The 144,179-nt window shown below is 38.9% G+C and overlaps 1 protein-coding gene and 1 long non-coding RNA gene across 4 annotated transcripts in view; both read right to left on the reverse strand.

Moving 5' to 3' along the window:
• LOC122535437 overlaps positions 1-7,963 on the reverse strand; it is a 9,291-nt gene extending 1,328 nt beyond the window's left edge. The window contains exons 1-2 of the long non-coding RNA XR_006308169.1: positions 7,951-7,963; positions 160-165 (exon numbers count right to left, since the gene is read on the reverse strand). This is a non-coding gene — a long non-coding RNA (uncharacterized LOC122535437). The remainder of the gene's footprint in view (positions 1-159; positions 166-7,950) is intronic.
• Positions 7,964-36,329: 28,366 nt separating this feature from the next.
• Positions 36,330-115,993, reverse strand: LOC122535434 (histone-lysine N-methyltransferase Suv4-20-like). Of its 3 annotated transcripts, XM_043666970.1 has the most exons (6): positions 115,655-115,666; positions 114,908-115,289; positions 112,847-114,052; positions 39,552-39,716; positions 38,742-38,840; positions 36,330-36,772 (listed from the first exon to the last, which is right to left on the reverse strand). In XM_043666970.1, the coding sequence occupies exons 3-6, from the start codon at positions 113,175-113,177 to the stop codon at positions 36,345-36,347; spliced, it is 1,023 nt and encodes a 340-aa protein (XP_043522905.1). In that variant the 5' UTR covers positions 113,178-114,052; positions 114,908-115,289; positions 115,655-115,666; the 3' UTR covers positions 36,330-36,344. The 3 variants fall into 3 exon arrangements, with proteins under 3 accessions (XP_043522905.1, XP_043522906.1, XP_043522904.1); XM_043666971.1 differs by lacking the exon at positions 114,908-115,289 and having other exon boundaries at positions 115,582-115,993; XM_043666969.1 differs by lacking the exons at positions 114,908-115,289; positions 115,655-115,666 and having other exon boundaries at positions 112,847-114,855.
• Positions 115,994-144,179: the final 28,186 nt, after the last annotated feature.

Raw genomic sequence — 144,179 nt, forward strand, 5'->3', positions numbered from 1 at the left:
TGACGATCGTGTCGCGCGCGGAAAAAAATCGAGTTTCCTAGTCGAGTGCTCTCTCTCTCTCTCTCTCTCTCTCTCTCTCTCTCGCTCCACGAAATAGTTAATCCGCGATTTCTTTTTCTCTTTCCATCCGGTTCGGTCTACGACTACGTACGCAGGAACACGTCACTGCGATGTGTACGTCTACTCTGGCTCGAACGATCTGGCCTCGTTATTCCCGGCGACATGTGCTCGCCGCCGGGGGTAAACAATGGCTTATCGACGAGTCGCAGCAGCCTGCCGGGCCGATAAGGTTCGCGAATCTATATCGAAACACGGTCTGACCTCCTCTGCGAACACCCGATAAGCCATTATTGTCGGTGACGTTTAATTGCCGGATTAAACGGCGCCGATTGCTCGCGACCCGACCACCACCACCAGCTCCGTAATTTATTGCATCGGAGAAACGTGAAACGTGAAACGTGCCCTCTGCGAGACGCGAGACGAACGACGTCTTTGCCCGAATATTCAATCGTGTCAGTTTCAGTTTCGAGTATCAATTTGCGTTGCATCGCGTTTGAGTACGGGAGGTAACAGAGTTGCTGAAATTCTGACTTTTTGAAGACTTCGACAGTTTGTTTTATTAGTTTCTTATGACTCCGATTTTGGATTTTGGGGTTTACTAATTTTTATCATTTGATGGAGTCTTGGGGCTTGAAAGACTTTCTGACTTTTGGAGAATTTTGTAGTTTGTTTGTATTAATTTTTATCATTTTAATTTAGATTTTTGGAACCACATCTCGTTATTAATATAATTACGTATTAATTTTTACAATTTCATGGAATTTTGGTGTTTGGTGTTTGAAAAGTTCTGACTTTTGGAGACTTTTGCAATTTGTTTTATTCGCTTTTGTCATTTTGATTCAAATTTTTGGAACGTTTCACATTTCGTTTTATTAATTCTTACGATTTTGTTTTATTAATTTTTATCATTTTTATTAATTTTCTACGTTTTCTGTTTCACTAATTTTTTATGATTTGATAGAGTCTGACGTTTGATAGATCCTGATTTTTTTAATCTTCTACATCTTGTTTTGTTAAATTGTACGATTTGAAGGAGTTTGAAGTTTGATAGATCTAAAATTTTAGCCAGTGCATTTTGTATTTTATTAGGTCGTTTCACAAGTTTTGTCACTTTTTGATTTCAAGATTGATTTTGGTGATATTTTAATCTTCTATATTTCTTTTGGTAATTTTTAATACTTCCATTTTCTGATATTTTTTAATACTTTAAGTTTGTATTTTATTTTCAGTTTTCTGGGAATTAAATTTTTTTTTTAATAAGGAAGAGTTAAAACAGTAAACCAATATGTTGCTGATTGAAAAACTTTTAATATCATATCAAGTTTAAAAAAAAAAGTCGCGGAGTTATCTAATACATTGTTATACTTTCCTTATCTACAGCTTGAATTCTCAACCTGATAACCTCAAAGAGGGTTGCAAAGCGTTTTCTGAGGGGTTGTTACGGCTATATTTAGTTGGAATTATTTCTGTGAAAAATTTCTCCACGAAGATTTTCAATATTTATAGCAACATACTGTCAGTGGTTGTAACACTTCTTTGCTCTAAAATACTTCAAACTAAACATTAAAATCATTTACTTCAACCACCTGCCGAATTTTGAAACTGAAACTGTTGAAACGCAATCAACTTGAATATGAAAATACAAACGAAACTTTAAAAAATATCACAACAATATCATTCAAAAATATACATGAAACGAAGTTTATTCAAGTAATGCAAAAGGATTTCACGACACTAACAAACAAAAAAAAAAAAAAAAAAAAAAAGACTAAAATACAATACAATGGTCAAGTGGATAAAAAAACCCTTTGTTAAGTCGTTAATTTAATTTTCAAACTCCAACAGAAATATATAATCAGAATCACTATGTCAAGTGAGGCTCGACTCGAAATCGCAAAGAGTTAAATTCCTTGATTCATAATCCTTTTAGTTGCTAACTGGTGTTGCAATTGTTTCTCCAGCGTTCGTGTATCATGTAAAACGTAGAACCGACTGTGAAGAATTTGACAGTATACTCGATATTTCTTCGACGAACGAACGAACAAATGAATGCTTCATCATAAAATTTCACTCGTCGATGTGTACCATGTTAGCACGTACATATATATTATTCGATATTACAATTCTATCGGGAAATTTTGGTATATTTAACCGTTCAACCCACATGCTGCTCGTGACATGCAAGAGTACAGTCGATACGTTTGGCAATTTGCTTTTTTTAGTCGCCGATATTTCTAGATTCGAGCTACGTAGCTTCTTGCAAAAGGTATGTCGTGTCCATTTCCACGTTCGTTTCAATCGAAAGGAAAGAATTAAACAGAGAATTAAAATCGGAACTTGAAAGGAAATATTATAAAAATATTAAACATGTGTACACGTAGATTTACCAATCGTTTGCGTTTGAAAACATTACAGAGGTTGGAGCCATTTTTTTTTTTTTTTACAAAACTTGCATCGTCCGCTTTCTCTCATCAAAGCATTGAATTCTAAATACAATAACTTTCAAACGATCGTACCTCTTAATTCTCAAATGACACTATATTTTCTTTTCGAACTTTATACTCTTCCAAATTTTGCATATTCTAGATTACATTCAACTGTAAATCTCTGATATTAAAATTCTGTGGCAAACGAATTTTGAACGATACATTATCCGAATATCGACACTCGCGTGGTAAAAAGAAATATCCAAATATCCAACGACGAAATCTAGCATTAGACGCACGCAACACTTTCGCCGATGATCGATCAACGATTTGTGTCAACTTTTCTCGTGAATTCTTTTCCTGCACAGTTGGATCGTGACTCTCGTGAAAACGCGAAAAAATCTTTGAGTCAAGGCGCTCTCGTTTCAAAGAGTATCTCTTTACGGTCGAACGATCCTGTTTGCGAAACTGGCTGTGAAAATCCTCAAGTCCGGGACAAACTTTCTACGTCATTCACGAGATACCAAATTCGACGAAGAAGACGTTCCAACGATTTCTAGTCGAAACTATCGGACGAGCATCGAGAAACGAATGAATGAGCTAGAACGATTTATCTATGATCGAAAGCAAAATTTTGGATTTACATATTCGCGAGAGAGGAAGTTACACGATTCTAGTATTATTCTTTGATATTTTCTGGAGTATAGCGAGCATGTGAATAAAAATTTGTCTCGAAGCACTATCCAAAAGTTGAAATTACTTGAAGCTCTCACGCTCGCAAAATACAATCCAAAATTAATTCCTTATTCGTTTATAGGGAAGAAGTTGAACGTTTCTGGCATCGTTTAAAATTATCCAAAATATTTGATACGATGCACAGTGCGGAGAAAAATTTATTTTAAAACTTGTGGAAGAAATAACAGGAATAATTAAAATGGATAGAAATTAATAATGTAGATGCTGCAACTCGATACTGGCTCGATATTGTGATAAAAGTATGTGTGAGAGCGACGCTAAAAGCGAGAGAACGGCGAGAGGCGACGAAAGAGTATAAAAATGGAAGAATCATTGATCGGTAGTGTCAGAGAAAAATCTGATTATGTGGTACGGTATTTCGAATAACGAACTAGCCGAGCTATTACCGTGTGCAACGGAACGACTGCATCGAATTTCGCTGTACGTCGAGGAATGTTTAATTCATGATTGCTCCAGCGATAAAACAGAAATTTCAGATGCAAATCTCGTTAGATCGATTGAGCATATTATAGATTCGTGTAGAAAAATATCGAGGCTTGTCTGGCCATATAAACACATGACTACTTACAACACTGGCCAATTTTACGAAACGAAAGAGAGAGATTTAGATGATCAGATCTCGTTTTTTAATGTCGTGAGAGTATTAATGAAATTTCAAACTTCCGACGATTTTCTCGAGGTTCCAAGAAATTTTAAATGACAAAATTGTATTCCACATTCACTACTTATTGTTTAGAAACTACACTGGCTCAGAATGAATTGAAGATTTATTTCTAATTAACTATCATTGTTATTATTAATCTTAATGAAACTTTTAATAATATCGTTGAGGCTTGTCTGATCATATAACAGACACATACTACTTATTGTTACTGGTTCAGCAAATTCACTCAGCAAGACAGAGAAAAATTGGATGTTGGATACCCGGAACGTCTAACTCGTTCCCTTGTGAATAAATAAATTCTACAACGTTAACTTCAAGCTCACCTTCAAAAGGAGAAAAAAGAAAAAAATTTTTTTCACCCACAAGTTGTTCCACGTTTCAACCCTTTTCAAGACACACTATCCCCCCCCCCCCCGGCTCGCGTCGCTGTAAATTAAATATCGTTGAAATTTCAGTTCCGCGCTAACGATCGCGTTTCATCGGCGATGAGGTAGGAGTATCGACGAAACGGGGCGCGATGCTTCACGGTTCATTACCAGGAAGTAATATCTTACACGTAACACCGTCTCACCGAGGCCGATTCGACATGTTTAAACGTCGATAAATTGCGGCCTGGGCTATAAAACGCGTCGTAAAACCGGCCGATACTTTTATATATATATGTACATATGTATATCTTTGCTTAAGCAGAACCCGAGTCGAATCGAGTCGAGTCGAGTCGAGTTCGAGAGCAGATTTTCAGGTATTCCCACCGTGTGCGCTCTACACTCTGAATTATACCAAACCGCCGACAATGTATCTACATGGCAGAGTCGCGAGTGAGTGCACGATAGAGACATCGACGACCAGCCATTCAGAAATAACGCTCGGCGATGCGATCGATGCGGTTTCATCGCCAGCGACGTCACAGTCGCGTACGATGTTCACTGTACAAAGCGGTTAGTGTTCTACGCGACGTGTGGCTGATTTCTCTCGACGACCTGAAGCGGAGATGCTAAATTGTCGTGAAGAGAAATTAGACAGAGAGAAGGTAACGAAGTTGCGAGGATCGAAACGGGACGCGGCGTGTCGCGTGCGTGCTCATTGTTTGACGCGGGAAACGCCGTGTTCTTTAACTATCTCTTGCAGTTTCGTGCAAGCAGACGTCTGTTTCCCGTCTGTTGAGCTTCGCGAGATGGCGGAGATTTCATTTTTTGCAATTTCGGTCAGGAAATGAAATCTTGTACGTTTGCGGAAATGGGTCGTTTCACGTGCAACACTCGTCGCAAAAGTACAAAAGTACGAGTGAATGTTTGAACGATAAATCTTCTAGGGGAAAAGGTTTCAAAAAATATTTCTACAACGGAAAAATTTTCATTCGAATCAATTTTCATTGAAAAAAAAATTGAATCTCTCGAAATGTCGATTCAATCTTCCTAAATAATATATGAATTAAACGCCGAATTCCCCGAATGAATGAATTTTTCCACGGACAAGGGATTCAAAAAATATTCTCACAACAGAAAACTTTCATTCGAGTCGATTTTCATTAAAAAAAAAAAAAAAAAACTGAACCTCTTTAAATATTAATTCTTAATCTTCCTAAATAATATTTAAATTAAATACCAGTCGAAAGAAATTTCCGAAATGAAAAATAATCCGAGCGCAATGAAAGAAGAATTCTCAATTCTAATCCTAATTTCCCGATTAATTTTCCAAACGTTTTCTCAAAGCACGGTGATTCAAACGGGCTCGAGGAACATGGAGATACTTATCCAGCGGATAAGTTTGTATCATTAATCTTTTCAAAACAGACGTTATCCAGAAAGCGAACTGGATTCCGTGATATATTTGAAACCATTTCTCTGCAGTATCACACTCGGGAACCAAGTTCTTGGAAACCACGCTCGTCCATTCGTCGGCCTTCGTCTTAATCTTCAACTTGCTTTGCAAATTAACTCGCCAGGTACCTTCTTCGTTACGTTAAAAAAAAAAAAAACAAGCTCTGCGTTCGAAACTAGACCCCATTCAGTGGAAATCTCGTTGACGAGTCTGACTCTCGATTCAATGTCCGATTGAAATTGAAAGAAATTTCATTAACAAATCTCTCTAGAACTCGCCTGTCGGTCCGGAATTTCGAGACGAAATTCTGCCTCCTCTCGATGGCCCGTTTTCATGCACAATGGGCACGAAGAATGGTGGCAAGACTCGGGACAGACCGAGGGAAGATGGAAAAATAACAGCGGGAAGGATGTCAAGGGACAAAGAGAACGAAGATTTGTCGACGGAAGCGGCCGGGCGGGGTACCCGATGACCTCAGCTACACAGTTACGTGGGTCGCCGGGTCACGCGGATACCCGGGTCGTCGCATGCCACTCGGTCAAGGGACTCTGCTGGAAAACATTGCCGAGAAAATGGTATCGAGCGGCGACCAAAATATTCGCGGATTGGATCACACGCGGCTCGAAAGCCGGATGACCCAATTTCGCGGCGCGTTGCCCGCAGGAACCGCTTGATACTCGAGGCTCGAAATTGCTCGTCAGTCGAATAACAGAAAAAAAAAAAAAAAGAAAGAAACGTAAATTCAAAGTGAACATCAGCAACGACTAAATTGATAATCGTCGAATCACGCGTTAAGAACACTGTTCTTGATCAATTCTCGACACGTGCATTTGACTCGACTATCAACATACAAACGCACGAATGGCACGATCCTAAACTACTCATTTTTCAAGTTTAAACTCGTTAAACCCACTGAACTGTCCATCAACTAACGAGGGCAAATAGGATAAATAACTCTAAGTCACTTCGGCTCGGTTTGCCATTAAAACACCCAGAGCAATTTTGAGCCCCCCCCCCCCCCCCCTTGATTCCAAACTCGAATTCGTTCGTCACCGAAACGTGCCAGACAACATACGAATTAGTACCGATCGCTCATCAGAAGAACAACCTCTGAACATCATCCGACGCACACCTTCAATATTCCATCGGCAAAACAGAACGAAACAGAGAGAGAGAGAAAGAGAGAGATGAGATATCTCTCTCTCTAGGAGCACTCCAGGTATTTCCTCGTATTTTCCACGCACAACGCGATCACGTTTCCTCCCCCTTTTCCCTCGTAGGAAATCACGATCGAGGGGATTTCCCCCGTGGCGGAGACGGCCGCCACGATGCCACGACGTTTCCGGTGTGCCGTGACAGCCACCGTTTCCGGTTTCAGCGGCAAAGAGAGAGAGAAGCAACGCGAGGGTTTCTGGGTCGACGAGCGAGGTTACGCGGCGCGTTGAGGTCGGCTGGTGACTGACTCTCTCCGGGCGTCGCGACGCCGACGCCACCTTTGCGCGTTCGCTCCCTCCATCCCACCCTCCCCCTCCCCCGTTCGCCAGCAACCGCGACCCCCTCGACACGCCGACCCCCCACACGTCGCAACCCTTCCCTCTGCACTCGGCATCGTGCTGCTTTATATCTACCTGCGCCTACCAACAACCCTGCATATGTCTCTCTCTCTCTCTTTCTCTTTCTCTTTCTCTCTTTCTGTGTCCGGTAACAGAGACTCCACTTCGTCCACCTGCGAAGCGAGTCCAACAAGGTTGCTGACCGATTGTCACCCGCTTCCACTTGATGCAATTCGATATTCCTCGGAGAATTGCACGAGGAAGCTGAATGAGATTGTTTGACCATTGCTTGACGTGGTTTGAGCGTGTTTTTCAATCACTTTGATGTGAAACGCAATAGTGATGCTCGTTTGTCTTCTGAGTTCTGGTGAAATTCGTAAGGAAAAGAATTTTTACGTGGCCATTAATCTTTTTTTACAGATCTATGGACGAGTTTTACGGTCGAAGACACACCGTTGATGCCAGACCGATCGAACCCAGTTGTTAGATTCTCCTCTTTTACAATTAATTGTCTGTTTAGACAGAATCACGAGTGTAACAAATCTAATTTATTATTATTTCAGTGTTGAGAATAAAAATCCCCCCTTCTGTTTTATCATTTAATTGAACGTTATCTTCAAGGATTTTTTAATCTCAACATTACTCAATCAAACGTCCACAGTATTGCAACACTGAAACAACTGAAAAGTTTGATTGTATTCAAATGTTGAACAAAATTGATTTAAATGGGAATATTCTTTTATTGTGAGAAAACGTCACACTTTTGAATTTCACGTTTATATTTTACAACAATACTGTACAAACGTGATTCCAAGGATCCAGTTCATGCGTTTAATTCGAGAAAGAAACCTTTGACCTTTTCTTGCACATTCTCACAAGTCGAACGTTGAAAAACTCCTGACACTTCGATATCTCTTAAATCCTGCTTAAAATTTGCCATTTTATCTACAAATAATAAAACATTCGAGTATTTAATTTTCAACGTCATCGCGCGATAACATTTTCATCAAACTAATTGATATTTAGCATGCAACCTGTTACAATCGATGCACTCGGCAAGCTATTCGCGAGCAAGCTCATACAACGATTACAAAATTTTCATTAATTCGAACGGAATTTGAATTAATTCCTCATTCGAGCTAATCGAGATGTCATCCATTTTCCTATTACACAACATTAGCTTGGTATATCGAGCGTGGGGTACATTACATACTACACTATTCAACTATTTAATAGCGTAATCTTCCCGCTTCAAATTCTAAAACTAATTTCTCGCTCCACTATGATCAATTATCCAGAGTGTCTATAGCTCAGTATTGGAAAAACACAAATTTATAATTTTATACTCAAACCTATTCCTCTAATTTAATCGAATAATTCTCCCTTTTTCTCAAAATCGTTAGAACATTTTTCTAACTTCTGAATTTTGGGAACGTACACGGAAGAAAATTTCGAAAGATTCACTGCACAATTCTTCCGGAGAATCAATCGCCAAATATACAAGCATCAAAGAAATTTCGCACACGTTCCCGCGATAACGCCGATTCTCTGGAAGTGTACCACTATACTTCTAAATTTCACCCGAGAGATTCCCAAACTCTCTTCGAACAACCCAATATCCGCATCGATCTACCGGCAATCACGCTAATGCAGAATCCACACGATTCCGCACGACGAAACTCAAATTCCACCTGAAACTTCCACAAACCGCCCGGCTTTCGTACAACCAGTATCCTTCCTCTCGACCAAACCTCTCCGCGTATTTAACCGTAGCCAACAACAAAATTCGACTTTATCCGCTCCTCCATCAAACCATCCTCCAAAACTCTCTCAATTTCTCTCTTATCTCCGCTCTCCCCCATTTTTGTTTTTCCAAGAAAGTACCGCGAATACTTACTACCGTATCTCGCCCGATATCTCGAACAGCGATCCAACGCGATTTCGGAGGATCGATACGGCGCGCGTGCACTCTGCCGGAAACGGCGTTCTTTCGTTGGAAACGGCTCGTGAAACTGGGAATGCGTCTCGTTGGCGAAAGAGAAAAGAGGGAGGAGGGAGGTCATCAATGACGCGAGCTCACGGCTGCGAAACACTTTCGTTCACCAAGACAGAAGGAGAGGTAGGGGAGTGTCTAGGAAAGGGTGAGAAAGGGGAAAGAGCGCGAAACGAAAGGAAAGGGGAGGGTGAGATCAAAGAATTCCCGGTGGGGGCGACCTCGCGCGCTCGCGGCGCCATTAAACTCTCAATTAGGAAAGCTGCAATTAACAACGACAAAGAGGGGATGTGCAAAGAGGCGAGGCGGAAGTAGAGAACCCTCTCTTGCTGAGACGCCGAACGTGTCCGAGGGATTAATCCCGCCGAGTGATTAACGCGTCTCTTTCTCGCGATTTATCGAAACGATCGAAGGGAAAATTTCTTTCCAAGGGAGAGATGTAAACGGTCCAATTTTCCAGACGTAGCGTGATTGTTTACGTTCGCGATTGCATTATAATTTGGATTATTTCGTAAATATAATTATTTATATTATTTATTTTAATTAATATTATTTTGTATAATGAATTATTTATTATTACAGGTGATAATGAAAATACAGATTATTTTTATTCGGCAATTATACCGAGGTCACTTTTAAGCCGTGATTTTTTTTATTCGTGTTTTATCGGTCACTTTGTCTTGAAAGTTTAGAACAATTATTTACGAAGTAATTACTGGTAATTAATTATTTCAGTAATTGAAACGGAACGAATAATTTTAACACTAACACTACCAAAATAGTAAAAATGACGAATTGATAATTTTTGATATTCTACAGATATAAAACAGTGTATTTTTAGAAACTCAAATAATTCTTCGCAAAATAGATAAATAAAAGCTTGTGTAGCCTATACTGTATCGTAAAAAGTTTCTTTCACTTTAATGTCTCTGATGGAAATTTTATGCTTCACATTAATATTCAGGTATCATATAATTTTGATTTCCTTGCCCTGTAGTGGAACTGTAATTTTATTTATATCGGAAAAGAAAATATACAAATTGGTCGTGCACAAAATTTAATTGACATCGAGACAAATAATAACAACAGTAACAGTCTGCCACGTGATAAGTTAAATTTCAAACTAAACGTCTAGTTTTAACGTCACCGCAATATTTAAAATTCTCTTCGCCCGTTTCCATAGATCGTGATTTCAAAGCGGTCGACCAGAATGTGTATTCTACCCCGATTTTAAGATTGGGAAGATATTTGATTCCCTTTGTGCAGTAAATCTACATCTTTGACGGTTCTGTGAAAGTGGACCGTTTATTCCGCCAACTACCATTCAAAGACGGAATAATTTTTAAACTTTTTTTCTCATGGACACGATAAGCTTTCAATTCCAATAAATCAAGAATTTCTGTTGTGAATACGCGTCGAAGCGTATTTCGTAGTGTAACGAACCGATCGAATACAAAACGAAATTTACGACGTAGAAGATATTTACGACGAAGCGAGGTGAAACAAGTTTTTAATAAATTTCCAAATATTCTTTCAACTTCAGTTACTTCGATATGCATCCCCCCTTCCAACGCAAACATTGAATCGTACTCGTTAAATTACAATTTTCGTGTAATTAATTTTTCCCTGCTCGTGTAGAAATGTTGGCTTCAAAATCAGACATCAAATATTTTTCAGTCGTACATATTATTGCACAATATTAATTAATTACTCCATGAAAATAATTTCGTATCTTTTATTTATATTCTCAGTGTTGCAATAATATCATTTATCACAGAAAAATAACGAAGTCGTTCATAATACAATCAGAGAATAGTAAAACGAGAACTCACGGGATCCCAAAGAACGCTGACATCGTAACAAAGATTTGTCTCAAACGTTTCACTCGCTGTCCGTGAAAACGCAGTTATTGAAACGCACGAAACTCGCGGAAAATCGGCGTAGACACGGTGATTATAAAAGTACGGGTGGATTAATGACTGTTCGTAGCCAAAGGTGTGCTTTGGCTTGACGCGGGAAATGCTTTTCAAACGCTTGAAAATAATTCTGCTCGAACAGGCGCCGTTTCAATTGTCGCCGGGACAGAATTGCCAGCATACAACCGTGGACTTTTTTTTTCTTTTACGATTATGCGACGGTGTTGGGCGGAAACACGAGGAAAACTCTCGAATGGACAGCAATTAAAATTCGTTTTCGGTATTTAACGGCGAAACAATTAACGAGGCGCGTTGTTAACAGAGGATAATAGTTTCGCAAACGATCAGATTTGGCTCGAATTCACGGTTTCGCGAAATGACGGTCTATTTATCTCTGAGTGGGTTTTCATTTTTTGGCGATCATTGGACGTCAAGTGTCTGTACTTTGGAACAATAAGATGTCAGAATTCCCTGTCAGAATATTGTTGGACAAAATTTCCAATATTGATAATAATTTCCTTGCCTGGACTGTTTTACTAAACTGTAAAAATAGAAAATGAACGTGTCTGTCGTTATAGTGCAACCAACGAATATAGGAATTAACCAACGTGTTAATTTCGTTAACACGAATGAAGCAAAAGTATACGAAAATTTCGTAGCATGGTGGATCAATGATAAATTATAAATTTGTGTATTGAAATATTACTAAAAGCAGATTATTATATTTGATCATCATCAGCATCTAATCGATTGTCACTAATCCATCAACTACCCCCAAATTCAATATTCGAGTGACAACTTCAAAACCGTGCAACGATATATTTCGATACCTCGAACCGTACGAAATCTTCTCCACTGAAATTTCGAACCTCCCGCTAGAGTTCGACGAACACTTGACCATTGTTCAAACAACGAAGAACAACGCCAGCAATCAACACAGCTTAACATCTTGCGCTGGAATGACGTGCCACGCACGTCAAGAATGTTTTGTCCCAAAATTGCAATATTTTCTTTTTAAGTAATATTTTCTTTTTCTTAGTTTTAAGTATATTTAAGTATAATCCAGTGCAACAAATAATAAATTTATTACTTCTTAGTAATTTCTATCCAGCGATATCATACCGACGAGATCAAAAAAAAAGAGAGACAAATTATTTGCAGTATACGGTTTGGTTACTCGTTATGGTCCGCAATCAGTTACCAGCGCAAATGGTTAATTCCACGCGGCTATTTTCCAGCTCGATCGAAGCCAGCCATCTCTCTCTCTCTCTCTCTCTCTCTCTCTCTGCAAGTGAATCCTCGACGTTCTCCACACAACAATACGCACCTCGTGAAACCGTTAGGTTTGTATCGCCGTTGGCACGGAACGTTACGTCTCCCGTGAAACTACCCTAAGGCTTAGCAGCGTTAAAAGATAATGCGAGACGACGCGCGTGGGACTCTTGCACACGTCCCGATAGCGTCTATCGACGTCTGCTGGGAAATACACGGACGATTTAGGTCGATTTCACGTTCGTGCTCGCTTAACATTCGATCGAATTTTATTCCGTTTGGAGAAAGAGAGAGAGAGAGAGAGAGAGAGAGAGAGAGAGAGAGAGAGAGAGAGAGAGAGAGAGAGAGGACGTGTCCGGACAACGCGAAAGGAAAGTTTCTCTGTTCGTCGCGAGTCGTCTGGGACGAAGTTGTACGACGAAGTTGTACGACGAAGTTGTAGCGCGTAGTTGGAAGATTCGATTCGTCGCGTGTCTTCTGGAAGTAGAAGGGTGGTGAAAAGAAAGGTGTTACGTAACAGAGAGAGAGAAATGTGGGAATTTGCGAAAGAAATTTAATTTTCGTAGGATAATCCAGCGCTTCGTTTAATCAATTGTTCGTTGGTCCGTATATATCGATAAATTGCTTGTTCAACAACATCAACTGAGGCTACTCTGTATGTTCTCAAAAGTAATTACTTTTAATAAAATGGTGCGTTGAAACGCACTGTCTATAGATGGAACGTGATGATGGAATATTGTAATTTTATTATAATGAAAGAAATTGTAACATCCATTGATTTTTACTATACAACTACTCAACATCAAAAACGGAGAATTTTATATAAATCTTTCACTAGTCAGCAATATATTTATATTCCACGTGTTCAACAACAATCTTGCAACAAACCAGCCTCGCAGTCTCTAATCTTACGTACTCTCAATAAGTAACTGACATTAACAGATTCGTAATATACAAAAATACATACATTCGAAATAAATATAATTATAATTTATTATAATAAATATAACTTACTATAATTTGTTATTTATAATTTTATTATAATGCAAGAAATTGTAACATCCATTGATTTTACTACACAACTCAACATCAAAAACGAAAGAATTTTATTTCAATCCTCCACTAGTCAGCAATATATTTATATTCCACGTGTTCAACAACAATCTTGCAACAAACCAGCCTCGCAGTCTCTACTCTTACACACTCTCAATAAGTAACTGACATTAACAGATTCGTAATATACAAAAATACATAAAATATATTCGAAATAAACGCTTTCAGCAATACTCAACGAGCGAGGAAACTTTTGTCATCCAAGCATGTACTACTTCTTCAATTATAATCGCGAGAATTTCAGCCTGCGTCGAAATTCTTCTTCGACGGCCCCTTTCTTTGTGCATCAACCCCGGACAACATCGGAGAACCGCGCCAGCACGTTTCTCCCTCGCCGGAAGTCCGTTCGGCAACACACGTTCGCGGTTTCTCTGCGGCGGGAGGCGCGGGTATCGATTTCCAATTTGTCGACGAACCAGCGAGGAATTACCGTTGACGCCGATGCAGACGCGATTAAAAAGGGAAAAGTGGGAGGGAGGGAGGCAGGGAAGTGGGAGAGGGCTGAGGAAAGAACGTCGACGGGGTCGATTCGTCCGGGAGGCCTGCCTGGCTCGAAACTCGAGCGTAATCGCTTAAGGATTATCGATCTTATTGGACTCGCGGGAAAGTTGAACGCCCGGCCGGAGCTCGCAATTACAACGGTTGCATAGCCATACCCGGTCGGTTTGCCGGTGAAATATGGGAGAACCGAGGGAAAATTTCGTTCGAGGGAAGGCTGAAGTTACCTTCTCCACCCGCTCCCTCCCCGGCGAGGGTAACTGCAACAGGGATATATTTGTTTGTCGAGTTGTTCATTAGAAATTCGTTTCTCCCTGCAACGGAATGTAAATGAGAAAGCAATATACGAACCGCTGAGAAGGAACATCTCTGTAAATTAGGAGGGTAGAGAGAAGCCACATTATGAATGTTACATACGTGTATACAGGGTGGTACACTTAAACGAGGCCACCTAAATATCTTGTCGAATTGCGCGAAAAATATTTTTTATCTAACAGTATCGGAAGGCCAATAACTGGTAGAAGTTGTTTTTTATCGGAAGGTCATTTTTTCAAGGTTATTGACGTTTTTCCTTTCCATGCAACTATATATATATATATATACATATATATATATATTTTTTTTTTATTGTACCGTGTAGCTGATAAAAAAATTTAAATTTTACTTATAAATGTAGCTCTATCGTGATCACGTTAGTAAAATTTTTATTATAACTTGCGATTATTTATTTGCACGAGAAAAGAGGAGAGAAAACATAAATTTTGTTGTCACCGGTAAAATTTTATATGACTTCGGTCCTTTCCTAATGACAGATGAACTGTGAATTTGTGAATTGTTCTAACGGAAGCACAGCAATTTTACGTACGCTACAATTAGATTTACTGATTATCGATTGAAACGCGTATTGAATTATTATTTGAAAAATTACTGTCATTGAACTATTTCTGATTCTCGTGGCAAAGAAGAATTGTTATTTAATTTAAACTTTATTCAACCGTAATTAGATTGAAATCTATTAATCGAAAGGTTACAAGGTTGCTCCACTCTCCGAATACCTCGAATTTGACGCGTTAAATTCCATATTAACGAAAAGAACGCAAACGGAACGCGCTATTTCCCTTCATTTGGCAGAAACACGATTTTTCATCGGTGAAATATACATTTCATATTAAACTTGCCTTTCAAACGAATACCTGAAAATAACTTCAGGCGTTACATCTCGAAGAATATCCTACTGCTTCTACCGAAAATAACGTCCAATGATCAACGCCCAACTTCCGTCAATCGAACGAAGATTTTAATTTGATTGGCCGGCCAATTTTATGAGCCAGATATACGATACGTTCTATCGTGCACTTTGAACTTTCGAGGCAACACGAAAACCCGGTTTATTCCGGAATACTCGCGGAAATATCCCCGTTCACAGCGAGATACTGTCGCGGTCGTTTCCCGGATAGCAACCTCACTCTGGTGGATGTTTGATAGCGTCGCGAGTGCAAAAGTCTCCCTGTTGCCGGCCAAAGAGAGAAAGAGACAGAGAGAGAGAGAGAGAGAGAGAGAGAGAGAGAGAGAGAGAGAAAGAGAGATTCAGGTCGTCTTTAAATTAGACACAAATATTCCCGTTTGCCGCGATAAGCTACGTAAACGGTCGGAACGGCGCAACTTCGTGGCGTTGCAAAGCGGCCGTTTTACCTGCAAGATGGATGTTACTGTACCAGAAAGCAGAATCCACGCGCAGTTTCTCACTGCGCTTTTACGAGCACAGTGCTGATGTTCAAAATGTCGGACAAAATAGTCAGACACGTAACCGTAAGCGGAAGAAGAAATGTGAAATGTCGTGGCAACGAAGCTTGGAGTGCAAGCATGATGTTTGCTAACGTTTGCTAACGTTTCTGCTCTTGAGATCAAATAAATAATCTGGTCACGGAAACGCAGAATCCGAAGAAGTGTTTTACACTCGCTACTTTCCATTCGTGAGGAAATGGAACAGATAGATAGATTCATGCATTTATCAATTTTTCCTAGAAATATGGAATACTCATGTTAAATAATTAATAATACACGACATTCTCTGATGATTAATCCCCTTCGATGTAATAGAAATTTTCCTGAAATTATAAAATATCACGCAGATTTCCTACATTTATGTATAAAGTATACATAAAGTATAAAGTTTCTTACATTTATGTATAAAGTTTCAATAGAGAAGTAATTTTTATGGTACTATATGTCAAGAACCAAGCAATAATTTGTTAATATTAATATTAAAAACAGATACTTTAAAGTCACAATTTTCAATTTCTTCAAATTTACAAAATTGTAGAATCAACGTGAAAAATATCAAGCGACTTCAACGATTGGTAATCGAAGTTGTATCAAACACTCGACGGCATAAATTGATTAAAAAGAATTACAAACGGGTTAATTAGAGGAAGAAACAGGTAAAGATACAGGTCGAGGTCTTCCAAGCAACTTCCAATCGCCGCGTTCCTCCTACAAGATTCATTTCTTCGAAAATTCAATTCCTTTCCCGAGCGTGCTCGAACGGAAACCAATTTCTCATTGAATTCCGCTCATCTTTTTCCGCCCGAGAGGTAAGAAACGGCGAGGTAAGCTCAGAATTAACCAGCTACCGCCCCGATCAAACAGCAGTGATCACAAAACAACAAAAACGAGGCAATCCTCCTATCTACCCCTCTCTGACCCCTTCTGCTTTCATCCGTCTACCGTTTCTACACAAGCATCGCGAATGCAACAACCTCGAAAGAGCCTCGTATCTTTCCTCTTTGAAGCCGTTCAACTTCAAAACTCGCGCCTGCTGTTCCTTCTTCGAAAGCCGAGAAGAAGGGAGAAAGAAACTTTCACGGATGATCTTTCAGTCGACCAACTTTCCGTACTTTCGAAGAGAAAAAAAAAAACAAAATACAGTCGTTTTTTCTCTTTACTTGGCGTCAAAGTAATTTATTTATGCAACGAAGGAACACGTGCAGGAACTTGTGAGCGAAATTGCGAGTGAAGTCTGAGTAGCAAGTCTCTATATCGAAATTAAGTCCTTGTACCGTATAGGGTGTTGCAAATTTAAATGTCAAAGCTTCGGGAGTGTGCAGAACATCGATAAACTGAGAAGGAAAAGTCCTTCGGAGATTTCAGTTTGTTTCTGCTCCGTTTTGAAGAACAAGCGTAAATAAATGAGTGAAAAGACGAAAACTTCCTTGTTTCTTTTTTCACGATTTTCTCCAAAAACGAAGTAAAAACGAGCAAATCTCTGAGAGACTTTTTCCCTTCATCATTTATCCATCGTTTACACGTTCTTGAAGCTTTCAACCTCTTGCGCTGGAATGAAGTGCCAAAATTGTAATATTTTCTCAGTTTCAAGTATATTTAAGTAAAACAAAATAGGCAAAACAAATAATAAATTCATTACTTGTCAATAATTTCTATCCAGTGATATTATACCGACGAGTTCAAAGGAGAAAGAAAGCGACGAATTATTGTATACGGTTCGGTCATTCGTTATGGTCCGCGAACCAGTTGCCAGCGCAAGCGGTGAAATTTAAATTTGGAATGTTATAGCGTGGAATGTTACGCACGACAATACGAGAATTTGCAAATTGTTGCTATTCAATTAATTCAAACAGATGTCAAACAGACCAAATCTGTTCCATGTTAATCGCTTGTTTATCAATTTCATGCTCAAAACTTTTATACACATATTTTACATACAAGCACAACGAGCATTTTATTCGTCCAGGCAAACTCCAATCGTTGAATTAGACCGCAGTTCTGCTCTTCTAGAATTCCGTTGTTCTTCAGAAATTCCGAGTCCGCTAATCTGCACAAGTGGAATTTTATCGATCGTTCTCGCGAAGACGAGCTGCGGTCTCGAGAGTCGTCATCCGCGTCTCGAAGGCGAGCCTTTCGGTTCAGGCTGGTCGTTGAAATGGAACGAAGGTCGTCGCCGAGAAAACGGATTGTCCCGCCACTTTGGGATGCGTGGCCTTCTCGAAATTGACCGTATCGATCATGCGACGAGACGTATCTCAGACTTGCAGCTGCCCCGAGTACCTCCTGCTTCTTTGTGTTAATTGATAGCAAGTGTTGCGGTTGCTGTTAATTTTAAGCGAGGCGGAACATCTCACCAGCTACGTTCATCGAATCGAAACCGCTAGTTGACCCAATTTGCTCTTGTAGCATTTACACCGCGAGCTTCGACTTATTAAAAATTTCGTTTCACGCGCGTCGATTTAATTCACTGGCAACAGAAAAGAAATCACTCGAATTACTCGAGTGAGGGAAATTCATAATTACATTTAGAGCTCACGTTAAGGGTGGGTTTATGGTAGACGGCAGAACAAGGGAGAGGGAGGACAGCTGCCTGGAGGGAGGTTTAAAGTTGTGGTTTTGGAGCTTCTTCTGCATGATGAATGAAACCAAACCGCAGAACAGGTTTTAGGAGAGATTAGAAGAGAAATTTTAGCATTCTCGAGAGGGATGATAGGAGCAGTTGTCCAGCTTCTTTCAAGACACGCGCGCGCAAAAANAAAAAAAAAAAAAAAAAAGAAGAAAAAAGAAATAGCATCGGAAGAAAAATAACACGAAAAAATATCTCGGAAGAACCGTAGATATTTAATCAGGAAATCTTCGAGGAAATTGCGGCTTTGAAACTGTGGGAAACAGAAAGAAGGAGAAAAAAAAAAAAAGAAAAATTGAAAGGAGGGATCCAAGTTGACGATGTCAATGACGCGATCCCCTCATCTTTCATTCAGAGTCCCTCGTCTGTAGTCTGTCGAGCACTTTCCCCGGCTGTTGCTGGAAAAATATTTACGCCAACGATGGCTGCCAGCTCCGAGAGATTTTTAATCCATTCGCGACGAACGCTCGCGGGGAGGCGTCGCGCGAATCGGGCGTCAAGCGGAATACTGATACTCGAGTGGAAAGCCTACACCGGCAGGCTTTGCTTATGTTAATTCCATTTGCACCTGCCACACGTTGCGCCAAGCGTGTCGCTGGAATCGCGATAACGAAGGGTAGAGAAGCGAGGGATTCCGACAACGTGGATTCAACCCTCGATACGCATCGAGATTTCCAAGCGAAATTGTTTCTAGAATGGGGACGAATTGACAGCACGGAGATGAATAAAACTTTTGAAATATTGTTCCAACAATAAATCATCTCGGAGGAATTTTTATTTATACGTGATACGACAAAAGATTCTGATTCGCGGCAGTATTTAACATTGAAAAGAAGGATTATTGTTTTGTCTTGTCATTTCTTTCTGATTGTAAAAATGAGAAGACAGACGAAAGACGGCGAGATACAGATAATTCTACAAAGTAAAATGATATTGTGTAATATTGAGAATAATGGCGTTAGAGAGGAAGCTTGGAAGAATAATTGCATAATTGAATAATTGTTTCCGGTGACTTTTTTCCGCTCAAAATGGATTCAATAACTTCGTAAGTCGAAATAATTGCCTCACTGTCAGTCTTTCAATAATATTAAGTTACGAAAGAAGACAGTTACTTTGTAGATATATAAAACGGTTCGATGTAAAAAGAATTTGACAAACAATACTTTAATGTTGTATCGAAAAATAATTCCGAAAAGAAAGAAAAAAGATACTGAGAAAAATATGCAATATTTTAGATATGCACGTTTAGTTTATCTCAAAATCAAATAGAAGACAACATAATAAATCTAATGAATTTGAAAACTATTAATCCAATTTGTCCATTGTCGTGTCTAACATTTAGAACATTCTCGACAAACACGTTCGCAAAGTTTGTCAAGTTAGTCCCGCACGTGAACACTCTCTGCGCAAGCTGAAAATTATAATTTTCCCAACTGCGTTGAAACAGCACAGAAAGGAGCGCAAGGGTTCCTAAAACATCCTAGTGCAAACTCGAAATTACAACTTCTCGGCCACCGAGATGAAGTCGAAAGCCGGGAACTATGTATGTAAAAAGAACCTGAACACTCTGTGCAAACTCCAAATTATAATCTCTCAGCCACTGAGGAGGAAACCGCAAAGAACAATGCAGAAACGAGCACAAGAATCCCTCTCCGCGGAGCACTTTTACGATACTTTTTTGACAGAGAGAGCGAAAGAGAGAGAGAGAGAGAGAGAGAGAGAGAGACTCCACGACTTTATAAACCAGAACGCTCCAACCACCACGTGCAATGACGTCCAGTTCACACGAAAAGACGAAACAGTGAAACTATTGTGGCCTGTGGAAGTTGAGAATTTTTTTCTTGCGTGGCCTAAGAACGAGGCAATTATCGTCTGCTGCGTGTTCGATGTGATTGTGGCAGCGAAAAATACCGGACTTGATAGGGACTGTTTGTTTAATCGTATGTGTGCGAGTGTGTGAAGTGCATACGAAGATAGAGGTTTGAGGGTAACATTTTGGACGAAGAAGCGAGTCGTGAGAATGTGCAAAGATTTTGAGTTTTCGAACTGACGATTTTTAATTGTAAAAGACACTTGCAGCTGGCAAATAACAATTCTTAGACACAAAAAATTTCCAACCAATCTACGTTTCATTTCTACATTTATATAAAATTATATTCATTTTTATATTATAATTTTTAAGTATAATATAAAAATGATCTACGTTTAAATATAATATTAAAATTACGTATAAATATAATATTAAAATTATCTACGTTTCATTTCTACATTTCTACATTTATATAAAATTATATTCATTTTTATATTATAATTTTCAATTTATATATAATTTGACTGATAATTTTAATATAATACAATAATTTTTAATTTAATATTATAAATTTTAATAATTTTCATATTAATTTATTTTTATATCAAATTATTTATTTCACATTAAAAAAAAGAAGTTACTAAATTCTCGTATCGTTTATAATTTCAACTTCTCGTCTCGCTAACAGAATCCTATTACGTACTTCTTTCAAACTCCAGCCCGCGTTCACTTAAACCAGATTCCAACTTTAACTTTCTCTTTGAAATTGCTCGCCGCGCGTCGCCTTCTTCCCCGCTATTCGCATTTAACGTTCGTGAAATTTCGCGGCGGCAAACCGGACGAAGAAATTGCGCTCGCTCGCAAGACTTGCGACGATGATCGTTGCGACAATTGTCGGGACGAACTTTCGGACAGAACTGAGCGCGCGAAAAACTTTCCAACTTGGCCCGATCGTTCTTAATTCGACACACACCGGTGAGTGGAATATCGTGAAACGTAAACACGCATCGTGAAACGTTGAAGAAGTTCTCAGGGAACGAGTTCCTTTTAACGAGCTATCTTTCTGGTGGAAGGTTAGGTTAAGAGGCGTTCCAGACGTGTTCCCGTGGAAGGAGGTAAGGGGAAATGTCAAGATGGAAAATCGAATCTATTTTACGGGCGATGAATGACCTTTTGCATGATTCTTAAGTAATTTTTACTCTCTTTAATCATGACTATCTGGAATCACTTGCAATCACTTGTAATTTTTATCAATAAAGTTCTGCTTCTCGATGTGGTGATCTTAGATTCTATTTTTCGACGTGAGTCTGATTCTATGATGAAATTAATGATTTTAGTAAAAAGTAGCAATGAATTATAGTAAGAATTTATGCCACGACGAATCATTAATATAATAATTGCAAATAATGAAGAAACAAAAGACGCGTTAATGAAGAAATAGAAGACGAAGGAGAATTGATCAGTCTATAGTCAGACGCGTGCCAGTAGTAATAGTCTAACTACGTAGTACGTACTCAAATAATTATTGTCAACCAAACCAATATTAATGTTATAGAAAATGCTTTCTATCTGAATATTTTGTTAAATATCATGTACATTACTTGTAGAAAATATTTCTTACATTTAAAAAATTGGTGGTAATGAATATATTATTAGATTCCAGTTCTCTAAATAATTCTCCAAAACTCAATCGTTATTTTAAAAAAAAAACATTTTAGTTTATGGAACTATCTCGTCATTGTAAATTCAGTGTCATATGTTAAAACGATGAACAAAGTACCACATTCGAGTTGTACATATTCCTCGAAACTCGAGAATTATTTTAGAAAAATATTTCAGTTCGTAGAAACTAAAGCTCAATTATTATTTAAAAACATTTTCCATCCTTCCGTCTTCAATATATATTATTCTATACTACTTCTTGTGCGTTCTTAAATACCAAAATTCTGCTTCTTCCATCTAAATCCGAAAAATCCCAAAAACTTGCATAAACATCCAATTCATCTCCATTTTTCCATTTCGAATAAATAATACTCCTCAAGCCAACTCCCAGGTTGTAAAGGGATCTCTACTCCCAGAGAGTAAAGAGAGAGAGAGAGAGAGAGAGAGAGAGAGAGAGAGAGAGAGAGACTCGCCAGGGGAAGCTGGGAAAAAATTTCGCGTTAAAAGACACTACCATTCAAGCAATATTAATTCACAGCTCGGGCCGCTCGTTATCATAAAATCTGATTATCTTCGTGAATTACCACTGCGGGTCCGCGGTAACTTTATCGAAATTCCGGGAGAAGGCGACGACTGAACCGTAGGTCAACTGCCTAGCCCCGAAAAGAACGCGTTCTCGCAGGCGTTTCTGGTGAAATATCGCGAACTGCAGTCGACAACGAGACCCGAGTGGTAAAAACGTGCCGATCCAACGAGCGGATCGAGTCGTCGTGGGACTTGCGAAGTTTCTCGCCCCACCGCCGACAACTGCTCGGTAGACGAAACTTCGGAATCGATTCCGCTTCGGTCATCCGGAAATGCATTTTCATCCCCAGCCGTCGTGCGCGACACGGCTCGCCCTGGCGAATTTCAACGGAGAAGAAAGCCGGAGAACCGCTCGAGCGGATGTTAGATTTGTCGAGTAATCGGTAATGGAGAGCTCGAGTTTCGAGGAAGTCGTGAAATAACGCTGATTACATTAAGCTTTCAGGGAATCGGCGTGGGAATGAAGGACTGCAGAGACGATTTGTATCATAAGGTTTTTAGTCTGTAATTACGAGCGAAAAATTTATATTTTATATTAATTTTATTTAACATTTTATTAAATCTTATATAAAAATTTATATAATTTATTTTCGTGTATCTCGTTCTTTGTTGCTCCGATTTGCGAGACAGAATTTTTCTTCGTCATTTTTGCGAAGAACAGAATCAGTTTTATTGAAATCTTGTTTGGATAGCGAAGGAAAATTATTCTTTTAGACTGTTAATTATTCTTGCAAAGAAAATACAAAGATCAGTTTTATTGGAATCTACTTCAATTAAATATAAACCTTTTTTAAGATTGACTGTTGTTTTCTCTTTTTCCTCGATTATTCAATTATTTTGTTAAAAAACATTTAACGCTTTAAATTCGACCGCTTGAATCATTTGTGCGAAGAACAAAACCAGTTTTACTGAAACTTTTTGTTTGGGTCGCGAAGGAAAATTATTTTTTAAGATTATATAAATTCTCGTAAAGAATACTTTATTGGAATATATTTTTCAATTGAACGTAACCCTTTTAGAATTGAAAGTTTGCTGAAAAATATCCCTTTCCTCGATTATTTATTATTTTGCTAGGGAACGTTTAACATTTTAAATTCAATCACGTTAGCTCCGGTTAGATCTCGTTCATTTCGCGCAACATTTAATTTAACGAAGTAATAGATCTAACAGCTAGTATCGAAACCACGAACCGATAACCTGGATTCTGTACGGCCGCATCGGAAACTTCGTTCTTTTTATCCTCTCGTCTCTCGTTTTAATTCGAAAATTCGAGATAAAAATCGCGCAGTGTGTGACACAGTGATACCCAGAGATAACCACTCCAAAGTGAAGTGCCTCTGTAACCCGAATCGACAGGCAACGTGGATCGATGCCGCGCCATTTATCGTTTAAAATTTGTTCCGTTATTTTAGAATCGTCGGAGGTACGTACATCGCAGTTTTGCGGGAGGAATTTTGAAGAATTGTCTCAACTTCAATTTTTCTTTTTTTCTTTTTTTTTTTTTTTTTTGAGTCGAGTTTCGAATTTTAACGACGACCTCGCGATTTCGACGAATGAATGCTTTGTTGATATTAGAGTGGCGAATAATTGGAAAGAATTGCAGTGTTTCAGGGAGATAAAACAGAATTTTGCCGCGATTTTAATTGCATTTCCCTGTAACTAATGACTTCTTAATGGAACAAGTTTGCCCATTAGCAGCAGCGAGAGTTTACATAAATTAATTTTCTTTTCTTAATGGATATAATAACTTACAACTTTCCAATGCCGCGAACACGGGCGTGCCTGCACGTTTATTGAGCAACCAATGAAATTTAACGCAAGAAAATTTTAACAATACCATAGGTTTTCATTTTGTAACCGTTGAACGACCAAAGTGAAATTCATCGTAGAAATTTGACCAACTAGCTGCATCTTTGGAAATTCGAATATGATAAAACAAAACAAAAAAAAAATAAAATAAAACTCGGATAAAACAAATTTAAAAATAAAAATATACTATATAAAAATAAACTATATAAAATACTATATAATACTATATAATACTACTTTTATATAATACAATATAAAAATATAAATATAAAATGAAAACTCGTGTTACAAATTTCTCAAACTCTTCAAACTTTGACTCGTTCGTAGAAAATTGAAGGGACAAGAAAATCAGAAATCCTCGCAGAAATATAAAACTGCACGACACATCCGCAATCATCGCGACATGATCACGATTTCGCGATTTAATCGATTAAATCTCACAGAATTCGAATTCTTTGCACTTTTATTTCTCTTCCTCTCGCATTCTGATCGTAAAATGCTTCGAATTGTCACCGCGTCGATTCCAATAATGTCACGAGTCACCGAAGATAAATCAACTCTGGAGATTCGCTCCAAGTCCAGCAGATTCGAGGCAGATACTCGCCCGGATCCAGGGGGAGTGTCCCTGTTAACGAAATCCAACGTTTTCGTGTCCGATGCATCCGGCAAGATGCACGACACGAGCGGTCAGAGGTAGAATTGTCCGGCGTCCCGTCAGAAACGACAATCCAGCACAGTGACTGGCCACGTTAACTCGTCTCGTCGCACGAAATTACTCCATTAAAACGAATGTACAAAATCCCTGGCGCATCGCGACGCTTCCGTATAACGAAACGACGTGGGGTGGAAGTTAGTGGAAACCAGGGGGAGAAACCTTGCGAAATTTGGGAAAATTTACCGGCCAGGGACCGCAGACAGCAACGATACAAGCGCTGCAATCTCTCTAAACGTCGCTGCGTCGTGCATTTGTAAATCCCGTATTCTAATGTTCTAACTGCAAGACGAAACTGATCCTTCGTCCTCGGCGACTGTATTACACTTTGTTCCTTCTATTGGATATATTATTATTTTTCTCCGTGTTCTTAATTTAGGGAGTCGATTAACGTGGGTTTTGAGTGACTTAATTACATTATTGGAAATTCGTTTCATGGTTATTTTGAATTTTTGTTATTGTCACGTTTCGTTAAACGAAGAACAGGCGTGTAATTGGTAGACTGGATTTTTATGTATTTTCAATTTCGTTCCAAACCCTGGGCGTTTTATATATTTTTGCGATCGAATTAATATATAATTGACAGATTATTCATAAATTATATTAATCCAACTCCATAAATTGATAACATAGAGCAGAGTCGGCTAACTGGCGGCTCGCAGGCCCTTGCCCCTACTTTCCTGATCGCTAACTCCATCCCCTCCACTGCATCGATCTCTCCCCACTCTCTCAGTCTGTTGATTTCCCTACCAAGCAAGTGAAGAGATCGAAGCAGTGGAGGGGATAATGCTAGCGATTGGGAAAGTAGGGGCAAGGGTCCGCCACTTAGCCAGTTCTGATAATAGCATTGTTTTCAATTGTTTTTGAGAATCTGAGACACTGAAATATATTGATGTGAGTTATTCGTTTCTTGAAATGTATTCGATTTTAGTAAAAACGAAGTGGATCAATTCGATCTTTGACTTCCTTATTTTTATCTTAATTCTTATTCTCTGTTATTCTATATTTTTAAATTTTTATAGCTTGCGTAAATACGCCCGAATTCGCAAAATCGGAAATTTTCCAGGCACAGGTTGCACTGAAAGGTTGCACGGTCTTGAATCTAAACACACGCTTTACACAAGCCATATTGTTCTCCTCTGAAAGCAGACTTCTATTAAATATTAAATTTAAATTACACAGTGGAAGCTAAAAGACAATATGCTTTACGTTTTTAAATTAACCTCGAGCGAGTGGCGAGTGAAAATAACAATAAAAAACAATTGTCTGGCAACACACTGTTTAGAACGTAATTACAAACATTTTAAACTATATAATTATAAACTAAATTGCTCATGTGTATTTTTCATGCTTCAAAGAAAAAAAAGAAGAAGAAAAAGACGGAAAAAAGAAATACTACATGAAAAATTTAAAAAAAATTCAGATTCCCTTTTCCTTTAACGCTAGAACTACCTCAAAATCGATCTATTGATAATTTTTGTTAGATATTTCGTAGACGTAAGGCAGCGTAATCTTTCGTCAAATATACAAATAAAAGCCTGTAGTCCAATGTATTATAAAGTTTCTCTATTCTTTGATTTTAATCTCTCTGATGGGAATTTTCTGCATAAATCGTGTTGATCTATAGTTCTAGTAAACTATAGAAATTCGACGAGATTTCATTTTCCCAAATCACCGAGCGAAATTCTTAATCGCGCAAAGTTGCCAGAACTTGAACTAGAAAAAATACTGGCGCTAGGGGCTAACTATAATATTTTCTGCGGAAAGTGAACTCACCGTTCCCCTTGTTATTAATTCATCGAGTTATTCGTATCCCCGGAGACTTGCCAGGAGAAATGCACGTCTCAGAACGTCTGGCGTACACGACATATATAATTTATCGACGAGCGTTGCTCTATCGATTCACTCGTTGCAACCGGCACCGGTGTGTTAAAAAAGAAAAAAAAAGAAAAAAAAGAAAAAAAAAAGAAACTGAAGCTGAAGATATATCACTGCGCTCTGCTAGATTCAAGACGGTTTTACGCGGCTGATACGGTAATTGATATCGTGTCTGATAACAGTGAAACAGGTGGCTGGCAAGAGAAACCGAGCTAACTTTTTGCACTTAGTTGTTCGTCCCGCGGATTGAATATCAAAGAAGCCACGGTTTTGCTCTTCTTTCGTCGTAAACTACGAATTTCCAAACGTCTGTTCTCCCACGTGCGAACTTTTCTGCTTGATATTAGACTGCGAGCTTTCGCGCAAATTTATCTTCAGCACACGAGTTCGGTTCACGGTAGCAATTGTTGTAAGCATAAAAATTTTTAAAACAGCGAAAATATAAATTTAAAGTATAAATTTAACGTTTGGATATCTTCCACATTACGTGCAAGTTTCGAATTTTTTATAAATTAATTAACAATCATTACAGTTAACTGTTACAATGGTTATGGATAGTACGGATAAAAATTCAAACTACCTTACTTCATTTGTATATTCACTCGTCTTTAATTTACTTTCTGACAGGAACTTTACTCCCGAGCTTTTGTTTCAATTCTTTTAATTTCTTCCACTTCTTTTATTTAAATTAAAATCTTTTCACCGTGTTTAAACTACTATTTAAATTATCCTTCGTTACAGTTGCAACATCTCCTCACTCACTTTCTATCCCCTTTAAAATCCATATAATAGTTAATTTACTGTTTATCCCATCTGAAACTCATTTATCCTTCACTTCACCGTTTATTACCGTCTCCCTCTAATTGCTCCTGAATTTTCGCAGTTTAATATTTCTCCAAGAGAACACACCACCGTCCCGTCTTCGCTAATGAAAAAAACGCGATCAACATCTGCCTCTTCCCCACCTGTCATTTTCCCTGTCATCGCGAAACTTCAGCGTCTCTCCCAAGCAACATCGAGACAAAACGCCAGAAAAACCAAACTTCCAGCTTTCCCCTAACAATCGCCCGGAACCACCCTCGCCTCGTCCAACAAAAACCAGCGCCATTCCTCAAAAACTACATCAACAGCCCAACCAAAGCGACGTGAAACACGCGAACACCACGGAATTGCACTCGTTAATCACCGTTCCTTTCGAGACAGCTGCAAGCGGCTCAAAGAGGGGTTGAACAACCCCCCCCCCCCCCTCTATGACGACAAAGCTTGAACATGAAAAAAAAAAAGAAGAAAAAACCCAGCCTGTGTATTGATAAATTCAACGCTCGTGTGCATATTCGAGAGATGCAGCGTTTCAGTTCAATTAAACAGGGGGGTGAATTCATGGTTTATCGAGAGAGGGTCGATTCTCCTGCAAGGCTGAGTTTATTACTGAAATCACTCGATAAATGAAAATTCTTTTCATCAATTAATAGTTTTTAGATAAAGGTTGTCAATTCAAATTCAAGTGAAGTAAATCCGTAGCGAATATGGGAAAATTTTAACTGTTTGACAGAGAGAATTGTAATTGTAAATTCTGAGAATTATTATAAAAATATTTGATATCGTTTCGAGGCAGGGTAGGCTGAAATTTTTTTTTTCTCGAACAGGGTGCATTGTGATTGAAAAAATTTTACGTAAAAAATAAAGAATCCTAACTTTTCCGTGGATATAAATTGTAATTGCAAATTCTGAACAAATTGATATCGAACTGATATCGAATTGATATCAATCCATTTTGTTTCTTTCAAGTGCTAAATGTTATTCACTCGACATTTTACATTATTAATATCCTACAATGTTCTATCTATTAGCGAGTTTCAGTAAATCGCGGATGTAGATTAATATACATTGCAATCTTTGCAATTAACAAACGTAATGAAGTGATCGGTGCGCCAAGGAGGTTTCCACCATCCATTAAAGCTAATTATTTGAATTATTCACTGAAATGCATAATGCAGAATGGGGCGAAAGGGTTGGGTCGTGTTTCACGCGACCGATCAAACGAAAATGTCTCTCGAATAGACCCCGAATAGGGTTTGAATTTCGTCGTCGATTCGACGTCGTCGTCGACGACGACGACGACGGTGCCCGTAAGGTTTCACCACAAGGCCTGCGTCAATATCGATCCGACTTCTCTCTCTCGTCGTGCACCCTTTCGTCCTCCACTCCGTTGCACGTACGCGCGGGAGAAAACAACGAGCGCCGTCGCGCTGAAATATGCACGCCGGCGACGAACTCGAGAGCGTGGCTCGCACGCCCTTTTGCCACATTGAATTTCGGACTGCCTTCCCTGCCCATTATTCCCAGCAAATGTTTTGATACGGATTAAGGACGATGAGAAGTGGTCTTGAATTTCCCGGTTGACCGAGGTGGGCGAAACGACGTTAATCAATGTCGTTAAACGACGAAAAGTGTTTTGAACTATCCAATTGCGAGTTCTTTTTCTCTTTTTCTCTTCGATAGAATTTTCTCAAACTCAATGATCGAATTCGTCGCAGAAAAGTCGGACAAACTTGAGTAAAAATTATAGTTGTGTCTTTCTGAAAACATTTCTATTCTTTTTTTTTTTAAAAAAAAGCTTTAAACTAGAAACTTTTGAATTATTCATTCTTTATCACTGCTTTTCGTTATATACGTCAATATTTAAATTAAATCAAGTATTTATTTAAATTAGATTCATAAGTGAATTGATCATCAAGTTATATTTGCATAGAGTTGTACCGATAAACTTCAATATCAGATTTATTTTATATTTATCGCAGATTTGAAATCACACTCATTTATCATTTTAATTCATACAGACAATACGTTCTCATTTTAGTTTATGAAAAGTTATTTCGATTCGTGTCATTATTCACAAAGGAAACTAAGTTAATATACGTAGTATAAAAATATGTGATTAACACGTGATAGATTTACGACGAAAAAGCTTTAATTTGTTACAGTTTGCACGAATGTACAGATTAAAGGCTGAAACTCGAGGAGAGAGCAAACTGCAAGTAGAAGCGGAACGTGTACGGTCAGACGCGTATTAGCAGCAACGCGTGCGAGCATATTGTTAAAACTTTTCACGGATTACTTTGGATTTATGCTAGTTCGGAGATACTAAATTAAAGTTGATTCCATTCTGAAATATACATTTTACATTTATTTATATTGCTTTTGTCGATTATAATTCTGTTCCCTAGAAATGCAATATATTTTCCAACTTTCTAGTCATTCATCCATACATTGGCAAATTTACGGAAACTTGCTTTCGACTGTATACTGGTAATATTGAAATTGAAATTTGCTATTAATTTTCACAACAAACAACAGAGAACTCACGAGATCGTTCATGCGTGTTTCAATGGAAATTACGTCAACGCTGATTTCTCTAGTATTTATCTGCCAATCCTACGCTCTGATGCGTTCACTATCGACATTTCCCCCAGAGAACGTTAATTAAAAAGAAAACAAGGACCAAACGCTGGTCAAAGAAATAGCGCAAACAATCGAGGATAACCTTTCCAGTAAAAAAATTTTTCTCAACGTTCAGTCATCACCAACTCTTTTTAACAAACCTCTAATATATACAATCGTTAGGAGAATAATTGTACGACTGTGAAATAAATATGCCAATAATATGTGAAAATTTTCTCATCATTAATTACAGGAAAATATAATTTTTAAGGAATATATTTGTATTGTAAAGGAAAATATAACATGTCAATAAAAATATAACAATTTGTAATTAGAAAATTTAAAACCTTCGACGAAAGAAAAATCGAATCTACACCTTTAAAAGAGAGAGAGAGAGAGAGAGAGAGAGAGAGAGAGAGAGAGAGAGAGAGAGAGAGAGAGAGAGGAATATACTATTGAGTGAAAATTCAATATTCGTCGTCCGAGAAAACAATTCGAACATAATTATCCACGAAGCAACTCGAGGAATTTCAATTGAAATACGACGAGGCAGCGGTCGAACAGCCTCATTACAAGATTCACGTAATTCTCCCGGCTAAATCTGCATAACTATCTCCGAACCGCCGAAACTTACCCCTTCGATTTACCCTCAGTCAACGCAAACACTCAATTGCACGGAATAACAAACGTCTTCTTCAAACAACCGTCCAGAACGACGCAATAAACGTCGTACCCCCAGAAACGTTTAGCGGTTAGCTGTGTGTCACCCCATTCCCGTGTTCTCCACCCCTCGCTGGATCCGAACAATCTCCTTAAGATCCAAAGACCCATCGAGTACGATGCCTACAGGTCTCGTTAACCCTCTGTCGCCAAAATTCTCCACGTATCAAACGCAATTTGTCGCTAGAGAGAGACCTACGAGAGCAGAGAGTGGCAATGGTATTTCGAATGTAGAAAAGTGTCCTTTCTTTTCCTTGGGAATCATGCCTCTTCCTTTGAGAAGAATGTACTTCTGAGAAATCTAAAGACACAAATATGCGTTGTCCTTTCTTTCTTGACCCTTGGCAATTTTGACGAATAAATTCCTCGCCTCTCGGAGAGAGAAGAGACTGCGGATTTTTATGCATTCGCGAGGAGGAGAAGGAGACGAAACTATCAAAAAATGAAAATAATAACATCAACGTGGAACTGAAACATAAATTGGCAATGAAAAATGAAATTAAACTGCATACAAAATATATGAAATATTCAGAAATGGGATGTTCACTACGATATATTTAGCAGAGAGAACGAGCTTCTGCGTATTTTAAGTTCCATTAACTCTTTGGTAACATTGCACGAAAAATCACTAGAACTGCCCTATTTCCCTGAAACAGCCCTTGATCCTCAGACTTCTAAGGTCTCGTCGATGGAACGTCGCGACAGGCACAGTTATCTATAACGAGGTCTCTCACTTTTCGGTCGTTTCTCGAACGATCGCAATCGGAAGAAGCGTGAAAACCTAACCCGGAGGATAAAACTAAACAGAGAGAGAGAGAAAGAGAGAGAAAGAGAGACAGAGAGACAGAGAGAAGGAGCGAGAGAGGCTGGTAGGCTCGCAATGTACGCAGAGAGGCGTATCGATCGTCGTCGCCTGCCATGGTTCTTGCCACGAGACAGACAAGGAGCATACGCTAACCCAACCCCCGCTGTCTGTACGACGTTTCATCCTCTGTTTGCACCCTTTTCCGTCCCACAGCCTCCATCACGACCGCATAATTCACCGCATCCTCCGTTTCTCCTTCGTCCAACCCTCCCGCCCCCTCGCCGAGCCTCAGGGAGTTTTTCGTCTTTTCCGTGTTTAGATAGGAAGCGAGTCCGAAAAACGGCCCAGCTATAGAAATACTTCCACGACGTCGGATCGATGGAGCAATGAGGAAGCTCGAGGAATTTTGAAGACGGTAGACAGAAGATTCATTTGTTCTTGGTCGACTCTTCGGGAATTGTATATTAAAGAATTTTTTTTTATTAATTATTACAATTATTATAATTGTTATAATTGTTATAATTATTATAATTTAAGCTTCAGACGAGGATGACCGATAAAAAAGAGGGATGCATTCAGATTTGTGTCAATTGAAATTTGATCTGGATAGTTTAAAAAGTGTAACAGAAAATGACACTAAAAAGACAATTATATATGAATTATATTATATAAATATTTATAGAGACAATATTGAAACTAGTAAATTCACGCGCGATGCAGAATTTTTATTTCATGTTGAATGCCCGAGAGCATCCAGTAACTGCTACAGAATAATCGAAAATTATCAGGCAACACGATTGAAAAGGATTGAATTGAAAAAAACGTCTCAACGATAAAAATTATGTAACGAATTTGTATCACGCAAATATGAGATAATATTGAAGCTAGTAAATTCATGTAGAATTTTTACTTAACATCAATAACTGTTTGAAACTATCTTGGAATAACGAAAAATCACCACGCAACACAGTTAAAGGAAACTCGATTGAAAAGCGTCTCTCTCAACGATAAAAGCTCCAAAAATTGCTTCGTCGTAGACGCGGCAGGTCGTCTCATCTTCCGAAAGAGAGGGTGGTTCTTCCCCTAGACACAAGATTTAGCGAACACGGCCACATTCATCAAACAAAGTAACCAGAAAAAAACCTGAAAGAGAAATCTGAAGCTAGTGGCGCGCAGATTCTCAAAGGGAAGATCCTCTCTCTCGCAACTTGGCCGCGACATTAACGACCCACCGGCCGAGCACGAGCGCGAGTATCTCTCACCGGAAGCAGCTGGCTGCTGCAGGAAGCACATTATTCGCGTCTAACGCGCTCGCGAGTAAATTGTCCCGCGTAATCCGCCGCGATTGTGCTTCGCGTTCTGCGTGCACAAATTCGTGGAAAACGGACATCGGTTTTCATACCTGATCGATAATAGCGTCAACTTTTAATCGGTGTTATCGAATATCAGGGAAACAACGGAACAATTAAAAATTAAAACTGTACAGTTTTGATGTCTCTAATTTAATTGAATTCAATTATTAACTCGTATCGTGGATAATATAGAGTTAATACAGACACTGGAATTTTAGTGCCAAAAGATAAATTATTATAATCGTCCACAAAACCTTGTTTCAAATTTCATGCTCGCATTGTTGCAGCGAGTGATCGAATATCTACGTATCGCTAATAATATTGGCCGCGCGAGGTTTCAGAAACATTAAAACGAATGGAGAATATTATTGTCAATAGTATTGATGGCGCGTAGGTCGCTTTTGTCGTTCAGACCTCGAAGTTAAACAATGTCTGAAAGCGATTCTCTAACATTGGAACTACTTCAAATATTTCACACGTATAATGATAAAGTATTTATTATTAAATAAATTAAATTATATTTAATTACATTTAATTATAATATATCAAATATTATTAAATAAATAATTAAACATCAACAAAATAAGTAAATAACGAAGTATTTTACAATTTGAAATATATTTTAATAATAAAACAGTATTGAAACAAATAAATCCTCCTCCCCCAGTTATAAAAAAAAATAAATTTTAAAATCGCCAATTTGGCGTTTTTTTTTTTCCATATTGAACGAGAAGGTCAAAACGATCGAGTGTTGTACCCGATGTACCGCGTCAAATAAATTCACCAATGGCAACAGGTTGGTTGCTAGCCGACAAAAGGACTCGCGAGACGTGCCGCGAAATCTCAAGAAATCTCGAAAAACGGGGTGAGTCGGGAAACAGCTGCTTTGGAATCGAATTGTCCGCGATGATATCTAGTTTCTATGATAAACGCGCGCTTTTACGGTTTCTCTCCTTAAACCGCGGCAGAAACACGATAGGGCTCTGTTTGACCGATGGTCAGGTACGGGACGCGGTGAGAAAGGGGTGAAAGATAAGGGATTGTTCCTCGAGCCTGGCGGATTTGTGAACTCGAGACGACGCTGAGGGATCGCGTGTCATTCGTGGAAAGATTTCGGCTGTCTCGTGGGGTGCGCAGCTCGATACGATTTTTCAGGGTTTTCTCTTGAATAATCGAGAAGGTGGAGGGTCTCCATGTTGTTGTAGAAAATCTACGTTGTTGGTGAATATTAAATTAAAGTTTTCAGACGATTAGCTAGACTTATCATGGATCAGAATTAATTTTTAATATTTCGTTTTCATGATCAATTGAATTTACTTTAATATTTACAACTGGAGTTGCATTATCAAATTCATCTATTGATATTATTTTACATGATACATATTATGTTGTAGCGGACTTTCAATTTTATGTACTATCAATTATTGCAAGAAATATAAATTTAATCAATTTAACTAACTAATCAACTTTAACTAAAAACTTTGGTCACCCTTCCAAATTCACCAATTCAAAATTAATGCATCATAGTGACCGAAGAATTGTTTGATTCGAATATTATCTCTGAATTTTTCTCCAAATTCATTCAGCCATCTGAAACTTTTCTCCAATGACGTACATACATACGTACATCCACTCACCACCCTGCAAAGCTACGAAGAATTCGTCACTGTAATAAGCCTGGATGCTTCCGAAGCATGAACACGTGCGACATCTGCTTTAATTAATTCAACAGGCATGATTAAACGTCGTCAAAGTTATTCGGATGGACGACGCGGCGATTCCACGAGATATTTAAGCGATCGTCATGCAACACGACATACCGCGATCATGCTTGCTAGCCCATTAATGCCGCCTCTAGCACGTGATTCCCGGTAATTAGGTCAACGCCTGTGCTCCGCGCCATTGTGCGTGCTCGCATTAATACCACGGGGACCAGGGCTATAATTTCCCTCGCCTCTTTCGCAACCACGTCTCTGCACGTCTAAGGCTAAGATATTGTAATTTCAAGATAAACGCCGACGCGACGACGATTTCCACGTTTCCAACGTGGGTATTTAACCTGTTACGCGGAGAAGACGAGTTAATTCGTTACTGCGATTGCTAATCTCTTCGTTCGAAGCCGTTTTGAAGCCTGTTTCTTACTGTGTTAATAGCACAAACGACGTAACTTGGTTCAATTATCGGACGAATTGCGAAGAACATTCAATGAATGAAATTGAATGTTGAAACTTTCAACGAACAATATATGTCTCTTTTATTTAAACTGCTCATCACCTGTTGAATCGAATCCAATTCGGCAGTGTCTCTCTAAATTATACACACCCCTTTAATCAACAATCTCCCCGTTCAATCCTCAAGCGACTCCTAACAACCCCTCCCAATATGTTCCACCGTGATCCCGGCACTCCCCAAATCCTGCAGCAACATTATCGACCCTAACCTATCTCGTAAAACCATCGTAAACTTCCCGCGGCGAATCAAACCTCTCGTCAAACCAAATATCAAACACCGCGATCGATCATAGCTGACCGAAAGACCTCTAAAACCTTCAGTTATCTGATTTTCCAATTATCGATGGACATTCTACTCTGGTGAAATAATATCTGAACAAGCTTCATTATTGATATAAATATGACATAAACGGGCGAAATAAATGAAACAAGAGTTTAAGTAAAATATCCCTGTGACACGAATTGATGATAATATATGACACTTCTGATAGTTTCACATTAACAAATTATAAATTTATATATTTACTATAATTATATATTTATATGACTATAATAGTATATAACTATAATAGTATATAATATATATTATTTTATTACTTTATATTCTATATTATTATATATTAATTATTTAAATAACATGTAAACAAATAAAACTTCTTTCTCTCAATTAATGGTTATTTTACAAGAAATATAATCGCCAACGGAGCGACATTCATCCCTCCGAAATATTAATATTAGAGTCTCAGACAAGAAAGATTCCATTCTACAAACTTCTATGAACGTAAATACACTCGCATATGAAAACTTATTCACGTCAATTCTTCCAAATCCCAATCCTCCCCACCCCCACCCCCCTTCAAAAAAGAAATGATCCACACACATACACATACACGAAATCTCTCGTACAAAAGAATTCGAGTATCTCACGTTCTTCGATGGAACAGACAGATATTTGCATCTTACCTTGCGTGCTGCCGTTCGGTTGGCCTGGCTGCGGAATCCCCGGATAAAGGGGCGAGGGATGCGGCGAGGGTTGATTGCTGGGCGGTCCTGTAGAATGCGAATTGGCAGTCGTAGATGTCGGCGTGGCCGACGCTAGTTGCTGGGATTGTTGGGATTGCTGAACGTTACCGGCCGACGTGGGTGTTACTACAGGGGTGCTGGCACCGGTGCCGATACTACCAACAGCCGGTTGCTGTTGCTGCGGCTGCTGTTGCTGCTGTTGCTGGGGCGTCTGTTGCGGCGTCGGAGGCTTCTGACCGTCCGGCGAGTCCCCAGCCGTCTCTGGAAACCAGCAACGAGAGCAGAGTTTAGCCGGCGAATATTAATGAAAACGGGCATTCAGGGGATGTTTGCAACGTTTGTAGGCGGAGTAGGTGCGTTCGTCGGGTCTGCACGAGGATGGTTCTCTGGACGATGATTAGAGCAAGCAGGGAGAATAGGTTTCCACCTAGGGTTCTGCTAGGCGTCGATGGAGTAAGCGTTTTGGAAACGTAGGTTACTGCACTTTGGAATACACGATGCAGCAGTGTTTCAAGATTCTGTGAATAAGATTTTCTGAACGATTCGATTAATCGACGATAGGGTGAATTCTCTCTGGATTGCAAAGTCTGTTTTAATTCTTTACGAGAATTAGATCGGAGAATCTCTGAGGGAATGAAGATTATTACAGTATGCATTTACTGGCTGTCTACGTTTTCTATTTTCCATGAAAACATCGTCATCGTCACGACAGTTACTTGTTATCTCTACCAACACTGTAACATTCCAGGGAAAACTCTGACAGCGTAGACATCTCTCAATGCTAACAGTCAGATAGGAAAATAAAAATTTCACATCGAATCACTTTAAATTAAATTAAATTAAATTAAATCACTTAAAATTTCGATCGGACGAAACTCCGGTACAGACAGTGCCGTGTTTGAACCTTTAAAATCATCGTCTGATTCAATGACTCAAGAGACTAGGATACTTTTCCAAAATGGTCCACGAAAAGCGAGTAAAACGAAATTAATTGCACCGCGTGCCCGACGGTGGCGGAAATTAAACCCACGTCTGCGTGATAACAAGCGCGAAATCTAATTACGTTCTTCAGTATTGCATCTTGTCATTCGCGTCTCGTTCCCACCCGCAGACCATGGGCCCTTATTTCCTGATCAGCCGGGGGCTGGACAATTTCCAAGGGACCAGACAGTCCTCCGTTTCGGGAAATTCGCGAATTTGTTCCGCACGTGATGGCTGGAAATTGAAAACTTTCGCGACGTCGCGCCTGGTTGCTCCCAGTTTGATGACGTTCGTCCACGCGGATGCTGGTTTCAGGGTTCCACAAGGTTGTTTTAGGTAGTTTCGCGACGATTCGAGTTTAATGTAGATAAGGGAAACAGGGGGTCGAAGAGAAACTTAAGATAAGTGGACGTGGACGAGGGTGAGTGGAACCGTACATACATTATTTGGAGAGCTTGGCACATTTGTACGCTTGTGAACGACGATTAAAGTTAGGTTGAAAATGAAATTTAGGATAACAGGAGATAGTCGGAATATGTTATTTTAAACCCTCAATGTGTAGATAATGACTAGACTGCGAATTGTTGTGCGTATTTATTGGATATCTAAGGCTGCAAAAATCCAAAGAATCTAATACGTATCCAATATAAATTAGTAAATTAGTAAAAAAATTTTCTATCCCTAATTATCATTTCTCATTCATTCAATTGTATTTATAAAGATATAAAGTTACAGAAATATTCGCAGTTTAATAATTACTACATGATAACATGATACTAATTATATTCCTCGTTATTTTGTTAATTATCAGAAAACAGGCAAATTCCTCTGTAAAAGAATACTCGTACGTGTACATTTCATTTCCATATCTTTAAAATACAATTTCAACTGGAAAAACGTACACGTAGATCATTTAATCCAGACATTTCTAATTTATACACAAACGAATACAATATTACTTTCAAATAGCATCGTCCTCTTTAAATATCTTCAAATGAATAAAACCTTCCAATGAATAAAGATTAAAGAATGTTTCGTTTTATAAGAAGAATAAACTACAATAAATTTCAGTGAAACTCGCAAAACAGAATTTTGCTCGTAAAAAGGAATTGGCGACTCGAATTTAAATATCCTTAATGATTAAGGAGAACAACCGTATGGAATGAAACGTCGAACGATTCGAATTTTCCTCTCGAGCATTGATGTTTCAGGATTTTCTGGTGGAAAAGCGTATGGTAAAATCGCTCACCATTTTCCGGAAACGACGTGGACCTTATGACGGGCAGCAGGATTCCTTTCTGTACCAACTCGTCTCTGCTAGCTCGTACAGAGATCTTCCTCTCGAGCGCTGCAATCGCGAGAGACAACCCTTTGTTAACATCCTAACTTTGTCGATAAATCTTCGCTCTGCTTAAGAATATTCTTACTCTGTTTTCTCAATTATTTATTTTTTGCCTTTTCTATTACTCTAGAATAGTTGAGAGAATATTCTTAAATCACATTTAATTGTAATTTATATAATTCATTATATATATTATTATGATATATTATACATATACATCATTCTGTTAACATCCTAACTTTGTCGATAAATCTTCGCTCTGTTTAAGAATATTCTTACTCTGTTTTCTCAATTATTTACTTTTTGTCTTTTCTACTGCTCTAGAATACTTGAGAGAATATTTATAAATCACATTTATATTGTGATTTATATGATTCATTATATATTATTATAATATATTATACATATACATCATTCTGTTAACATCCTAACTTTGCCGATAAATCTTCACTCTGTTTAAGAATATTCTTACTCTGTTTTCTCAATTATTTACTTTTTGTCTTTTCTACTACTCTAGTATACTTGAGAGAATATTTATAAATCACATTTATATTGTGATTTATATGATTCATTATATATATTATATAAAATTTAATTATATAATTTTCATTTAATTATTATAATATTTATATAATATATATTATATAAATTTATACAACTATATTTGTATTATTCAGTATATTGTCATACATTGCAAAGAGTATATTTGTCACTTACACAATGAGGCAGCTTCGAATTTATCCGATTTCTTTTTCCGTTTCCATTTCCACGGTTTAAAGAGTCTACCGAGGGCCGAAAATTTGCTTTTCCTTTCGAGAGGTGGTGTCCTCGCCCCCGAGCCCAGACTGTTCGTCCGCAATGCCGCCCCATTTTGCTTTTTCGCTGCAAACAAACAGACCAAGCAACGAATTAAATATTTTTCAAATTTAGAAAATTAAATGTTTTCTTAAATACATGTTATTAACTTTTAACTGGATCATTGGCGACCGTAAGAACTTTACCGTGAAAAGGTCAAGTCTGACTCTGCGAGTTGCTACGCGCGGCGTAATTGAAATGAAAACGATCGCTGGTAAAACAAAGAGGGATGCAACTTCATCAACCGTTGCACCCTGCTCGCGTTATCGACTTTGGATACGACGCGACGACGCTCGTGTTTCCCCAGTTTTCCAGGAAAATGCGAAACAGAAATTTCTACGTTACCGACCAGGGGTGATTTCATCCCTTAGAAAGCATCCCCTCGTACCGGCGAATCGATCGTTTCAACGAAACAATTGCCGCGTAGATAACGTTATCGTTCGTCGGAATACCCAGTTTCTCTCTAAATGGCTGATCATTTTTATAAATAAACGTTTAAGAAGTTGCTATTAAACAATTCAAGAAATAAACGAATGTAAAATGTTTTAGACCTTGAGAAAGGTGTCAAAAAGTAGACAGGTGCGATATATATATATAAAAAAAAAAAAAACGCACACAATTAAAAGAATAAGTTACGCACAACCGAAAAAGACAAATAGTATTGATTTGTATATATTGAACGTGCGAAATTTTCTGAAATGTAAAAGAAGTTACCAAAAAATTGATGCAACAAAAGTTGATGTAATATATCACAGAATCGGCTGTTTGAGATTCAAAAATGCATCTTTCACTCGTTCATGTTTTGAAAATCATACTTATGAAAACATGAGCTTAGAAGTTCATCTGAAATATTGTTCGTGGAACAATAACCTCCTCAATAAAGTGTCTCGAATCTACGATAAATCCCGATCTCTAACAAACACGACTGAAAAATTTATTTGATCGTGTTTTCCACTTCAGAGCGACGTCCGCCTCTTTTGTGAAAAACCACAGGCCATTAAATATCTATGGGGCCACGATGTCGGGTATTGATTTTATGGTGACATCGACATGGCCGTCTAACAATGAGTTAAGAGGAACAGAACCATGAGAGAAGGAGAGAGAGAGAAAGAGAGCTGGCCACGCTCAATACGATTCTCCGCGAATATTCGTCCAACAGCTGTAAACAGCTCGAGAGGTACAATAACCCCGGAAAATAAGTTTCACTTCCGCAGGAGATGGAAGACGTCTTTCATCGCATTATCACTGCGATGTTACGTGCTTTGCCTCCTCTTGCATATCGGCCGGAGTGACTTTTCTTCTTGGAAACTACGGGAAAAGAGCAGGGGACAATGGAACTTGCAGGAGCAATTTTTTTAAAGAAGTTTTAACATCTACTTCCTTAGTTTCTTTCTCGTTTAAGACGGGGGACGAATGACGGTACATAATTGCAAAAAAATATTCTGCACAACTTTTGCATAACAATATATTTCGATTGATTTCGAATTTTGTTGTCTCAACAGAAGAAATTTAAGTGTTTCATATGTTCGTACGTAAAAGTTTGTCTATGGCAAATGGCCCGAATACTTATCGTATATTGCGCTCGAGATCTGGCAACCACTCTGTATACTTAGAATTCCAAAACTTTGGCAGCATTCCGCTCCAGTAACCGCTAATCAATTCGTGTAACAACAACCTGCGATAACAACTAATTAATTTGCATGGCAACTAATACGTCGAAATTGCGGCCACTGTCAAAGGATTTTCGAGTTTCTCAATATTCTGGACCTCTGAACTACCTTTCTACTTGAATTCCTAATATAGATTCCGAGCTTCGAAATTTCCATCAACCTCGACGATTTTATTTCAATTTAGCCCAGCTAAAGATTTTGTTTCCATTTCGCTTTAATTGAAAAAAATTCACCTTTCATTTTCTAGCTTACTTGCGCCACGCCAAAGTATTACTCCGATACGTGAGTATTGATATTTAAATTCTTATATTAAAGTATCAAATAATTTTATATACTTTAAAGTACTAAAAATTTAAAGTCTTATTAAAATATTCTTAACATTTAAATCCTATGTTAAATTTCGGAACAATTTTACTTTGATTTCATCAATCTCCATTAGCACTTTGATCAGCTGCATAGAGATCTAGAGTCTAATATTATTACACAATGCAACGATATTCCAAGACGCTCGCTCATTCAAGGGAATTTAAATACCACGTTTCATCCGAGCGTTTCATCCGAGGCACACGCGAACCGATCTCAGAGAACTTTGACCACGATACAATGGAGTCTGCACTCTCAAAGGAATATCTCCTCCGATATCCTGTTTGCGGCGCATAAATAGAATTCGTGAATGTCCATTAATATCCCGAGTAGCAACTATAAGCCAGAGCACGATACTATAAATTAGTATAAATTGCGAGATAAATCTTTCGACGTGAGGAGAAAAGGAATTGGTTGTCGAACGGACAGACTATCGGCGGAGTCTCTATAGGGGAATAAGAAAGGATAACTTGCGATAGGACAGTTTCGTTCGAGATCGACGATTATCAATCTTGACCATCCCTCGGGGACACTTCTGGACTTCTATGATGAATTCTTAGCGCACTGGGGGCTGAATTTGGTCTGCTTGCTGGTCCGGTCCCTGAACGTCTAATCTGGGGCCAATTAAACGGAGTGACGAAGGTCGATCGGTTAGGATGTTGGTGATGTCGGTCTGTTGGAACGAAATTTTGGGGTAATTTGGCGTCCCAAAGGGGTTGGAAGAAGGACTTGGTCGAATATAACGTGTCAGGAATTGTGTAAAATTCAATACTGTTAAACAGCTAATAAATGAATTAAAACGAATTTGTTCATTAAAGTAATTATAAATATTTCGTATAGCATACATAAAGGATGTTTGAACACTTTAAAAATTGTAATAAATACTAGGACCTTATCTGCATATAAATAAATTGTTATGACACGTATAAAATTGATCATAAATATCTGCACGATTTCAATAAAGTGATCAATAAAAAAGAAGCTGCAGCCGATCGTTCTCGACGAGAGTTGAGAAAGCGCGAACGTTGGAGGAATTTTTAGCATCAGGATAATAATAACACTTGGACGATACGTTATAACCGTTGAAAGTGTTGCGAAGAGCGCCGATGCTATCGATAAAATAAAACGCCGACAAAGTTTTCGATTATGAAGACGTATCACGTGTGAATAATGCCAACGTTGTAAAATACACGAGGGAAACGAGCAAGGCCAATTCTATGGCTTCTCACCCTGCCACAGATGCAGTAAAAATACCCATAATAAAAATACGGCGACGTAACAAAAATAACATTTAAAAAAAAATTTTTTCACGTGGGTGAAATCTTATTTATTTGTCATTTATTCGTTTTTTATTTTATCGGAAGCTTCGTTGTACACACACGGTAACAAAGCTAGAAAATTTAGAAAATTTTTTCACTCGCCCAGACAAAATCTAACATTATTCATTTCATTGGAATTCCTATTTCTCTGACGTCAGCTGGTAAAACGCTACAACAAAACTAAGACGTTCCGAAAGTTTTTCCAGTCACGTAGGCAAAATCTTAACTTGAAATTCTTCACTGCGCGCTTTATGCGTCTGACGTCAGTTTGTGGGCGCAATTTGTGGTATTTAAATATATAACAAACTCTCTCTGGTCGCCCGCCTCGTTTAAAACGTAAAAGATCCTTATGCGTTATTCATACGGGACAAAATTTGATATCGATATTCCGAGAGACGCTACAAACTTTGACGTCAATTAACGTCTTCATTGTACCTTTCTATCGTTTACCAAACTGAGGATACGTGAAATCGACTATGGTTTGCTATCGAAACGCTCGATTACAACGTTTTAAAGCTTATCAACGATTTCATCAATTTCATCTTAATTAAAATGCAATTACATCCGACTTTTTCGATAACAATCTCCTTGCTGGATTTTAGATATTCGAGACCTGTATTTTTTTTTATCAGAATACTACTTTATTTGAGATAGACGAATATTTCGAAATTTCACTTCCAAACATAAATTCTTTCTATTCAGACTTCAAACACTGTTCTATTTTTTGACTTTTTACTGTTTCGTTGGAAGATAATGATGACTAAATATTTTTAATCAGACAAAGACGAAAAAATATAAATGAAACTCCCATCTTCAAAATGGAACGTTACAGTACCCACGATCGGTCTCGCAAAATTCTCAGTTCAATCAGAAATCAGTACGTCTTACAAACAAACAAACTTTTTAACATTGGTGTCGTAATCGCGAAGAAAAATGTTCTTCTGAATAAAAAAAAAAAGACAACTAACAAAATTCTTCTGTTCTTATCGAAAGCGAGCTTCAATTTTTTTTTCAGAAGCGCGAGTTTCTACAAAACAGGACGACAGGCACACGTGATTTCGTTTCTTCTTGCTCGACACGACTTGCGCCAGGAATTGCTCCACGGAAAAAAGGAAAAAGAAAAATCTCTGTCGGATCTGCCGGCGTTTCAATAAGAAGAAGCGACACGCTCTTCGGGAAATAGCGAGTTCGATTTCTGCGGGGGTCGACACTTTTCTCTCCCGAGGGGCCACGAGTGAGACTCAATGCCGTCAGAAATGACCGCTGCCACTCGGACTCGAGAGAAAGAAGATTCCTTGGGGCAAACGTTGCGCGACCGATCGTCGAAAGAACTGAAAATTGCTCGAGGAACGTCCGATCGACACGATATACATTTTGAACAGCTCGCAGAGAGAAGATCGATTGAATCTCTCGCGTCAGGCGAGAAGGCTCGACTTCGAATGGAATTGCAGGGATTGATTCAACTAACTTGAAGGAGACACTCGAATTTTTCTTGCGAAAGTGTTTTTATGCAGAGAATATTTTATACTGATAAGGCTTGAAAACAAATATATGTGAAAATATATGTAGAAGATAGAAAATATTTACTACAGGCATATAGGTATTTAAACTTGACGTGCGTGGCACGTCAATCCAACGCAAGAAGTCAATATTCACTTGGTGTAAAGTCTGTAGATGCTGTTTTTGATCAAAATTTTAAACAGCTACGTCAAATTTGTAACGATTTCAAAAATTAACATCCAAAATTTTGCAAGAAATTTACACTTTTAAACGTACGTGATATGTATATTAAAAACTAGTATGATTGTATAAATGAGTGTATTTAGTGTTATAACATATAATATATTTAAAATATGTTTAAGATATATTATATTTAAGATATAACGTGATACATTTTCGAGAAAGAGAGAAAGAAAGTAAAAAAAACTGAAGTGGAACAAAGCTTTAAATCGAGAAAGATCGATAGGACTGTGTTTCACGAATCTCCTGTGCTTAACAAGATTCTACAACGACCCATTCTAGATCATCTCGTGTATAGAGATCGACGGCTAAACAAAAACTGCCCGAGCACGGGGAAGGTTAGCGGAGGAGAAGATAAAGAACAAGACGAGGAGAGGGTGATAAAGAAAAAAAAGAGAAGAAGGAGAGGACGATAAAGAGGAGGAGAAGGAGGGCAAGATAAAGAAGAGGAGGAGGAGAGGAAGATAAAGAGGAAGAGGACACGGCCACTTTGCCCACGCACGGGTAACGTCACACCCATTATCCACTTACACCGCTCGCCACCCTAAAACACCGTAATCCCCGACCACCGCCATTAAAACTCGCTCGAAATGGCCATTCTTCTCCAACGAGCCATTGTCCAAGTACCCTTGGAAGCCGAGGCACCGGGATTCTTGCGCGTGTTATCGTATCACGCGGCAATTTAATTCCGGCGACGGCACCCGTGGTCCATCGATCGACATCGATCGCCATCGATGTCGATCGAACAGCCAACTACGTATACATATCGCCGCTCGATACGCGTGCAGAGCCTGCAGGCGGGTCGTATGTACATAGATGCGAATGTGCGTGACCGCACGGGTCACGACGCTTCGTAATTCCAGGCTGCGAGTGGTTAATATGCAAATGGACGTGGCGACCGCCGACCCGCATAGATACTTGCGGTCGTTTAATCCCGGGAAACCGAAGGGATCCAGCGAGATCCGCTCTCATAAACGCATCTCTGCCGCGATGATTCCGCGCTCCGCGTGTAAACAAACCGAATCCTTATTAGTGAGCGATCCCACCGGGCAAATCGAGGGTGGTCTCAGGCCCGTGGACCTGGCGGAGATATAGATTTTTGTCGATCCAGAGGGAACCTGATTTCATCGAGTATCACGAATCGAGGGTGGATGAAACCGAAGGGTTCGGAGGGTAATTGATCGAATAACTGACAAGCAGGGGAAATTCTGGGAAATTTAGGCCCGCGTTATAGAATTTCACTGAAATTTCGAAGGTTCGCTCTCGAAGACACTTGCGAAAAGGATTTCTCGAAATATTTTTGGTATTGAATATTATTACGCTTAACCTCTTGCGCTAGTAACTGGTTCACGGATCGTAACGAGTGACCGAACCGTATACAATAATTTGTCTTCATTTTTTGAATTCGTCCGGTATATCACCGGATAGAAATTACTAAGAAGTAAGTAAATTTATTATTTGTCTTGTCTGGGTTATATTTCAATATACTTAAAACTGAGAAAATATTGCAATTTTGGGCCAAATATTCTTGACGCACGTTATTCCAACGCAAGAGGTTAATATTCACTTGGTGTAAAGTCTTCATTAAAATCTTTAAACAGCTACGTCAAATTTTGCAAGAAATTTACATTTCTATGTCACTTTCTGACAACTTTTACAACTTACAAAAGAAAAGTCGATTCGAAAGTCAAAACCAAATTCAGTTATCTCTGTTGGAACCATAACCATAACCATAAAAGAGAGAAAGAGAGAGAGAGAGAGAGAGAGAGAGAGAGAGAGAGAGAGAAAGAGGCAGAAACGAAGACGATTCAGAGGGGCGACTCGCCCCTCGGAATTACGGATCCGATATTGCGAGCGGACAAATGGACTCGAACATCCCCGAACTATGTCGTCGTGTGCCATAAGGGCTGTTGGCGGAGCTTTGACGCAACAGGCATGCCCGCTGCAACAATGGACAAGCGTTATTGTTCGAGGGATCTTGAACCGTGCCGAGTGGCACCGTAATCGGTCGACAACCTGACGTCGTCTGTCGTTCGATCTCCGCTAAACGGATATGTGCACGCAACGGGACTTAGCGAAGGCCATTGATGCGCGAATGATAGACTCAGGGACTGATCCACAGTAAGAAATGGCTATCCAGTGACGGATAGCGTCGTTGGAAATGATACGACTTACGATTACCACAATGGGCTTTCCTCGCGTCACATCGATACTCTTGAAACCAAATTTCGCTCTGTTATAATATTCTGGAAAATATTTACTGAAAGTGGATTTTTTTTTTTTCGGAGAAGGTCAACGTTTCAGCACAGATGTTTTTTTTTTTTTTTTTAATAATGTGACTGATCTTTTCAGTCATTTTGAAGTGTCATAAAAGAAGAATCGACGTAGTCCTTGTTGTGTTTGAACAAGTTCCACGGATCAGAAATGAATAATTATTTTAGCAGAATTCAGCAACAATAAGAATTATTATTAATTTGAAGAAGCAATGATACTAAAAGAAGTAACTTACACCTAAACTTCTGCTTTAATTTTGATGATAAAATATTTTGGGGATATACGAGTGTTGAAAATTCAATTTTCAATATCGAAGAATTCCGGATTCCTTCCCTGTACAAGCTGTCTTCAATTTTGTCGAGTCAATGATCCGACGATAACACTGTGCTACTCGCTTCGGTCCACTAAGAGGATGTAGGAATCAGTGGAACATGATGAAGATTATGGACCTATACAAAGGGTGAATTTGAAGGGTGATTCGAGGGACCGAATCTCCGAGGGGGAGAGTGATGAAAGATAATGTTACAGGATTGAAAGATAATGTTACAGGCATTGTTATGTGACAGACATGTCAAGCTTTCGACAGAAATATTTAACTAATTACGCTGGCATTGTAAGATATGAAAAGTAGAGTGCTTCTTATACAATAATTAAACTACGAATATTTGTGCAATTAAACTGTGAAATTAACTAACTAAAAACCCATCAGTTAAAAATATATATTCTATCTTGTATTTTTATCGATTTCGAAACTCTTAAATTCCCCTCAAAAAAATACACAAAAAATCCGCAATACGTTCCTTTCAATGAAAGTATACAATTTTATTTATTAACCCGTTTTACTCATTTCAATGGACTTTCAACTGAATATTTCACCAACGTGCGCTCGACGCGACAATCTCTGGATCGTCTAGCTACTATATCAACTTAATATCTTTTTATTCCGGCGCAAGAGGCATCGTACAGGTCGTAACAAGGTTACCTCGGATTACTTCGGCGGAATATACGCGGTCTCAGGGTTAGATGGGGACGTGTAGAGGCTGATGCGTGAACGTATACAGGTGGAGGATCGTGAAAGGCGAGACAGGATTCTAGAATTACTTCAGACACGGTTGTAGTTTGTTTCACGCTGGATTTGTGAAATCTGTCCGACGTTCTGTTTGATGACGTTTGGCAAATTGTAGACTGCGACTTCCTACAACACTAAGTTCTTCTGAGCATAATTAAGCGCATAGGTGGTTATTTAACTGAAACTCCTCGCGTCAACAAAAATTGTTGATTCACAAACAACTCTGGAATTTCAAATCCCAAATTTCTCTTTTCATTCAACGCACCGAAATAGATGAGCAAATTGAATAAACCTGTATACATCCAGCGAGCTCGAGCAACGATTAAACAACCCCCGCAGGAAGGTGTCTTTGATAGAACAACGAGCTATAGATCCATCAAAATAGACGAACCAATCAAATAAACCTTCGTCCATTCAACAAGCGTTAGCAACCCTAGAATCCTGCTGCCATGATTGAACAATCCTTGCAAGAGTGTGTCTCTAATGGAATAACCAGCTTCAGACGTGTTTTTGGTGAAAGAAAACAAAAATAATTTATCTATGATCCATCAAAATAGACGAAATAAACCTTGGTCCATCCAGCGAGCTTTAGCAATTCTAGAAACGATCCTGCCGCCATGATTGAACAATCCCTGCAAGAGGGTGTCTCTAATGGAATAACCAGTTCCAGACGGGTTTTTGGTAAAAAAAAAAAAAAAAAGAAAAAAAGGAAAAAAACGACAGGAGATAAAGCGAGGGTGCAGTCGGTTAAGGCACATTGCCCAGAGCATGATCGTAGCCGTGCACGTAGTAGCTACAGCCTCGATGGCTAACGGATGCTCCGGGGTGTTGCTATGGAGACGCCACAATGTTTTCCGTTCCCCAATTACATGGCCGCTGGTTGTCAACTTGAACCCCTAAAACGCATTCCTGCGGACGGCCGAGCTCAGGTGAGACACAGGTGTGCACTCGCGAGCTACTTTCCCCGCGAGGCATCCGCCTCGAGAGATGTACTTACTGTCTCGAGTAGGACGCTGCATCTGGGGAAGACAAAAGCTTCCGTCGCCGGTCGTCGTTTACTCTGCAGGGCGCGCCGTCGCTTTTTGGAGGAAAAATCGTTTCTGTCGAAACTGAGTCGTGATTTCAGGGTTTGGACAGATGGGTTTGGTTTATGTAAATGTGCGAAAGATCGGTAGATTCTTGGGATTAATGGAGGAAAAGAGCTTGTGAACAATGGTGTACATATATATAAAGAGAAATTGGAAATGAAACGTCATCGATTTCGTAAGGAAAGATTACACAATGATCCATTTGAAAGCCCATTTTGATCTCTAGTTTGACAGCCGAAAGTTTCTTGGTTTTTTTTTTCAAAGATGATAAAAATGAGGGAACTTCTTTTCTTAAAAATTCAAACTTGCGTGAAAACATTAACAAATTCTTTTCCTGACTAGATCCAGTATCAAAAATCTTCCTTTCACAACGATCCCTTAAAATTCGCTACGACTGTTTTCTCACCGTTTTATTAAACTTTGAATAATAAAATTAACGACGAAACGTTAGGATCTCTTAAATTTTTGTCGTTCAAGTCTAACGTTCAGAGATCAATAAAATACTGGGAAGAAAATCTCACAACAAATTTTAAAGGGTGGTGCGTCCAAAAGCAAAGAAACTTTTTTAAATGCCTCTGAATTTTTACAGTTTTTGAGAAAAAAATCCCATTCGCTGTACGATGTAAAATCATCATTGAAACAAACGAACTCACGACTGTCAAAAGTTTTTCCCATCGTCATTGATTGAAGTTGCGACCACTTCTTCATCGTACAAATTCCTTTCGCCTTCAAAAATCGAGAAATAACCATCGTTCGATGGTGAAGAATTCCCTCCCGAATCCGATGCTGAAAACCTAAAAGATTTCAAAAGCAACTGTCGAGTGATTCGAGGCGAGGAGCCGGTTGGCGCCAAAGGCCATCGATCTATCTCCGTATAATTTTCTCCGACGGTTGGGAACAAACAGGCGGACGGTAAACAGAAATGACAGACGGGCGCAGAGAACCAGCGCGCAACTGGAACGCGCCCAACACACAGTCGACAATATTTCGCGGGCACAAAGCAACGAGGAACCATAAAGCCACCCCTTCGTTTGCCGACCGGCGCACCTCTCTCTCTCTCTCTCTCTCTTTCTCTCTCTCTCTGCGCCGCGCTCGCGCCGTCGAATCTCCATTATTCGTCTCTCCAGCCGAGGCTAAATGCTCGTTAATCCCTAATTGCGCCCGCTGCGCCCCCACGATGTCCACGCTCCCTTTACTTTTGAATAAGTTTTCTTCTGACACGCGACCCTTTCTGACGATTCTTTCAATCTACGGGTGGGCTGTTTGCGTGTTCCTTTGTGGAAAAGCACGAGCGATTCGTCGATGGACGAATGTTTCCCAGTAGTTTCCCGTAAAACTGTCTCTGTTTTCTGGCTATTGATCTTCGAACGAGTGACGATGCCTGGATCGAAGATTTTTATTTTAATTTTACACTGACGTGTACGATTAGAAAATGTCTGAAAGTTCTAACTGCGCCGTGTCTAAATTTAATCAACTTACGACGCCTGTGAAACTTGTCGCGTACGAAAGAAAAATAGGATTTCTCTCAAAATCTTAACCATGTTCGCTGGCAACTGACTGCGGACCATAACGAGTGACCAACACCGTATACAATAATTCGTCGCTCTCCTTTTCTTTCGAACTCGTCGGTATGATATCGCTGGATAGAAATTATTGAAGAGTAATAAATTTATTATTTGTTTTGCCTGAGTTATACTTAAGTTATACTTAACACTGAGAGAATAGTGCAATTTTGTGACAAACAATTCTCGATGTGCGTGGCACGTCAGTCCAGCGCAAGTTAACCAGAGGGTTCTAAATAAAAAATTAAATAATTCCTAAATAAGACGTTCTCAGCGTTTTCCAATTTCGAGGACGAAAGTTAACAAACAAATTTCTGTTCTCAGTTGAACGAAAAGTTAACAATATAAAAAAGAGGATCGTTAGAAAGAAGGTACGTCTATCGAAACAAGTAGGAGGAAGCAGCGGATGCCGCAACACCAGGACAGGATATTGTCCGCGTGAGTCAAGCATCCGGTGATTACAGGAATCTAGGTGTACGCTGATCAGATTCGAGGTCGATTAGAAAGAGAGAGAGAGAGAGAGAGAGAGAGGCCTGCAGAGAGACTATTCGCGAGTCCTTGGAACGTGACGACTTTCTCGACGCGAAAACGCTCCGTATAATCGCGCTTCCTCCGCGATCTCGATTGCCATCGTTCTACTCTCTCTCTCTCTCTCTCTCTCTCTCTCTCTCTACTGCGATGAAACGCGCGGCGACAGTCGTGGAACTTAATGAAACGCCACGCTCGAGTGCCCCTCAAAGAACCAGCGAAAAAAGACTCGAGGTTGAAACACGTTTCAATCGACGGGCTACCGTCGTTGTCCGCGTTGGCCAAGAAACGAGAGAAAGAGAGAATCGTTCAGTGTCGCTCAACTCGGCCAAGCTTCCGCGTGGTGGAGTGTAAAAGTGCATAGGAATGGAGCTGGCGAGCAGGACGAGGTGAGTTTTAACACGGTTCTTCTGTTGAAGGCGTTGGAGCGTCGACGAGTTGCGGCAAATGAGAAAAAAGGAAAAGGAAAAAAAAAAAGAATTGACGCTGGTAATGTACAGTGAATCGAGTATCATCACATACTGCGATTAAATGAAAAAATTGGAGATTCAACTTCATTTAATTGTATTGAAAATTTTGGAGATCAGTTTCGAGCAGAGTGTCCGTCAAAATTTGAGTTGAAGAGAATCTTTATTGAAGAGTTGATGAAGAGGATTTTTCCCTATTTTTTCAATTACGTCTTAAAAGTGAAAATCAACCTAATTAGCCACTGTACTCTTTCATTTATCGTTTCACCGACGACAAATCAATGATGATTTACAAACAATATATACATCGTAATATTACGTAATATATTCGTGAGAAAGCTTCAGTGAAATAAAAGAATAATTGAAGACTTATTCAGTAGCAATTTTACTTGATAACCTTCAGACAAATGAGTAAATTAATCTCCGAATTTTAATAGTTGTCGTCACAAATAATTGTAATAATTCACTCGGAATATTTCAGAAACTCTCTTTAAGAAATTCAAGGTTCTAAACCTAATCGTAAATGATTCAATTTCAAATTGTTATGGTATCCAACAGCGCAACGATAGAGCTCTCGTAACTCTAGAAAAAAGTAAAAGAAAAATTACAAAACAAAAAAAAAAAAAAAAAAAGAAACGAACGAAAGCAGATGCAGCAATGGAACTTCGCTTCAAATTCTCTCTCTCTCTCTCTCTGTTTTATTCAGAAAAAAATGCAGAGGCATTTATTATTTTTGAATCGAAACTCTTCACACGGAGCTTGGTCTCTCCGGCCGAATCGTCGATATCACCAATATCATCGGTTTTTACCGATTCGCGTGCGCTCTGTTCACGAATAAACATGCAAATAATTGCGTTCAACCGAAACGAACGGCCGATGCTCTCCGTATCGAATACGGATGATTCTCAAAGCCTTGTTTCTCGATCGCCTTTGTCTCCGTCGAAGAAAGCACAAACGAGCATTACGAGAAATCGAAAATAGGAACGTGAGTCACCGATGGATATTAAGCGTGGCTGTCGATACGACGTCGGGGGAAAAAGAACTCCGAATCGAAAGAAACGGATCGTCTGGCTTCTTCAGCTCGTCTCTCTTTCATCTCGTTTCGTTGGCTTTTTGCTCGGGTGCTGGCCGATTGGATCGTCTTCTGTTCGAGGTGCGCGCGAGGCGGACACTTTTTTGCAAGATCAAGAGTGGGAAGATCGATGGGGTAAGTCGTTTTGATCGGCGAATTTCCGGAGGAAATTGGCATTTCCACTGGTGAGTGCAGTTGGTCGAGGTCACGTGTGCGTTTATTTATTTATCAAGACACGATTGGCAATTTATCAAAACACGAGGAATTTAGTATCCTTTATCAAGAGGTATATTATTCGCGATTTTTAGATCCCGAGAGTATTTTATTCGCGAGAGATTTGTTGATTAAAACAACGCGATTGACAACGATCGAAAAATTTAAAAAAAAGATACTTTCACCGAGAAACATAATTGAGATTTCTAGACATCGGGAGTATTCGCGAGAGATTTATTGATAACAATAATGAAGACTGATAATGATCTATCAAGAAGCATAATTGTTCATGAATCTTTAGATTTCGAGAGCGTTCGCGAAAGATTTTTTTCATTTCTATCAAGAAGTATAGTTGTTATTATTTAACTTTGATAAATTTATTGCTGAAGAATATGAGCATATGCCCTATTCTAAATGAAAGATATGTTCATAATGTACGCGGGAACGTTAATGAAAAATTTATGCTCTTCACCTATGTTGTTGCACGTAACAGCGAAGATTATGTTTCTCAGCGATTGTTTCTCAGATTTTATCACGAAATTATACACAAGAGCAAATTGCGGATGTTTACGTATATTTATGGGAAATTCGAGTCTGTTAGAATAAGTAACATGCAAATATATTCAAATATTTAAAGTGAAATCTGTTTGGATCCTACCTTTTTAGCCAAGCTTATAAAATACGTAATTCGACGGTGAAAAATCATATTAAATAATTAAGAATTGAACGCAATTTAAACACACACACACACACACACACACATTTATCAAACTAATTGCAAATTTCGCTCGCACGAAATATTAAAAATTAAAAAAAAAAAAAAAAAAAAAGAGAAGTTATATATACCGCAGATTTTTATAAATTCAAAAGAAGAGTTTAAATATGAGAAATCGGGACGGAGTAAGTCAATATGCAAAACTGAACTGGCTGGTGTATTAAAATTGAAAGAGGAATTTACTTGCGATATTAATCATAGACGAAGGAACGGATAAAAATTGCACAGTCGGGCATGAGAATTTAATTAAAATTCTCGTAAAGCGTTTGTCTCTGCAGTTCGCTTCAAGAGACATGAATTATTTCAAACGTGTCTCGACGAATAGAAAGTATCCTCGAAGAAATCTCTAATTACCGAAAACTGCAAATACAGAAGATCGTGGGACATTAGTCAGGCGAAGTGAACTTCAAAATTATTCGATCAAATAATGTACGAGTGGTCAGTTACAACGGGAGAAATTTATATATTGCAGTTTGTAGATGTAATTTCAACAATTGACGCTTTGAGCACTGTTAGAAACTCCTGTTAGTAAAACAATGTTTCGTTAAATGCAAGTATATTCGAATGTTTGCGTAGTGTAGAACATTCTGTTTCGTCTCTAAACATAACGATAAAATTTTACGCAAGTTTAATTACATTGCCCCGTATGCAGGTAATATGTAAGTGCGTGTGTAATTTAATAGAAAGTTTAATTATTTCGGCAACGATTAATTAGACAGGGAATGAAGGTTCTTAATAGAACAATATTTGCAAGTAAATGTTTGTACGATTGTTCAGCTGAAACTGATGTTCGTCAAGTAGTCTTTTAACTATTCATAAGATTTGAACGAGTTATGAAAATTGAACAAAGAGTTCAAAGGTTTGAATTCTTTTAAAAATTCCACTCTTTTTCCTATTTCAAGACATTTTGACAAAATCGTAATCTGACGCAACGCAAAGCCAACCAAATCGCTGAATTCTGTATTTATTCGAATTGATCGGAGAATGTTTTCTCAAGTAGATTCAGTCGATGGGAATTCATTTAATATCTGGGATACAATTTCACTCGAATAATCGATGTTCTACTACGTTCCAGAACTCTAGCGCTACGTTCTAGAATTCTACCGCTGTCTGCCGTTATCAATAAATTTCCATTTGTAAAAAATAAAATGCCTTCAGATAAGTAGATTCAGTCGATTGGCCAGATAAATTTTCGCTCGAATAAGTGGAATTTCACCGTGTAGAATTGGTATTTATCGTCGTTAAATATTCCGCGAACGGTCAGGCAAACTCATATCTCTGCAAACGAGGTTGAAAAAAACAAAATAGGAATTCCTCAAATACATTGCCATTCCAATTAAATACATACTTCATATTTCTCTCCTCTCCGTACACCATGGAGTTTTATCGCGTAGAACGTCCATTTGTTATCCACCGCACGAAATACAATTGTCAGTAGGTACAAAAGTACTATCTGCTAATCCTCGTTATTCGCTCAAAGCTTTGTGCCAAAAAAAAGAAAAAAATAAAAAAAAAGAGAGAGAGAGAGAAAAGAGAAAAATGAAAAACGACGTCAAATCAACGAGGGACGAAATATTTTTTTCGAGCGAGTCGCCTTTCAGCAAGCCGAGGGAAACCGTCACGTTCGAATGCACGTTGTGAACGCAGCCATACAACGAACACCGTTATTCCACTGCCACGGTGTAAACGTACTGGAACGCGGCGATATGCGAGTACTACGCGTAGCGTGTTACGCAGCGAGAAATGCGTTTACCTACGTGCCCTGCCAGTCACGCAACCACGGGGAACACGTGACCGGATTCAATGCAATATCCAGGACCGGCATACCTTCTCATCCGGATCGCGAGTCACAGCTACTTCCACCACACGGTTTCACACGAGAGTCCTTTACACCTGGTGGGGCAATTGTTTTTACCTGAATCGATCCTACGCTGGATCCCACGTCGTACACAAAATCAAGGAAGATTTCTTTTCCGTGGATTTTTTTTCGATTACGTTGATTTACGACTTTAGTAGTAGCGAAATTGTCGTAACAATCGCCCGTCGTAAGTCGTGAAATTTTGTGATTTCAGTTTAATCTATAGATCTATAGAATCAGAATAGAAGAATTTTTCCGTATTGTGGAGCTACTGTACGGTGTGAAATTGCAAAATTCTAAGAGAGAAGCTCCGGGGAAATGTAATTTCCCCCATTTTGAAACTGTCATCAGAGCAAGAAGCAAAACGACGACGTCTCTTTCAAATTTCATTCTCAAGTTTGCTCATCATCGCAGAATTTCCATGTTCTCCGTCGTGATTACGTTAATAACAATTTGAAACCTGTCCGAAACAAATTTTCCCTTCCTTCTCAAAATTTTCACTCGACCCTCGACAAACTGTACAAAAAATGATATTTTCTCTCTCTTTAACCTCTTGCGCTGAAATGACGTGCCACGCACGTCGAGAATTTTTTATTCCAAAATTGTAATATTTTCTCAGTTTTAAGTATATTGAAGCAAAACAAAATAGGGGAAACGAATAATCAATTTATTAAGTCTCAATAATTTCTATCCAGCGATATCGTGCCGACGAGTTCAAGAAGAAAGCGGCGAATTATTGTATACGTTGTTCGGTCACTCGTTATGGTCCGTAATCGCTTGCCAGCGCAAGTGGTTAAGAATGGTCGCTTCATATTTACAAAAATCTCGTTCAAACAATCATCCGGTTAAAATTCAGTCAGGCGCCAAATTTAGCGACAAGGACCAAAACGAGAAATTAAAAAAAAAAAAAAAAGGAAAAAAAGTAGAAATGACAAAAAGAATGGCATTCTCATCGATAAAACGTCGTATCGCGGAAAATTGGAAATTGCGCGCCGGTTCGTCGTGATATACGCCGTTCGTCCGATATATAAATTCATAATTTCCGTGGAAATACGGGATTTCGCAGCTCGTTGATTTATTCGGCTGTTGCGCGAAACAACCTGTCGCCAATTAATCTCTTAAGCTGGCAAGACGAATTAACCAGCGAGTATTTCCAGAGGAACGCTCGCGATTCAACGCTCCAGACGCTACGTTCTGCTACGGACGCGCTGCTTCTGACTGTGATTAATACGTTCTGTCTGTTTTACGAAGGTTTCATCGCCACTATTCGAATGTGAAATGTTAGACGATGCAGTTACGAAATTTGTCTCTTTCGATCGGTCGGAAACGACGAAGAATGGTTTTGTCGGACGGACAACGAACGAAGGTTTCGATTCGAAGTTTTTAAGTTTTCTGGAGTTTCGAACTCCTGAACTCTATTTCAGCCTGTGAATATTTTTCACTGTTAAGTCTCGTTAATTTTTCAAGTTTCAAGTCAGCTTATATCAATCAATTTACGAATGTGGAACGTTAAAGATGCGGTTCGAAGTTCAAAGCTCTTGAGTTTCTCGAGTTTCAAATTCCAGAAGTTTTGAACTCCGAGATATTTCAGCCTGTGAATTCTTTTCACCTTCAAGTCTCGTCAATTTTTAAAATTTTGAACCAGTTTTTGTACTCAATCAATTTGCATCTTGTTCAACTTTGAATCTCCGAGCCACTCAAATTATAAACTTTGAGTAGTCGAATCTGCCTTTCGATTCTTCAATTTGATCGAAGATTGATTTATCGAACTGTCGTATTTCTCGAGCTTTTTAAATTTAAAAATTTGCAAATTTTCTTGAACCTTCGAATCCCTCGAGTTCCCTCGAATCTCGAATCGTTCAACTCACCGTTCTTCGAGCTTACAAATTTCTCGAATCTTTCAATCTCTTAATTTTCACGCTTGCAAGTTTAGAAATCCTCAAGTTTCGCGATTTTCGAACATTGAAATTCTCGTCCTCTCGACTTCTGAATTCATGAATTTTTCAAATTTCTCAAATTTCTTCCTTTTCTCGGAAATCTCGACTGTCTCGAACTTTTTTTCGCCAATTATAGCGACTTCGCCGTGCTTCGTCCAGAATTCAAAATTTCCCCAGAGAAAAGCATCGAACGGCAAAAGACTCCGCGGAAAACTTCGTTTCATTCTCCGGAATGATTAATTCACTCAGAAAGCGAGACCGTGGTTTCCGCGTGGACTGACGGGCGACTTTAAACAAGAAGTTAGGTTGCTTTTGACGAGCATAATTCATTTTCCTCGAACGCGATGCCCGAGACTCGGGAGGCTCTTCTCCTCCAATTCTTTCTCCTGGTGGATTTCATTCGATTAAAGAACTTTGTCCTCAGGCAGCGAGCCTGTCTCTCTAATCGAATGAGGATATCTCTTTGATACTCTATTCAGTTTTCGTCTTGTTTCATTTATTCGTTCGCAGAGACATCGGTGAAAATACAACGTTCACCTCACACGAGTGAACTGTGAAAGTGTTTCTGACTTTAATTCCTTCAAAGGACAGCTGTTGATGGACTTTTATAATTTTTATAATTTTCTCCAAGTAGTAGATAGTCACAGTGACATGTACTACTGTAATTAATGAAAATTTAAGGCGCGTAATTCCACTTTGAATTTTACGTTCTCCGTGATTGAACTTATAACGATGAAATTAAATTCAAGTGAAATTAAAATTTAAGCGATAATTGTAAACTGTTCAAATAAGAAATTGAAATTAAAATAAAATATAAAAGTTGAAATAAAGATAAAAATTGAAATAAAATAAAAAAATAGAAAAAAAGAAATTAAACAGTCTAACGCTTTTTGAGAAACTTTCCTAATTTACACGACTGCGAAACAACCTTAGCAAGACTCACACTGATAATTTCAACTAACAAACGTCGCGTGGCCAATACTCCACTGTATTTAACTGTCTTACGCAATTGGAAAAAATCGGGACAAGCGTTTTATCGGGCAATCGGTCGTAGATAAACGTCTCGTATGGTTCTTACGGTTCGCTTGGATCGCGTGGCGGCATTTTATCTCGAGGATTACGGGACGTACCGTCAACGTTGGAAATTAATCTTTATTTGCACGCTCGTGCAACCCGGGCTGTAACAACAGCAAACACGGCTCTTTTCCATCTCCGAAATTAATCTCCAAATTAAGTTTATCAAGTTGTTAGCCCCCTTGATCAACAGAGATTAATGCACGTAACAAGAAATGAAAAACGAAAGTTATTTATAGGAATACTTATAGGAATTCACTGCACGAGAGAATACAAAAATTACAACAAACACATTCTGCAGTCCACAAGTGATAAATGTATTAATTCTCAAAGGGCAACTAACTAGTAGTAGTAGATCCATAATTATCTGCCACTTTCGCTTCGACAAAGTCTGTAGAAGACTGATTTCAAAGAAGGTAGAAACTTTGTCCAACTAGCATCGTGTATGAACACGACGTACTCAACAGACACACGTTCCTCGAGCGGAATACCAGTGGTTAGTGGTCACACGGCATCTAAAGCTCGCTTCGCGTACGCTCGATGACCGCAGAAAAATTCCATGGCAAATCGAGGAGCATACACATGGTACTTGTTCCTCTAACGAGCTCCACGCCAATCGTTTGACACCAGGATCATTAGCTAGAGTTATCAGAATTATCTGAAATGCCGAGTAAACAGACAGTGACAAATTTGAAGAAGCTGCAAGTTCAATTTAGAGATATTTAGAGAACCTATAATTTCCAATTATAACTGCAATCGCGAGCAGTTCAGAGTCGTTTGACTCTATGAGGAAATTCATCCTAGAGTTCGAACTCGATCAAACACCAGCTACGCGATAACGATTGTCGAACTTCGCTACATGAGCGACGAGCCTCGTGCTCGGAGTACAAACATCAGGTGTAAAACTAAGAGAAAACTCCAAAGTCCCGTACAATATCTTAACTCTCGAGTGTCCTGAATTTCAACGAACCGCGGCCGGATTTGAAATTCCAAACTGGAGATTTTATGGGGGCACTATCCTCGAATAGTCTTCAAATCTTGACGATCATTTCTTGTACCAAAGTAAGGCTGTAAGGATTTCCGTGGTTCAAGTGAAACAGGAACAGATAACATTTTCAAATGTTTCGAGTATTTTGGATGTCTCGACGTGAAACCAAATGTTATTTAAAATATACGTAATAATAAATAGACTGCGAATTTTTATACAATTTCACATTTCTATAAACGTACCAAGAGATGAAAGCTACGTAGAAACTTGTTTTATCGGCTAAATATTATTTATTGTACTCTGAATTATTTATTATGCATCTTGTGCATTTTTGCACTTTAAAATTTCTTCTAAACGCATAAAAATCCAGCAATCTAATAGTAAATGTATATTCTATTTTCCTAATTTCTAATTCATAATTAATGTATTAACATTAATATTTTGTACTATTTTTGTATTAATTTTTGTACGTATTAATATTTTTTAATATATACATATTAATTAATATATTAATATTAATATTGTTAGTTCGTTCTGCTTTCCATAATACTTGTGATAAAATTTCAAATAACACTTGCAAGTTTTCTTCCACGTGACCTGACATTATCGTGATGAAAAATCACGTTTTCTCAATTTTCCAAGATGTTTTATTGCCACTGCCTCCCTTAGCTTATCCAGCCAGTGGTGAAGTATTTCTCTGAATTTATCGTCTGATCATCCTGAAGCAACTCGAGAAGCAAAACTTATGACTTAATCCGACCAAAGAGAAAGCGAGCTTGTTCCTCTCACCTCCATTCAAGTTCTTTTTCTTTGGATATTGCTATGCAAATACCCACTTTTCATCTCCGATGTTATCAAACCGTTGTCACTTCCATTCCTATTCTCTTCGAAAGTTTCCTATTGTCTGTCGATGACGGAACATTTGGAATTTCCGATATTCCTCGAGTCGATATTCTCTTTCTTTCATCCACGTTCAAATTTCGAATCATGTCACAGCTGGGATGACTTCAGTATCGCAGAAGAAACGAAAGCGTGGCATTCATCCCTGTCGCGAAAATCGTCAAATCGATCGAACTTGGTTTTTTACATCGCGTCGATTTGGAGAAATGGCATCGTTCTGACAGATTCCCATTGCCATTGTCCCAGTTACCTCGAGCAGGATGGTTACATAAAAGTGACGATAAACGGTAACAGTCGGCCGCTGATTTGGCGATATGCCATTCGCCATCGACGTTTCTGTCCATCCTTTCGTTCCGTTGTATTTACCAATGCGCACCGTCCAGCAATTACCTCGAGCTCGGTTTAATCGGCTGATACAAAAGGAGAATTACATCGAAAGAAAGAGAGAGAGAGAGAGAGAGAGAGAATTTCGCGACGAGAAGCACGAGCAACGCGTTTGTCGAGTCCAAGTGCCGCCGCCGATAATGGAACGAGCGAACTCGAAATATCAATTTCTGTTCACCGTGTGTGCTATCGCGCTCCACGATACCAGTTGTACCAACCAGTTTTATCAGCTTTGTCGAGAAAATCCTGTGCCGCAGAGATTAGAGAACTTTTTACTCTAGAGAATTACCGGGCTGGAAAAATATATTTTATGAAAATTTGCATTTCTGCAAAGGGTGGAAAAAATAGCAACCTGCTCCGTTTTTCTAGGATTTTATGGCTAATGTTTAGTATTTTAGGTAAGTCTATTGCAGATATTTGGTATTTTAGGTAGGTATTTCATATCTAATGGATTCAGTATTTTATTTTAGACATTTTATTATAGGTATCTAGGTATCTAGTAGATTCAGTATTTTATTTTAGGTATTTAGTATTTTGTTTGAAATATTCCGAATTTAGAGCACAGAGCTACTAAGGTATTTCGAACATTTTGACGTTGAAGTTGATACTCGAATTGGTCTGAACGTTGATTCAGCCGTGCATTAAGTAATTAAATATATGGACATATTGAGCATTTGAATATCCCAGAGATTTAAATACTTGGAAGCTTCAGATATTTCGAATTATCATTTAAATATCTTGGCATTTTTAATACTCTGAGTATATCACAATACGAATCTGATCATTTCTCTACAACCTGACGTTTCAAAATTCACATTTTCCATATGTACGCGAGTTCATAAAAATCCCCAAACATCTCTACAATCCATGTATCCAAAGTGACGATAATTCTTTCCAGACGATTGATCCGTCAGAAAATGTAGAAAATTTCTATGTTCCTCGTCGAACGGTCCTCTATTCAGCGAGTTAACCTTAAATTCAGTTACTAGTGGTAAATCCGATATCGAGGCAATAGGCTGGATTTGCACGGTAATCGAGCGAGGCTTACGAATGAAACGACGCGTTTCGCGATCTCTGAAAATTATAGCGCACGAAGAAGATGGCGTAAAAATTTACCGATTCTCGCGTAAGAATAAGTTGATAATAAACTGAGAGAAAATTGTAAGACGCTGCGAGTTCATCTCGACAAAATTTTATACATGCTACATTGAGGATTGTACTAATCCTTCGATGTACGTATACTCCTAGAGGAATCTGCACGATACGAGGCGAAACAAAAAGCGATCGCGCGCAGAATCGTTGAATTTCAGATACATAAATAGAATATCGATTTGTGTATTTACATATGTGTGGCTATACTCTCCGAGCACATCGTTTTTCTTTCACTCGTAGCTGCATACGATTACGCAGATCTCGCGAAATTTATGGATTGGCGTTTCGAAATAAACTTTCAATATTTTGAAAGACAGCGAAACGATGATTACGAGCTTCGTCGCTGAAAAAGTTGGAATAAAAATTTCGAGAATTCTCAAGAAGTCGAATTTTTTTCCTCAAGACAATCGATCGTTGTAATAACATGGAGAAATTACACGCACGATGAGATAATATACGCGATATATAAATTAAACTCAATTGAACTTAATCACTCTACTTATCTATATATTCCACACGTAGTGAGAATTTTATTTTATTTTACTACTTTCTCAATCAATCGATCAGTTAATCCCAACAAGAGATTCCAATTAAAATCGTTAAAATAGAAAAGCGAAACAATTGGATCGCGAAACGAGAGAAATATACATACGAAAAAAACTCAACTAAATCCTAAAAGAATATTTTTTGTTCTGCTTCTAAAAAAAAAAAAAAACAAAACAAAAAAAAAGAAGTAAAGTAACTAGTTTCTTTGTTTAAAATACGAAGCAGTGCGCGAAGGTAACGTTTTACGCACGTGTGAAGCGAGCTTAAATCGTTCCTCGTGCCCACTAGCTACACTACGTATGTACATATGTATACCTAACTCAGTTGCATAGCGTCATGATCCGCGCCTTCATGTGAAGCGTGTGCCTGCTAACACACACGCACACACAAAGGCAGAAAAGTGTGCCCTTATGCGTTGTGTCGTGTCGCAACTGCAGTTGCAGATCGACAAACTTCCAGCTAGACGCATAATCACCGGCGGATTAACCCTCTCCGATGCAGTGGTTGACTCTCACATATATATATATATACGCAAAGCTTCATTCGCGTACATGCACGCATGTGCATATGTACATACGTCTAGCGAAGTTACCAGCGAAATAATTTGTTGAAAAAATTTATTGCGCTGTTGTTTCGGTTGAATTCGACATAAAAGTCGTCTGAATCATTTTATCGTACATACGTTACAAATTACTTCAATTATTCTCAGCTAAAGCGAGAGAGGTCGGAATTTTGTAAATCGTTGCATCAACGTGCGAAGAACGTCGATAGATCAACTTGTTTTGAAGAACAGAGGATATTTCTTTCTAAGTTTTTAATTGCAACTGGAAAGTGATTAGAACGTTCTTTTGAACGTTTGAGATTCTCGAACGAAGGCATACATTCTTTCGCGAGAGTGTTCGTTGAATTTTTCGTTAACAGTATCAATTGAATGTCAATAAGCGTTAATAGCTATTAATGGCATTATTGTTGCGTTACATATGTTGTACGTGTGCTCCGATTCAACTGCGCACACGCGTTCAAGAGATCGACGTTTCCAGAAGGCAAAGTCAATCAAATTATCCATCAACAATGCATTTGCCTTAATGCCTTAACCATTCGAGCGAACGATCGATAGCTCGCAGACATTGGAGATCCATCAAACAGAGGGAGGAATTATCACTGCAAGGGGGAGAGAGAGAGAGAGAGAGAGAGGAGCACTGCAAAACCCAGAATACATCTAGACCAACAGGATCAGCGAACACTCGGGAAAAATCTTTCGATCGAACGACCTCATTTACCATCGAAGGAACTGGAAAAAAGATTTTCTTGTCTGATGTGACATAAGTAGGCCGCGGATTTTTATGCAAATTTTCATGCACTAAAGGAATAGAACTCAACGTGAAAGCATTGCTATTAGATATTGATAAATTGAAAATCTTTGGTTTATTAAAATATACGGGGATATATAATAATTTTTTTGGAGTAAAAGTTGACAATTATGTGTTTGAAGGCCCGTCTTCCTGAAACGGTGTTTCTCGTTACATCCTAGTTCCCTTTTTAGCAAGACTAATTAGAGTAGTCATCAAGTTATTTCCTCTCTTTCTCTCTTGAGAATTTTAATTACTTCATACACAAGCATACAAAACGCTATACTAAATAGCTCACAACTTAATGACGATGAAAAGAAAAGACCCAGTGATAAAAAATATTTCACAATTTCCTATCTACAATTATTTCTACACTCATTCTCGTGTGATCTTATTACAGTTACTTGAACGTTAGTACCACACAATTGGAAAGTTCATGAAAATTCTGATTACGCTTAATGTCAATTGAATTTATTAATTCGATTAGATTAATTTAATAACTCAGTTATGAAATTTGTTTTCAAAAATGCTGATTCTTAATTAATTAAGAAATTAAATAACTCGCAAAGATACAAAAGAAATTAGAAAAATACCAAAGGTCAAGAAAAGATTCTAACAAAATTATTCCCAAAATTATTCTGACTACACTAGTATAAAAAAAAAGAAGCAACTCGGAAAGTTCTTAAATACCTTAACTATCAAATTAAAAGACAATCACCATCCTACAGTTGAACGACAGAAATATCCAGCGAGCATCAAAGATATTCGGATATTCCATTTTCCACCATTTCTAAATACAACGACGCTGGCTTGTCGCCAGAACGACTGATCAGGGGCAAAAGAAGAAAAGGAAAGACCAAAAAAAAAAAAAGAATCGCGTTGACTTTCGACTTCCGGCGAAAGGCTGTTTCTCGCGATGACTTCTTCTCCTCTTTCCTTCTCGAGATGAAGCTTCATTTTTAACCCTGAAAACGTGCCAAGACGAAGGGAAAAGGGGGTGAAGTGGCCGCCACGTGAGAACAAGATGCCGCCACGGGGTACGAGCCGGTGAGACCTTGGCACCGCGATGGACACGACGAACGACAAACAGCACACAGGGTCGTTAAAGGGGAATTTTTCGGCTAGTGTTTCCCTCTCGCTGGAGATTATACGGAGAGGATGAAAGGGAACGTGCTTCTGACAGAGATCCGGGAGTTCAAAGCGATCGTGTGGCGATGGCGGGATATTGCACGAGGGAAATGCGTGAAAGCGCCGGCCGTGCCCCGGTGTATTTCTCGATGGAGTGAAAAAAGAGAGGAAAAAAAAACTTTTGATATCGGACTCGGCGAGTTTGACGGATCAATAACGCCGTCTATTAAATTCCGGCCTCCCGATTGTTGAAATGGAAATCGTCATTACGTGTAATATATGATTGAATGGATGATTTGATCTAATGTAAAAACGATGTTGAAATTGACATTGTCGTATGGATTGGATAAATAAATATACACATTATTACACATCAGTATTACGCATATAGGTAATACAAATTAATATACGGATTCATTATGTACATATATGGGTGTTGAGGGAATTTGTAATAAAAACGTTGGAATTATATTATTGATCGTAGTGTTCTATCACTTTTAAATGCGTAGAAGTAGACGAAGAATATTTCTGTGAGGAAATTTTGAAAAAGATTCGAACACAATCCAACCTTTAAGAAAATATCTATTATAGTTTAACGAACTCAAGTCAATCGTCGAATAAAGCAAACTTCAAATTACTAATCAAATCTATGTAAAATCTAAAAAGACAAATCCATCTTGACTCTATCCTACAATTTTATAGCACGAATCTACAAACGATCACAACTGTTCCAAATGTTAACCACTTGCGCTGGCAACTGAAACCGTACAAAATAATTCGTCGCTTTCTTTTCGAACTCGCTGGATAGAAATTACTGAGAAGCAATGAACTTATTATTTGTTTTGCCTATTTTGTTTTATCCCAAATATACTTAAAAAACTGAGATAATGTTGCAATTTTGGTACAAAAGAATTCTCGACGTGCGTGGCACGTCATTCCACAGCAATAGCTTAATATCGTTTCGTTTAAATACCAATCCCTGGACGCTCGAACGAACGAGACGAAAATTCGATGGCGCTGCTTTAAACGCTAATTACGACGAGCGACAGAGGGTTAAGACGGTGTGTTTCACTTATCCAAGTGATACTCCCGGCGTGGCGTCGCTCGAGCGAGCTGAGACGAGCGGAAAAGGACTCGAAGCTGCTTTCTTTCTTCAGCGGTTGATGGGAAACGGCGGCGTATTGCGCCGTTCCATTTAGACAATGAAGCATTTACAGCGAGAACTGCAGACCTCGTTATTCAACAGGACCGTGTCAGTCGTGCGTTGTACTTCCGCGAAATTCCCCCCTCTAGCCGCGTGCACACACGTCGGATTGATGCAACTCCGATGCATTGTCTCGATCGCATTGCGCAAGATCGCAACGCCAAACGCGCAGCGCAGGTGGAAAGTTGTGCTGCTGCACAAAACATTCCCAAATATTTTGGATGCTACTCGAGGAATTTCCTCGAAGAATGCTAATGAAACGTGAAACGTAATTAGAACGTGATGCATTTAACAAGAGAGAAAATGTAAACTGCGGAGCGTAAGAGAGAGAGAGAGAGAGAGTAGCGCAATGTTTCTCAAATTGGAGAAAGAGTTTGTAGCAAAAGTGACAATTAATTTGTGAATTTCGAAGAACGTTGACACTGTAAAGCAGAAATGTTGAAAATATCTAAAACAGGTGTGCGTAAAATTGAAATAACCGAATAAGAATTTTATCATTTGAATCATTTTCACCGCGAATAATCATACTTTTTTTTTTTTTAATTTAAGTCAGAGTAATTTCCAAATAGCCAACAAAATATTTTTTATTTTAGGCAATATTTCCATTTTCACAATGTCGATTGATGAACTGACATTTAAAAAAAACAAGCTTAGCGCTCTCGTTAAAAATTTTCGTACATTCTAAATTAATATAAATATATTTTTCTAATCGATGTATTGTTTCACTGTAAATATGTATTGTTTCAATATCCTCATAAATAATATAGGTTACGTAGAACTGACAAAAAAATATGTAAACTATGTGTGGCCCTCGATAAATTTTTGTTGGCCAACAAAGCCCAAAAGATCTAAAATATTCAAATCGAATCTTTAAATACGCAAACTGTCCAGAACACCCAACAAATATTCATTTTCAAGTGTACTAATAGTGTTCCAACAGTCTCTCAACAGTTGTCGGACGCCAAAACATTGAGTCCGCTGCGTTCTCGAAGTTGCAATTTCAGCAAGAATCTTTCAGCAGTGCAATTCGTTTTCTCGAAACGTTAGTTTCGCCCAACTTGATGTTTAATTTTCCTTGAACTCGGGAGTAGACTCTCGTTATTCGGGAGTTGCACTCGCGGATCAAATTTCTGGAGGCAACGTCTTTAAACATTGCCGAGTACCAACTTATGCGACTGCTGTAACATCACTAAGTAACTTTCTTGTAACTTCCTCGTGGATGGGAATGGAACAGCTAAGCCAAAAATGTCACGGGATAACCTATTTCAGCGAATCTCTGTTAGAATTCGAGCTCTCTTTTCGAAATGCAAGGTGTCTCCACCTTGAAGTGAAAATTGTAAGACACCGTAGAACGCAATTTTGTTAATCCAATTCTACTCGAAGTAGAACTCTACCTCACAAAGATCTGATCTTCACGATGAAATAATTAATTCTATAATATATTTAAATAAATTAATAATTAATATATTTATATGGCATTAAATAGAAGTTTATAAATATATAAATAAAATTTAAAATATAATTAAAAATAAATACACAAATAAAATTTAAAATATAATTAAAAATTAATACACAAATAAAATTTAAAATATAATTAAAAATAAACACGTAAATAAAATTTAAAATATAATTAAAAATTAATACACAAATAAAATTTAAAATATAATTAAAAATAAATACACAAATAAAATTTAAAATATAATTAAAAATAAATATGTAAATAAAAATTAAAATATAATTAAAAATAAACACGTAAATAAAATTTATAAATATGATAAATAAAGAGGACACAATAAATAATACAACTGACCAAAAATCACTCATTCGGCAATTTCTACACCGAACTGGCATCAGATTCTGTCGAATTTTTCATCTGTCGATTTTTTACACTCTCGTTAAACGAGAGTTAATACGCTGTATATACGTTGGAAACACCTTCTTAATTATCGAACAACTGCGAGGCGCTCTGCTGCACAAGAATTGCCGATACTCAAAGGAGATTGCTGTTTACCCCTTAGCAGGCGCATTGAGTGAATTTGAACGCCGAGGATACGCTTGAAGCTGCTTCCGCGGAAAAATCCTATTACCACAACGAGCGATCACATTAAAATATCGAGACAATGGGAGAAAGCAGGCGGAGATGAGTGAAGACGAACAACGATATAAAATAACGTTTAACGAAAATCGATGCGAGAAAGTGGATTCTTCTCGTTTCAATTGAACTCTGATTTCCCCGAATATCGATCCGAATCAGAGACTAAATGTGCACGTAACGTAAAATCTATATGAAATATATTAACAATATTATATCGGGAATGAACACGCGCTTTTATTTAAAAATTGCACATTGTGCATTTAATTCCTGGTTAATTAAATCGTGGATATAATAATTTAGATCGAATTATATAATTTTAAAATACTTCGTACTTCAGGTGGAATATTGAAGAGGCAACTCGAAATTTTCGGGCGTTAGTGTACGCAGCCATAAACTATTTCATTCTATAATTATAAATTCATTTACGTGCGCTAGATGGGGTATGCAGTGGAATCTCGGTTATTGGAAATAACTGGAACAAACGTTTCCAGTTATTAAAACGAACTTTTCTCCGTGAAAAAATTCATACTGTACGTTCGTACTATGAAATTCATAGTACTGCATAAGTACGAGATATGCTTCGGAAAAAAAAAAGAAGACAAAAATGAATAACAAAAAGATACGACTGTAAATGATGAAAATAAAGGAAAATGGATGAAATATTTCCGTAGCATGCAGATACTCAAAGTTCGATGTACGTATGCTTGAATTTATAGAAAGAAAATACGTATCACAGGTAGAAAAGTCCACCTTCAAACAATCTTCCGCGAAATTTTACCAAGACACTTCGTACTCGCGAGATTAACCTCTTGCGCTCGAAAGACGTGCTACGCACTTTTAGTCCCAAAATTGCAGTATTTTCTCAGTTTTAAGTATAACCTAGGCAACACAAATAATAAATTTATTACTTCTCAATAATTTCTATCCAGTGATATCATACCGACGAGTTCAAAGAGAAAGCGACGAATTATTGTATACGGTTTGGTCACTCGTTATGGTCCGCAATCGGTTGCCAGGGCAAGTGGTTAAGGATACCTACAAGTAATCTCGTTTTCTGACACTGTAGAAAATTTTATTTTACTTGAAAGTTAATACAGCTTTAATCTGTATAATATAATTTAACAATAAACACTAAATGTCAATGTATTTAACTAGAATATAGGTTGTATTAGGTATAACACAGGTTGTGTTATATCACATATTATATTATATATTATAGCATAACATGTTATAATAAGTAAAATTATATATTTAAGTAAAACAAAATAGGCAAAGCAAATAATAAATTTGTCACTTATCAATAATTTCTATCCAGTGATATCGTACCGACGAGTTCGAAAAGAAAGCGACGAATTATTGTATACGGTTTGGTCACTCGTTACGGTCCGCAATCAGTTACCAAGGCAATGGAGAGAAGAGACACAGTTGGGTAGTCTTGCAAAGGAAAGGAGCCAATGGAAACCCGAAAATAGTTGTCTCCGAAAATGTTTCGAGCAGTGAAGAGAGAGAGAGAGGGGGGGGGGGGAGACACGTCGTTGACAACGAACGGCAGCAATCGAGAAAAAGTCACGTCGCGGAATATGGAGCAGAAATGTGTTCGTTTCGAGTGTGCGGCTGCATTTAGAAACGATGCGAATGCAAACATAAAGCGGCGTGTCGCGCGATTCGACTCTTTCTCGACCACCTCGCTCTCCTCGAAATATTCTCTTCGAAAGTAGGTGCGAAAAAGGAGGCTGAGCGCAGAGTGGATTGCCATCATCGATTTTACTCTCTCGCGTAACTATTCGCGTTGACTTCGTTTCCCACGGATAATTACCGAAATCTCAATCGCGTCTGAGCGTCGCTTTTCCTCGACGTAATTTCTCCTGGCAAGTAGTTTGCGTTGAGAAGATGCACGAATTTTTCATTCAATTCAGGAAACGAATTGCTGATATAATTAATTTTTGAAGTCACAGCCATCAAAATACAAAAAAATTTCTAAAAATTTCTAAAATGTGAATCTAAGAAATTTTCATGAAAAGTTAGAAGTAATTTTGACCACTCTACCATACAGTCATTAATCTCTTCGAATAATTATTCTTCAAAAAATTTACTTTTCGCGAAATACGACTGTTAACATGTTGAAAGTTCATAACATTACCGTCCATGTTGTAAATCTACAAAATTTTTCTTACAAAATTGTCTGTGTAGAACTTTTGCACGTCACATAGAAATTGCCTGTGGTTCGTACACTATCAAAGAATAACTGTCAACTAATATTTCTAAATATCTCTTCATTAATCGAGTGGATTAACGAGACGAGACGCGAGAACGAGGGAGAAACGTACGCAATATTTCGCTGTTAGACGTTCAGATGGACAATCTGGACGGCAGGCTGGCTCATTGTCTGCCACTCAAACTCGGTCGATCAAGGATAGATACTGTTCTTCTGGTCTTTCTTATTTTTCCCCCGTTACTTGGTCACGACGACGCACACGTATGTATACGCGATTGCTCGTGAAAGTTCGTATTCGAACAAATAAATCTAAAAATATATACAGACGATGTATCGCAATCAATTATCCATTAAATCTATAAATTTTAATGTTCAGTACAATTATATTTAACACTCATTGCGTAATTAATAATAACGTAGTTCATACTACAGATACTGATTTTATGTATATGCGTATAATAAATGTCTCGTAACGTCTATGTACATTTTCAGACGAGTTTCAAATTTCACCAATCATTATAGTGTTAATGAAATTTGAACATACACATGTTCTTCTGTGACGAACGTTCAAATACTTTTGTGAGCCACTGTATGTATTATACATGTATATGTGATGCATACATGTTGGCAGAAATCTCGAAAAAGTGAGAAGGAAGCTCGACAAAAGGTCGAAAAACTTCACCGTGAAAAGGCATGGAATTTCTGCGAAGGCCGCGTTGAGGTACGCCCTCTTGAACCAACAATGTAATTCAGCGAATAAGACGCCTAATGTTGAAGGTGCGGCGGTGTTCAAAGCACAAAGCAAGGGTTCTTCCATTGTGAGTTGTTTAGCAGTTACTTTCCTCGTGGAAAGCTTTCTCCGGTATATTTTTTACATCTTTATTAAGAATACGAAGAAGAGTTTCTGTGAAAATTAACTCGAACAAGGGAAACGTACATGTAATTACTCATTAGAACACGGTCAGCGATTTCACGTGTTCCAATCTCATGTTCTTGTTTCAATAAATAGAATAAATAAAAAAAAAAAACGTTGGCTAAAGTTATAAATTGACATCCTCTTACGAGAGAGCACGAGTTGCTTTAAACGTGAAACAGTAATTAGTTGAGTTTTGTGTTGAATAATTTTAATATTCTTTAACCGTCGTTGCTATTATTTTTCTAAATTATAATGTTATGAATGATCATCCTCTTACGAGAAATCAAGTTTTAAACACCAAATTACCCCATCAGATAATCGATTTGCATTCCATCTTCCATTTGCATTCGCAAGAAATTCACAAATTTCCTTTCTAATGTAACAAACCCATTCAAAGAATATTGAACATGCTAAGTACACTAAACAAATATAGAGAGTCAGTTTTTTTAGAAACGACGTGTACACCTTTAAGAAGTAAATTAATTAAAATTTTTCATTCGAGCGATACTTCGAATCGACTGCGTATTTATCATATTTACCTTTTCCCGCCCCTTTTGTACAACAAACTCGCTCAAAGATTCCATCGTTTTACATACCTTATCCCAGATATTTACAAATCCCAGCTTCTCGCGCCACGTAACCGCTTCGAATCAGGTCAGATTTACTCGCGTAACCGTTCTCCGTCAGCGTCGTTCCTAAACCCCGCACGATCGCTCCGTTTGGAAATAATCTCCTGGATAAGGTCGCAGACACTCGAACGAAACACACAGAAGACACACAGGATACGCTGAACGACCGTAAAAGAATCACGTCGCCGTAGATAATTTCACGGGGCAGTGTTGGATCGAGCCACCCTGTATAACGACAGAAGCGAGGCGTTCCACAGAGCCGTAAGAAGGTCAACGAGACCGCTCGAAACTCGAGTGGTCTGCTGTATAAATTTTTGACGACACACATTCCGCTCGTTTGTAGCCGAGCCTACCGCCCGTTTGCAGTTCGCGGAAACTCGTCACCGACGATTGACGAAACGCGAATTCGATTCACGGAGGAAGACGACAGAGAACCGATCGCAACGAGTCTCGCATGAGTTTCCTAGTTCTTTCTCCGATTCGAAATACGAAGGCCGTTTCTTTTCTTGAAGAAGTTCCTTCGAAACTGGTCCGAGTTTGGCCGAGAGCGTAGGATTTTTGAACAGTGGGAAGAATTGGGAGAGACGAAAGTTTTTTTCGTCGGAGTGCTGACTTTCGACGCAAATTCGCCAACGATCGAGATTGCTCGTGCCTCGAATGGCAACTTTTCTCTCGATGTTTCATTCGATTTCGATCGATTTTGAGGGAAAGTTTCTGAAACAGTCGATTTCCGTAGACTTTGTTGCGCCAGTCAACGAGAGATCCAACGATCTCGCTCCTCTCGGTGGCCTCGATCCTCCACCGGAAACCAAGGGAGAAGGAAAGAAAACTGGAATCTCCGCTCGCGAGAATTAATAGCTGTCAGCTGTTTACCAGTAACCTAGAGAGAAAAACAATGTGGAACGACCGTGGCCGTCGTTCTCGATAATCCAACCGGCGGATAATCGATCGACAGTGGTCCGAGACCGGTTCCGCGATCGAGGAACTGACCTAGTGTCAACGATTTCCTTCAACTCCCGTGGAATTTGATCGATGAACAGCGAGAACTTTTTCTTGCATTTCGCGCGTGTACAAGAACATTAACTTCTTTTTCCTTCTTTTTTTTTTTCTTTCTTCTTGCGTTGAAGAATAAAACTGACAGAATAAGTGGAACGAGATATTTATCACGCAAGACCTCTTTTTTTTTTTTTTTTTTGCAAGAAAAAACTTTAAGAGAAAACGTAAAACACGACAAAAAATTATGCGAGTATCGAGGAATATTTTCGTATTTCTCTTCCCTTCGGCCAGTTCAGTAACAAGAGTAGCGTAACAAAGAAATTACGCGATTAATTGTTTATTATTTTCCATTATGTGCGTTCCGTGGATTTTTCTTCGCTTTTCCTTCGTCCTCGATCCGTACTCTTCGTGCACGACGATTTCCTTAAGGTTGAGAGAACCGTTACCTTACTCAAACCGGACAGGAGAGGAGCAGGTGCCTGTTCGTGGACAGCAGGTGAGTGAGCAGACGACACGATATACGAGCAACCTGCCGATAACGTTTTATTCCGCAGACACTTCGTGATCGGTAATCGTATCGACACCTCGTGATTTGATTGTGCGAGAGGGCACTATCTTTGTAAAATCATAGAAACGTCGACGATACCTCATTTTATTTCAATTTGTCTATTAGAGTACCAGATAATTAAAGAATTCTTAAAATTCTTTAAAAGTTTAGTGTATATACCGTATGTATTAAAATCCACTTTCGATTCTAATTTCAACTGGCGACTGTAATTGCAAATAGCTAGCTAGTCGATATGAAAAATCACTGCGCGAAACAGCACAACGCAAAAGATTAAATCGTTCATAAATTCGTTCTCTAATTAAACTTGTATCGCTATCCGTGCCAGTGCACACCAAGTACCTTCGCCTATCACCTCATCGAATCTTCCTTTGACCCAAAATCAACCGGTAATTCAAACTGAAACTGCTTGCAACGAAAAGCTGACCAAACAGTTTGACGCCAAATACCTGGATATACGCTGAACGCAGTTAAAATTATCAGAAACTCGTGGAACGATCAAATTTTAACAAACACGAGCCAACTACTTCCAACAATTCGGATACGTACGTGAGCAGATACACACGTGTGCTTCGCGATGAAGAAGCGACCATGCCAAAATTTACTAGCCGAACCGGTCTATAAAAGCTATTGATTTATCGGTTTATAAATTGGTCGTTATTAATTCCCTTTTAGTTTATTTTAATTACTTTGAATTAGCTCATTGATAATTTCTAATCATCATCGATAAACCCTTCAATAAACTGATCGTTGATAATTAATTGCAATTCGACGAATCAAGGACCAATAATAATTCATCGAGGATCGACGCCGAGTTGACGAGTCGAAAATTTTTAGCAATATAGAGAATAATTTCGAAAAAAAAAGGATAACAAAAGTGCAACTGAAGCGTGTTCTTTTCGTTTCGTAGTATTATTTAGTTATTCTTCTAGTTTAATCACCGTAAAATGTTTAACTCTTCCCGCAAAAACTCGCGAAAAGGAATTTTTCCTTCAATCAAAAAATTCAAAGCGTTTGCACAAACATTGAATACCAGTATGAAGCAACATAAGAATAAAAAAAAAGAAATAAAAAATAGAATGTTTGAGAATGTATCAGGTTTACTAACGAGTACGTAGCTTTAGATTCGCGGCATGGACGAACGTGTCCGCGATGATGTCACTTATCTCAAGTTTCTCTCTCTCTCTCTCTCTCTCTCTCTCTCTCTCTCTCTCCGTGCCGCTTCTTTCACGAATTCCTACGTGCAAATGCAGCTTGACGAAGTATGTCGAGCCTCGTTTGGCGAACTTCCACTAAGAAAATAAGCGCGGGGCGCCTCTGTATCTCGAATCATTGCCAGCAACTTCTCGGTTCCGCGGTAGTTACATTAGCATTCCGAAGATTTGGTTGTTTCGCCTCGCGAGTAAGATCTTGCCTCGTTGAGCGATGCTGGGAAACCATCGTCGGTGAATTAGGCAAACGAAGACTGAGAGTTTCGGCCAAGCGAAGGAACTTTTCCAGCAGATATGACGTCGTTAGAGGGAGTTTTCGGGTCGACGTGGGTGTAGGCGTATCTACACGTACGTACGTGTGTGTTGGGTGTGTCGTTCACTTTTTTCGTGCAGTTCGTGACCTCAGAGAGGTGCCAGAGACTCGGTTATTTTAGCAGTCGGATCGCTTGAGACACGCGCTCGGAATTTTAAAATTGTCTAATCTCGAGCAGAGACTTTTAGATTTCGGGTTTCTAGAATTTTCAAACGTTTTCAGGTGTTTCGAACATTCGAATTTTCAATCCAAATTTTGAGGTTTCGAAACTTTGCTCGAAATCCTTTAGCTTCTCGAATTCTCAACTTTTGAAATTTCCAAACTCTTTCCAAACAAATCGGACAAGCTTGGAGTTCACAAGTTTTCCAAATTTCCGAATTCCGAGGAGGTTCTCGAAGCTTTCAATTTCCCGAGAGTCCTCCCAAGCTCGTAATTTTTCAACTTCCCGAACACATTCGACTCCCGGAACTTCCAAACTTCGAAATTTCAAAGTCTGAAAGCCTTCCTGAGAATCCGTCGAATCTTTCACCTCTGGGCAACTGCGATTCCCTCGCAACGCTCCGGATTTCTCGATTCAGGAACTCTTCCAGCTTCGCCCGCGTGATTGGAATTCTCGAATTCTTTCCGTCTTGTGATTTTCGCAGGTTCGCGAGGCGGCGGCGGCTCAGAGGAGCGGCGATTCGACTGGCCTCGAGAAACGACCGAGAGCTGACTGCGAGTAATTTTAGAAACACGATTACCCGATACAAGAGGCGGGTAAAACACACGGCCGGAATGCAATCGCTGCAAATAGAAGCGTGGAGAAGCGTGGCCGCGGCCGTTGGGTGATAGACGTGCCCCGTGGAATTTTGGCAGACGTCCTTTCAATGGAATCGAATCGACGCGATTGAATTCCGCGAATGCGAATCACTGACCACGCTTTGTCCAGAGCATCCCGGACAAAGATCTCGATCGGTTCCTCGGTTCGTTGCTTCTCGAAACTCTCTCGTCGAATTCTCGTGCAGGACAGCAAAGTACTCGCGCAATCGATGAAAAATCGTCCAAGTTCGTTTCGTTCAAACGTGTTTCAACGTCGTGCAACAAGCGGAGAAACAAGGACAGTTTTCTTCTCGAAGATTCTAAATACTCAAACCGTCTCGAGAGAAGAATTTATTTCGCGACTGAATCCACCACGACCTCGAAAACTGAGCGACGACATGAAACCTGGCGCACGATTTGACAAAGTTTGAGCCTTGTCAAACCTCGAATATTATCCAACGAGCGATTCCTCGTCGCAACGATCTATTCAACAATTGTGTCCAGTATCTTGGAAGCTTTTTCATTTTGCAAAATTAACTCGCCAAATATTCATTTCGTCGAACAATGAAAGCTTGAAAACCACCATCGTTGCGAAATTATCACGTCAACTGAGAATCGTCGACACGCTCGCAATACGTTCCACTAAACGCAACGTTTCTCTTTTGCATCGGCTCCGAAAGTGTTTGCAAGCTATGGATCGCCGTATCGATCGACCCAACGTATCAACAGAGATTGTTTCGCTGCGCGACAATGGGCAAACAACAGCCAACGAGCAACGTTGAAAACGACGTGGTCCGTAGGTAATGCCGCCTTTGACAACGATAAATATCGCTCGGAATAGAGGGGATCAAGGCTTAAGGGTGCTTAGTAAACGAACTTCCGGAAATTGGGTCGGTACGGGCAACGTTACGAGAAACTAGCTTCGAGAGGAAGGCTGATTAAAGGAGCCTCGTTTTAACGTGCGACGAGAGGCACTAAGGTGAATCTTCGTGAATTTCCAATGAATCGTACGTTAAGTTGCAGAGAACGGTGATGAACGACTGATACGAGGGAGCCTCAGCGATCTCTTTCCTATGAAAACGTTGCCAAATTGAAAAATCTTTTGAAAATATTATTGAAGATTGTAAGAAAATAATGCGACGAGTAGATAAATTTTTATCGATGTTTTGTTACAATTGCTAATGACGGAATAATTGCAGAATCGAGATGCTACACTAGGAGATTAGAAATCAAAATAAATTAAAATATTATTAAAAAATTACACATGTAATTCTACTCGGTTTTTTTTTTTTTTTACTTGTATCTAGAAATACGGGGAAATAAATTCGAACGAGATTTTCTCAAATCCACAACGATAAAAATTCATCGTAAAGATATTCACAGTTTTGAAACACGAAGGCACGCGCTTCATCATCGCGGTATAATTAACTCTCGCTCAACCTCGATTCCATCTCGTGACACGATACGTTTCCATTCACCCAACCCAACCCAACCCAACCTAACCTAACCTAACCTAACCTAACCAGTCACTCAACATTCTGTCTATCCTTCAAAAGTATTATCCTCGAGGGAAAAGAAAGAAAGAAAGGGAGAAAAAAAATTATCGTCAACGAGAAAAAAGCAGCACTTGGCTAGCACTTTAGCAAACAAAGAGTTCAGCCTTGGAACGGATAGATAACAGCTTGATTCGCCTCGACACCTGAAAACAGGCCACTTGGCCCGACTGATGAACAAGGGTGGCCTCGTCTACACGGGAAACTGCATCGTAGTTGGCTGCATCCACGCGTGATTTATCGTACAATCTACCACCATAGTTGATCACCGTCGTGGACCAAAAGTCAGAAAAACTGAGGAACGGAGCAACTGAAGTCCTTACGTGAGTCCTATTACGCGCAGTCGTCGACGATTACACTGATTTCATTTTTTTGACTCATGTCAAATGACTTCTGTCAGTCTCTCTCTAAGGTCGGTATCTCTCGGTTTTTTGATAGTCTGAAGTATTTTCTTCGTTTTAGATATTCGACTGATTGAGATTAGACATGACAATCTTGTTAACCTCAATATCAATATGTTATATATAGAAAAATACTTCTATGTTAAAATGTATAGCTGTTTGGTTTAGAGTGACAGACAAATATTGTGACTTGCGATTTTTTTTTTTTTTCTCTCCATCTTCATTTCCTTTCTTTCGTCTGAAAATTGGAATTTTAATACGAAGATATGCAAAAGACACGAAACTCATTCAATACATATTTTGATAATTATTCAAATCGCTCAATCGTTTCATTTTTTGCAAATTAAATTAAATCGTTACTTTCATTAACGTTCAATTATTAAAATACTTCGATCGAGTTACCCTACGGCAATACAAATTCTGTTTAAATTTTATAAAATAGACTCGCAAGAGGTTAAAGGGGATATTCTAGTGTAAAATTTAAATAAAAATCGATTTTTCTTTTTTTTTTTGCATATTCTTAAAGGATACTTTCAAAAATACATCTTTGGAACTTTATATGTGAACTCTGAAAATTAATGAAATTATGGGTGTTTGAAGAAAACACAATACTAAACTTTAAAGGCATTTTTCTGAAAACTATGTTTTTCAGAACGGTGTCCATGATATCTCAACATCTACTTGACCAATTGAATCAAAATTTTAAGTACGCATTTAGTACATGTGTGACTACAGCCCAAACTAGAATCAACCAAAAATTTTTATTTTTTATATTTTTCCAAGGCCTGCGAAGTATAACAAAAACACGCAAAAATCGCCGATAATCAAACTTCAAAGTATCGCCAATTCTTCAATTACCGACATTTTTCTTTTGTTCCAGTTCCGGCTATAGCCAAATCCATACTAATTAAGAAACTATCACGCTTTCTTATTTTAGACAAGCAGAATGGCCGGAATCATGGAGACGACCTTTTTTCTTAAAAGCGACTAAGTTTGAGAGTATGCAGCGCCACTAATTTTAACTTTTTTTTGTTCCCAAAAATTTTAACAAAGTCGTTGAAATACGTGCAAATAATCCTTGTCGATTTGACAAGCAAAAGGTATAATAGTTCCTTTGCAAAAAATTTCGAAAAGTTAAAAAAACATGCACTTTGCACTGGAATACCCCGCAAAACTGTTCCGCGCTCGAACAACGAATAAATAATAAGCGGTGAACAGCTGTGTTCCTCGGACAGGCCACGCGCCCGTACGCACACACGGGACACGCAGTGCTTACGCATTGTTGGTGGCTCCTCGGCAACAAGACCTCTCTCGGTAATCGAGACTGGCCTGATTCTATTCTGGTGCCGGCTGACAGGGTAAACACACTCGCGGTACCAACGACCCTGTCGCAACATGGCGCGGTCAAGGTTTGCCCAGACCTTCCCAAGGCTCTCGAGAAGCCACGTTGTAGATCAATCCAATGCCAGTCGATGCTTTCACGATTAAGGAGATCGTGATTAACCGTAGTGGCGCTTAGTCAGCTAAAGCTTAAGTAGCAGAGCGGATGACGTGGCAATCTGAGAGATTTGGCTAGATAGCAAATGGAATGTTAAGTGACGGGTTCGGGGTCTTTACGTGTTTACGGGGGAATTTTCACGCGCGCGATTACCTGTAGAGGTTTGGGATTTTTGGTGATATTTTTGAAGAATTTTCGTAGAATTTTCGCAGAATCCGTAATTGAGGGATAAAGCGAAGTTTAGTTTTAGCTGGTCTTACTTTTTGTTTACTATTAAATACTAATTTTTGTAATTAACAGTTTCCCGGTGGAATGAATGTGTGAGATGACAGTTGCAGAGAAGAAATATCAGTATTATTAGTATCATAGAACTATCGTTACAGATATTTTACAAATAATTGTACAATTTTATTACTTCAACACTATTACAATCAAACTCCTCGATTTCGCTTTCTTGCAAATGCTCTTGTCAGAGCGTTTGGACAGAAACATAATTGTGTGAATCTATTTATTTTAATTGTCATTTAAATTATAATAATTTATATGTGGAGTATTTTGACACGTTAGATATTTTCATTTATTTACTTGTATTAATATTTTTGTTAATCAAAGTCAAGAATATATGTAACAGTTCAAAAATACGTGATAATTTCTGACAATATGAGGAAGATTGTGTCCTTAAAATTTGGTTTCAGAATTTTGGAATTATTTAAACAAGCTATAAATATACGTTTCATTTGAATTAGTGATGACGATGTGAGAAACATTGTGTCTCGAGAATTTTTAAAACTTTTCCATTCAGAATTTCACGACTTCATTTTCAAACAGTATACCTACCAGTAGTGTATAGAGTACAAAATTTTCGATTCTTTGGAAACATTTAGAAAACGTAGAATTTAGAAAACAAGCATCGACTCCTTTGAAATTTCACTGTCGAACGATGATTTAAGCACCTAAACATAATTCATTCGCGAAACGGAAGTAACACAATACATGCGCAGCATAGATTTATTTGTCGATACGTACGTTTAATCATGATTTATTACCACGGGTATTTCTATTATTACGACTTTCACGTAAGCGGGATTTATCATCACGCGCGCACCGCGGAGGTATGAATAAATAAATGCATTAGACACGTAACGATCGTGAAACGCAACTTTCTATCAGCTTCGGGGGGTCTATGAAAATTCTTGAAAGAAAATCGAACAGCTGCTTCGAGCGAATGACTCACGCCCGTGGTATGGAGAAAGGTCTGATACCAAAACGAGACGATAAAAACTTGAATTTTGTCTGGATGATTCAGCGGAATAAAATCAAAATCTTCGCGCGTCATAGTCGTCATATTTTTTTTTTTTTTTCACCTCTCTTTTTTTTCTGGCCGAAACAAGTTTGGATATAGATTCACTGGTCATACTATAAAAAATTATACGCTGACTTTTATTTAAGCCTAGATTTATTTTTATCACGAAATTGTCATCATAGTTATTCGTGTTATCGTACGTAATATAGAAACTTTGATCTTCCATACTTAAATGTATGTTTTTCACCAGTTGATCAAAAAAATCAGAGAGAATGCGTGAAAAGTATTTAAAAAGGTCGAATGTATTAAAATTACATAGTCGTCAGAAATTCCAATCAAAAAATCCAATTACATTTTCATGTCCTTTTACAAAACACGAAGAGAATATAACCTCGAAGAAGCAATCTCGCAACGAATTTCCAAATAATTAAGAACATCGTGTCACAATGTTCGTAAAAGCTGATTGTTATCGATGAATCGAGGGAGACAACGCCTCGGAGAGACATTAAAGAATAATTTAAAAGAAATTTATTTTCCCCCTGTTATCATTGAAAGAAACTTCAAAGATTCAAAAATACTTGAAACATTCGACATAATAAAGTTGCATTTCACCTGACAAAAAAAAAAATTGTGTTGCTCGTAAAAATTCCTGAAATAATAAAATAATCCGAATCCACTCTTGTATATTTTTACCAAAAACAAAACGATGAAAATCCAAAGCCACCTCTGTGTATTCCTATTAAAAACAAAAGGAAAAAATAATCCTGTTTCCTGAAAAATTTCAAACTTCAATCCTTTCCCAGGCACAATGTTGACGATCCACTTTTACACAGATCAAAGAGTAAAAAGTTACAACGATCAGAAATATCTAAATATTCGATGGCTGAAATTATTACAAGAAATTGTAATAATTTCCACAGCGAAATATGATGAATCAAAGGAACAAAAATTCTTGCAATTTTCACCGCAATGCACGTTAATATAAATATAATACTTTTCGTGGAGATAATTTCATTTCGTTAGGAAACAATCAGAGTAAAAAAAGAACCTCAAATTTCTGTAAAAAATTACAAATTTCTCATTTCGACCATTCTGAATAATTAAAACTAATTTTCTCGAGTAATAATCTCTTCCAAAAAAAAAAATCCAGAATTCTCAGAGTAAAAAAGAACCTCAAATTTCTATTAAAAAAAAATTACAAATTTCTCATTTCGACCATTCTGGATTATTAGAATTAATTTTCTCGAGTAATAATCTCTTCAGAAAACCAATTCACAGAGTTCTCCAAGTAAAATAAAAAAGAAAAAAAAAAAAAAATTTTCACGTCTAAAGACACACGGTTCGCGTGAATCAGTAAAATTTCCACCAGAAGTATTACAAATTGTTGTGACCGGTCAGGTAGCTAAACACCGGCGTTCAAAATCAAAGAACTGCGACGCTCTTGGCAAATAACTCGGCAGCCTCTGCAAGTAGACTCCACCAAGATCGTTTACTTTGCGGCAGTCGCCTTGAGATCGGCCAGCCGAGGGGACCCGGTTGGCCAACAACAGACCAGGTACAATGTAAAAGCGCGAGGTGTGCAGCAGCTCGCGTTAATGGAATGCGGAATATACATTCCCTGGCTCTTGGTTACGTAAGCGCGGACAGGTACAACAGAGCTCGTACCAGCCGCTCATCGATCTTCCTACGGTGTTCTTTTCACGCCGTGTCAGCCGGTCATGTCATCGCGGGCCGCGAACCCGTGAGCGCTATCTCGTGTCCTTGGTAATTAGTAACAACTCTCGATTAGGAACATCCGACTTCCGCCCTGTGTTTGCGAATCTGAATAACAAGCTTTCGCTGGTTGAATTCCTCGTTGTTCGAAGTGCCACGCGCTCCTCTCAAGAACTGAATTTTCGATTAAATTGTAGGCCTTTTTTGGGAGAAATTTTGGAGAATTGGGAATATCCGCTCGGATTATGTTCGTAAACGTAAATCATAATTTTTGAATAGTTTGGAGCTCTTCTCAAGAATTGAATTTTCGATTAAATTGTGGACTATTTTTGGGAGAAATTTTGGAGAATTGGGAATATCCGCTCGGATTATGTTTGTAAACGTAAATCATAATTTTTGAATAGTTTGGAGCTCTTCTCAAGAACTGAATTTTAGATTAAATTGTAGGCCTTTTTTGGGAGAAATTTTGGAGAATTGGGAATATCCGCTCGGATTATGTTTATAAACGTAAATCATAATTTTTGAATAGTTTGGAGCTCCTCTCAAGAACTGAATTTTAGATTAAATTGTAGGCCTTTTTTGGGAGAAATTTTGTAGAATTGGGAATATCCGCTTTGATTATCTTCGTAAACGTAAATCGTAATTTTTGAATAGTTTGGAGCTCTTCTCAAGAATTGAATTTTCGATTAAATTGTGGACTATTTTTGGGAGAAATTTTGGAGAATTGGGAATATCCGCTCGGATTATGTTTGTAAACGTAAATCATAATTTTTGAATAGTTTGGAGCTCTTCTCAAAAATTGAATTTTCGATTAAATTGTGGACTTTTTTTGAGAGAAACTTTGGAGAATTGGGAATATCCGCTCGGATTATGTTTGTAAACGTAAATCATAATTTTTGAATAGTTTGGTGCTCTTCTCAAGAACTGAATTTTATATTAAATTGTACATTTGGGGAGGGGGATTTTTCAAGGCTCATGAATCCATCTAATGGCTTGTAGCGTTGCACGCTCCTTCCGAGGACTTTTGAGAATTTTTTTCAGACCTTTTAGAACTGAATTTAAGATTGAAACGTTCATTTCTTGTTTATGGCGTTATACGCGCCTTTTGAGGATTCTTGAGAATTTTTTTCAGACCTTCTTAGAGTTGAATTTAAGATTGAAATTAATTTTGAGATTAAATTTAAAGTGAAATTAAGAACGTGCATTTTTTTAAGAGTTTAATTTATCATTGGGATTTTTTTCTTTTCGCTCTTTTTCCTTTTTTGAAAAAAAAGCGTCGTCGGTGGACCGATCTGAGCAGCGAAATTGGTTCATTAGAGCAAAAACACGAAAGCATAACGTGTCGACCGTTACGCGAGGAGTGTCACCAAGCGTCTGGCTGAAATTATTATACCACATGTTCGACGTGCTCGTGAAGCCAGTTATTCTGCTCCAGAGGAGAAATATCGACTCGGTGAAATACAAGATGTTTCAGAAATGTACACTCGTGTTGCGAGTTGTTCGTAGAATTATGATTAGACTGCGAATTATGACTTTTTTTTTAGAATTGCTGAACGAAATGAAACTGAAATATAAATCTGGTTTGTCTAGTACAATAAGTATTTTACTTTGGAATACATTATACGTTACGTGTTACATTATTTCTAAATGCCGTGTATAATCTTTTTTAAATATTCTTCGACAGTTTGTTTTAATAATGACAAGATATAAAAATTGACTGCACGTGCAAATGAAATTATAATAATGAACAATTTTAAATGAAATTTAAGAGAGAGAGCGAAATGTAAATTAATATTTCACATGAATATTAAAGTATTAAAATAAATACTACGAAATGATTTTAAGAATTTTAGATTCTAAAGTCTAAAAATTGAAAACAAGTTGAATTGATTCGACTATTACTTTGAGTCACTGTATGCAACGCGTGATAGAGAATAATTTTGCATTGTATCACTGTTGCAGGAAGCGAGCGATACAGTTGAAATGTATGAGTAATCTCAGGAAAAAAAAACTGAATTTTTACGTAATACAAACATTCGTGTTTAAACATCGTAGCATATAAAACGTCTGAAAGCACGAGTTCTTAAGCAGGCTCGATAAATCTTATTTTCATAGGCTAATACCATATTCAGCTTCTAATTATCGTCTTATTCTAACTCTTACGTAAAAAGGAGCTACGCATGTATGTATGTACCTCGCCTGAGGCTTATTTGCATGAATCTCTGAGTCATTTGGAATCGCAACAAGCAAACAATACAGAAATATTTATCTGTCGATGATGAAACCGATAACACACGCTTACAATACTGACTATCTCTCATTGTCATCTTTCACGAACTTTTCGTTAAAAAAAAAGAAAAAAAAAGAAAGAAAAAACTCTGGTTGATGTTCTTAAACCAATTTCCAACGTTCATCGATTCATTCCCAACTACTTTAACCTAGTTTCCGACAATTTTTCTCTCAGCAACTTGTCGGGATTTCGAAGATTTCGTTCGACGTCTCATCATCGTTTGGAAACCATTCCTGGCCACTCTCGCAATTCCTTTTCCAACAATTTCTCCGAATTTATGTGTCTCATATATTTCTACAATTCATCCAAACTTTCAGCTACAAGAGGATATTTCAAATTCCGACGATCGCCAAACTTCACGGACAAACTCCCAAAAGAATTGTCAAATAATAAACGTTTCCAAGCCACCCTATCACGATCACCCGGCAGCCCAGTTCCCAGCTCTTGCTAACTAACCCACTTTCCTCCGAATTCCTCCGAATTTCTCGGAACTTTCGAAAAATCATCGTCGATCAGCGGGAGAGGGAGAAATAGCGAAAAAAATTCCGTGACTGGAAGTCTCGAGACGTTAACGGGGAGAAATTGACTGTTATTAAGTCGCCGACAATGGCGAGGAAAAAGAAGGAAAGACGGCGAGAGGAGGGAGGGGAACAGCGGCAGCAACAGCAACGATCCCTCTAAATTACCCGGTGACTCGTGGAGAACAATACGCTGGAATTCACGGCGGATTGTCTTCCGGCTATGAGAGAAACGATCGTGGCCAAAGCACGTTCGTATACGGGGATCGTATGAGAAATTGCGACGGTGCAACAATGCCCGTATCCGCGGGATCGACGACGCTGAAAACGCGCCCGTATCGCGAGCGAATCGGGGAAAAAGGGTGGAGGGAACGTTTCGTCAGATTTTTGCCAGAAACGTTGCATCCCGTTTGCCCACACTTTGGCTACACGTGTAAAAAAATCCTTGGAATTGACGATATTTCTACTTTTAACATACTTTTGGCATCGTGGCTGGTCAAATGATTCAATTGCATCTACGTTTTGCAATACGATAGTTAATATGTTAATTCTTCTAGTAAATTTTCCTTTTTTTTTTTTTTTTTTTTTTCATTAATACAAATATATACTTTTCTGATCAATGTATTCTTCCACTATAAATATGTACAGGTTGATACATTGAACTGATAAAAAGAATACATAAACTATAAAGATCCGAAGGTTGGATATCCACGTTCTAGTTAGTGCTTGATTGAAGTATAAAGTTCGTGTGAAAAGAAACGATTTATTGTACAATATTCTAATATAAACTCACATTTTGTATAATCGTACGTGAAGCTACGATAATTTACGCACGAAGGAATATCATCAGAAACCATTTAAACCCGTTCGATCAGAACTGTCCCAGCTCTGATCATCCCTCACGCTAAACCTGATCCTCTTAAATGAATCCTCACAATCTTATCGACTGATAAACCTACTGACATCGACACCCAATTCCCATTCTCCCTCCTAGACTCTTTAAATCGTGAACAAATAACTACAAGTCACACGTTTGTACAGCTGTCATTCATACACTTTACAGAGAAAAAAAAAAAATCATTAGAGATTGAATCACACGGACATTTTACAAAATTAATAAATTAGCAGGAAACAAAGTTACTTGTCCACAGTCGACTGAAACGCGTTCCTTCGTTCTCTAATTCTCTGTAAATGAAGATCTTGATACGTAGAGGAAGTGCCATTCCATTCCACGGGGGGGCCATTTACCTCCGTCGACGCGAGACGTAATCAACCGAGACACTATTCAGAGAGAACGTTGTTCTCTAACGACAAATTAGTGAACGATCCGTCTCGCGAGCGCCGGTGGAAGAACCTTGCGGAGGTGAGCCTTGGAAATTACTTGGAGAGAAGCGAGCGAAGGGCTTCGGGGAGCAGGCAAATATTTATGCGGCCCCGTTCGCACTTTCTCGCATTCGGCCCCAGTGATTCGGCCTCCTTCGTCCGGAGGGGATTATTTACGGCCGCCTTGAAATTCCGGAAGAGGAAGCGGCCGGAATTCCCGGCGGGAGGCTACTAATCTTCCGGAGGAGCGGAGAAGCGTTTCTCTCTTTCTCTCGCGCGCGGATTGCATGCAAATAGTTTTTCAGCGAGCATCCGCGACACGCCGAACGTTCGCTCGAGCGGAAACTTCTCTCGCTTCTTCGCGACAAAAGTCCGAACAAAGGACAGCTTTTTCGTAGAAGTATCTTTGGAAATATTCGTTTGAAAATAAGAATCGGTGATATATCGGCCGGAATCTAGAACGCTAGAATGTTAGAAGAAGGAGTAGAATTATTAATTAATTTTGATGGAATGTTAAATATGGATCGTGGATGATGCATGTTTGGATCTCTTTTCTTTCATTATTGATGACGTTTTGTCAAAAAATTCAAATACTATTAAAAGAAGAAATAGAATTATTAATTACTTTAATGAAATTGGCGTTCAATATGGACGAAGACAGTTGGATGAAACATTCTTGGAGATTTTTTTTTTTTCATTACTGATGATATTTTATCAAAAAATCAAAGGTTCTGGAACACCATTGGAAGAAGAAGTGGAATTATTAATTATTTTAATGAAATTTGTGTTAAATGTGGACGAGGACGGTTGTCATGGACGAGACTTCTTTTTATTCCAACTGATGATATTTTATCAGTTGCAAAAAATTAAAGGTTCTGGAATACTCGACGAGAAAGTAGAATTATTAATTACTTTAACGAAATTCGTGTTGAATATGAACGAAGGCAGTTTTCATAGATGACACACATTTTTAGAGATTCTTTCATATTGCAATTGATAATATTTGATCAGAAAAAGGTTCTGGAACATTAGAAAAAGTTTGCATCGTGCATTATCGATGACAGATCCTCACAAGTGTTTTTCTTTTTTTCTTCAAGGATCTAGAAGATTGAAACACGATGCAAAATTATTAAAAATTTAAGTCGATGAAAAGCATTCTACGTTTGAAATTAATCGGCCATGTGCAACATTATCACACCATCGTTTCTTTATTAATTTCAATTAACATTCCAGCGGAATTTGCCGAGTTTCCATTGTTCGAGAAATGAATACATAAAGATTAAACTGTCTCTCTTGATCCAAGGGTGAATTTATTAACGCCAAACTGTCCCTCGTCAAGGATGAATTTATCATGATGAGAGAAGAGAATAATTACTTTCCATTTCCTAAGAAAAATAACGTATAAATATAATATATCACTAACCCTTGCCATTCGTGAGAAAATTTTATACACACAGAGATACATTTATTTGCATTAATATTCTCCATATACTTGAACGTCAAGATTAAATCTAACACACTTGCGTCACCTTTAGCGATCTTTCAAAAGAACAAATAATAGATTGTAACGCAAAGAAAAACGAGAGACAAGTAAGCAGAATAAACTTGGATTCAAAGAAGCAAATAAAAATGATTTGCTCTCGGAACATTCATCGGTTAATCAAAAATATGTACAAAGACTAAAAACCTGCTCCTTCACGAGACAATAATTATCTCAAAAATTGGGGAACAATTATCGAGTAATATCAACTAATCCGGATGAGATACGAGTGATCTCTCGATCCGATAAATCTCTCGCAAGGACAATACATGCCAAATTTGCAGAAAATACGTAAACTTTGCACGCTCGAGGCGAAACACGCACGTTCAAACCGCGTAAAACGCAAAAGTGAAAAGGCGGGAATGTCTGATGATAGTTGCGGGAGAAATTTCACCGGCGCGTTGAACTCTCGAAATATGTTAACCCGTAATTAGAGAAGCTTTATTAACGTAATAGCTGCGTGGGCCGGCTGCTACGTTCCTAAGCGTGCTGTAACACTGCAACCAGTGTCTTCCTTTCTGAACCACTCGTTCTTATTCAATCATCGCGCTCTTTATATTCATTACGCCGCCTATATTCATTATTTTATCCTCGTTTCGTTCCAAGCTTCTTGTTCGTTTTTCTATTAAAAAAGAAAAAAAAAGATCTTTTGCTAAAACACACTGAAAGACTTCGCTTTCAAATTTCTTGCGAAAAGTTCTTGGGAAATACTTGCGACGTCTGTATTCGTGTCATCGAGAGGCACGATTATTTATCGCAACTGGCAAAAAGTAAAGTTTCTCAATTTCTCTATCTTTCTGTTTCTCGAGTGGTTGAATGTACTCATTGCGTGATCTAACTTTATTTATCTATGGCTGCGTCATTGAATCAGACTTGATCTTTGAGCAAAAGTTTACTTCTTTGGCTAAAAAATATTTGCCTGCACGTAAATTCGTTTCGCGAATTTCGTTTTCCGCGTGAAATGAGACTGTCCTGGTGCGTTCAGTCGGCTTACACTCTTAAACTCTGAATTTTCTTCCCGGCCTAGACGTCACTCTTTCTCATCAGATTGGCCAAGCTGTAAGCGACAGCCACTTCAGATATCAAGCCCGAGCAGAGAGAATTCATGGCCCTGGGTCTTGGACAACTCAACTATTTAAAAGCAGTCTGTTCAACGAAACGTCTAGCTGCGTGCAACCTTAATTTACTGCATTTCATCGCGAGCACAAGGAGCGATTTCAAATAAAATAGAAAAAAGAAATGCACTTTCCTTCGAAAAACGAAAAAGACAGCCAAAAAAAAAAAAAAAAAAAAGAAAAAAAAAATGACAAAACCAGATAAAAGTTAGTATAACTTTATCGTTCGCCAACACAAACAACTATTAGGTAATAGATTCGACGAGTGAAATTGAAAATGTTTTACATAGGAAGAGAAAGAAATAAAAGAAAGGAAAGATAAAAAGAAAAGCGACATACGGAATAATAATTTCCCTCCTAAAGTGAAATTAAGATTGAATTATCGACGATCTTCTAAAATCTTTTTTAGTATTCTTTCGTGACTCGACGTGGGAAATGGAAGATATTCTACGAAAAAGGAAAACACATCGGAAAGAATGCAATAAGATAAAGACGCGAAACGAAAAGGAAAATACCTTTGGATCAGAATAAAAGAAATCAAGAGTGACTGTTGAACATTCGTTTCGCAAGAGCTTCCGTCTTTGAAAATAATTTCTCACTTTCATTTCTACGTTACGTTTGCTGATAATTTGAAAGATATTCTATACACTGCAAAGTGAAAAATATTCTACACGCAATTATATATATAATTTGTATTATTAATAAACTTATATATATTACTACTAACGACTTATATATTACATAATTATATATATAATTATGTGTATATAATGACTTGTATGCTGAATTGAACAGATGTGTTTTGAATTGTGATTGCACTATGTAACTTTGAGTGTCCAATTATTGTTTTCGTTTCATTTTATACGTTGCCTTAGTTTCGCAAAACTCTTCCTGGCGCGTGAATTTTCCTTGCTTTGTCTGAAACATTTTAAACAAATTTTCCGCGAGAGACAGACGAGAGATATATCCCATTTGCTTCGGGAGCTGATTATACGCTTAAAAATAATGAAAAAAAGTCCTATCTGTCTTCGTTTGTGAGATATAATGAATTTTATAAACAGAGCAAACTCTAGTAAGCTAGTTTTACCAACGATGGTATATTCAATTTTCATAATAATCATAATTGGGATGAAGAAAACCCACATGTTATTGTGCATTCAAGACATCAACACCAGTTTAGTTTAAACGTATGGGCAGGAATAATTGATAAATTTTTAATTGGACCTTTTTCTCTTGNATGGGAAAATAACAGGCACAAAGTACGTTGATGTTTTGAACACGCGTTTACACGAAATATTAGAGGAAGTTCCAGTCGATATTAAATTATTCGTATGCGGTTTATGCATGATGGAGCTCCGCCGCATTTTAGCCGAGTGGCTAGGCAATTTTTAAATCAACACTTTGCAAATAAATGGATTGGTCGTGGAGGTCCTATTGCATAGTCTGCTCGTTCCCCGGATTTGAATCCATTAGATTTTCATTTGCGGGGACATTTAAAATCTATTGTAAACGCAACATACGATTGAAAATGCTGAAATACTACGAAATAGAATAGAGAGCAAGGCTTCCGACAAATTCGAGAAACACCAGAAATGACAGAGAGAGTAACCAGGTTACTGACAAGACGCGTGCAGGCTTGTCTTCAAATGCAAGGTGGTCATTTTGAGCAAAATTACTTTTGTAAAAGTAATTAAACAGAAAATTCATTATATCTCATAAACGAAGACAGATAGGACTTATATTTATATGACTTTTTTTCGTTATTTTTAAGCGTACAATCAGCTCCCGAAGTGGAGTCCCACAAGTTACGAAACACCCTGTATAAAATATATATATATATATATATATATATATCGAGAAAGGAATCCTAAACTTCATTTCGCAAGTACGACAGGAATTCCCGTGGACTCGACCCGCCGCCCGAGCGGATCGAGAGATATCGAATGGCAAGGGACGGAATATTGAATTTCCCGGGGAAGCGGCAGACAATCCGAGACGGCCGCTTGATTTGCTGCTGGCTCCCCTCGATTCCCGTCGATCGGTCCCTCTCGATCGCGCCGCTCTTCCGGAACGTTTCCCGCGCAAACGGAAAACCTTCGAATCTTACGAATTGTCCCGCGTCCGTTTCTCGGTGTGAAATTCATTTAACCCTGTGTACGTTTACATTCTCAGGGCATTTCTTTCCTCGATAAGTTTCGAACGTTCAAGGTACTCGTACTTTTCTACTCTACATGGACCTCTGCGTGCGAACGATCTGCAGAGACAGAGAGAGAATTTACACACCCGATCTCAATTTTGAAACGATTATTCCTTTGAGTTTCTGTCAAATTGACTCACGAAAGTGACTTCGAACACTTGTAGACACTTGATGTAATTAATTACATGTGTCACTGTACCTTGAGATAATAATGTAATATATATTTATCTATAGTTATCTCTTTAAGCTTCGCGATGCTCCAGTTCCAAACACGGCTGATCGAGTAGTGTAAAATTAATTGACTCGGAGCCAAGTGTAGATGAGATATAATTTCACCAAACAGCTCTTTGTTCCTGACAGACAGCAAGAGAAGGGAGAACGAAATTTAAGTCTCATCTCTATTTTTAGAAAACGAAGTGAGTGTAATTTGAAAAAAAAAAAAAGAAGAAATCGCAGGCACAAGCTTCTTCAAGACAGATGACAACTCAGATGAAAGAGAATGTACTTGTTTAAGCGGTCCGACGACGTAACGGAGCGCGGAATGAACTGGAACACGGAAAGCGTGGCGTTTCGCGTCAAATTAGCAAACGCTGGAAGATATTCACTTTCGCAACCGGTTAACACTCTTCTCGAGCACCTATGCACCTACCTGTGTGTTAATCGAACGAGTCCCGTTGCGTCTCGACTTTCTCGATACGCGTTACGTGGTCGAGTAACATAATCGCATAATTGTCGCCTGGCGTTCGAGCATCAACCGCCAGCGTGTCCGCGAAGTAGAACGACCGGCGAAAGTCGAGCACCGAGAGAAAATCTCGCGGAATCTCGTCTCGCGGAACAATGCCTCCGGCGAACGTTAGGCACACCAGCGTGGAGGCAATACATTAGTCAACTAAATGGAACTATCAGAGAGAGAGAGAGAGAGAGAGAGAGAGAGAGAGAGAGATTTCCAGTTTCTTCTTTTTTCTCTTTTTCTTTTCTTTTTTTTTAACATGAAACTTTTTCCACTCTTTTCCTTCTCTTTTTTTCTTAATTACTTTAATTTTTTCTCTCTATCTCTTCTCCCTTTTTTCTTCTCTCTCCCTCTTTTTTTTAAAATTACGAAACATGTAAATTACATTACTTGCTTACCCGCGTTTGTTTGTGGTTTTCAACAATCTTTAATGACGAGATGCAGCGAGATTTTCAGGCTTTCAACGTTTGGAATTTCGTACATTTGCATTTTAACGACTCTCGTTTCCGTTAATTTCGAAACGAGAAGAGAGAGAGAGAGAGAGAGAGGGGGGGGGGGGGATCAAAATTATCCGCGCTTGTTCTATTTAAATTGAGTATCTCTGGCCGCTTGGATTTCGCGAGGGCTCGAGACGTGATCCTAAATTTTCAGACGTAAGAAAGAAAGATGAAACGATTCCTCCGTGCCTCTCCTTTTCTGTACGTACTTACTGATACCTCGTTCCCATTTCCATTCGATATTGCCAGTTGCGAGATTTAAATTTAAATGTTGATATTAGAGTGGGAAAGAAAAGATGAGATCGACACTTTTACATTTCAGACGTAATGTTTAATTGCTCGCAGACGATTTTACGCGATGAAGATACTCACATTTTCAATGTTCAGTGTCATTAATTTGAATGACGTGATTTTATCTTAGGAAAATCACTTCGTTTTTCCTAGAAATGTGACGAAACTATAATAACACATATTTCTCTCAATCTAGGAATCCAAATTGTGAGACTTGCATTTATGTACAACAATAATGAACAGATTGCGGATTTTTTCACGCACATTTGTGAAAAATTTCAAGGTACAAAATTTTCAACGAAGAGTAATACGTAGAAGAAATAATTTCCTATTTAAATTTAATTTATTAATCTATTTACTGGTAGTAATTTAAAAATGCATAAAATCCGCAGGGTAACAATGAAATTTCACAGACACAAACACGGGACCTGTTAACTTACGAATATTCGCAACAAGTAATATCAAGCCCTAATCACGTGGGTCTTTTCTGAAAAGCTCCAATCATTTCTGCACGTTGTTGGAAATTTCGCGGTGAGTTCGTGCAGCAGGCTTAATCAGCCAATTTTGAAAAAGTTGATCACGGCAGCGTGGGGTAATCCAGCAATTAGAGGCAACCTCGGCGAACAAAGACGATAAATGCAGAGGCAAGTCGGCTACGTAAGCCTGCTGAAGAGAAGAAAAGACCACGGAAGAGGGTGAAAAAGAAACTCGACACAATTAGGACGCTCCTATCCAACATATCTTCTCTTGAGAGAGAGAGAGAGAGAATGGATTCTCCTTGCAAACGATCGCATGGAAAAATTTATGCCGATGGCCACCACGAGATTTTTAGTTTGCTTCAATACGCCATACTACACTTTATTTCGAGATATTATTGTATTTTGCATCGTATTTCATACTGTATATTTTATAACATTTACGACAATGTTCGATATTTTATATCACGCTGGAAATAATTATTCCTGCATGGTATAAATTATTATTTCCATTTCGTGTTTAGTTTGTACGAAGGTACATTTCAATTCTCACGAAGAAGATAAAGAAATATTTTTGTATTGTACCGAGATCACACCGTGATCAATCTGTTGCACGTGTTGATAATAATCATATTATTATACATTGAAAGTACACAAGATGTTTTTCAGAAACGAAGTGAATTGATATTTGACAAGAAAGAAATTCAAATACCTAGCACATTATTTACTTCACTTTTCGCACAATAGAAGAATTAAATATACAAAAGAAAATTGGTTTCTAATCCCAAAATTGTTGTTTCTACTGTTAAATCTTGAGAGACATTCCCATCTCTTCAGTGTGATTTCGAAGAACCACCTTTCAGACAAATTTCATTAAAATCGCGTATACGTTTGACGACTAATTTTATTGACCAAATTTGTTCACATTTGGAATATTGGAAAATTGGATCGTTATCATCAATTTCATTATTATTCTTTTCTCAACTATTTTCCCTAATAGTACGTAAAAAAAAAAAAAAAGCGAACGATCCTCATCAGCAAATTGATGGTGCAACGCTATGCCTGACGTAGCATCTTATTTTTGCCATTTTATTCGACGTAGGAGGAAAGACAAAAGGATGTTTGAGGAACGGGTGGCGTGGTAATTCATTCTATTTCAGTAATCACTTTGTCCTCCTCGGTCTCTGCTGCAAACCAAGAATCATCGTCGCAAGAGGCACTCCTAGAGGATAAAATGAAAGCAGTTATAAATTGCCAAAGGAGCTCCCTCCGCTTCGAGCCGACACGCGAAACTTTCCGCCGAGCGTAATGGCACTTTTTCCTCTCCCCGCGAGTAACGCAAGTAACGAATTCAACAAATTCAGACCACTCTCAGCGTCGAGCTGCGGATTCCCAATCCGTTTGGAGCGGTTTTAATCAGAAAGCACAAAGAAGAAAGATTCCAAGACCGAGGAAAGCTGCGTTCGTGCTTTTCCCTCGAGAGTTGCGTCTCGAGCGCGAACGAAAGTTCAGAATGGGTCGAGCTTTTTCCTGTTCCGCTCGAGACGAACAGAAACTCGTCGATGCACGCTTGATGAGTGCAATTACCCAGTTAGGGTGAAATACTGGGCGACAGACGAGTGATTGTCACGGCGATCTTTATTTTCAGGTTCGATTCATCGGATTCATCGCTTGCCGGTTTCCTAGCTTCTTCTGATCGATTTTCAGAGTAAGTCACAGAGTTTTCACAACTTTAGAAATCTCCAAAATATTTATTAAATATTTTTTTAAGTTTTCGCTCGTTAAAATAGGAAAAGCAAGAATTCTCCAAATCTCCAATTAAGAAATCTCTAAAATAATTATCAAATATTTTTTTAAGTTTTCGCTCGTTAAAATAGGAAAGCCAAGAATTCAAAACAGTAGAAGCATTCGAAATTATACTTGTGGTTGATTTTCAAAGTAAGTTGCTTTTTGGCGAAGAAATTTCAGGACAGGGAGGATAGTATTCACAATTTTAAAAATTTTCACTCAAAATTTATCAAATATTCTTCGAAGCCTCCGCTCATTAAAATAGAAAAAGCAAAAACTCCAAACGATAGAAACATACGAAATTATACTTCTGGTCGATTTTCAGAGCAAGTCACTTTTCGGTGAAGAAATTTAACCTCCTGCGCTGGAATGACACGCAACGCACGTCAAGAATTTTTTAAACAAAATAGGCAAGACAAATAATGAATTTATCGCTTCTCAATAATTATACCGACGAGTTCAAAAAGAAAAACGACAAATTATTGTATAGTATGCGGTCACTCGTTACGGTCCGCAATCAATTACCAGCGCAACGTGGTTAAGGCAGAGTTTTCACAATTCTGGACTATAAAATATATATAAATATTAGAACATGAAACATTTTTCAAAGCTTCCACTCGTCAAGATAGGAAAAAAAAAGACAGTAGAAGCACTCGATCTTCGCAATCGAACGCGCTGGACGATTTCATTTCCAACGGAACGTTGTACGAGCAGAGTAGATATCGCGACTGGCCAGCCGCGCGAATATAACCGTGCAAATTTATGGAACTGTTCTCTCCTCGTGAGCAAGCGGAAGGCAGCAGCATCTGGAACCTGTTTCCACCTGCGTGGAATTTATTTCCCTCGAAAACGGTAGCGAAGGCACCTCTCCTCGCCCCGCGAGTAATTGCAACACGCGTCGGTCGATCGTGTCGATCCACGACGCGAGAGACGGATGACGCAAACGCGATGACTCCTTGGCGCGTGAAAAGCGTCGACGTCGTCAAAGGATGACTAACATCATCAACGAGGCATTAATAGACGGAGGAGTTAACCGCCGCGGCCTTTTCACGGGGAATTATCGCGCACGAGCGTGCACGGCCGATATACTCTTCGAGGAGTATCCCCTTTCTTCTCTCTCTCTCTCTCTCTCTCTCTCTCTCTTCCATCTTGTCGAGCAACGAAACGAAAATTGAACGATGAAACTTCTGAAAGATCTCTTAAACGAAAGACGAGACTCTCGGAGGATAATTTCGTGGATAATTTAGCAGCCAGGTGCTTGCACGATAAAGAGTTCTCCGAGAAGAAGGACGATTCGTCAGATTCTTATCCGTGTGTGTGTGTGTGTGTGTGTGTGATTTTTAATTAGATAATACACAGAATGAAAGTCCCATTGTGTTCACCCAGTTTGAAATTTTTGATCGAACTGAAGATGAAAAGATACCGAGATACAACTCTTGCATGTTTCATTCATTGTTTTATAAATGTCTTACATCGACTAAACTGCACATATTTTTACGCCTTGTAACTTCTCGGAATTGTATGAAATTCTGCAGGAATTTATGCAAGTTCGTACGAAAATAATTGGAAAAATAGAGTCTATTTAATCTAATGTCTATTAAATAATTAATCAAACATTAAATTTTGTATATTTCTGTACGTTACACGCGTTCTATACGTATTTTCACCTGCTGCCAAGCAAACATTTCGAGCAGGAAGGCTCGTCCATGTCATCTGACATTCGCGCATCAACCGCCGCGAAATCTCGACTCACCGCTGTGACATCCCAAAGAGAAACGGTCATGGTGTTCCTGGAGTTCCAAATCATCGTAAACGTACATACACGATGGATTCCCTCTTCAGTTGCAGAAGCGTGCATCTCACACGCTGCAGCTCCTCTATTCAGGAGCATCGATCAGAGAGTTACGTCCGTGCGCTTCAAGTCACCCCTTTTCCTGCTCCGGTTCAATAACCGGCGAGTATCACAACTAAAATTAACTCTCCCTTCAGCGGTGGCGGTTCCGAGCTGCTCCTGGGAGTGAGGTTCACCTGGTCATCCCGGAAACGCTCTCTTTCTCTCTTTATCTATCTATCTATCTATCTATCTCTTTTTGGACTATCAACGTCGATGCGCAAGGACAGAAAAAACAGGATGGCCGACTTGCCCCTGTCATCGTATTAACAAATACTATCGTATTAACAAATACTATCGTATTAATAAATACGGTAAAATAATTTATCGTTTACAAATACGGTAAAAATAATTTCGTTGGAGGAACAGGAGAACCAATTCACTCACCCTGATTTAGTAATAAAATGCGGAACTGTGTTTGCTGATTATTTTGTGGAGTTCTAGTGGAGTTTGTGGAATTTTAGTATTTCAGTCAATAATAATTGTTTCATTAACAATCGTGTGGTTTTCTTTTTGCCATAATAGATATTATGTCATACTGTAATTGTAATTATTATATATTATAACAAATATATCATACTATAATTGCAAGTGTTGAATCACAATAATTAATTGCACGATTTGACAAATAATTGCGTAACATTTACTGTTTATTCAATCATTGTCCAAGACTCTACCTTGGACCGTAAGATCATTTCGTCAAAAGAATTCATCCTACAATAATTCTAAATATATTCCACGGACAATTTGAACGACAGAACCCTACACGCGTGATGTAACACGATCTTTTTGTTCTTTTGTTCAAGGAACAGAAAAATACAGTATCACGGACTCGATCCAAGAAATTATTTTTTCATTCGAACGAGACGTTTCTCCGGCCGGACTTTAGAAGGCCCGAGACACGAAGCAGCCGAGGCACCTGCCCAGCCGAGACAGCTTGTCACCGTGTGGCAAGAGAAGGGTGCATGGAAAATTACGGGTGACTTGTCTCTCCCCGTGTAAGTGGAGGCCGATGATCGATATCGAACACCGTTGAAAATAACACCGCCGCGAATGATATTCATCCTCTTTCTCTCTCTCTCTCTCTCTCTTTGCGAATCACCACACGCCCCCGCAAATATCTCCGCGTTGCCATCATCTTGAAACCGGTCCTAAATAAATTCCACGTAAATTCACCGCTTTCAAATTATATCAGGCTATCGACTGAGCTAATTTTCAAATTAACGGCGAAGGTAGTCGACTTTATCAGAAATCTAGTTCTCACCGATGAGAAATATTTCGAGTAAAGTCAAGAAAATTCGCGGGACTAGAATAAAAACAGGAATATCCCTGTACGAGTGTATTTGAAGAATCCTTGTAACTCACGCCACATTGGAAATACCAACGTACTCATAAATCGTGAAAACAAATTTCGAGGTGTTAGAACGAGTTCTTCGCGAGTCTCGAAACATAAATTTCACGGCGTTAGAGAGAATCCTCTGTCACGCTTGTCGATCATTTCCGACGCGCTGTGCAATCTACAGAAATAAACTGGCCAAAGTGACGGTACAATCCTGCATTCTAATGAATACCAACGATAGACAAATACTATATCGTGCCAAACTTCAAATAAACATCAACGTCCAACGAGTATTATCTAATCACAGTAATCTGAATTATCACTCAACGTTTCACATTCGGCGATCCAACAGGGAAATGCCAACTTTGATCGGAAACACGAATAATTCGTAAGGGAACAATCTACTTGAAAAAGAAGAAAAAAAAAAAAAAGACGAAAGAAAAGAAAAACAAATCGTGGCGTTGGACGTTTGAAAACACAATCTCTCAAGATTGATGATCTCATCTGGCTGTGAACGTGTCTCCATTGATGCCACGATAGCGACCGGCGTGTGTGTTTATCGTTCCACGTACGAATTTATGCCTTGCCTCTAGAGGCGAACCAGCCTTGACATTCCACGAGATATACGTGGCCAGGCGATCTCGCGAGGCCCCACGAAGATTAATCGATGTATCGCGACGTCGAGCAAAACTTTCGAGACCGCGTGTTTAGGACGCGGGACGGGTTCTTTCGCACGAGTTTCGACTCCACCCTCTCGAAACCGTATGAATGAAATTATTAGCCCTCGAGCGCTCATCTCTCTCTCTCTCTGTGCTTGCTTTCTCGATGAGTCAGAAGTGGCGAACGTTTCTTAAAAAAAGAAAGAAAAAAAAAAGAAGGAAAATTCTAATATTAAACGCCAGGTTCTATGTCAACCGGCGAATTCTTGGCTTCGAGCTTCACTGGCTCGGCTCGAGGATTCTTGGGGAAAAAAATATGACGAGCAATAGACGAGGAGCACGCGTGTGACACACATAGTTCTGAATGAAGCAAATACGCCGAGTTTCGTGAATGATGGAACATAGATATGGAAATCTAATTCTTTTTCTGACAATTTTCGTCTGTGCAAAGTCGTTTGTACTTCGTTTGTGTGTTAAATCTTCTCAAATCGAAACTGAAGTTCCGATCGTATCCGTTAACTACGATGAAATTCAACACTGACATTGTATAAAATTTTTATTGTACAATTGCTCCTTCTATCGCATTGGATGACGAGTATAGCTTCTACGTTCGAACAGACATAATCAAAAATAGAATGCACGGATCGATGCAACCATCCGGATGGCAGCGTCTTCTCCAAAGTCTCGAGTGAACGTTCTCTTTCGAGAAACAAGTAAATATCCTACTCCAATCTCACGTCTGAACCTCCGAGAATCGAGCAGCCAATCCACTAAAAAATTTACGATCACTGCCGGGACGGGGCAACAAATTCTTTAACAAAACTGTGAAACGTGTAACCACGAAAATTCTCTGATCGTCCGTCTACGTCGATAACTATCGTACACTCTGTCGATACTCTGTAACGTTTATTTCAAGGTGTCTACGATTTATTTCACTTGTTTCAACCAGTTTAATTCATTTCTCTTTTTTTTTTTTCTTTTCAATTTGTTCCATTGACGATTTACTTTAATTTCCCTTTCTAACATGCAAGTATCGATTCAGGACGAATTATCGCGTCTGTTTGGCGAGCAGAACTGGTCGCGAGATTCATTTACATCGAACGTAATGGCAAAGCAGCGTTGTCGCGTCGACATCGTGTTTCATCCGACGAGCATCGACTTCCTCGCTCCGGACGAGAGTCTGCCACTCCATTGACGAGAAAATCCCCCAGGGAGGGGCGTAGAAAAGTTACTCGCCTCTGGTCCTCTCCGTTCGTTCGTTCGTTCGTTCGTTCGTCGCGTAGACTAAATGAAGCCCGCAGCCACGTGAAAAAGCAGCCACGATCACAAATCTCCGCGCGTCCCAAACAGAAACGACGACCAGGTCTCGACGCTTCACCCCCTGGGAGAGGAGCGCCTTTTTCCGGGCACACAAGCCCGCGAAATTAGACGATGAATCTTCTATGAGCCTCAGGTTCCTCAACTCGAGACCATCTTCCAGTCATCATTCACGCGAAACTGAAGACGAGAGGACTCGCGAGAGCAAGGAGGGTGCAACACCACCAGCGTCTCCGTGTTGTGGTGGTTTAGGTGCTGTCACGAGACGAACCTCACGATATAGTTTAAAGTTTTTCGTAATTTTCGAGTTTCTCTGAAATTTCACCGCGTGAATTCCACGATGGTGTTGTATTTTAATATTTTAAAAAGAAAATATTAATTGGTGTAATAACAGATATTTAATTATATTTTATATTATATAGTATATATATATATAAAAGTATATATTTATTATAGTATATTTTATATATTATATATATAAATAAAATATACTATATATTTATATATATATTTATATAATATATATTATATATTTATTATAATATATTTTATTTATATATTATTATATATATATCAATTTTATATTATTTATAGTCAGTAGGAGGCCACGTTATTTTGAACTCAGAAGGCCGAATTATTTAATCGTTTGTTTAGTCATTAGAGCCAATAGCCTGAAGTTCGACTACATTTCCAAATTTTGCAACGAGAAACTCCACTTTCGCGCAAGAAATTCAAATTTTCCACGAACATTCTCATTGCAGGTTCGAGCTCGAGACGCATTTCGCGAAATAGATTTCACAGTGAGATATTTTCAACCCACGAATTCTCTCTGGAAATTTCGAGCTGTAAAGTCCAACGATGTGAAATTTCACGCAACGGCGTATTTCACAAATTATTCAAAAGTCTGTCCAAAACTTCCCTAAACTCACGAAGCAATAAAATTATCCTACCATTCTGGTAATTAACTTTAACAGCAGTATCGCGATTGTTACGAGAGTTGCGTTGCGAGGTTGTTCAGGCTGAAGATGCATTTCCGCGCGAAAGAAAACGCAACGCTGCGCTGACCTTTAAATGTTGCGGTTATTAATACGTACGAAAGCTTATTGACAGCCGGGGGCTATTATCTGCGAAGGTAGATGAGGGAAGATTACGTGGTGAGCACAAAACCACTATATTGTGGAAATCTGTAAATTACCGCGTGATCATCGAAAAAATTTTAGCTTCTGAGGATGGAATATTCTTCTCTTTAACTAAGATTCTATGATTTGAGAAGATTCGCAAGATTTCGACAACACTATTTAAATGACTTCTATCAAGAAGATTCCTTTCAGTCGATTAGCCAAAAAAAAGTTTAAGTAGCTTCTGAAGATAGAATATTCTTTTCTTCAACTAAAATTCTATGATTTGAGAAGATTCGCAAGATCTTCACAACACTGTTTAAATGACTTCTATCAAGAAGATTCCTCTCAGTCGATCAACCAGAGAAAAAAGAAAGAATTATAGTGGCTCGGTTAAGGACAGGATACACTAAAATAATCTTTTGAAACTGATATCAAAAATCTGTCACAGCTCAACACGTCCTGTACGAATGCACAAATGTTGAGTGGCAGAGAAGATTCCATCTTTATGTCTTGACTTCCCAAAATCATCTGAAGAGAACACTCCAATACTTGATGGACAAATCTGTATCACAAAATATAAGTATCTAGTCGCTAGTGGCCTCGATGTCGATGCGACTTTAAACCTAAATAAAAGGAAAGGAAAGATTCGAAAGACTCGAAGACATATTTTGATTACAATTCTTTTATACGAAGAAAGGAACGATTCAGCTCGATTTAATCCAGCGTTATTTAACACTCACATATTACGCGAACGCTTTAATTAGTCTTCAATAATGGCGAATCGATGGTGAAGCGGTTCACACACAAAAGTGTTACAAAAACCTGAACAACAAAGTGCATTCTCGTCGTATACACGTTATACTAGAGAAGACCAGGAAACAAATAGTCGGTACGCCACGAAGTAGAAACGAAAGTGAATAATTTCCATGAAATTCCTTCCACTCGCATGCCATCTAATGTTCATAATTACTTCGAACGATAAGAACGATACGAAAAGTTATTTTATCTGATGGTGAAACGAACGACCAATTAGAAATTTAAGACTGTAAAAGTGCACAAATATAATGTAAGGAAATATCTAAAATATAATGTGAAATAAAAATAAAGTAATACTGTATGCAGTAACATAAAACAGAAAGTATAATACAAAACATTTAAACGTAATGTTTACAAAAATTTGAATTTTTTGCAGACAAGAAAGATTATAGATAGAAAAATAATATAATAGAAGCTTTCTAGTAGCTTCTGCTTTAAAGTATTCGTAATCTAATTGCAACAAGTTAACCAAGAAATTCAAGACGTGAGAGAACGCGGATTTTGGTAAACAATCTGACGATTCATTCGCGGAATTTGTTCACCATCGCGATTGTGAAGCAAGTAATTACAAGTTCACGAATTCATACGTGGCTCAGCCGGAAAATTAAGTTTCTCTTGATTCCGCCAGTCTTATCTTTCCCCTCCAGGGAAATTATCCCCCATTCGAAAAAGAAAGTTTTCAGCCTTTTCATTCCGACGCGAGCCTCTTAATGCTAACTGTTTGAAACTTCTCCGTGTCATTTGTGGACTTTTCAATGTAATAGTCGCTGCATTGAAAGATGCAATACGTTTTGTTGGATGCTACGTGTATTATTACGCGATAAGATTGAAATAAGCGTGTCTTATTTCACGAGGAGAGAAAGACTTCAATTGCTTCTTTTATCAAGCATTCTTCGTTCGATTCAATTTTATTTATTTATCGTTTCGCAATGAAATTTCGTTTAACAGCGAAGAATTATCTTCCATCAAGTAAGTTCGACTTCGTTTTTTTCTTTTTTTTTTTTTTTTTTTTTTTTTTTTTTTTTTTTTTTTTTTTTTTTAACGAATACCTAATTGACGTTTATACGCCATCAATTGTTTCACTTTCTCGCTATCACTGTCAATTGTCTCGATTAGAATTCTTAGAGAAGACAATTATTCTAAGTACTCCCCGTCGCGTTTGAAATATTCCACGCTGGTGTACTTTCACCGCGTGTTGTCCCGTACACTTTTGTTTCTACAGAAAATTTTCACTCGATCGAAACTTTTGCCAAAACTGTCATTCGAAAAATTTTTTTGGCAAATCCCATTTAAAAGCGTTCGGTAAAAATTGTGCTGTTGGAAATATATTGCTGCGTGTATATAAAATATTCTTTAAATATTTTATAAATATATAATATTTTATAAATATTTTAAAAATTTTCCACACTACGTCAATAAACTATAATCTTATATTTTTAAAAGACTTTAAGTCTGATATTGAACTATGTATTAGTGTCCTGCGTAGACATAGACCATTTAAAGGAAAAAGAATGAGTCATCGTGAGGCAGAGAAACTCGTGTCATGAGATCCATTTAAAAAGACAATAACTTCAAATCGTACCGTCTATGAACCAGATCTACAATGGGGTCGTAAAATCTGACGTCGAAGTTTACATGCTTCGAGAGAAATTGTAATTTGAGACACCTAAGGGAGATATGATTTAAAGACTCCATTCGGTTGCTCGAAGTAAATAGTGAATTAATTCTTCACTTCTGATAGAACATTTAAAAAGACAGTGGACTTTAAATTGCTCCGTTTCATACAGAAACTTGATTTATCGTTCAAAATGTTAGTTAATTAGTTTCTCTAAACTGAAATTAAAACTACTTTCGAATCCATGATTTTTTTTTTCAAAATTTAACAAAAATTTCCTAAACTCTGTTCAGACACATAATTTGTTTAAATATTATAAAGCACAATGGCACAAAAATTGTTCCCAAATCTACTTTAGAAATCGATTACGCCTGTAGATAAAACCAAAGAATCGAAATGTAATTTGTTTAAATATTATAAAGCACAATGGCACAAGAATTTTTTCCAATTTTAGAAATTCTTTTCAAACACGCCTACCGACGTAACTTGTTACAGCCGCTGTGTATGCAACACTGCGGGTTTATTACAGATTTTCATGGAATTTCACGCGCAGATTCAGAAAATTTCCGTACACAATTACACGCCGAAAATAACGGGCAAATTGCAAGATTAATAAATCTTCGATTCGTATGGCACGCTGCCTCTATTATTTCGATGAAAATGGCTGCACCACGGTATGACCTCGCGATCGCTTGACGTCAGAAAGCGATTACGAAGCGTGACGTTTCCCTTCTGCCACGTCCGCAATAAAATCCAGGTAGGTGTAGGTATCAAGTTCAAGAGCGTACGATGAAAGATAGAAAGGGAAGTTTACGATCAATTTGGCAGATTTACGAGGCCGGTAGCGGGCTAAACAACCTGACCCGAACTGCTCGTCCCTTTTACGATAGCGAACCCCAGAGCGAGCTGCACGCACTGCAACCTCTCTCTGCCATAATTTCGTTGACCCACTTCCCTAAATCAACACAGCTAGAGAAATAGCGGCGAATCGAAACTACTAACATACAACTATTATACATCAAGTTAAAAATTATTAGAAACTGTTTAGGTAACATTAACAATAGTTTTTCTTTCACTTTCGAGCACGATTCATGATCGGGACAATTTTTGGATTGTAAATTTAGAGCGTTGAGTTTTCTTTAATAATTAGGTCTGATTGCATTCTTTAGCTGCGGTCAGCTCTTTCAATTTTGTGGATTGAGATATGTTTTCTTTTTTCTTTTCTGGAAAAATTATACTCGACGAAAGCTTTTATTGTAGAATCTTTTCATTATACAGTCGGGAGAGGAGCGTTGAATTATTTTTATGCAAAGTTGGGGAGGTATCGTGAAACTTTCTCATAGAATTTTCATTTAGAAGCAAGCATTTTGGAAACTTATCCTGAGATTCGTGTTCTTTTACTTTCGTGAAACTTGCTAAGACAGAAATCTCCAACCGCGAAATTTTACACTCTTTAATTAAATTCAGAAAATCGGCGAATAACGTACCAAGTTCTCCAATAATACAGTGCAAGAGAGTATTCTGAATTTCAGCAACGTGGACTGATCAATTTAGATCGTGCATCTCGAACGCTACATTAAATGATACACAATCAGTGTTCCAGAGATCCGTGCGTTAACCATGATGTGCTATTCAAGAGCGAAGCAGTATATCGCCCGGGTGGATTGTCCGCGTGATGTATACACACACATATACATTTCTCTCAACTTGCTAAACTCGAAGGTATTTCATTGCGCTACGTCAGAGAAACGCCAACGTGGATAAGTAAATCTTGGAATTAAGTCTGAAGTGTTCGTGGAAGGACTCATCGACGAAAATTGTATTTAATATTTTCCAATGGAAAAAAGATCCATCGACGTAACAAACGTTTTTACAAAAAAAAAAAGGAGGGAAGAAGTTATTTCTTTGCTGTGTGCAACTCCACAACGACGACCATCAGAGCGCGCGACTCGAAGTTCAAGCGCGGCTCGAGGACCCAGAAGAAGAAGCATCCGCAGACGTCGAATTACACCCGTCCTCCTTTGCCTCTCCCGTCGTTGGTCAGGGAACTCTCTCGAGAGTCGAAGGTTTCTGGCCGCTGGTGTTGTCCAGCAGCCAGGCTGGCCAACCGGGATCCATCAGCACGAGCTGGCTGGCGGCTGGCTCTCTGGGCTCAATGAATGATTTCCGCGCGCTGTTGCCACGCGTTACGTCTGCATTCTGCACCCATTACTCCTACTGTGGCGTCGCGCACAGTTTTATCGTTTCCTGCAGTTTACTATTAAACATTGCGCAATTATGCCGACAACGCTGACCTAACCGGCCGGACCCCGTCGCGCCGGCTACTACTACTGCGTCACCCGTTTCAGCCTGACCCCGAGGAATTCGTTCCACATTGTTGCACCACTTATTATTGTCGCGCGTACCTATCGCCACGGAGAAAACTGACGAGAAGAGGCGAAGGTAGTGGACTTTTTCGGCTACAATTACAATTACAATTAGTACGCGAGAAGTCTTTCGAATAGATCGAGCCTCTCGAGACAGATCGAAGAATCTAATCGAGGATTCTCTAAACAGCTTCGAGGAAGCAAATTCTCTCACAGCTGTTGGGAAACTTCGAACGAGAGAGTGGAACGTTCATCAGTCGAGTGAAAGTTCAATCGTAGAGATAATTTCAGGGGACAAATCCAACAGGAGAAATTCCAATCCGAGTTTCATTCGATGACATCTTAGTTTAAACCGATTGGTAGAATCACCGTGGAACCATCATTTGGATTCTAATAATGCCTCGAAGCAGACATTTATACACTTTATGCCAATTCGTTACATCGTCTCGGTGTAGTAAAGTTCAATGATTTGGTTTGGTAGCGAGAATGCAACACTGTCCGCGTTAATGCGAGTATCGTTTTGTTAACGATCTGCAAATTGTAGCGAGGGAGATGAAATACGGGGTATCATGTGTGCATGGATGGTAGACGATTGCAGTGATTTATTGTTAATTCAATGCAAACAACTTTGCGAGAAGATAATTGGCGACGGCGTTGAAATTTCACTCGTAACGATCCGAACATACTGCAAGAAGGAAATTGAAAGAATGAAAACGAAGATCTACCGTGGCTGAATCACGCTTCGAACTAATCATCGATAAATGAACGCGATTACCGATTAGTCGCTTCAGATAGCGAAAAGAAGTGGCCACGGTGGTTCCAGATGCTTAAAAAAAAAAAACTCTCAATTAGCACACGAAAAGTTGGTTCTTGCACGTTTCGTTAGTTATCTAGGCGCGAGTGTGAAAATCAAATAACGATAATTCTACGAATCTAATGTCGCTGCCGTGGCGAAGATAACAAGAGGAGTTGACGTAACAAATGATAATACCCTTTGTCTCGCCGTCTAGTAACAAACATCTAACCGAGAACAGCAAGTCACTTGGTGGCGTACATTAGTCTCAAAGAACCATTTAACCAAACCCGCGTTAATGCAACCTCTCACATCCATTTTCACGACTGTTACGATAACCCAGTATCCGCCATTTTACTCGAGAAATTTAAGTTCCCTTCGGACCTATATTCACCACGGAAACGTTTCTCTCATTGAGATCTAGGTTCACGAATGATTCTCGAATATGTAGATAGGTATATCACGGGCTACGAAATTTCTCCCTGTTTATTATGATGCGAAACACATTTGCAAAGCAACGTATAAAGTTTTTCGCTTTTCAACCCTTTAAGTGTTGCATTTTATTTCGAGAACGTGCAATTGTTTGCTGAATTATTTTGAAGCTGCGACATAAAACGTACTCGACGAAAGCAGTGTAAAGTAAACTCGAAACAAATTATAATAAAAAGTTGTTCTTCAAAAATCATATTTTATTACAAATTCGTTCATAAGAAAAATTATGTATAATTAGAATCGATCTTTTTTTTTTTCTCCCTTGTTTTCGTCCTAAAATATCCTAAAATTACGAATATATTTTTCGTTTCACCTAAATTTTGCTTTAATAACAAATGCAAATTGTTTTTACTACGGGGATAAATCTAAAAATCAAACAAAAAGGGTGACGAGTATACTCGATACAAAGAAACTGAAAATACTTTAATATTCTTTTTCTAAAGTAAGCTCGTTTGCTCTTTAAAATCGAAGGATTGAAAATTTCTGCTCGAGAAGTTCAAAGTTTCGCGAAACCGTTCCGATCGCCGTGCGATTGGAAAAATAAACTGGCAAGATTTTATATAGTGACCAGATTTCTTGGCACATCTGTTGCACAATTCCCGAGGCAGCGGCCACGGTTAAGTGCTAATGACGAATCGCGCGTATTAGGTACCCGTGGATGATTGATCGCCGGCCTTAGGGGAAGGCAACGTTGGAAAGGCGCGGCTGCATCTTACGTTACGTCTTGCAAAGTTCTCTCTCTCTCTCTCTCTCTCTCTCTTTCATCCAGTTCCCTCAGCCCTTTCGATAAGTACCGATTGTTTTTTTCTCACAATTCAACAGATGATTTATAACAGTGCCCACAATCGTATTTTTATATCACTGAGAAGTTATTTAATTTCGAGGGAAGTGCCTCACTTCAGATAAAAGAGTTTAATCGCTTCATTTTCGAACTTTTAACCTGTTTCTCTCACGCAAAATACAAGATAAAATTGAATGTCCTAAATCTGACCAATCTTTTTTCCTACAATTTAGATTTTTTTTTTTTTTTTTTTTTACTATTTAAAGCAGCTAGAGAGGAGAAAGTTTTCATCGTAAAGAAGAAAAGGCCGTCTGGAATTGATTGACTAGAACGGAAGAGCAATTGCCAAAGGGGAAACGCAACCGCGACACGCCCCGAACCGATAGCCAAAATATCGATGTACGTGGCGCGAATCGATCTCCCGCCGTCGATTATCTCCGCTAATGAATGCGCAAACACGGATGTACGAAAGGTTAACGTTTCCTGTTTGGCGGTGGATGTCGACGGTCTATCGTTGCGGCTACCATCGATACACCCTGTCGATTGGGGTATTATCGCTATGATGTTTGCGGTTTGCTACGTTGTAATGGCGACTTTCGTCCAACTTTAATCAATTTCGCATGTTGTTAATTCACGTCGTACACGTTTCACTGTTGTAGTGTAGCTATTTAGCAAGTGTAGCGAAATCGAAAGAAAATTTACCATCGGACAGATTCGCGAATTTTTCCTCTTTTCATCGAAGAGCTTCTTCAACTCTTTTTACAATTGAAATTACATCATAAAAATCAGAACAACTAATAATGAATAGAACTCTTCCGATCACACGTTTCATTAATTTAGCAAATCTCGACGCGTGTATTATATTTAAATATCGAGGAAAAGTTTTCATAGATTTCCAACAGTTTGATCATTTAACAGACATAGTAGTATGTTATTTTCCATTTGCCCATTCAGTATCATAAACTATCGATAATGTCACGAATCAAGGTAATCAAACGTAAGATCTACTTTTAAATCGAGCTTTAGCTTCAGAAATAAATAAATTCTATTGCGTCTGCGTGCGCAAAAATTAAACGCTCGCGTCAAACGTTACAGATTAATTGACGATTGAAGAAATACATTATTCCCGGGTGATTTGGTTATCAAGCAGCGATAAGATAGAAAAAAAAAAATCTTTCACATCGATAGAGAGCGACTATCTCTCCGTTTAATATCAATATTCGTCGATAAATCGTTCTAACCAAAGAATTTCAATTTATTCGAACGCAACAAAACTCACCCATAGTCCACTGACCATGGCGATGCATCATGCAACGTCAACGTCGCCAATTTTGCGAGTCGCGAAGTTAGTATTCGAATACCAACGTCCCCGTCTTTCGCCTATAAATCGCAGACAAGCGAGTGAAATAAAACTACTTGGCTACGCGGTACCCGAATAAAAGTGAATCGCGACGAGAGTCACGACGTAGAGCACGAACGCGATTACGTTGGTAACGCGCAGAGGACCCGCCAGCAGAAACGGCATATTAAAATCCGGACTGTTCTGCATGTAAATTACTCGGCGTTGCGTTCAACGAACGCACACGTGCAGCAACACCGCGTTTCAGATTTACGCGTTCCTGCAACGACGCACCGCGAAACACGTACAACATACGTGGCATTGGTACACCGTCGAGCTGGTTACTTTCGAGGTAACACGTGTTGCATGATCAAATAGTACGTACTATGAAAAGTGGCCACGCGAGAGCGGCCAACGGAAGGCGGATAACAAGATTCCTGATCAATATTCACCGGCTAAGGAAATTTGAGAACGCCCGAACAGAGGATTACTTGTTCGAATTCTCTCTACTCTGCGCTCTCTTTCTCTCTTTCTACTACTCTGCGTAGTATTCCTGGAAACTACGTTTCGAATAGACGCGTTGGAATGTGAATGAGTGAAGCATGTTCCTGTTATCAAAGTTTGTTAACATTTGCGCGATCGTTGGAACGGAACGTGAAATATTTTTAATTCAGAAGAAAGATGTTCCTTCTAGATTGAATACGATGAATCGTTGCTCAAAGGTTTGGGACATGTTTTAATTTCAGACGAGAGAAAGTGCAGCGAACGACATTTAGACGCGAGGCTTCTAATTACAATTTTTCATTATTTCGTACAAGTTTTCTGCTCTGTTTCGTGCATTTGCGAAACTGTAATATTAAAAGATAACTCGTACGTAAAGTGTACAATCTAGAAATTGATCGAAAGTAGTACATATCACTTTTTTTTTTTTTGTACAAGTTTAAGAAACCTAAATTTGAAATTATTACAAAATATCAAAGAGTACGATTAAAAGACTCGTAACAAATAAACCTAATAAGATAGCGTGTTATCAAAGCGAATGAAAGTCATTTTCCTCGTAAAAGGGAGGAATATCCTGCCCGTTTGAAAACGTGTAAAGAATACGACAATGCACGAGTCTTTTCATCTCGGGCTACGTTCACACTCGCGCTCGTCGAAAGAAAGGCAAGCATGCTAGGAAATGTAAAAACAATTCAATAAATCAACGACATTCTGCACCTACCGTAGAATACTAATTCCCCAGGCCAGCCGGCACAAAGGCACAAGCAACCACGAGCGATCAGAGACAACGAGAGAGGTCTAACGATCTATCAGGGCCGCGAGCGTTGAAACAAAAAGGCAGCCACGACAATGGTACAGGCTTTTCGTGGGAGCACGATAACAAAGCTCCCTTCGCGCCGACGATGAGAGAGAATAAGAACGTAATCCCACTTTGTCTCCCTTTCCCTTTTTCTCTCTCTCTCTCTCTCAAGTAACCTGCACGTAGTGAAATTTATTTCGATGCAAGACTTTCAAAGCTACAACCTGTCACTATAGATAGAGTAATTGAGTGTTAGTGCAATAGGTATCTATCGATTGAGAATTAAAATTTGGGTCTCTTGAACTTTTGATCGATTATTCCAAACCTTTCGAATACATTCGTCGATCCAAGTTCCTACAATTTATGAAAATTCGAAATAAAGATTTTCATCAATCGATACTCGTAGAAACTTCCACAAACATCCAAACAGAGTTCAGAGAATTATTCGGACGGCCAATAACCATTATTAAAATATTACTCCGTTTAACAACTGGACAATTGAATAGCGGCTCCGAACAACTGCGTCCAACCGTATCGCGATGATTCGAAAACCTCTGTTTCGCTGCGGAACGCACACCGTGCGAGGCAAGTTTCTATGGTCGCCGGCTGCCTTTGTCCCTTCCTCAAGCAACGACCGACGATCCGATGAGATAGCGCCGGCCGAAGGAAGCGTACCGGAAGAGGACACGAAAAATGGAGGGAAAGAGGCAGCACGTGTAGGTAGCGAGAGAACGGTGCGTGCACGGGGTTTGTTTAGTGGAACGACTCCGACTATCTTTGCTACCGCGAGTTCCTCGACTCGCAATCGAACCGCACGGTAATTCCCTTTTTTCTATGCTTCCTTCTTTCTTTGTTCTTCCCTCGTTCTATCCCTCCCCCCCCCCTTTTTTTCCTTTTCTCTCTCCACTCCACCCTTGGCAATTCTTCTCCGCGAGAAAGAGAGGCTTACTCGTTCGCGTGGAGTTGCTCGCGATTCACGCGTAGGGAACGGTAATCGCGCACAGCTGCACACCGTCTTTCGGATGAAAAAGGCTCGTTCACAAGGGCCACGATGCGCGACGACAATGGACGACGACCACCGCTGGCCGACGATCTCTGGTCGCGAAAGAAGAAGGGAATCACGACGATCGAGAATCACCTGATCGCGATCGAGAGATACTCGAGGATGGTTGAGGGGGGGAGGGGGGCACGGGATCTAGGAGCACCCTGGGTGCTGGCTATTGTTTCCCTGACGTGCGCGAGCACGGAGGTCTCGAAAAGTGGGTATCCGGGTAATGACCGATTCAACGACTAATGGGTTGAATAGACCAGCGTTTCCGTTACTTTGGATTCTATGCATGCAAATTGCCATGGGAATTCCTTCCTTTGGAGCGTATTACTCGAGAATGTTGCTGCCTCGAAGCGCACTGCTTGAACACTTTTAGCAGAGTGTTCCCCTTTTCTTTTTAATTTCACGTTAAAAGAGAGATCGGTACCTGTCTAATTAATCAAGTTTGATTTTAACATTGAACGCGATCTTTAAGAGATCTTTCCAGGCGTTTCAATTTTGGCAACAATTCGATCGTTCAAACATTTTACAATGGAAATAAATTCTTCTTCTTTAGACCAGCACGTGTTTTTAGAGTTGTCAAACCAGTGCACAGTCAGTCACCTTGTTCGCCCCTTTCAAATTAACTCGCCGAGTTTGAAAAACTCACCTATAACGGTGTTGGCAGCGACCTCCTTCGCAGCGGCGGCAGCAGCCGCGGGTCCATGAGCCAAGAAATCGCTGAGGGACAACGACGAGGCGATGATCTGCCGTTTCTCCTCGAAATTTAAGTAATCCAGGCTGTTGCTCCTCTGTGGCCCGGCGACGATCGTCACGGTCTTGGCCGCGTGATGATGATGATGATGATGATGATGGTGCTGTTGCTGCTGCTGCTGATGCAGACTGTTCTCCACGGAGAGGTTGCTCGGTTTCTCGTTGCCGGGCTCGTTGTTAGCCGCCGGGCTGGGCACCAGGTAGACGCCGCTGACGCGTATGGACATCGTTTTGAAACGGCCGCGCTTCGTCCGCCTCCAGGGGCTGCGAATCGCGACCAGGCCCGGCAACGGAGCTACCGGCTGCTGGCCAGCTGAAACATCCTGACGGCTGCCCGGTCGAGAGGTCGGCTCGCGTCGCTTGTTACTTCGCGGCAGCTCCACGGCGGCTCGGCGTTTAGTGCGTTCGAGATCGCCGAGGAAAATTTACGAGCTCCGCTGTGCGCTGCTTCTGGCAGCGGCTACCGCTGCGTACGTCACCAGGCGCTCCGACGATCGGTTTCACTTTATTTTCGTCGTTTGAATCTTCGCCGCCCTCGACTCGATCGACGTTAAACCCCTCTTCTCGCGCTTTGATTCGTTTGATTGTCACACGCTCCTCTTCGCGGCGACTTCGACTTCGATTGTCACTTGCACAACTTTCTCTTCTTCTTCTTCTTCTTATTATTATTATTATTATTATTATTATTATTATTATTCTTATTGTTATTACTAGTTGCTCTAGACGTATAATTGGTTACAGCTAGATATAGAAAAAGGTACAACAGGTATTCCAAGATGGCAGGATTTCCGTATCACGTTTGAAAATTCCAGTGGAGCCGGACTCGATGATTGGAAGGTATTTCTCCCCTATTGGTGTTTGTGCTTTTTCCACGATTATGGCACTCCGTATGAAAAATGGCCGACCCGAGCCGGCTGACTCCGTACTGCTGAGAGGGGAGGTGGGGAGGGGTCTTCCACGGTCTTTATTTATAACGGAAGGAAGCGAACGCGAGCCTTCCGCGGTCGTTTTTCTTTTCTTTCTTTTCTTTTCTCTCGGTCTCTCTTTCTCGCGGCCGCCACGAGACACACTCTGTGCACGGTCAACGCTCCACGGAATCGTCCTGCGCAATAGGAACGGGGTAAAACGTTAAACTCTCCCGGTAATGGCACCGGCTGTCATGAATGGCGTGTATTGTGTCGTTCGGGAGAGGTCTCGAACGACCGTGTGTCCACCGTGCCACGAAATGTCGCATCGCGGTCCATCGACTTTCCACCCCGGGTTCGATTATCGACCGTTCGATCCGAGCATTGAACGAGCGCGAACCCTATTTAACGATATTCCGGTCATGGTTCCCGAGACTCGCTCAACCCGTGATACATCGATTCCATACAGCTCTTGATACTATGTCGCTCCGTTTAATTTACAAACACGCGACGCGTACGAATGACGTTTATATATTACGTTTCTCTCGCGTAAAAATGAGTCTGTTACAGGTAACGTTCTCACCGAACGGGAAGACATTTCTAACCTAACCTATACTCGATTTGAAAACACGAACGAGAGAAGCCGAAGGTCGGGACGCGACAATACGACCGCAGGAAAAATGTCTCGCGACTATGACACGTAACGAAAGAACGAACGAACGTTCGCAGTTTACGTACGTCGCGAATGTAAGAAACCGAGGCTGGCTGGCATACAGCGATGTTTACCAGCTGACGCGAGTAACCTCAAAAACGATACGGAGCTCGCGTACGTGTGGCAAAGTCGTGGATACGGTACGGATTACAACGCACGCAGAAAACATTCGGTTTTATCGGTGGAACGGCATCACGGTGTACTGTCACCGGGCGCGCGCAGAGTGATGGTGGTCAGGAGAGGAGCCGGTGTTACGAGACACTCGCGTTTCATGAGCGAACGGGGGACACACGCACACACGCGCGCGCATGCACGCACACAGTCACGTATGCACACGTACTTCAGATAAATTCTGTTGCGACGAGAGGCACAGAGGCGTACACGACGATAATATTCGGGGCAGTGCTGGATGGCAGGATTCGCGAAGGAGCAGCAGAAACGTTGCTCCTCCCCGGCGTAATATCACAGCGATGACGATTCACGGCAGGCGTCGCCACTCCTTCACGGGGACACCTGTGTGCCTTGTGGCTGCAGGTGAGAGGAGAGCAAGACGGAGAGAAAGGACGCTACGATTATAAACACAGAAGCACATACTACGCGCGTACGCACGCTGAGAGCCACGTAGCGAAGCGAGACAGACCGATACGGGCACAACGAGCGCGGCGAGGCACGATGCCAGCTCCGAAATGCTCTCCGGAATCAACTTGGCGCGGACGACGAGCCTGGAGCCACGGACGCGACGGAACTACGAGCGATGCCGACGTCGACGAGGAAGCACGCACCACGAAAAGCTGACTGACACACACGCCGCTCTCACGGCTTTTCTCGCGCACAGACAAGAGATAGAGAGATAGAGAGACAGAAAGAGACACGAAGAGAGAAACGTCTCGCGTCGGGATGTGTTCGTGAGGAGTGGACGAACTCGCGTAGACACGGTCGTACACACACACGCGCGCAGTAGTGTACGTTGGATGGACGTTCGCGCGGGGACGGATTCGCGACGGAATTAATTACCGTTGCAACGGCGATGCAACGTGTTAGAAACAGACAAGAGACCAGACGAACGGGTAACAACGACGATAATAACGACGACGACGACCACGCCACGAAACACACACCGAGCGAGGCTCGCGAACACTGAGGGCGGCCATGCGATCACCGCGCCACCACGCGACACCGACGGGTATCACCGGCCACGAGACAACGCCGCGCCAGCCGAGAATGGGGGAAAGTGAAGCTACTATACCATCTTCGTCGTAATTTTTCATTAATGAATTTACGGAAGGGTCTGGAACCGGCCACTGGCAGCAGGATGGGCTACGTGGTTACGTGGGTAACTGCAGGGTGAAATAAATCGTGACCTCCGGGTATTGGCGAATAAATACCCGGTCCCATTTATTTCCGTGAAATTCCGTGCTCGCAAATATTGAACGCAGCTAAAATGGGATCATTGCTCGTGATTATACGCGTTCTAATTGATGAAAAACTTCTCCATAAAAAATGTAAATGTACCTTTCGATCCTTTGCGTGATTCGATCTTAATTCTTCGGCATTAAACACGAAATGGTTGTTAAAAATATTTTCAGATTTTTAATGCATAGTTTCAATACATAATGTACATAATTATTTACATAATTTACATAATACATAATCTGCAGAATTGTTATGCAAATAGTAAGAGAAGTAGTAAAAAATAATAGTAATAAAAAATACTATTACTTTGTTCTACTCTTAGAAGTACTAAATAATTCTTCGCATAATGTTCGCGTGATCGTCACTGATTGTATCGCACGAGTGCGTGATTAAACTTCACCATTACTACACACATTTCTGTACACAAAACATCTTTTCATGTCGCTTTTGTTTTGCGTGTTACATTTTAAAAATATAAACCACGTGCCATACTCGTGATCTACGTGTTTGGACAATGGTAACAATGTTCAAACTAGTCACGCGAATGTGCGTAACGATGGGAATCTTTAGATATAATACCTCACTGTGTACTTATTACAAATTTTCCTTGTGCATTTCTTCGTATATTTGTTAAATACGTTTACAGATGCTTTTATGGATACATCTTTTCCGTTTCTTCTATCCTTTTGTTCTTAATGTTAACATTTCAGTGATTCGTTATTTTAATACTTGGAATTTAATAATAGAAATTATCGATGAATGTATTACGAAACAAAATATAGATTCGGGGAATGTTATTTCAACAAAATAACAGTGTTGAAACGAATCCAAAATTTTGGCAAACAAGTTTGCATCTTGATCAACCTGTTTCAATAACGAGACAAGGATTCCAACAGAATTAAATCCAAGTATTTTCGCGCAATTCTGCGAATTTAATTAGACGCATTCAGCGTGTTAGTTAATGGAATTCCGATGCAAGGGTCAATTAAAACTTCCAGAGCAAACAATTAGAGAAACAACCAACGTTTCCGTTCCAGCTTTTAGATAAACAGATTTTGAAATGTTTCTACCATGTCAAATTCCCGTTTTCCTACGAATAATCTTCATCGAAACGCCAAAGATAATCTTTATCTTCGATACTCTTCGACAATTAATGTCGTCTCTGCTTCTCTGCAATCACGTACTCTCATTAAAGATCAAGGACTTCAAACAGTGAAATCTTAGAATTCCTGGCCAACCTGTCGAACAGATACGAGACAAAACGAAAGAAGATCAAAGAGTGAAACGATTTTCAAGAACAAGGGAAGATTCTTCGTACGCGGGCAACGACAAGAAATACTCGAAACTTGGAACTTTAGAAGAATTTTGTGGGACTAGTCGTTTTCCATCAAACAAAGGACTCGACTGTTGCCTACTTGAACGATATTTCGAGGGATCGTAATAAAGACGCAGCTCGATTTTCTTTTGTATCTTTGCTTGATCTGATCTTTCAAAGGGAAATATCGCTCGTCTCGATTCAATAGATAGCAAGGAGAATGATATGATTGCTCGAGTGAAAAGAAATCTAATTCCTCGCGTAAAATCACGAATTGTTCCCCTTGTAATTTTTAAAGGAACAAAAAACAAAGTAGCAGTGAAATTTTGATCATTTTGTACCAATTCAACATACATATTCGTCGTATACCTGAAAAGTCAAATTCAAACAATTTTGAACAATTCATTTCACTTTTTACGAAAGAGAAAGCAACGATCTCTAAATGATACTGTTTCAGAAGATCACTAACTTTAAGTTGAAAAATTAGTAAGAAATGCTGAGTTCACTCAACATGGTCCTACATTATCTGCACAATTTTCGACATATAATACATAATAGGTGTGACCATTTGACCAACGTGAGTGTTTTGATGTTTGGTGATCCAACGATCTGATCACCAAATATGAAGCACATATTGCCCCATTTAAATAATTTTTATGTCCCAATTGAGAATCGTTAGTTAAGAAAATCAAAGAGTTGAAGATTCTTTGTCTGCCGTTTTAACAATGCATCGAGGCGCGATCTGTTCGAACTGAAAGTGGTTGGACGTAGCACGACGCCGGGCCACGTGGTATTTCCGAGGCGTCTAGACTCCCTAATTTAAACCGACTTGCGATCTACCAGAGTTTCGGCCCCGTCTAGCCGCTGTCACAACGAAACGACTGAAATATGAGAAACACTCAACCCTCTCTCAAGTGCCCGAAAGTTTTTTTTCCCCCCGCTCACAGTGTTAATCCGCCGTTCGTTTATAAACAAAGAGCACCAGGATTCGAAGGGAAAAACCTCTCCGTTTTTTTCCGTGCACGCGCGACTGTCTGCGAGCCGAGAAACGCACGGTGAAATTCGAATATAATTCGGAAGTTGCCGGTTCGTGTCGAAAATAGAACGGAAACGGGTATTACGTTGTACGTACGGTTTGCTAACACCGGCCGCTCTCATCTTTTACGCTCGATCGCGACTCGAGCAACGCGCGTCTGCGTGGAAAAGTAGCGGAAACCACGGCCAAGAGACGCGTTTATTGGCACTGGCCCAGTGGCCACTCTTCTTCTTCTTCTCCAGCGTTTGTCTCTCGCCAAATGTGGACTCGTCACAGACTGTAACCGTCGTGTAATCGTGTTCGTACCGACATGAAGAAATAAAACTTGCGATATATACGATTGGAGAAAGTGATGGAGATGTTGTTTGCAAGTATAGAGCCTCGTGATGGGATAGAAAATGTTTTCTCACGTATTTTAATATCTGTTATAATTCTAATATATTCTAATATTATATCATATTAATATTAATATTAATATTCTAATATTAGAATATATATTATATTAGATATATATTAATATTAATGTAATATTAGAATATTAATATTAATATTAATATAATATAATATAATACTCTAATATTATATTAATATTAATCTAATTTCTAATATTAGAATATATATTATAATTCTAACATTACGTATTTTAATATCTAACTTGATACGTGATTCAAGATTGGTGTGACACCATTTTCAAGAGAACCCAAATATATGTGTCATTTTGGTCAATCTATTGACTAGATCTTAACATGAATTACTGGTGAATTAACATGATCTATCTTGGGAGAAATAGTTAGGACCATCTTGTTCCAAGTTCCTTGTTCTCTCTAAAAGCATGAAGCATTTTGAAGAGCTTCTGCTGTGTAACGATCCTCTTTAAACACGATTTAAAGTTTCGCATGTTTATATAATTTCATTCTCGAGAGGACTTGGAGAATTCCACGTGACATCAATCATCAAGAAGAATCTTCTCAATGTACGAGGTGTTTCCGTTATTTTGCCTCTACGTACACACATAATACTTCTGTTTGCTCGCAATCTCAGGCGAGTCACGGAAAGGCTGCGTTACGCTTCAGTTCAATAGTCAAAGTAGCCACTTCCGTTCATCGGTCAGACGACTCTCGTTGACGATATTAAGTCAGGTATAAACTGCACCCCATCGAGCTGATCCATCGATCCACTGTGAATTAAGGTCAGTCCGATGAGAAGAAAGACGATCGGGTTCCTAGATCTAAGTATATCGGCGAGTAGCTTTGAGTTTGGAGACAAACGATATTCTCGCTGTGTGTACTCGAACGAAGAGATTCCAGCAATAAGAAGGTAATCTCGCTTTGTGTGTGTATATTTAGTCGTGGAAAGCTCGTCGAGTTTATCTCTTTACGTTGGATAAGAATACCATTCTATTTAGAGGGTATCGATGATCTTGAAATCTCTGTTGAATTATGATGACACTGGAGGAATCCTCTTTTTATCCTTTTTTTTATTTACTTCTTTTAATAATATACTATATATGACACTTGGGGCGAAGAATCTTTTTTTTTTCAACCTAGTTAAAATTATCAAAACCAGTCAGAGTGACTGCAGGCTGAGATTACTAAAAATATGCAAATCATCTTTATTAACTTTACTTTTCATAGCTGAAGGTCAGTAAAAATGTCCAAATATTTATATTAATAAATAGTAAAAAGACCCTTCAATAGAACAATTTCATAAAATTTCCAGTAAAAAAGGTAATTTCATCAAAGTATCCAAATTCTTACAAACGGCGAAAGAGCAAGAACGTCGATGTGTCGCAAATATAATTCGCCGATTACTGATTTTTCTTGCATTCGAGCGACGAGCGCTGGATTTTCATTGATCGCGGTTGCTTGATGCGAGCAGATTGCATTCGGAAAGCCCCGTTGAAAGCACGAGAAAACGTAAGTGCTGCTGCTGCTGCTACTCGACGCTCGCGGTTCTCGCCGAATGTGCCGTCACTTTGCTTTAATTATACGTCCCCGCCTCTTAATTGTGAATTGTCTGGTAATTCGGTCCGGCGAGGATGCTCGCTCCTTATCGCAATTAATAATATTGTTAAGTGGGCGGCGTTCGCCCAATCGTCGAGAGAGAGATTCCTGGAATCGTTTGCAACATACTGAATAATTATAGAATCGTCTTCCTACCAATTGAACCCACTACAGCCAGAAAGAATCAGCTGCGCTTTCTGGCACCTCGAGTAAAGAGAAAGTATAGATAATATCGACGAGTCAAGCGTTTCCTTGAAATATGCTATAAATGTAATATCTGGTAATTTTTTTCATTTGCAATATAAACACGATTTGAATGTTGCACGCTACTTCTTTGTAACAAGAAATTTATTAAATTAATTAAATAGCGTATTAACGCAATTATATATAAAAATAATAATATTCATAAATATTTAAGAATAATAATGCTCGTTTTAAATTAAATGAATTATCTTTCTTACACACATTTATTCATAATTGATTCGGATGAATGCGATACGACAAAAATAATTTGCCAAGCATTTGAAACTTCGATAGAGATATACCTCGGCTTTCTGACGTTGCGCATTGATCAGAACGATACGTTGGAATTCGTTCGACGCGACTCTGGCCGATTCTGCGTTCCCGTTCGCTACGTTTCGATGCAACCGCGTCGTGTGCATCGCGCGTAACCCGTATCTAACGACACGCGAACTCCGTTGCTCTCCCATCATCGGTTATTTATAGCGAGCTACTAATCGCGAGTGCAATTTGTGACAGCCTAACGAGACGAACTGTGCACGATGCAAAGACCATAATAATTAACACACAAGTGTCAATTTAAAAAAAAAAAAAAATGTGTGGCATTTTTAGTTTTGTCATTCTACGGGCATTGTATCGAACAACAATTTGGAGCAATTGCCAATTTCAATCTCCCTTTGTGTTGAACCACTGTTTCCTGGAGACTAGAAAGAGTGGTGTGTTTTTCAACAAAGGTGTATTAATTAATATTATATACTCTTTTATTAACTATAGTTAGTAACATGCTGTAACGAAACTGGCGCGAAAACACAAACGGCACACGGTAGAAGAAATGTACTATAGAACGGTCACCCATCTTCGAGCGTGCAACATAGAGTGCTGTTGCACACGAGAAAGCGAGAGACTTAGCTTCGCAGCACGTCGCCAATGACAGAACGTTAGTAACTTCACATTTATTCCATATGCTTGGGAAATTATATGTTTTTATTTTTATTTTTCACATTCACACAATTATATATGTTTTTATTCTTCACATTCATACAATTATATATGTTTTTATTTTTAACTTCACATTTATTCCATATGCTTGGGAAATTATATATGTTTTCATTTTTATTTTTATATACGTACATGTGTGCATAGTAGAATTTCATTTATTGCTGATTCAATCATCTAAATGAAATAGCTATACTAGTGGAAAAAAAATTGGTGTACTTTTACAACAATTATAAAAACTACACTGCTCACAAAAATTAGGGAATATTTCAAAATGAATATGAAACGATGGAAAAAAAGAAGCATTTGATTTTTCTTTATTAAACTTTCTTTGACTCGTTTGCTTTTCTGATGTTCTCGTTTAATAAAAAGAAATCAAATGCTCCTTTTTTTTCGCTTCCCCTAAATTTTGTGAGCAGTATATTTCTCTGATAAATGACAGTTTTGTTACTAAAATAAAATATTCTCTAAAAGTTGTTATATCTGTCGAAACGTTCACTAAGAAATTTTCTAAAAAATTTTATATTTTTAAATAAAATATTTCCTGTATTTTCCAAGTGAAATTTTACACAGAAGAATTCGCAGTATTAGCGTCGTAAATTTATCGATCAATCGATCTACCTAATTGACTTACAATAGATACCAAAAAAAAAAAAAAAAAAAAAAAAAAAAAAAAAAAAAAAAAACAGAATGAATAAAACGATGAATGTGGAAGAAATGACTGGAAAGGCGAAGGTGCATTAAAACATAACTGTTCACCGTGAAAATACAAAGCCAAGCAACGAAGCGATAATGGATCTAGACGCGTTACGATATGGCCACCGTATCGACGAGAGGATCTACGATTAAGTTCGAAGCGTAGTAGATGCGGTTTATCGCAAGATTGAACGATAACAAAAGACCGTGCTAGCGCGTCCGTCAGATCGTTGGCCAACCGACTGGCTAAGACGTTGTTCGACGCGATAATGGCAGGAAATTAATGGCAGTTAAGAGAGATGGGAACAACGGACGGAGTAATGAAGAGATTGCTTTCCTTATTACCGTGTAAATTCATCCTACTTTGCCGCATTAACGGGAACGCTCGGAGAAATGTTCGAGGAAAGGGAAAGCGGAAACGTGTCACTGATTTTCGACACTGCGATTGGAGATACGACGGACTGAAGATGGGAATTGTTTCTGCTAAATTGAAATTATTCTGAAAATCAAAGTAACGTTCGAGGTAAACAATTACGGACAAAATTATTGTTTCAGCTGTAGCACTTTGTTGATAGTTCAGGTTCATATTTTGTCAATGATATTCGGAGATTCAATTTTACAATTCTAACGTTAACCATGATATCTCTTTTAGAAAAAAACATCTTTCATCTAGATACGTATTTTCCCGGATTCACATCCCGAAGCAACTTTAACGTAAAATTGAAATCCCAACATTCGTTTGTACGTATCCCGTTCAAAGATACATTATTGCCATCAAGAAACGCATTAATGAATACAAATATGCACACGTGTGCAACATGTGCAATTTATTTCCCCGAAAACAGAATAATGCCAAATAAATACCAGCACCTAGCATTTCCGTCCTTTAAATTGAACGCGTGTAAACGGTTCAAAGGATCGCGTGTTTAATCGTATTTAATAAACCGGTGGGTGGAAATTAAATTTCTCCAAGTTTTTTTCCCCGACCCATTGCTCGTTACAAGGACTACACAAGACGAGAGAACTACACAGGGTGAGAAAAGTTTAATCCCTTTATCGTGATATAGATCCGCCGCGCAATTATGTAATCCCGTTAGAAAGGAAGACATTAGCGGGGAATATAAAAGTACAATATGCACACCCATATCCGACGTCTGACATCATCGTTCGCGACGATAACTTCATAAACGAAAGTGGCGATCTCTCTCATTCTCTCTCTCTCTCTCGTCGGATTAATCTAATGGAATAAATTACACGAGGCAACGAGGACCCATCGCTTCTTTTTTCCCTCCCCTCTTTCGTTCAAGACGCCCTCGAATCTCATTAGCCTTCGCTTTTCGCTGCGAGAACTTCGTTAACGAACGAACAACTCGTTCAAGTCTCGAATTCGACGTTCTTTTTCTCCTCTTTGAAACTTCATCGAGGGACGATTCTTTTTTTCTCGGTTCGGCGGTCAAACTGTCATTTTTTTTTTTTTTATGTTTCTCAGCTTGATTTTTGTACGCGTACGAAAATATCACACGAGGTCATCGACAAATTACACACATTTCTGCATTTATCACAGTTGAATTAGTAACGTTGCTTTTAATTCTTTGAACAAACTTTGGAAGTGGATTTCATTAGGAGCAAAGAGTAATTAAATATTTGTATTTAATTTTAGTTGAATTAAGATTGTCCTTTTGCCGTTTAGCTGACTGTGAGCTTCGAAAATTGTTTCATTTATGTATCAGAAATGTTAGCAGCAAAGAAATTAAACATCCGCGGTACGATATAAAGGTTTACTCGAGAGATTCGAGAGAGCGAAAGTTAAATTAAAACGACTTGAGTATTAAATTTACAACGACTGTAATATAAAATTTCAATGTGACAGAGTTTTCAATATTAGCTTACGCGATTAAATGCGTTTAATCCAGACATTCATGACAGTTGAGGAAACAGCAATCAGGTGCGACTGACAATCACGTCTACTATTGAAAACTGGACTGATTGTAAGTGTCCTTCTCCGTTTCAATATAGATAATTTGCAGTTGTAGGTAGTAAAAATTAAGTAATGGAAACGTAGGTAAAGAGGTAAACGTAGGCAGGTAATCTATTAGGAGATTACTTCAATCTTCACTAATGTAAAAAACCTTCCTACACCCTCGTTCGCTTTTCAATGTATCAACTTTTCGTTCAATCCAATACATTAAAAAAAAAAAAAAAAAGAAAAAGAAGTTTCCAGTTTCTTTCTCTCTCGGATCCGATACGTGAAAAATTTCCAAGAGATCCTCTTATCATACAGCTCGAATATTCGCAAATAATTGGCCGACGTTGCTGGCCGTATTCAATTATCTCATCGGAAACAGCGCAAACAAGCAGTTAAGAGGTCGAGACTTTAAAAGCACGGAGAACCTTCTCCTCTCTCTCTCTCTCTGTCTCTCTGTCCCTCTGTCTCTCGCGACGCAAGGACTTTCATCTCACGACTTCGAGCCTTTGTAAGTGCGCAATTAGAAAGCTAGAACGCCACGCTCGTTTCATTGACACGCTTTTGTCTTTCAATTTGCCCACTCGTGCTTCACGGTCGTGGTTCCCTCTTGGCCCCGGAGAAGGATCCGAACGTCGACGTGGATCCTCCCTCTCGAGCATCACGGTGCTCTGGTTTTCTATCCGATCTTCGATGGCTGGCCGCGAGGACGACCGCAGGGGAATTCTTCGGACGACAGCGCTGTCACCCTCGAATTTCCACGATATACGATATGTTAAAATAGGGCGAGGAGTATAAGAGGAAATATCGGGACGCTGGTGGTGTTGCGGAAATTACCAGCGTACGATTCGTTAGTCGTGTCTTTATGATGGATGCGGAGATTACGGAGGTAGAAACAGTTGGGCGTGCACAGTTTCGTTGGTGAATTCAGGACAAGGTTGTTCACGCTTGGACGGTTTCTGCTCTCTTCTGATCGATGCTAATGGTCATTTTTTAAGACGTACGCTGACGTGAAAGTCATGGTCTTTGAAAATTAACGACGAAGGATTTTTTTGTTTAATGACAGTTGTGGGAAATAATCGTGACATAAGGAACATTTTAATCTAAAGTTACGATCTAAAATGAGAATTTTAATATTGATATAAAATAAACAAGACACGTTTGAAATAATAATCCCCTGATTATTATTAAAGAAATGTAATATTTAAATACACTTGAATTTTTCTATTGTTTCTTTTTTTTTTCTAACTTACATTTATACATTCGACTGGAAGATTTTTTCATTCGTACGACGATTATCAAACCATCCACTGTATATCAACTTATCGACATGTGAAAAATACATAATAAATCGAAGATCGAAGCCCTCGCCCTATTCTAACACAGTATTAATAAATTCTGTTTACTGACGCATTTATTTCTCAATGTATCGTCCTTTTGCCTAACTCTGGGCCAATCTCTTACCTCGGGTCGATACCAAAAAAAAAAAAAAAAAAAAAAAAACTCGTAAAACGATGCTCCATAGATAATTTTATCGTTGATGATAGGACCTATTTTCGCGAGTTACTCCAGTAACTCTCTCATAGTTGTTCGATCACCACACCGATGAAACTGCGCTCCTCGAATGCTTCGAAAGTTTCTTGGAGAATCATCGGCCTCGTAAAAATTCGCCCGATAATCGTGAGACTTGAAGTTTTCTAAAGGCTCTTAGATTGATGAAGCTACTTGTAACGATCAAACTTATTGTTTTATTTCGGAAGAAATACAATTTTAGCCAAAGCTTATTGCTCTGTTACACAATCCCGTGGCATAATTAAATCTTTATGCATTCACAAGTGAAGATTTTACTTTTTCAATTACAACCATGAAACGTCTGACGACGATATTAATTTAAAAACAAAGTAGCGCGCAAAGCTTCCTATCGGATAGATATTTCGTCCCACGCTCCCGGAATAACTTCGATATTTTAAAATTTTTTGCAGACGTTAGGCGAGAGTAAAATTTTCATTAAACGTTTAATAACACCGCCACGCTAAATTGGCAATAAGTCGACGAATAATTAACCCTTTGCACTCGACTATCCCTTCTGAAGGGACATGTTACCTAAATCTAGCTAACAACTCGGACTTTCTCTTTTTCTGATTTGTTGATAATTGTAATAAACGTTTCGTATTGCGATGTAATAGCATAATATCTGAAAGGCGATCACTTTCAACTGTATCATTTTGTTTGAAGCGATGCTTCGTAAATGAATTGATGACAGATGATACGAGAAAAGTTTTCGAGGGCAAGGGGTTGATAGAGCGGTAAGATATCGCTCTTGTTAAATGATCTTGTAAATCCATTTGCTCAGATTGCGACGCACGTCCTATCGGCAAACGCTTTCGCGGTGATTTGCAATATCGTGAGGATACGCTCTCGAGTTGTTTTATTTCACGAGGCATCGGGGCAATGAACGCCGAGTAGGTTCTATTAGAACATATACACCTTTGCTGATGCTGGAGATAGCGGTCCCGCGAGGTCGTGTCTGAATAATTAAAGAACAAAATGAAGCTGCTCACGGCTCTTTAAACGACGACCCCTCTTCGTATGGCAGCTAACGACTTGGCCGGAAGACATTGGGAAAAGATGGGAGCAGCGTTTCAGCTGTAATTGGTCCTCGCTTTGAAGATCAAAGCACCTATCGGGAGCACGACGAGCGTGCTGGAAGAAAAGAACAAGGTGTGTGCGAAAATTTCTTCGTTAGGGCATATCGACTCCTCTTTTATCGCGAACTACGCTGCACATTTTAAGATAAGGCAAGACTTTAGAACAAAATTCTTTTCAAAACTACCAACTTAGTAAGAATTTTCACTTGCAATTCTAAAAAAAAACGTTGCTCACAACTCACATTTTTTATTTCAAAAAAGAAGCAACCAATTCTACCAAAAAAAAAAAGAAAAAGAAAATCTCTCTTAAATTTCCAGACTTCCTACATTCTTACCTTTGCATTCAAAGCAATTCATTTATTCACCGCGACACGGTGTAACGAGACGCTTTATGCCAAAAAAAAAAAAAAAAAAAAACCGCGGACCGTCCATCTAAAGAGCCGGACGACAAAAGAAAAATTCCACAACAGGTACGTACAGCAATAACGGCCGATGCTGTTAATTAATTAACCTACGGCGCGAAGCGTCTTCTTTCGCGAGATTGAAGTAACAGAACGAACGAGGTAATATCCCTTGTAACTTGCGTGTTACTATCGCGGCCGCGTATTCCTTTTATTAACTGCTGTTTACCGCCAGTTCCACTCCCCTCCCGAGTCCCTGTATCGCGTTTGATGTTCTCCTGCCACGGTGTAATTTATCTCGTTGCCGTTCATTGACATGCAAAGCGAAACCTCGTGCTTACTTTATTTTTCCTCGACCGACCTAGAGTTGCGCGAGTTGTTTCAAACCGGTCGTGCGCGCGCGTACTTCTTATGTCGCATTCCGACGATCGTTACGCACTCGTAACCTTCCGTATGGTCAGTCTACATGTGTTGCAATCGAGTCGCACACCGGCCGGGGAAATTTCGCGATTACAGTTAGGTGTAAATAGTTTATGCCTTGTTTTTTTTTTTAGGGAGGAGGGATACGCGTATGTTTTCTGAAACAGCTTTTCTTGGAGGAGATTGCTGAGAACAGCGGTATGAAAATTGTTTGATATCTAGGAAAATGTTTAAAAGTTAATATATATTTTTCAAGGACGTTTAGGAGCTGGTATTGCAAAGATCATTGTCCCTTCCTATCTGCGTCAATGTTAGAAATACGTTTCAACCCTTTCAATGTTTAGCAGTGGCTTGAATTACCTTGCAAATATAATAATTATACTTGTAATATAAGATACATAATATATCAATATTATGATAATAAAATAATTGGTTTGCTTATTAGAGCCTCAAAGACAAGTTCGAACGCATTAATTTGACTTTACCATTTGGTAACTATCCCACGTGAATAAAACGTAGAATTTTGCATGTAATTGCACGTAAATCTCGTACGCAAGACACGTGTATCCAATTTTAAAGAAGGAAAAGTTCAACGAAGCTTCTCAACGTATCAATCAAACTTTTTTTTTACCCTCGACTTAAGAACGGAGGCAAGCATCGCGAGCTTGCCAGCCACGGTGCAAGCAACTTCTCACTTTCCAAACATACCCGAACGCCCACCCTCTTTGCACAGTCGCCAGGATAAATGGCTCGTAATTAATAGTTTCGCGAAGGACGGACGAAGGCAGAACGAGGCGATTTCGCGGCTGAAAGGATGCGTGTGCGTAGGAAAAGCAGCGATCGATATACATATTCGTGATCCCAGCGTCGCGTCGGTAATTAACGGCTGCATCGTTCATTCTAAACTTTCGCTTCGACGTCGACGACGCTGTCGCCGTGGCGGAGAGACCGATTTCAGTTCACGGAAGAAAGTTCAAAAGTTAATTTGAACAACAAACTATTGTTTAATGTTAACGAGACTATATCCGAGAACGTGAAATTCTCCGGTGTCTGTATTTAAAATTACAGATTATCGCTGCCTTTCGATAATGTGTGTACGCAGCGTCACATCTCGTCAATCTATTCGAGAATTTATCATAAGAGAATTTTCGTGTCGCGAAGGTATATCGTGCACATGTGCGTCATACAAATTACTTAGAAATTCCATTGACGTCGTGGTGAGAAGCGACTGCGATAATTATACTGATAAATATAGCAAATTCGTGAAATTTCTTGGCTCTCGCGAGCGACTATATTTGCAAACTTCAGCATCGCGTGGGTGATACTTTGAACTTTATTAATTTAAAGTTGATAGTGCGAGCCGTTCGAAAATTACATCGGAAAGTACAGAAAAGTAACTAACGATGACTATATCAAACGCTGTTTTATTAAATTTATCGGACAATTTACCATAATCTTCTTATAACGAACAAATTGAATAAATAAGTCGTCTGTCCCTATTAGAATACTAACGAAATAAACACCATACAAATACTAAGAAATAAAAAAATGAAGAATTGACTTTCGAAAGGCTTAATTTTCGTAATGATCTTAAATTTTGCCACTCGAAATTGAAGATAAATGTTCGGTGGAAGAACGATCGCTGTCGTTGGTGCTGGAATTTCATGTATCAATCTCTATCGCTAATGATAAGTATTATACAACTAGCGACGTTTCTGACTTTTCGCAATGTCGACTGCGACCGGTTTCGCCGCGATGGAAAACAGAGCGTGTAACCACGAGCATCGTCTCTAAGAACCGTGAAATTTATTATGCACCTCCCCCATCCCGCTGTTCGTCGAACGTTATTGATGGCGCTCGACTAAAGTTAAAGCAGCATCCTCCGCGCCCGGTTTTATCCGGCGCGGTTGCTTATCGAACGGAAGCATTAGCATCAAATCGTGCGTAAACGATCGTCGCTTTCCATCGAGTAATTATAGACAATGCGTTGTTTCTCTCGTTGCTCTCCTTTCGAGAAACTTCGTTTTTCTGCTTTTTTTTTTCATTCGCGCTGAAAGAAAGGCCAGCCAACGGGGAGGGGAAAGGATTATCAGAATGGAAAAAAAGAAAGGTATTAAAACAAAGGTTTTAAATAGCCGGAACGTTGCGTCGACGGGATAAAATTGGATTCTGCGATGATAGTGGATAACCGATGGTCATCTTGTTAATAAATTGAAGACACGAATAGAGTGTTTACAAAAGAAAGAAAAAAGTTTAATACGGATTGAAAGTAGAATTCATTCTTGGGGGATAAGGGCTCGTTTACTTCAGTTTATATTTATCGCAATTTGTCATTAGCAATTTGTTATTGTCGTATGGAACCTAGAAAAGTTAGAGTCTAAGTAATTTTCTAATTAATTGAAAACGTACGGATAAATAGAGAATGTAAATTAAAAGATTAAATTTGATAAAATGCAGACGTTTTGGGAGAAAGTCGCGTTAATTGATAATTGAAAGAAATGAGAACGGTGCTTTGATGTAGATTCAAAGTTCGTTTCCGTGAAATTTCTCAAGAATCCATTTCTCTCATAATATAAAAGTGGAAGATAGTGCGTCTTTGAAAAATTTTCCACTGCAATTAAATTGAAAAAATGTAGAATATTTATGAGGCGGGAAAGAAGGCGAGTAGAGAAGACAGGGTATTTCAAATTCAGAATTTACTTCAAGGGAGTTCTTTCGTGTAGAACTTCGCAAAGAATCTACGAAAGTCTTGAAAATATTCCTTTGGCGATGTTAATCCTTACGTTTAGGATCATAAACTTGGAAGTTGCAAGTTTCAATAATCATGTTCCAGTACTTGTAAGAATCGCAAGAAAATATGCGCAACATCTCGAAGTACCGTATAAATTGAATAAAAATGATTTCGAGGCGAAGCAACTCGAATTCTAACGGAGAAAGGAAGGAAAAGAAAAAACACGCAAATATCCTTCAAAATCATAATTTTAATCCAAAAATAAATAATTTAAACCTATTTAAACCTAATTTAATTCTTTTACGAAAAAAAAAAAAAAACAGTGTGTAAAAGAATATTATTAATAGATCTAAGCCCTTGGACCTTAAAATGCAAGATCGAAATCCGCTGAAAGACGACGTGAAACACGATTGAAACGTTCTTTCATCCGCCACTCGAACGAAACGACCTTTTGTCGGTCGTAATACTTCGACGGCGAGCGAAACAAAAGTGATGGAAAATAAGGGGAGCCGGCGAAGGTAATTTCGTGATATGCGGGGGTAAAACGAGGGCGCGATCCGTTATTGAAATAGTTTCGTAGACGCTAGTTGCTAGTTTTCCTTCACCCGCGCAACGTACATAAAATATGACGAAATAGTTCCACATTTTTACGGGACGCGATTTCTCCATCAAAGTTGCTTCCGTGAAATTTAATTCGTGTTGTGGCAGTGTCACGGACGAAGTTGGACAAAACAGACTGCGCGTGCAATTTTCGTAATTTCACGAAGACAAAAGATGAAAATCATTTCACCTGTGAAACATTGCAACAAACATTGCACTTTATTTTTGTACATTGCCATTGTATTGTGCGCATTTTTAAATTTTCCACAAATGCAAAAAAATCTGTAGATTGTTTATTAGTATTCCTTTTTGTTTCATCCTGTATGCTTTTCAACGAAACTGTCTGTTTCTCGTTAAATCGTTTCTCGTAACTGCACAAAGAAATGTCGCGTCAGAAATGTTGTCACGCTACAAGTGACTCCCTCGTAATTGATTCAAGTGTGATCCTCGTTTCCTGCCAGTTTATCACTCGTACAATTTTTACATTCGAAGCTCATCTCGCCACAAGTTTCTATCTAATTCTTTTCTTCTCCACGCGTTTCGTCGGAGATTCGTCTGATTCGCTGGCGCGAAACTCTGATCCGCGGAATCGGTCGCGACTGCCGAGAGCCAAGCGACAAACGAATTTAAATTTTAAAACAGCGTCGCCGGCGTAACGAGAAAAGGGCGCGAGTGCGATCAAAGAACCTGAGTGACTGAGAGAACGAAGATTTTTAAATGGAAGTCGAACGTTAATCCAGAAGGGAGGTAGGCAGATAAGAGCCAGTGATCTCCTTTCGAAAGAAGATCGATGTAATATCGCAATTACCTGGCTACTCTCTGTACGACGCTCGATTATGTGCGTAAGCCTCGTCGCTTGACAGCTAATGTCAATGATAAACGATTTTGCCCTTGGCCGGCCACATGCTACTAAAAATATATCTCGTGGCACGTGATCGATCTATCAGCGCGAGAAAAGAAAAAGAAAAGAAAAGAACATGATATTGTGAATCAAGGTGTACGTGGTGTTTTTTTTTTTTTTTTTTTTTTGTTGAAAAATTTGTCGATACTTTGGACTCTTGCCACTCTTTGTGAACAAAGAATCGTACAAATTTTGAGAGATCGTCGTGAAAAAGAGGTTTCGATCTTCCAAACCGCGACGCACTTGATATTTTCGGTGATCATAAAGAATTTGTTTGAATTTGCAAGTCAGTTCTACGACGAGTGTAAAAATTGTTGGTACACTCTATGAAAAATTCTTAACATTTCAAGCAATCGTAACATTGTGGGAAAAAACCGTACGAGGAATTTTGAGAGATCGATGCAAACAGTAGAGATTAATCATCGAGACTGTAGTGAATCTTATCATGGAAAAAATTTTTCAATTCAGAAACATTTGAATGTCTACAATTTTTGAGAATAAAAATATCTCTATTTTTCCACTCGTTAAACGACGTATAAAAATACTTTTAAAAAAAAAGAATTCATAACAGTCAAAATAGAAGCTTCACGTTTCAAAACGAGTCCAGTGTACTAATTTTTTTCACGAAGTGACAATTTAAAATATCATAGTTTACAAAGGTGATAGACTTTGAAAAATAGATTTACTTTATTCCACTGACACCAAATTTTTCATTCAATGAATATTTGTCGCGACAAATATTCCTTGTAAAAATTAAATAGAGATAAATGCGCAGGCACGCATTGAACAAACGGGACATTCGTTCAAAGTTGAAAATTTGGCCAATCCTCGAACGAAATATTCGTTTGCGTTTGCCGCAGTTTGTAGAAGCCAACCAGAGTCAATACGTTTAAAAAAAATTAATCAAATTGCTTCGAAATAAATTCCTCGCCATACGTACATGTGGATACACGTCAAAACGTGAAAGATTTATTAATCCGCGAAAGACGATTTCGGAATTCTAATCTCGCAATGAGTCCACTACGAAAAGAATTCGAAAGGAATCAAAAACGCTCGGAAATAAATTCTTGAGAATAAATTTATTTCCACTCAGTGAAGAAAGAATAACTCTGAATTTCGTCTTGCAGTAAATCAACCCGTACCCTGTACAGATCACTTGAAAAGAAATAGATCAAACATCATCATTAGAAATAAATATCTAAAAACATTCTCGTACGTGTGTCTCTGTTTCACGAGAGATCGAGACCCAGAGAATTTCGTCTTGCAATAAATCCCGCAGACAACAAAACGCAGTTTCTTTGCACTTTGCAATCCGAAACTTTTAACCCACTTTTGACAGATTCCACCTACCGAAATAGAGCTACGAAAATCCTCGCCAGACGCAAGCCACTGGGAGGGATTCACCCTCATGTAACTAACATCACGAATGAGCATCCGAGCGTACGGCCATCCGGGGCGGCAGCTAGAAAATCTTCCGGTTCGATCGACGAAATGTACGTACGTACGTTACGTATATATACAGTTTCAGCAGCTAGGAGCTAGGAGGAAACAGATGCAAAGAGAAGACGGATGGGGGCTGAGTGTTTCGAAGCGTCTGACGACGCCGCGACGCCTCATTGTTATGTAACCACTGTCACGCTCCACGAGGAAAATCGTTTCTGTCTCATCCCCCTCGTTTTCCTTTTCACGATGCCCGGGCTCCGGCTGCGTATTCACCGCGGAAGTGCTGCTTCCTCTCACCCTGAGGCGAGGAAAGCAAGCAACCAAGCATCCTTCGGGCCGTGGAAAACGTATACTCGGCGAAAGAGAGACGTAGACGAGGTGACTGAGTGAAATTGATACAATTTCAGCAGCTAAGTCCCTTTGAAACTTTCGCCGGCGACGAAATTAACGTGACCCGAGTCTTGAAGACGAACGAAGTAATTTGGAATTCTAAATTTCCTAACGTTGCAACATGTCGAGGGTAAGAATTTCGAATGTTGAAAAAATCAGTCGCGTCGTTTGAAATTTTAAGTTGTCTGTGTTTGAAAGTACAGAGAGCCAAAATTTATATCTTTAGAAGTATGTTGTTTCAATTTAGAAGTATGTTGTTTCAATAGCGGTGAAAGATTCAGGCATAAAAGCAGAATAAAATTAACGCAATTCGAGTGGAGTTCTTGAGGAGAGAAATAATTCGAAGCGCTGAATTTTCTAAAATTGGTTGGAAATATTGGAACAATTCGAACAACGGGGTTAAGATCGGTAAGATTCGAATTTTAAGAAACCAGGTGCATTTGAATATTCAAATGTGCGTGTTGAATTTTTTGTTTTGAAAGTATAGAGAGGCAAAACTTATAACTTTAGAAGTACGTGTTTCAATTCCTGAATAGTTTAAGCACAGAAACAGAACAATTACAAAATAACAGTTAAAACGCTGTTAACAGCGTGGAAATGAAATAAAGAAGGATAAAGTAGGATATAAAATTTCTCCGCGACAATTCTTAATCCGAAAATTAAAAAGCACGAATAACAGGAATATGTGATAGTACACGATCGACAAAATTAATTTTCTGTAACATTACAACTGTTACCGAGCAAAAGACGGCCGCAATTTAATACCATAAAGTTTTAATGAAACACGCAGTAAACGGTGAAGTTTTAATGAAACACTTGCGCAACCAGTAGGAAGAATGCGAGACGTCAGTCTAATAGAAACTTTGCACACCAATAAATTTTGTCACTTTTCATTAACTGGAAAAATAGAAACGAGAACTGTCGAGAGGCTAATACTCGATATTTTTTCGAATTATTGGTAATTAAATTTTTACTTGGTTCGAGTATACGCTCGAATCGAAATATCGAGAAAGCACATCGCCAAAGTGATTAATTTATGCTTTCCATGCTGGAAACCAGAAGTAGTAGTTCGTTATATCCCGTGATGATTACCTCATTCAATGAGTAAATGCAATTTCTTAAGCAGCTACAGTTATATCAATTATGTGGCTGTTATCCGTGTTGAGCGATTTCATTCGGTTATAACGTTGTTTCAATAATTCTCGTGCCAATCATGTTCCTCTGTCGTCAAATAGAGATTCCAGTGATTTCTCAACTCTGTATTAAAAATACGTTCATGCAGTAGTGTATGTTTATCTGAGGTTTAAAACAAAAACAACTCTTTCCTCGTTCTCGATTAAATGATTCAAGCTTCAACTATTTTTTTCTAGAATAAATTGAGAACACTCGTGCACTTGAATATAACGAATTAAAACACTTAAATACAACAGATTGGAACATTTAAATGTAACAAGTTGTTCGCATGCTTTCCATCAGAATAAAAATTTTATTAATTAGCGAGAATGCCAGTGAAACCAAGGTGAATCACTCTGCGATTCTGACTGAATTCTGAATTTTATGTCGGCAATTTATATTAAGAGGATTAATTTACGACACTAGACGCTATCTCAGCAACTATATGTCGAACGGATGAGACGTGGTGGTTTTTCTCCACGCTAAAGAACGCCGCAGAAGCGTGAAAATGTTTGTCCTTTAAAGTGGCTCTTCCGACGCCGAGTTTCGCGCCGAGGCAAATATAAAGTGGGCCGAGCATTGCCATTCCTTGCTGGCACTTGCAGACAGTCTGTACCGCCGTGGGAAATCCCATAACGGGGATTCGACATGGCCCTTTAAAATATTTCAGACACCCGTCCAGGCTTTCACGGGCTTTCCAAGATCTTTTTATTCATACAGACTGTTCTAGAAACGATGAACCAAATCGCTAATGTGTATTGAATTATTAAAAAGGAACGCAAGTAGGCTGTCAAGTTTTGCAATGAGAATACATGAGAACACAGTGCGTACTCTCATTTGCGTTCGTTGATATATTTAAATCTGTAAATTCTAGATTATTTGTTCGTGACACGTGAAAATATCTGCTCTTGCTCAAGTACCAAAATTAAGAGCAAATATTTTATTCGAATCTCATGGAATAAAAGCAAAGTTGAATAAAATGGTAGCCAATAGAATAGAATTTTTCTATTTTGCATTTGTAAATTACAGTCATAAATGCCAGACGTACGTAACTAATAATTTATTTGTTTGTGACATCTTGATTAAGTTTAAGAGCAAAATTCTGCTCGATAATTAAATTTTATTTAAATCTTACTAGATACGAGCGAAATTCGTCGTTATATCCAAATAAAATTGAACAAAATTTCTCGATTTTGGATTTACAAACTCTAGGCATAATTAACAATTTATTGATTTGTGAAACGCAAATCTTGCTCAACTACCAAACTTCTATTCAATAATCAAAGGGAATACTTTGCTTAAATCTTACTAAAATTCCAAATAAAATTCCTAATAGAACTCCATCTTTTTTCAAGTGTAACTTCGAAACTGTGAGAATCAAAAGCAGCAGTTGATTAATTAAATATGTGTATAGAGATGTATAGGAAGGACAAGGGTGAGAAGAGACACTTCACTCGAACGAGGAGCATTCTCTTCTGCATCGACTTGGCGGCGACCCACGTGAAACATTTGGGTCATCGATTGGATCGTGGCCGAGGAATATAATGCTTTCTGTAACCTTCAAAAATTCGCGGAAGACGAATCGTCCGGAGAGATTGCCGCGCCTCGTGAATGCCGCGTAATTATTCATTCCGCCGCTGGGAAAATAGATCTCGTAACTTTTAATAGATCGCGAAACTTTTCAATAATACCGTTCCCTTGAAACTTTTCGTTTCGTACGTATATCTCTTTCGTCGTTTGTTCCTTCGTTTCTCGTTCCCCTTTCGAATTTTCCATTCTGAACATTGCAAAGTGAAATGCATTGTACACGTACCACGATACACGCCGATAAAATTCGACAGGCAGTATGAATAAAACTGTAATAAGCGTGAAATGTTTGTTAAAGATTGTCTCATTGAATACTGTGGCTAATTTAATATTACGAAATATTAAAATGTTTTGCGCAACATTTCTATGATAAAAATTCACGAAAGCAAATGTTCGAACACTTTCGTGAGAAACTAGACTGGTATGAGCATAATATAAATAAATATCATGACAAAAAAAAAAAAAGAAAAGAAAAAAATGTCGAGAAAGAGCGACAACAACAACGCGACACGAAACAAAAGGAAATGAAATTACGATATTTCACCAGCATAGAATACCATTTTTAATCCCGGCCGTGTATTCTACAGAAACGTTCGCGATCGACCGCTCGTAATTTCGCGGAGAGATTCGATAAATCGCGCGTGTTTACTCGAACGATTCGGCGAATTAATTCTCAACACGCGTATCCGACCAGTCGCGATTGGTCGCGATCAATGCAATCAGATTAATGGATTTGTCGGTGATCGCGAAATATTTTGGATATATTTTTTAACGATCGTGAAACGCGAACGCCGCGCTGTCGTTAATGGAATGCAGCGAAATAGAATTTGCCCCAAAAGGAGTGGAAGTCTTTCTTTTTTTAAATTTTTTCCCCCATCCCCTTGCGTCGCGTCGCAAATTAAAAACGACCGGATTGCCAGCGTATCGCCGATTCGATTGACAAATCGATGTTTTCGATGATGCAACGTGAACCAATCGAGTTGTTGGTCGCTGTTCCGCGTGTCGGATGCTGTAAAATAGATAGACTGTTCTTTTTTCTTTCTCATTCCTTTTATAATGATCTCGATGAATTTCTAGAAAATACTTTTACGCGAAATAAACAAACAATGCGACAAACGTAGAAATTGAGTTTAGATGCAGAAGACTATATCTAAAGAAATTTGTCAAAACAAAATATCACATTAATCTCTTGCGCTGGAATGACGCACGTCGAGAATTTTTTTGTTCCAAAATTGTAACATTTTCTCAGTTTTAAGTGTATTTAAGTGAAACAAAATAGGCAAAACAAATAATAAATTTATTACTTCTCAATCATTTCCATCCAACGATATCGTACCGACGAGTTCAAAAAAAAAGAAAAGCGACCAATTATTGTATACGGTGTTGGTCGCTCGTTATGGTCCGCAATCAGTTGCCAGCGCAAGTGGTTAAATCCATTTTTCTGGACTTGCGAAAGACAATTCCAAAGAGATTAAATTTAAAGCCAAATCAAGTAATTGCGTTGCGACAAATTACTGCCCGCCAGTTATTTGACAATTTCAATAACGATCCAAGACGAAAATATCTCGCAACAAATAATTCCAAATTTCAACAACCGACGTACCATCTTTGAAGGGGCCGAATCGCAGCAAGCTCATCTCACCAATCACCAGCGGTAGCAAGTAGTAGATGAACAAGGTCGCTGGTCGAGACGATGATGAGGTGTTCACCGATACTGGAACAGTTCACTGGTGGGAACAAGGTTCACGGTGACACGTGATCGAACAGTCACGCGAAATAATAAGGCCGTTGGAACCGTTCCTCATCGTCGCGACACAACGAAAGTTCGTCACTTTCCACGCGGAAGCCGTTCCTCGTTCGAGCGCTGTTGAATATTCACGAAACGGATTTGCAGCAGAGTCGCGGCGCGGATTTGCATGCGGCGATTTTATTGCGCGAGTCGGCCAAGACAGGTCGACATCTAGTAGTCTATCTTCAGAACAGTGGATTTCAAGGGATAGCGAACGACAGACAGAGAGGCAAAGACTTTGTCGAAGGTCTCGGAGTCAATCGATGAACCCGGTCCGGATTGGAGAGAGCAACCTGGTCGAGAGATTCGCCCTCTTCGGATTCCACGACCGAGAGAAATCTCTCTCACGGACGGTTGCACAGGTAACGACCGTCTGTCTTCTCGAGGCCTCTTCGATCGCCTCGTGATCCAAACCACACCCGGCCCTACACGTGAGCTCTTTTAATCGCGAGACGTTCGAGGGTCAGGTGATATGGCCTGGAACCAAAGTTTCCAACTGCGATCAATCCGCAATTGTTGTCGTTCCGCGGATGTAGCTGGCTCCGAGAAACTAAACTGTGTCTCGCTTCGTATAATAGTTAACGACTGGTGTTAAGCGTGACGCAGGTTGGTACATCTGTACGACCTTTGTTGGTCGGAAGCACAAACTCGACTCAGAATGCGGTTGATAATTAATCAACGATCATGTAGATGTACTGTAAACGTCATCACCTCGTCAGTCGTGGACCATCAGTCTTTGCACATCAGGCCACCCCGCGAAACTCAACGTAAAGTCCACGAAAGGTAATAATCATATCAAGCGACAGTCAGTTTTTGTCCAATCAAACAAAGTGTCGTAAGCATTTGTCGAATTTCACGAAACATAGTCTTCTCTGGTAATACCATTTCCAAGAGCAAGAATATATCACTCGCGACACTTTCACTACGAGCGTACTACGAATATTCTTTCTACTCTCGATGAAAAATTTGTCGCAGAACACTTCTAGACGAGTCGTAACACATCTGTTTTAAAACTGTATTAAATTAAAAATTGTATTATCACTATTATCATTATAAAATCAAGTTTAGTAATTGTTTGAACTCAATCACTGCGATACTTTCACTGTGAGCCCGCACTAATGAAGATTACGCTTAAAATGATGGAGAGATCGGAAACTTTTCTCTTTTTACCGATGGAGGATGCAATTTCCCCGTTTGTCCCAGAATTATCGAGGAACAAACAATTATCGTCACATTGTATCAACTAATTAAATTAAAAAGTTGCATTATTATTATTGTTAAGCCAAGTTTAACAGGTGTTCGAACTCGATAATCACTGCGATACTTCCACTGTGAGTTCGTACCGTGCAGATTGCATTAGCGAGCAGATTACACGACGCTAAAAAGGGTTGAGAAGCTGAAGGCTTTTCCTTTTTCACCGGCGGAAGATGCGATTTCCCTGTTTGTTTTCCTCGACGATGCACTTGAACCGTATCGCGTGACAGTACACATGCTCGCTTGGTTGCGAGGCTTCCATCGATCCACCGAGTTACGGCTAATCCAATGTATTCCACTAACGCGGGCTGATATCGCAAACTGTCCACCCGGTCCTGCCGTAATCACACCTCGGAGAGACCGAAGTTTCGCGTGTTATTACGTGTTATTTAATCCAGTTCGCAGCCTCTCGATTTAATAGCGGCACATCGATTTGAACGACCAAACGGCGCCACGTTTCTCTCACTACAAAAGCTGTCCAACTCCGCACGGTTTTCTCTCCCTTCTGACATTCACTCGCTGATACAAACTGTATCGTCGCTGGCGTTTTACGTAACAAAACAGAGAGTAAGATGCTTGATCGAATTCAATAGACGAAGGAGAAAAATTTGAAGATATTTGACAGGGTTAAGACTACGTTAAAGCTTGAACTTTTTTTTTTTAGAAATTTTGTAGATCTAGATTAATTTTATACAGCCACGCGAGTAAAAATTTCAGGCGAAAGAAATTTGATCGAATTTAGTGGACAAATCCGGAGGAAAATTCGAGGGAACTTAGAACTCGTTACAACTATCCAAGTGAAGGAAATGGATGATTCGTTTAGGAAATAGATTTAGATTAATTTCTAATGTAGCCACGAATAAAAATTTTTGATCAAGTTTAATGGACGAATTCAGAGGAAAATTCAAAGATATTTAGCGAAATTAGAATTATCATTGGAATTATCAAAATAAAGAAACCGAACAATTAGTTTTTTTTTAGAGAGATTTTGTAGATTTAGGAAATAGATTAATTTCTGATGAAACTGAATGGACGAATTCGAAAATATTTAACAGAGTTAAGAGTGAAAGAATATCAGGGTGAAGAACGTAGTTTTTCCAGAGAGATTTCATAAATTTAGATCAGATTTCATATGACCAAATTATAACAGACGAGTCGAAAGAAATGTCTGAAGATGTCCGACATTTTCAAAGTCGATCGCCAAACAACCACAGAATGGCTGAAACAGACCATCTGCAATTTCGCACACATGGAACAAGAATTTCAATTCGAAGGTAAAAATTTACTCAGAATAAAAGGTGCATGCAGAGAAGCAAACGTAAATAAATCTTGTGTTCACCGATGAGCCACAGAATTCTACCCTTAATTCCTTTAACCTCTGAAAATTCGTACCTCGATCGTTCCAATATTAAATGCGACGGAACGACAAAAATTAAAAGAGAAAAAAGAAACGAAACGAGGAATCTAAAAAAATGCAACGAATGCTAAGTCTAAAGCTGAGTCCAGAGGTTGGCGAATGATCCATTGACCTTCGCGGAGATCAACCAGCCCGCGGAAGTAAACTGGTGGAGAGAAGTGTCGCGTGGTGACGATCGCGCGCGGCCGTCTTCGTCAACGGTAACCGGTGCACTGGAGCTCGACCTGGTCGTTGCTGTTTACATCGTGCGAGAACGTGGCCACCACACCTTGCCAGGCTTCCGTCACTTCGATTATACTGTACGAACACATCGAAACACAGAACCGTGAACTATCCCCTTCACACGGCCACTGGTAAGAGAGGAGTAGCTTTGTGACCAACCGAGCGGCACTTGATTGGCAGTGAGCGTACCACATGGCGTGGTGTCGTGCCGCGGTACCGAAGGCCAAGAATAGAACCGGTATCGATGCACAACCTACAGGGACACTGACGCAAATAGGCCGCGCGGTGCTGGCTGACGACCGCGGGGAAGGAAGGTCATGGGATCTCGATCGTGCCGATCGATCCAACCACCCCGAGTCGCGTGTTATCTTGACGAGATTCTCTGTCTCGTTAGTTTGCTTCGTTGCTAGTACCACCATTAGTGACTCGTGGTTCGTACGAGAGAATTATAGAAAGAGGCTGTACGTACGTGTGAAAGTATTTTTAAGTATATTTCGCGCGCGCGCGCGCGCGTGTGTGTGTGTGTGTCGTAAAAGTATATTTGAGTATTCGGAGAAAATTTTTGTGAGTATATTTCATGCATGAAAAACGAAAGATTTTGAATTTCATTAATGTTACATTGAGAAATTGATATATTAATCGAGTTTCGAAGATATGTAGTAATTACAATTTTTACAAATTATAATATACATACTTGTATTAATCCAACCATTGTCACTCGTAGTTTATACGAGAAAATTATAGAGAGGGATTGTACATACATATGTGAGTTGTATTTGAGTACTCTGAGGAAGTTTTTGTGAGTATATTTCATGCATGAAAAACGAAAGATTTTGAATTTCATTAATGTTACATTGAGAAATTGATATATTAATCGAGTTTCGAAGATATGTAGTAATTACAATTTTTACAAATTATAATATACATACTTGTACTACTCCGACCATTGTCACTCGTAGTTCATACGAGAAAATTATAAAGAGAGATTATACACACACATATGTGAGTTGTATTTGAGTACTCTGAGGAAGTTTTTTTAAGTATATTTCATGCATGGAAAACGAAAGATTTTGAATTTCATTAATGTTACATTGAGGAATTGATATATTGATCGAGTTTCAAAGACACGTAAAAATTACAAGTTATCTAGTACAAGTATATTATAATTCGTGGAAATCGAGAAAGGATACTGAAAGATTTATTCAACATAATATGTATACGATATGTAGAGTTGATGACGAAAATATCGGAATACTTATAGATTTACGAAATTGATGAATATTTTACAGCATCGGTGTCTGAGTATTTAACTTTTACATCTAGAATTAAACTATAGATAAAGGATAAAAGTAAAATCACACGACGTTGATATTACACAAATGATAAAGATATTATCCCAAAGTATCGAATTTTTTCACAATTACTCCAGTCACTTACAGCTTTTTTTCTTGAACCGATACCGAGTTAGCCTCGACAACATCACGCAATGAATCCCCTTGTGTTTTGTTCAGCAGGCGTGATCGATCAAACACGTGTTTAATAATAATACTGACTACGATAATACGTATTTAAAAAAAAAGAAGACAAATAACAATCTATCGCGGATAGGTACGTTGATTACGCGTCGATCGATTTACAACCGCGAGGATTAAATTAAAGCGAGGATTGAACTTACGGCGACTTAACTAATAACTCGCGGGATTACTCGCAGAATTAATGGAATTGTTCGACACAACGACAACGATTAAACACCGTGACATAAATTTCGCTGTCGTAAACACAACGGATCCCGCTTGTAACTCATTCTGTGTCACGCGAAACCGGTTCCTGCGCGCGGGAGTATTTATCCTTAGGCTCAAACGTAACGCGATCCTTCTCATTCTTTCTTTTTCTTTTTCCTTTTTCTTTTTTTCTTTTTTTTAATGAAATTATGCAAATGCTAGTGCATGTGTCCCACACGCTATTTCAGCCGGTGGAAGTAACGCGCGATAATTGGACTGGCCTCGCAGCCTCGGTCGCGCTAATCGCGGCAGAGAGGCACTTTCGAAATTAATTCATAATCAGATCGTGTCCGAGCAACGCTTTTCCTTTCGTACCGATCGACACACGCCCGCAATACGTAATTGCTAGCCAATTCCAACGCGCGTCCCTCTTCATTCATGACACAAGGTAGGGACAATGAGAAACTTGACTGAGTCTCTGTTTGGAGCGAAGTACAATATCGAAGACGATTTCTCAACAATCGCGTACCTGTCTGCTTAAAGCTGCTCGAATTAATCAATTAACTGAATCTATTTTGAATCTGACAAAGACAAAATGTAGAGTATTCATTTGAATTTATGTTACAATAATTAGAAGTTTCTGGTTTGAGTGACGCATTGACGAGAAAGAAATGGAATATTGAAATATTCAGTATGTAATATCGTATCGATATTGTATTTATTGTATCGAAGGATAATTCAACTTCTTGGTGACAAGGGAATATATGTTTGCAAAGAAATAAAATAAATAAGGAATGAATTTACTGCTTGATCGAACTCAACTTGACATACTTAAATTTAGATACGTATGAATATTGGAGAAAGTTTCACAATCCGCACATTCTACCAATAATTAAAAATTATTCCCTGCCTTCTTAGAGAAATGTTATTTTGAAAATTGTCGTACGAAGACCAAGGAAAATATCAACACAAGCTTAAACTCTTTTTGTGAATACCAAAGAAGGCTTTTATTTATATAAAAGATACAAAATCTTCAAACGACAAAATGCATAGGAAGTCAATCGATCATCATTGATGAGTAATGTTCAATCAACAAACAGAAACGTCAACTGCCCTTCGCCGAATGTCGACGTGGTTAGCGATGAACACGACAAAATATTTCAATTAGAACGTCAACTGATCAATTCCGCACACTTGTTACGCACGTGAGTGACGAATTTATTAGTGAAACACGTTTGACGTCTTGCACAAGG

This window comes from Frieseomelitta varia, unplaced genomic scaffold, assembly GCF_011392965.1.
Source record: "Frieseomelitta varia isolate USP_RPSP 00005682 unplaced genomic scaffold, Fvar_1.2 scaffold_720, whole genome shotgun sequence".
In the NCBI taxonomy this organism is placed as follows: domain Eukaryota; kingdom Metazoa; phylum Arthropoda; class Insecta; order Hymenoptera; family Apidae; genus Frieseomelitta; species Frieseomelitta varia.

Bases quoted from the DNA above. Each gene is read 5' to 3' on its own strand.
- LOC122535434 (XM_043666971.1), bottom strand. From the start codon at position 113,177: ATGTCCATACGCGTCAGCGGCGTCTACCTGGTGCCCAGCCCGGCGGCT. The intron at 39,717-112,846 runs GTGAGTTTTTCA...GTTTGTTTGCAG, and splicing joins CGCTGCCAACACCGTTATAG to CGAAAAAGCAAAATGGGGCG. The intron at 38,841-39,551 runs GTAAGTGACAAA...TCGCGATTGCAG, and splicing joins ATTCGAAGCTGCCTCATTGT to CGCTCGAGAGGAAGATCTCT.